The 121,896-nt window shown below is 39.1% G+C and overlaps 6 protein-coding genes, 1 long non-coding RNA gene and 2 other non-coding genes across 19 annotated transcripts; 6 read left to right on the top strand and 3 right to left on the bottom strand.

Moving 5' to 3' along the window:
• Positions 1–1,958: 1,958 nt before the first annotated feature.
• On the top strand, positions 1,959–6,363 carry ociad2 (OCIA domain containing 2). Its single transcript, XM_017455407.3, has 6 exons — positions 1,959–2,169; positions 3,469–3,562; positions 4,042–4,095; positions 4,728–4,775; positions 5,608–5,758; positions 6,130–6,363. Exons 1-6 carry the CDS (start codon positions 2,110–2,112, stop codon positions 6,203–6,205), a joined length of 483 nt encoding a protein of 160 aa, XP_017310896.1. The 5' UTR covers positions 1,959–2,109; the 3' UTR covers positions 6,206–6,363.
• Positions 6,364–7,843: 1,480 nt separating this feature from the next.
• Positions 7,844–27,412, top strand: dcun1d4 (DCN1, defective in cullin neddylation 1, domain containing 4 (S. cerevisiae)). Of its 6 annotated transcripts, none has more exons than XM_053675723.1 (11): positions 7,844–7,862; positions 11,652–11,722; positions 14,232–14,271; positions 14,392–14,479; positions 19,321–19,409; positions 19,657–19,727; positions 21,740–21,831; positions 22,216–22,324; positions 22,854–22,958; positions 23,630–23,732; positions 24,131–27,412. In XM_053675723.1, the coding sequence occupies exons 4-11, from the start codon at positions 14,409–14,411 to the stop codon at positions 24,187–24,189; spliced, it is 699 nt and encodes a 232-aa protein (XP_053531698.1). In that variant the 5' UTR covers positions 7,844–7,862; positions 11,652–11,722; positions 14,232–14,271; positions 14,392–14,408; the 3' UTR covers positions 24,190–27,412. The 6 variants fall into 6 exon arrangements, with proteins under 6 accessions (XP_053531698.1, XP_053531696.1, XP_053531695.1 ...); XM_053675721.1 differs by lacking the exon at positions 7,844–7,862 and adding an exon at positions 9,068–9,176; XM_053675720.1 differs by lacking the exon at positions 7,844–7,862 and adding an exon at positions 9,118–9,139.
• LOC108257981 (uncharacterized) lies at positions 27,076–43,168 on the bottom strand. Its single transcript, XM_017456181.3, has 5 exons — positions 41,510–43,168; positions 40,755–41,192; positions 36,484–36,653; positions 36,059–36,401; positions 27,076–35,933 (listed from the first exon to the last, which is right to left on the bottom strand). The coding sequence occupies exons 2-5, from the start codon at positions 41,179–41,181 to the stop codon at positions 28,114–28,116; spliced, it is 8,760 nt and encodes a 2,919-aa protein (XP_017311670.2). The 5' UTR covers positions 41,182–41,192; positions 41,510–43,168; the 3' UTR covers positions 27,076–28,113.
• On the bottom strand, positions 42,050–50,706 carry sgcb (sarcoglycan, beta (dystrophin-associated glycoprotein)). Of its 2 annotated transcripts, XM_017456186.3 has the most exons (6): positions 50,584–50,706; positions 46,129–46,338; positions 45,485–45,670; positions 45,172–45,363; positions 43,662–43,793; positions 42,050–43,381 (listed from the first exon to the last, which is right to left on the bottom strand). In XM_017456186.3, exons 1-6 carry the CDS (start codon positions 50,596–50,598, stop codon positions 43,175–43,177), a joined length of 942 nt encoding a protein of 313 aa, XP_017311675.1. In that variant the 5' UTR covers positions 50,599–50,706; the 3' UTR covers positions 42,050–43,174. The 2 variants fall into 2 exon arrangements, with proteins under 2 accessions (XP_017311675.1, XP_053531694.1); XM_053675719.1 differs by lacking the exons at positions 42,050–43,381; positions 43,662–43,793 and adding an exon at positions 43,800–44,282.
• Positions 50,707–51,761: 1,055 nt separating this feature from the next.
• Positions 51,762–62,243, top strand: spata18 (spermatogenesis associated 18). Its single transcript, XM_053675715.1, has 12 exons — positions 51,762–53,065; positions 54,456–54,561; positions 54,810–54,925; positions 55,088–55,206; positions 55,350–55,445; positions 55,899–56,033; positions 56,201–56,432; positions 56,601–56,759; positions 58,941–59,116; positions 60,342–60,465; positions 60,912–60,977; positions 61,246–62,243. The coding sequence occupies exons 1-12, from the start codon at positions 52,979–52,981 to the stop codon at positions 61,300–61,302; spliced, it is 1,473 nt and encodes a 490-aa protein (XP_053531690.1). The 5' UTR covers positions 51,762–52,978; the 3' UTR covers positions 61,303–62,243.
• A 26,639-nt stretch (positions 62,244–88,882) lies between these two features.
• On the bottom strand, positions 88,883–106,703 carry usp46 (ubiquitin specific peptidase 46). Its single transcript, XM_017455370.3, has 9 exons — positions 106,320–106,703; positions 101,466–101,546; positions 99,170–99,383; positions 95,950–96,179; positions 94,096–94,172; positions 93,921–94,004; positions 93,391–93,588; positions 91,249–91,327; positions 88,883–91,159 (listed from the first exon to the last, which is right to left on the bottom strand). Exons 1-9 carry the CDS (start codon positions 106,353–106,355, stop codon positions 91,058–91,060), a joined length of 1,101 nt encoding a protein of 366 aa, XP_017310859.2. The 5' UTR covers positions 106,356–106,703; the 3' UTR covers positions 88,883–91,057.
• A 115-nt stretch (positions 106,704–106,818) lies between these two features.
• On the top strand, positions 106,819–112,031 carry LOC108258178 (uncharacterized). Of its 5 annotated transcripts, none has more exons than XR_001810616.3 (8): positions 106,825–106,931; positions 107,111–107,155; positions 108,459–108,515; positions 108,784–108,844; positions 110,480–110,529; positions 110,649–110,705; positions 110,972–111,029; positions 111,821–112,031. It is a non-coding gene; the product is annotated as an uncharacterized LOC108258178 (long non-coding RNA). The 5 variants fall into 5 exon arrangements; XR_001810618.3 differs by having other exon boundaries at positions 106,916–106,931; positions 107,111–107,150; XR_001810617.3 differs by having other exon boundaries at positions 106,819–107,150.
• On the top strand, positions 108,583–108,704 carry LOC124626334 (small nucleolar RNA SNORA26). Its single transcript, XR_006981093.1, has one exon. It is a non-coding gene; the product is annotated as a small nucleolar RNA SNORA26 (small nucleolar RNA).
• On the top strand, positions 110,771–110,891 carry LOC124626333 (small nucleolar RNA SNORA26). The gene has a single exon (XR_006981092.1). It is a non-coding gene; the product is annotated as a small nucleolar RNA SNORA26 (small nucleolar RNA).
• Positions 112,032–121,896: the final 9,865 nt, after the last annotated feature.

Below are 121,896 nucleotides of genomic sequence, written 5' to 3'. Positions count from 1 at the left end.
TTTTCTCTTCATGCCAGAAACTGAAAGCAGTTAACTTCCTAATTAACCTGCCAACTTCAGGTGATAATACAGATAATACTGTGTACGGTTTAGCTATATAAATACACACTATATGGACAAAAGTATGTGGATACGTGACCATGACACACATATGTGCTTGTTAGCATGTCATGGCATTAATATAGATTTTGCTGCTGTAATAGACTCTTCTGTGAAAGCTTTCCACTAGATTATGGAGCGTGGCTGTGAGGCTTTGTGTTCAGCTACAAGAGCATTAGTGAGGACAGGAACTGATGATGTGTGAGGAGGGTGCAGTCGGTGTTCCAGTTCATCCCAAAGGTGTCCAGTGGGGTTAAGGTCAGGGCTCTGTGCAGGACATTCAAGTTCTTTCACTCCAACCTTGGCAAACCACCATGTGCCTCCTAATTTATGGTTATTGTTTGAGAAAGAACCACATATGGGGGTCATAGTCAGGTGTCCACAAACGTTTGGTCATAGTGTATGTCAGTTTCCCAATGTCTCCTTGGGGATCAATAAAGTACTCTCTGTCTATATCTGTGAAAACAGACCAGCTACACATAAGCTTCCTATTCGATATCATGTAGTCTCTTTAAAAATAGCACTCTACAGTACCTAATATATTAGTAATACATACTTTTGCTTCACTTTCGACCCTGAATGTGCTGAATATTATAACATAAGTATAATGATTTAATGATGACTATGATTATTTATGCACTCATTCATTCATTCAAAAGAAAGAAATAGAGGACTACATATTTGCAACCAAATAAAAATAGTGACAGAGTTTTTTTTCCCTGACAGTGATTGTGTTGCACTAATGCCTGGACAAATCCATTACCCTCTTGCTTCCTTGAGGGACCTTTGGGTCGCTTCTAAATCGGTTCTCTATGGAACCATTTCGTGTATGGTTTGAAATACACTATGTGGCCAATGGTTTATAGACACCTAAGCATCACACTCTAATTTGCATTGTTGAACATCCCATTCCAGATTTATTCCCCCTTTACTGTTGGAAGAAGACCCACATATGAGTGTGATAGTCAGGTTTCAGCATACGTTTGCCCATATAGTGTACATTATTGTCTTTATTGTTTAGAATTATGGAGATGGATGCACAGTTGAGTTCATTAACATTGACAAGGCCAGATTTAAAATACCTGCAAGGTGACATTGGGACCCGTTTTGAGCGGTTGTCCCTTGAGTTGTCCACAGGCCTGTGCAGTAGTTTGTGCCTTATTACACACCACCTGACAAACCACGAGACACTCCATGACAAACTATTTCAAACTCAGGGGCCCAAATGATTAAAATATGTGTAAGTGCAAGAAACTAACTGGTAACTTTGTGTTAACTCTTTGTAAAACATGCATTTAAAGTGGATATTAAGACAAGGACATGCAATGCCAGTGATGTAATGGCATTTACTTATTTACTTATTTTGCATGTGGTCATGTCCACAACCTGTGTGGTCTGGGTTTCATTTTGGGGTGGTGGAGTTGAGGTAGTTAAAGTGTACCCTGGTTCAAATGCAATTAAAGTGAAACCATTTAAATAAAGGAAACGTAACATTATCTACAACATAAATAACTCGTCTGTTTTTGGTTAAAGAATGGTTCAACTGGTTGGTGTCACAAAAGAACTATATTCCTGCAAAATGTGATTTTTGCAGATAAAGTTAGGAAGGAAACATATGTAGGTTGAGGCTACAGTAGAGAGATGAAGGTAACACTCAAGGGGGTACACTTCCAGTCCTATAGTACAGCACAGTTTGGTGATTTTTGTACCTGCTTTAAAGTACCTCACTTGGGTTTAGGAGTCTAGTAAGAGCAGGGAATTTAGTCAATGAGACTTCAGCTTCACAGGACTGGCTTGGTGCACCCCCCTCTACTGTTAAGAGTTCATCACTGCAGCAGACTGAAAAAGTGGTTTGCTGGTGGGAAGGGCTTGATGATGTTTGAGACGGCAGGGAAGTCATATTTGTCTTCATCTGCTCAACCTCAAACACATTTTAGAACAGGAGTAACGACCAAGGTGAAAGAGTGAAGTCTACCGAGAGCTTGCATGTTCTGAGAAGCCAGGATCAGTATGACAACTGAAACAGCAGAGAATGCAGGAGGAGTGCAACCAGGAACTAAAAAAGGCTTTGTAAGTACATAAGTCAAACCATGGTAGTAATAAACAAGTAGTAAGTCAGTAATAAACAGAGAGACTGTTGCATTGTGACAAAGAGGCATAGCTTCTGGAACTGTACTACTGCAATTCAGAAGTAAACTGATAAGTATTTTCTTGTAGGTAAGGTAAGGTTATGAGAAGGACAGTTAAAAAAAGTGCTCTTGGCATAGTGAATGGTGTCCACTGATACTTTGAACCAGAGTTAACATTGATACCAAAGTGACTACTAGGATTTAAACTTGGTATTTAACTCTATGTAGTATTTAATCAATCAAGGGTATCGTAGAATTTTTCTTTAGCTCTGTTTATGTTAGTTGCTGCCTTGCGCTCATGCTGAGCTTTACGTTTAAAATATTATGTCAACATACTCAAATAGTATCTTTAAGAGAGCGTGTGAAGGGGGCTGGCCTGAGTACAAAGTGCCATGATTTGTATCTTTACTCACAAGCAGTGTGTAGACCAGGCACAGAACTTGAGTGATTTCTCTCACATGCTTTCTTTCTCTGAAATCTCACTTCACTGCTCGATGCTCACGAATTCGCTATATGGCCAAATGTTTTTGGACACCTGACCATTACACCCAGGTGTGCTTTTTGAACATCCCATTCCAGATTTAGTCTCCTCTTCTGTTGAGTTCTTCCATTCCAACCTTGACAAACCATGTCTTCATGGAGCTCATTTTCTGCAAAGAGACATTGTCATGCTGGAACAGGTTTGGGCCTCTTAGTTCCAGTGAAGGGAAATTGTAATGCTACAGCATATAAATACATTGTATACAATTGTGTGTGTCAGTTTGGGGAAGAACCATATGCGGGTGTGATAAGAAGGTGTCCACATAACTTTGGGCATGTAGATTACCTTTGTATGGGCAGAGTTCACGCACTTTTTTTAATGGCCACACCCACTGTTTAAACAACTTAAACTGTACTACCAGGTTCGTTTTATTGTAAAAAGCTGCTCTAGTACCACACCTCTTCTTGATTATTTTCACAGAGTACACTTTGCAGTTTGCTTTGCTTTGACTGCTATTATTAACTGTGAAATATGTCCAGATTGCTGTCATCTGTTCATTAGTGCAGCATTGTACACCAGGCATGGTTACAGTTGTGATTTCAGAACATTTTTTTTAACAGTAGAAGTAAATGAACATGGTTTTGGACCGATACCCTTATCAGTATCAATGCACTCCCCAGTTTTATTTAAAAAACACTGCAACCGCCCTGAAAATAAAATCAGGACTATTAAAATTTTTCTTCTGATCTTTTCTTGAAGGGACTGGAGTGTCCCATAGCGGACAAACGTTTTCAAAGTGACGAGGTGAAGCAGATCTGGAAGGAGTGCCAAGACGAGAGTTTTTGGTACAGAGGTATAAAATACACAGTATCACTTATTATTTTCATTTTGCTCTCAAAACACTAGTGGTTAAAATGTGTACTGGTTCTTTAAGCTGTAGGTAGTTCATTACATTAATATTATGTTTTGAGCTTCAGTTTAAGTGCTCACAATGCCATATTAATAAAGTATAGAATCTTTAAATCCGTTAGTTTTAGTTGAAACATGTGGGTGAAGGACTAAAATTGCTCCAATCGGTCAGTGCTTTTAATGTATGTGTATGACTAAATTTGGTTGCATATTAGTGATCTGTGAGTGTGTGAGAGTGAGGGGCTATATGTGTGTGTATATGTGTATGTATGTGTGTATGTGTGTATATGTATGTGTGCGTGTGTGTGTGTCCCATTATTGTATAATGGCTGGCAGTTGTAGACTCTGACTTCCTGAACCAAGTAGAAATCTGGATAATTTACTGTTTTCAAACTTTAAATATTAACTGTACTTTCTTTCCAGCTCTTCCACTCTCTCTTGGAAGCATGGCTATCACTGGTGGCCTAATCTACAACGGTAAATTTTCAAGCAGTTTCCGAGAGCGATTCACTGATTCCTGTGAATACCGTCACTTTTCTAACAAGATTTACAGTGAGGGAAATAAGTATTGGACGCGTCAAAAAAATTTTCAGTAAATATATTTCCAGTGAGGCTATTCACATGAAATTTTCACCAGACATCAGTATTAACTCAAGAAAATAGGAAATATAAAGAATTCACAACATTAAAGTCCATAAATAAAGTTGTGTGTAATAAAGTGGAATGACACAGGAAAAAAAGTATTGAACATGCTAACTGAAATTTATGTAATACTTAGTGCAGAAACCTTTGTTTGTAATGACAGCTTCAAGACACTTCCTGTATTAAGAAATGAATCGGCCGCAGTATTCAGTTGTGATTTTGACCCATTCTTCTAAACATATTGTCTTTAAATCTTGTTCAATTGGACTCGAGTCAGGTGATTGACTGAGCCATTGTAACGCCTTGATTTTTTTTCCTCTGAAAAAATTTTTTACGCATCCAATACTTATTATCCCCTACTGTACCTGAGCCCATTCGAGTGAAAAAGAAATGTGCACACCATCTAACTGAACACCTGTGCCATATTGTTGTGTTTATACTCTTTACTGTGTGTTTGCTTGCAACAGGAGTTTGGAAACAATCAAAGCGCTTTGGTCCATTCCCTAAACTAGCAGGTAAGTCCTTAGCGAACGGAAATGACGTTGGGAAAAAGTCCACACAGTTTAAATGACACGTTTCTACACATACTGTCGAAGGAATCCCACAGACTTAAATAAACAACGATTTTGACGCTGCGTTATTACATTAATCACAAATGCACCTATGTACACAGTATGTTCAACACCAACATTTTTGGGCAGACACAACATTTATATATACACACATATAGCACATATACAGTACATTGTATATAATAAACAGCACACACTGACTTCATGGAAAGACACTAATGTGTACAAACTGATGTCTGTAAAATCAACTACTATGTATATATTAATTTAGTTTTAATTTCATATGTGATACAATTATAAATATGATGATGAAAATTACATCCGTCTTTATACCAGCCATCATTTACAGATTGTAGATTGATGTGTTTTCTAACTCCAGCCCAACTACTAGTTATTCCATGTTTGATGATGATAATGTCATTTATATATATTATAAATCATTATGTTTACATTATAAGATGGATAAAGAGTCCTCGATAACTAATGAATTGAATGCAAACTCCTTGTCTCTTTCTGCATTCGCAACCTATTTTATTTATAGAAAAACAAATTTAATGAGACATTGTTCAAGTACTACACATTTACGATGGGAAATCAGTTACTGTGTCTTTATGAGAATATTGTCTTTCTTTTATAATTATAAAGGATTTTTACCAAAGTAAAAAATCCAAACTGAGAGAATATGACTCACTGTTCATGGCGTAATGAACGCTGCAATGATTTCAGCCATTACTGATGTGTAACTGATCTGTGATCTGTGCGCTGTCTATTTCAGTGGCAGGTATCATTGGTTACGCAGTGGGAAAAGCTTCTTACATGGGCACATGTAGAGAAAAGTTTCAAAAGCTGGAACCAGAGTTCAGCAAAGGCTTTGGCCCAGGTTGGGGTGGCCCAGGTTGGGGTGGCCCAGGCGGCTGTGGACACAAGTGAGTAATAATGAGAATTTCAACCAGTTTCAATTTTTCAACTTGCAACCAGTGCTGATTTTTTCTTTTTCTTTTTCAAAAGCATTGCTTTTTCAGCAATTCCAGCAGTCTCAATAAAACACACAAAACACTGAGCTCTCAGATCCGCCATGCACAAACCTGACCAAATTTGTTAGATGTGATGTGATAGTGACAGGTCTTACTGTTTTCCCACACAATCAGAACAAGACTGGAACTTAAGTCTCAGTAGCAGCACTTTGCCCATACACAATACACAATAGTACAATTGTCTGTTGAGTTAATGAGTATTAAAACATGACTGAAATGTTTTAAATGCTTTGCATTATAGTGCTCTGCTTTTCTTTCCACAGACACTGCACACATGTATGTCAGGAGTGTACGAAAGTAGAAGCTGGAGCAGCGTCTGCAAAACCTGCTCAAAGCTGAGGGGATTAAGCGACAAAACAAAAATGTTCTTCCTGCCTTGGCTGATACCAGAAGTATTGCAAACTTGTACAGTGTCATCAATCATGATCTTATGGTGCACTGAATTTTATAAGTTCATTTTACATTAAAATAATCATAATAAAATATGGTCCAATATATATTATTTTTGTCAACTCATGATTTTACAATCCATGCATAGGAAAGTGTATGTACGAGCAAGTCTTCCCTGAACACTCATGTAATTAAAGGAAAACCTCACCATGATACACATTAAATGCTTTTAAATATATATATAATATAAGTTTATACTGAAATATTTGTCATGTGCTTCATGATTCTGGTGCTGCATTTTCAATATTTCTGTGAGAAGCTAGTTTCTTGTCTGACATTCTGACATCACGGGGGACATTAGCTATTATAACTCCTACGGCTACAATGGCATTTAAGTGGAGAAGAACTTTCACTGATCTCAAACATGAGGAACAACAGTCACTCTTCACTGTTTGCTCCTGAAATCAAAAGAATTCTTTTCTTACTCACCATTTTCCAGCGACATTCAATGTAATATTAATGAGAACTCCCACAGTGAAATGCAGGTGTACAACACAGCTGCGCTGCGTGTAGTTAATGATCTGCAAGCATGATGACAAGCACGACGGCGCTCACTGCATTATTAGCATAAAAGTTAAAACTTTGGAACTTTTGATAGAGCAGACTGTATAGATGTGGAGGGGAAAGAGCTGGACAGAAAGGACTAAAGCGCCGCTGCATCGCTGTCTTTAGGTAGATATGAATCAGCAGATAGGAAGAGTATTGTTAGTAACATGGGAGATTGTTAACCAAACAGACCAACATGTCACAGGTTATACTAAAAAATAAGTCTACTCAATGTACAGTTTCATAATAATGGATGCAACTGAATATCACATTAATTATAAAGGTTAATATGTAAATATAATGTTACTTTATACAGTTGAGGTCATAAGTTTACATACGCCTTGCAGAATCTGCAAAATGTTAATAATAATAACAATAATAACAATAATAATAATAATAATAATAATAATAATAGAGAAATTGTAAAAATTGCATTTAGCTTTTTTTATTTAGCTCTGCCCTGAATAAGCAATTTCACATAACAGATGTTTAAATATAGTCCCACAAGACACAATAATAACTGAATTTACACAAATGAACCAGTTCAAAAGTTTACATACGCTCGAGTCTTAATACTCTGTGTCGTTACCTGTTATTATTTTGTCTTCCGGGAAACATGTAAATATCTTATGTAGCTTCTGAAGGGGGGTATTAAATGAAAAATGAACAATTTACACCGATCTTCCCGGCTCTTAGTGTATCGTGTGGCCTTCTTGAGCATCGGTGAATGTTTGCACCTTTTAATAATAAGGTATTATTATTACTATTAATAGTCGTGTACGAGTCCCTCAGTCGTCCTCAGTGTGAAAAGATGGATCTCAGCATCATATAATCACTGTTGGAAAGGGGTCAAATATGCCGAAGATGCTGGAAAAGCAGAGAATGTGCAGGACCTGGAGGATTTTTCTGAAGAACAGTGAACAGTTTAACTGCTCAGGACAAACAAGGGACTCATGAACAACTCTCACAAAACAAACACATCATGTCATTGATCATCCAGGTAACGACACACAGTGTTAAGAATCGAGCGTGTGTAAATTCAGTTATTTTTGTGTCTCGTGGACTATAATGTAAACGTCTGTTATGTGAAATAGATTATTCAGTGCTCAGTATTTTTTTCTCTGCAAGGCGTATGTAAACTTGTGACCTCAACTGTACTTACACTGACACTATAAATGATTTTTAAACGTATTTCATACATTAAATCAAGCTGTTTACTCATTTTATTTATTTATTTATTTTTTTAAATGTGAAACTTATTCAATAGACACTTTCAAAACAGGTCTATATGATGATGTCACCACAATAGAAAAACAAAGCTCGATTGGCAGTCTTTATTTAAACCTCTGGATTGTGAATAATACATTTGACTATAAACTGGCCTGAGAACCTAAAAAAACAAAACAAAAAACAAAAAACCACATGAGATGTGGGCATGCAGTGTCTCATATCACCGCTTTCTGTCAGTAAGAAAGGGCTCAGTTCCGTCCCCAGGTAGTTAAAGGTGAAGTCTGAAGTATTTCTTTATTTGTATATGAGTACTGTGACTTTACACGCAGATCTTCCTTGGTCTGCTTATAGCCGGATATGTTTGGTGGTAATTTTATGGTAATGCTGCTAAAACAGTTTAAGAGTCGACGGTAAACAAAGGAACATTTAAAGGAAATGTGCACTCTCGTGCAGAAGTAGCCATGGAGACCAGGGTTACACTAACGCTTATATATTTTCCTCCAAATATTTTTTAGTCACTGTTTGATGGAATTTAAACTTTAAGCGCAAAACAAACAAGGCTACAACTTTCTACAAAAAACGGATTCTGGAGGAAACGGATTCTGATGCTCACACCCTACTGTAAACAAAACTATCCATTTCCACCAATCACACTGCGCGACGGACGGATTGACTTGTGCGCTGGCTAATGACACGAATACAAACCAAGCGTTTCCGGGTGGGCAGTATCCAATCCCGTATCACCAGAGGGAGGGCCTTCTCTTTGCACGAGGAAGCCGTCGCAGCTGGTTTGTCGAGACAAGAAGTTTGTCCAATGGCGTTCTTGACAAGGCGGGGCTTTGTTCATAACTCGACCTATCATCGCGGATCATTCGCGGGTGTAACGCGTTTGGGAGCAGCGGAGATGATTGACACAACTATTAACCAATCTTTAACGTTGTATGGGCGTGCTTAAAAAAATCGCCGTCCACCAGAATCATTCGTGGGCGTGGCTTACACTGGCATGTCCCGCCTCCTGGCCGGTCTGCAGATTCGCACACAAATACAGTTGAGTGTTTGATAAAAATGCACTCAGATGCGACAAGTAAGTATATTAGTGTCTTAATAGTGCGGTTTTCTCAACATCTCTGGACCCGGGGCCGCTGAGGGTGAACTTGTTGCGCGGAGAAATGCTTTAGCTTGTTTTGTGGAGACGTGTTTTGTTGGCGTTTTGACGCATTTTATGATGTTAAAGTGTCCGAGCGATAATACAAATACACATCAGAGGAGAGAGCAGACCTGGATTGGGTCTCTTTGTATGTTGCTTTGAGTGTTTTTAGGCATGAATACTTTAGATAAAAAAAAGACCGTACGCATTGCATTTGTCATGTTGTTTCTGCTCGGAAAAATCAATCTGAACCAGCTATCAGATCCTGATTAGACAATGCACTTGTAGTCTAATTACCTTTAATACCCTGGGAATCTCAGAGCCCCAGTCCTGGTCACTGCATGACACAATGTAACATCTGCATTCATTAGAAATAGGTCAGGGTTTTTCTTTTTTTTTGCATGGGGGTGAAAATTGTGACGCAGTTGGCTACATTTTGTAATGCCTTGCCTATGTGTCGTGCATAACTGTCTGTGTGTGTGTGTGTGTGTGTGTGTGTGTGTGTGTGTGTGTGTGTGTGTGTGTGTGTGTGTGTTGTGTCCGCGAGCCAACCAAACAGCAGCTATACACAATCATTAGGACTGCTTTGATAACAGAATGAGGCGTTTTTGTGTAGCATTTGCGTTGCATTGATCAGTTCCTGATTGTCTCAAGAGTGTCAATGAAAATCTTTCACTCGGAATTGTGGGAATTGGTGTCCACTGGGTCAGACCCCGAGCCTTCAAGCTGCGTCATGTGGACTACAGGCCCCACATGTCCCTCCACTCAGGACATACTTTATAAACTCGTCACAACTTGTGCATGCTGTTATGTCTGATGTGTGTTTCAGCTCTTAATTCCTGTGTCCTGTCACTGTGTAGTTCTGTGAATAGGCTGGATTGTAAAAATGCTTTCTATGACATTTCTTTCGAAAAATTTATCTGCTTTTGAGTCAAAACAAACAAGCATTTTGTCTGTGTTGACATTTTTGACACGGTGTAAATAAATGGATCTAAAGGATTGAATAGTGGTTCCTACTTAATAAACCCATAAAATAGGCAACTGTCATTTTCGTAGCATTCCTCAGCCTCATACTGACATCATAATCTCCCAGACTGTGAGTATCCAGTGTATTTATTCTCACTGTGACCCTCTTTATCCTCTTGAGAGCTTTAAAACAACAGCTTAAAGGAACAGAAGTCGACGTTCTCACTAGTACAAAATGTAGATTATGTAGAATGTTGTAAATAAATTGTATAAACGATGGCTGTCAGTAAAAGTCTATTACATGGGTGAGACAACCCATTCGGAAACCCGTGGTTCGGGTCGGACTGTAAGGGTGTTTACGTTTGCCTCCTGTCAGTCTTTTTGTATAGACATGCCCCCAGTGGTTATGGTGAGCCACAATAGCATGCTGCATTTCTAAACACCTTAAAAAGTAATGTAGTAAGACAAGAAGAAAACCTCCAATATAGAGAATGCAAGGAAACTCTGCGATATTCGGAGGAGCGTGCAATTTTTCAAAATGGCTGCAGATTTACTGCAGATTCTGGCCGAGACGCGTCACATGACGTCATCACAATGTACGTTCAACCGAAGCCCTCTTTAGTTCATGTGCGTTGAACGTGAGGACAGCTAAAAGGTCTCGTTTACCAACAAACATCACTGCGAAAGATCTAAACAATTTTGTGCGATTTCGCCAATTCGAGTAGTTTTCTGCAAAAAAAAGCACAAAAAACTCCAAGTTGCATCGCAAAAAAGCCACAGCAAAATCGAGTATTTTTGGCCGCAAAGTTCACAAAAAACAACAAAACTCTGTAAATACCTGGATGGACTGATAAATGTGATGAGTACAAAGTGTTCGGTTGTTTAAATGGCCGGCTTTACATAGTGAGTCAAAGTACTACATCTTACATATGTAATGCTAGATAACTGCATCCACCTCCCGAGCAGCTAACAATGACAACTAGCTAACATTAGTACACATGTGGGATCTCATTACAAAGAAAAACAGGACAGAGGTGTCACTCTTGACTGGTCTCACAGCAGGTAATCACTAAGTGCTGAATTTTGTCTATTTGTGGTGTTATAAAGTGGCTGTTAAACAGTTAAAGCCAGCAGAGATTCTGGGGATGTAGTTATGTACATGGGCGGAAATCGCAGGCGGGTTCAGGAGGAAAAAAACTCCATCACCTTCTCAACCGATAGAGCTCCAGTCTTTAATAATGTACCCTTACGTTACATGAGTTACAGTTCAACTAGATACACTGCGATTGCCTGATTTCACGCATTCAACTTCCACAGCTCACCGCTCGACTTGTAGCACATCAAGCGCCATGACCCACATCTGACTGAAGAATTAGGTTGAATTAGATTAACGTGCTGGTGTGTCGATGGATGAATGATGTTGGCTGATGTTTGCCTCCCTCCCAGATTTTCAGCTGAACTCCCATTTGTCCACACTGGCCAGCATCCACAAGATCTACCACACATTGCACAAGCTGGTAAATATCCTTTTTCCTCATCTTCTCCATGCACACTGACACCAGAGAAAGGTCATCTCAAAAGCCGCAGGCTGCAGAACCAGTTGTGGTGTCCGTATCGGTGATTCCGTTATTTGTATATATTATTTGATCAGGCTCGTTGATCTTGGTATTGGCCTGTATGTAATGTCTGTTCACATAGGGAGATGTGTATGCGTGACTAGCTAGTTAGCTGCTTTGAATGAGTATGCGGAAAACAATGATCAAGGGAACAGCCAGCTGTCTGTGATATTTTATGACTTTCAGTTTTATTTATTTTTTTTGTATAATTGTCCTGGTTTTTGAATTCTGCTGAAAGCAAGGTGTGTTTATATATATATATATATATATATATATATATATATATATATATATATATGGTGTATATACAGTATCTCACAAAAGTGAGTACACCCCTCACATTTTTGTAAATATGTGATTATATTTTTTCATGTGACAACACTGAAGAAATGACACTTTGCTACAATGTAAAGTAGTGAGTGTACAGCTTGTGTCACAGTGTAAATTTGCTGTCCCCTCAAAATAACTCAACACACAGCCGTTAATGTCTAAACCGCTGCCAACAAAAGTGAGTACACCCCTAAGTGAAAATGTCCAAATTGGGCCCAATTAGCCATTTTCCCTCTCCGGTGTCATGTGACTTGTTAGTGTTACAAGGTCTCAGGTGTAAATGGGGAGCGGGTGTGTTAAATTTGGTGTCATCGCTCTCACACTCCCTCATACTGGTCACTGGAAGTTCAACATAGAACCTCATGGCAAAGAACTCTCTGAGGAGCTGAAAAAAAAAGAATTGTTGCTCTACATAAAGATGGCCTAGGCTATAAGAAGATTGCCAAGACCCTGACACTGAGCTGCAGCACGGTGGCCAAGACCATACAGCGGTTTAACAGGATAGGTTCCACTCAGAACAGTCCTCGCCATGGTCGACCAAAGAAGTTAAGTGCATGTGCTCAGCGTCATATCCAGAGGTTGTGTTTAGGAAATAGCCATATGAGTGCTGCCAACATTTCTGCAGAGGTTGAAGGGTTGGGGGGTCAGCCTGTCAGTGCTCAGACCATACGCTGCACACTGCATCAAATTGGTCTGCATGGCTGTCATCCCAGAAGGAAGCCTCTTCTAAAGATGATGCACAAGAAAGCCTGCAAACAGTTTGCTGAAGACAAGCAGACTAAGGACATGGATTACTGGAACCATGTCCTGTGGTCTGATGAGACCAAGATAAACTTATTTGGTTCAGATGGTGTCAAGCGTGTGTGGGGCCAACCATGTGAGGAGTACAAAGACAAGTGTGTCTTGCCTACAGTCAAGCATGGTGGTGGGAGTGTCATGGTCTGCGGCTGCATGAGTGCTGCCGCCACTGGGGAGCTACAGTTCATTGAGGGAACCATGAATGCCAACATGTACTGTGACATACTGAAGCAGAGCATGATCAGTATGCAGTATTCCAGCATGATAACGACCCCAAACACACCTCCAAGATGACCACTGCCTTGCTAAAGAATCTGAGGGTGATGGTGATGGACTGGCCAAGCATGTCTCCAGACCTAAACGCTATTGAGCATCTGTGGGGCATCCTCAAACAGAAGGTGGAGGAGCTCAAGGTCTCTAACATCCACCAGCTCCGTGATGTCATCATGGAGGAGTGGAAGAGGACTCCAGTGGCAACCTGTGAAGCTCTGGTGAACTCCAAGCCCAAGAGGGTTAAGGCAGTGCTGGAAAATAATGGTGGCCACACAAAATATTGACACTTTGCACCCAATTTGGACATTTTCACTTAGGGGTGTACTCACTTTTGTTGCCAGTGGTTTAGACATTAACGGCTGTGTGTTGAGTTATTTTGAGGGGACAGCAAATTTACACTGTTACACAAGCTGTACACTCACTACTTTACATCGTAGCAAAGTGTCATTTCTTCAGTGTTGTCACATGAAAAAATATAATCACATATTTACAAAAATGTGAGATACTGTGTGTGTGTGTGTGTGTGTGTAATATATATATATATATATATATATATATATATATATATATATATATATATATATATATATATATATATATATATATATATATATATATATATATATAAAATATATAATGTATGTGTGTGTGTGTGTGTATATATGTACACATTATGTGTTTGTGTGTGTTTATGTATTTATATCTTATTTTTGGCATGAATTGAGGTAGTCTCATGGGTTATTTTTTGTTTCCTGAGACTTGGATGGGAGAAAGCAGGCAGCATCTGTGAAGGTTAGAGTCTTAAGAAGAAGAGAGGCTGCCTCCTGATTTCCCCACGCGCGCACACACACACACACACACACACACACACTTACTTGCCTTGCACAGCAGTATGCTAATGCATTTGACAGGCTCTGCTGCTTTGTATTTTGTGTGTGTCTGTGCGTATAAGAGAAAGAGGGCCAGTGTATGATGCTGTTTTTTTTTTTTTTTTCTTTTCCCCTCTCAGAACCTGACCGAGGACGTTGGCCCAGACACTCACTCCACAGGTAATGACATCATCTGTAGTCCATTTATCCAATCCCTTTATAAACCTCCTGTCCTCCACATCTACCTCGATCAACATCCCAGAGAACCACTGACTGAGTGTATGTGTGTGTTGCTCTCAGCTTGCTGCTCCAAAGCCATGCCCCCGAGGAAAAAGAGGAGGCCCACTGCAGGAGATGACCTGTCTGCAAAGAAGAGTCGCCAGGACAAGTACACCTCATAACACCATCCCTTCCTAATCATCTCCTCATCTGTTTATTCACTGAATCATCAAGCCCTCTGTGTGTCTGCTGACACAGCCCATATTCAATCCATCTGTCTGGTGTAGCTGTCTGTCAATCTGCCAATTAGCAGCTCACACTGTTGCAAAGCAGAGAGTCATAATACTTTATTTGTCAGTTAATTAGTCCACATGATCCAATTTAAAATGAACTCTTAAATTAGGTAAACTCAACTTGCAGGTATTTGTGCACTTAGTCGTCTCAGTTTTATATTATTTTAATGCACAGAAATTAGACATGCATCAGTGTAAGCAGACATGGAAAAAGTAGAGGGAAATGGTTCTTTTATACTTCTCAGTCATTTTGTCCCTGTATACACGACCGCTGGACAGGGTCGATGGATCCAAAGTCTGTCCTGGGAATACTGGGGCGCGATACACACACACATTCGCACCTTCTTTCAAACCTAGGGGCAACGTAGAGCCGTGAAACCACCAACTTGCATGTTTTTGGGAAGTGGGAGGAACTGGAAAACCCGGAGGAAACCCATACAGACACGGGGAGAACATGTGAAACTCCACACAAGCATAACCCGAGCTCTGGATTGAACCTTGGACCCTGGCGCTTCACCACTGCTCTGCCAATGTGTGATGAATTGTGATGAAATGAATCAATCAGAAGTAAAATATCCTGTAAATAACCATTAGTAACCATTAGCTAGAATTTGACTTGCTTCCTAGCTAATTATGTTAGCTACTGGAATCGATTCTCCTCTAACCTGGATTTAGCAAAGAAAGCAGTCTAACTTGGTTAAATATGTCCCTCTGTGATCCATAATGACTCACTGACATCACCAAACTGTTGGTTTCTTCTATTGTGATACTTTACCAGACTTGTACCACAGCTTCTTTCAGCTGTTGTTTGTTTCGGGGTGTTTCTCACTTCAGTCTCCTCTTCAGGAGGTGAAATGCTGCTCAACTGGGTTAAGGTCTGGTGATTGACTTGGCCAGTCTCAATCCTTCTACTTTTTCCTTTGTTGAGTTGGCAGTGTGTTCTGGATCATTGTCTCGTTGCATGATAAAGTTCCTCCTGATTAGATAAAATGTTCCTGTAAACTTCTGAATTTATTCTGCTGCTACCATCATGAGTCACATCATCAGTAAAAATTAGTGAGAATGTTCCAGAAGCAGCCATGAAAGCCCAAGCCATGACACTATCTCCACCATGTGTCACAGATGAGCTTGTATGTTTTGGATTGTTAAATTTTATTTATTTATAAGCAGATCCTTTCGGTCTCCACACTTTGGCCTTTCTGTCACTGTGGCAGTGGTTTAGAACTTGGTTCCAGAACTTTTGTGGATCCTCTCTGTATTTCTTTGTGAATTCCAATCTGGCTTTCTGATTCTTGCCGCTGGTGAGTGGTTTGCATCTTGTGTTATGGTCTCTAGATTTCTGCTCTCAAAGTCTTCTTCAAATGGAGGATTGTGAGACCTTCGCCCCTGCCCTGTGGAGGTTGTTGGTGATGTCACTGTTATTTTTGGGTTTTTCTTCACAGCTCTTAAAATGTTTCTGTCATCAGCTGCTGTTGTTTTCCATGACTGACCCATTCAATGTCTGGTTGTTAGTACATCAGTGATTTCTTTCTTTTTCAGGACATTCCAAATTGTTGTATTGACTATACCCAATGTTTGTTCAGTAGCTCTGATTGATTTTCCTTCTTTTCTCAGCTTCAAAATGGCTCACTTTTCTCCCATAGACAGCTTCATTCTTCATTTTTGCTTATCCTTTTTAACAACAAATGCAGTCTTCACAGGTGAAAACCATGAGTTGACATTCGGAGCTATTATTTTAACAATCACTCTAACAGGACATCCCATGACCAACAAGAAACACCTATCAGTCACGTGTTCCAGTATTTTTGATCAATTAAAAAAAAAAACAACGGGTGGGTTCAAACAAAACATCTAGAGTTCTAAGTTGTTTAAGTCTAGATGTTTGTTGTAAATATCAGGAAATGAAAGCTGATATTCATCTTTTGATCTTCAATCCAAATGTCTTCAGTTTGTAGCAAAAACAAAAGAATTGGCCTTGTCATTCCAATATTTTTGGAGGGGCCTGTATTCACAGAGAACAAAAAATATGTGTGTATGATTTTTCTGTAGTGTGTACACAGCCAGCTATTTGTTCCACACATAGTGGCATAGGTTATTGCTTCCCGTTTTGGATGATATATCTGGACTCCATAACAGCATGAATTACCACCAGCATGTATCATGGATCCAGCATATTGAAATATTTTACTGAGGTAGGGCCAAGGGTGTTCATCCTCTAGTTCAACATTGCAGTCTGGTGGCTTATCCATTTTCAAACACACACCCAGAGAGATATCTGTCGCTTTAACTACATTATGTAGCATGAGAAGGTCACTGCAGATGATGAATTGGCATGATTCTTGATCATTTTTCTGTACTGATTAACAGGATGCTAAACTGAAAAGTAAATAAACTTCATGGGAGCCCATTCTTTTACCATGTTGGCAGGCTCAGTGAAGTAGGCCTGATTTTTGTCTTCTGACAAAAACATCCTTTAAATTTAATCAGTATTTCATCAGGTCATGTTTATTAATTTTAATCAATTTTACTCTGACTGAAATGGCATTTTAGTTGATGAGAGAATGCATAAATGAAACCAAATCTTCACACATTTTATATATTAACTTAAACGTGTGAAAACTGGCCTTGTTGTCAAAACCTGATCTCCTGAAATAATATTACAATGAGTTCACTACTGCAATACAATACTGTGAATGCTTTATGAATTCTTTATGTTTTAGTTCTTCATTGTGTGTGTTTTAGTGCATTGCTATGGAAACAGTGTATTCAGAACGTGACGTACCGTTCTACCTAGCATCTTACTTAAGTTCAACTTGTGCATTCGTGTCATTTTTTCTAGAAGTAAGTTGTAATGTTGTGTTTATGTTGTGTGTAAATGTCTGATTAATCTCGTATGTGTACAGGAAGCGTTTGAGTGAGTTAATTAACCCGCTAGTAAAGCGCATCAGTTTACCGCTGTTCAGTCACTGTTCAGCTTCAGCGGCTCGACCCCCGACCTTACTGACTACGACTGGATTATTTCAAACACTAGAGCTATTCTTTCTAGATTTTTCTTCTTTAACAAAACATTGTTAGCACATTAGTACATTGTTAATACTGTTTTTTAAACAATATGTTTTAATTAAAATTCGCATTTGACTTGGACAGCCCTGGAGCAGACGAGAGGACAGAACCAGTGCGAAAGGCTAAAATGTTGGCGACATTCATTCTTATGTAAACAAACCCGCTTGTAAACGTAACGGCGATATCGAGGTCAGCAGAAATGATCCAGGTAACGTCCGTATATCGTACAATAAGTCGATAACGTAATTATCGTGACGGGCCTACAGTGAAGTATTTTGAAGATCTAAGTAAGATTTGTAATAATAAAAAGTAATGATTTCTCCAGTTTCAAAATGATTCAACCCCTTCATGGCAAGCATCTTTAGTACTTTGTTGAGCACCCTTTTGCTCTTATGACCTGCTGCAAACAAGATGTATATCTTCTGGCAGCGTTCCTGAGGAATCTTAGCCCGTTCCTCATGAGCAATGGCCTCCAGTTCAGTAATATTCTTGGGTTTACATGCTGCAACTGCCTTCTTCAAATCCCACCGGAGATTTTCTATGGGGTTCAAGTCAGGTGACTGTGATGATCCTGTAGAATCCTGGGAAGTGTTGCAAGGTCCAATGACGCCCAAGCTTCAGCTTCCTCACAGACAGCATGACGTTTTCTCCTAGGATTTCCTGATGCTCCATGAATTCATCTTGCCTTCCACACGCTGCAGGTTTCCAGTGCCAGAGGATGCAAAGCAGCCCCAGAGCATCACCGAGCCTCCACCATGCTTGACTGTGGACAGAGTGTTCCTTCTTCATTCTTCTTCCTTCAGGCATACCGCTGATCCATCGTGCTGAAAAGTTCCAGTTTTGTTTCATCGCTGCGCAGAACAGAATCCCCAAACTTCTGTGGCTTATTTATATGATTTTGAGCGAGTTTTCTTGTGCTTTTGGGTCAGTAGTAGTTTACGTCTTGCAGTTCTGGCATGGAAACCTTCTGTGGTTAGTACGCACCTTACAGTGCTCACTGAAACCTCAATTTTCTGCCCCTAGCCAGTTCAGGTATTTCATGTGTTCCAGCTCAAGCACGCCTGGTGCGACTAATGAAGCCCTTGATTAGTTATATCAGGTGTGCTTGAGACAACACCTGTTTTGCATATTTGTGCTGTTGTGAGGGATTCTATTCAGGGGGTTGAATAATTTGGAAACTGGAGAAATCATTATAAGTTGCATTTTCAGTTGAATTTCGGGAAACCACTTGAAGCATTTGTTGTGTTGAACTATTTCAGTTGCTTTGGTTTGATTTGTTCATTGCAAACAGCTGAAAGTGTAAATATTGACAATAAACCTGATTTGCAATGGGGTTTGAATAATTTTGATTGCAACTGTATGCAAATCACAGTTTTTATTGTGTTCCTTGATCACTCTGACAATAAAACGAAACAATTGAAACACAAGGGAAAATAAAATGAATTTTTAAAAAAGAAAATCTGTAATTTAATCAGGTAATTATCATACAGTAGTAAAGCTGAACGTACAACATAAAATCAATGAAATATCTTGTTGAGATTTACATTGAAATTATGGTGTGTTTTGTACACAGTGTGCATCAAGGGCCTTGTGTGTGTGTGTGTGTGTTTGTGTGTGTGTGTGTTGACCCACAAACACCTGTCTTGGTTTTCAGCGTCTACAGAAGACAGGAGTCGTCGCATATCCAGGAAGCTGAAGCTTTCTCCAGTAAGAGATGTCTGGAGTGGTTTTATGAATATGCAGGTAAATGTTTTACAAAATATGATGGTACCTTTTTATTTCTGGATGACTAATGTTACGGTAGAAGACATGTAGAAGAGATAAAGCTAAAAAAAAGAGAAGAAAATAATTGGTCCTTAATATCTCTCTTTGTCTTTAAAGCTACAAAAAAGACAATGTTGGATATTTGACTAACGATCGTGTTTATAACGGTGAAATGCAGTGTAAAAACTGTTGTGTACATTTTTACTTGTACGCATGTCTGTGTCAGGTTGTGACGACGTGGTTGGACCAGAAGGCATGGAGAAGTTCTGTGAAGATATCGGAGTGGAGCCAGAGAATGTAAAGCACTGCAAATTCTAATAAATATTATGAATGCAGACTGCAGTTCACTAGATCAGCTTTTTATATTAGCATATTTGGTATATTTGTGTATTTTCTATGGTATTTTCTCATTTCTATGTTTTAGATCAGTTATATCACTACTGCATTTATATCATTTATATCACGCACTGATTTTTCTTCATACTCGTGTGTGTATGTTGGTGAATGCCAATCAGCCGTAAATCATCAGGCGTGTGCATGGCGCAGTTGAGTTGCATTTGGTGACGCCATAAAACGCCATAAAAGGCAAACCTCACCGAGCTGAAATAACAAGCAGGCGGCAAAAATGAAAGTTATTTTGACTCGCCTTTATGCCAATGAGAATATATATTATTTAACTCCGTAACAGCACCCGAAAGGCCACAATCTGGAGCCGAATTACAAAAAAAGATTATTCTTTTTTTTTTTTTTTTTTTTTTTTTTTTTTTTAAAAGCACAAACTTTGTTATAGATTTGTATTTTATATTTTATGAAGTCAGTACAAAACTATTTTAGATTCCCAAAAACTAGTTTTCCAGCCCAAAATTATGTTATAGAAAAATGTTTGTATGTCAGTAAAGAAAGCAGCATATTAAGTGGTAAGAGACACTTCCAGACAAAAAACATAGTGAAGGCTACTGGGTTTTGCTGCAGAAATAAGAAGGGAGTGTGACAGTGGGTGTCTCCAGAGTCTGTTTTTTTATTTTTATTTAATTTTATTTATTTATTTTATATAAATCCTGAGTGAAGTGTCTCTGTGACTGAGTGCACCTTCACCGATGCTGTGCTAGAAAAGCATGAAGTTTCATAGGAAGTCTTTGAAGTACTATGAAGTTTCATAGTACACTAGACCAGTGGTTCTCAACCTTTTGTGAGCTCCGGACCATGAGCATATTTCGAACAATCCACAAGGACCCCCTCACTCCACAACAATTATAGGCTGTATATTTAACAGTCATTTGTATATAAGTTACTTTATTTTATTGATGTTTAACATTAATAATATTAACATTGGACATTTAAAATTGAATCAGAACTTTTCAAGATTAATTTTTAAATTTTTTTTTTTTTACATTTTCTTGTTGGTGTGACATTGGATATGACTCTCTGAATTATGTTTTGTTTATTTTATCCATCGATTGCCAGCTCAGCTAACGTTATTTGTGAATGCACGCAAATAACAAAAGGGGTTAATTTTAAACCATATCTTAAATTATTCTTACATATGATATATTTTAATATATTTTGACACATTTAACAAAAAAAAATAAAACAAATAAATAAATAAATAAAATATATATAAAACAATTTAAAAACTTTCCCACGGACCCACTGCAATTACACCATGGACCACTAGGGGTCTGCGGACTTATTGATCTTATTTATGGATTTATGTTTGCTTGCTTTTCTTTTTTTTATATTTAATATTTCTTTAGTTAATGCCTTTAAAATGAAGCAATGGGGGTTTAACCAAATATTCATTAAATCTGTCGCATTAAAATACATAAGCTATATCATCTAGACGGCGTAATCCATAAATGGAAAAAGTACAGTAACTTTCCGATATTTATATGATTGAAGCTGTTTGATTGAGGTTTACATTATTTAGTCTTCTTATGGGTATACACTCAGGAGCACGAGTAAGACACCAATGTTTTTTTCCCCGCAATTACCAGATATTTACGAATATTAAATCTCTTAAAATCTCGTAAACACTCATAGATTGAGGAATGAATCCATTTGGTGTCCAGCTTTATAAATGAAGCGTGTTGATGGCATATCTGTACTAAAAATGATCTCACTAATGCAAATTATAATTAAAGTTTATGCTACTTTCATGAAGAGTAGTTAATAATATAGAGGTTTTATTGTTCACTTGCACCTTATATTAAAAATCCATAAAACACATTAGATTATGAGTCAGTTGTTGTGTGTGTGTGTGTGTGTGTGTGTGTGTGTGTGTGTGTGTGTGTGTGTGTGCGCGCGCACAGGTGGTGATGCTGGTATTGGCTTGGAAACTGAATGCTCAGAGTATGGGCTACTTCACCCTGCAGGAGTGGCTTAAAGGAATGGGTTCACTGCAGTAAGACTGTTCATTTTGCTTAACCTGTTGCATAACCTGTGACACATATAGCCTATAGTTTAATCTTTGCATAACCTATGCCTCTGTAATGTATACTAGTGCTTGGCGATGATCTCACAATATTGTGATACACCATCATGAGAGACTTTTCTTCAGGTGTTGGCGCTTGTATAACTGACTGAACAGTTATAAAACTGTTCAGCCCCCCCATCATTATACAGTATACAGTATTGTGGTGTATACTAAGTATACACCACATTCAAATAAAGTAAACACCTCTTAAACTATGTGACTTGTGTAATGAATGGAACCTGCTCTGTTTTTGCTTCAATCTTCCAACTTCTACTGTCTTACAATGCGTATTTCGTTCCTCACTTTTCGTAGATGTGATTCAACTGAAAAACTCAGGAACTGTCTAGACTACCTGAGGTCGATCCTCAATGATGCCACGAGTTTTAAGCTCATTTACCGATACGCCTTTGACTTCGCCCGGGTGAGTGAATGTACATTTCACTAAACTCATTTAAAACAATTATTTACAACTTCCTGCCTTTTTCAGTGTTGTAGATTAAAAAAATAAAATAAATAAATAAATAAATAAATATATTATATGGGTACTGTGGACCCCATTCACGTCTCTGCGTTACCTGTCTATAATATAGGCTGTTGTACATTATTTGACTTTTAACTGTGTAGCTACTCATACGTCCACAATACTGAAACATATGCAGCTTTACCAAGAGTATCCAGACTGTTGAGCAATAAAGTGAGCGAGAGGAACAGTCTATAAGAAGTTTATCAGTTGAAATAGTCCATGAACAAAGCCTGACTGTATTTAGTATTGAATGTTAATATGAACAGTATTGTACAGTGCTGTGAGGTGAGCTTATGCACATGTTAAAGATACAGAAAACAAACAAAAAAAGGTTGTAATTTATGGCAAAAATATTGGTTGGTTAAAAGGCATATATGCCATGGTATAACTTCTATCGTCTGACCTCACTGTTTTTGTACCTTTGCAGGAGAAGGATCAGAGGAGTTTAGATTTAAACACTGCCAAGTGCATGCTGGGACTTCTACTGGGGAAAACCTGGCCACTATTTCCTGTGTTTAACCAGTTTCTAGAGGTGCTGCTTTCATCCTTCACATTAATCATTTATGTCCAGTTTACATTATTGTTCTTCTACTCTGTTAAATTCTATTACAGTCCGACTAATTTAAATGATTTCAATCTGATTCACATGCTGATTACACTGCCAGTCAAAAGTTTAGACACTCATTCTTTATTTTGATTTTTTTTCTACACATTTTAGAATAATAATAAAGTCATCAAAACATCTGGAGTAACAGAATCAGAACTATGGAAATTATGTTGTGATCTAAAAAAAAAAATCCAAAATAAATTAAATCCAAAATAAATAATTGAATATTTTAGCATTTTCAAAGTAGATGCCCTTTTCGCCTAGAATTTCCAGAAATGTATTCTTGGCATTTTCTCAACCGATTTCTTGAGGAATTCCCCTGAGATGCCTTTTAAACAGTATTAAAGGAGTTCCCACCTGGACACTTTCGGCTGCTTTTCGGAATATTTCGCTCCAATCATACACCTTCAGATCAAAAGTTTTTTAAGATCATGAGAAATATTTCATTTGAGTGTCTGCAAACTTTTGACTGGTAGTGTATGTTTTGAATATGAATATTATCCTATAGCCACAGTACTGTTCTCTGATCCGTAACCAGCAGTTCTGTATTTGAAATCTGTTTTTTTTTTGTTTTTGTTTTTCCTCATTGGTTGCAGCAATCCAAGTATAAAGTAGTAAATAAAGACCAGTGGTGCAATGTTCTAGAGTTCAGTAGGACCATTAACCTGGATCTCAGCAACTATGATGAGGATGGGGCTTGTAAGTACACGCACACACACATGAGCCACACGTAGTTCGTCCTATCGTCGAGTTTGAATCCAGACGATGCCACAGACATCCAAGGGTGCAAAATTGGCTGTGCTTTCTATATACACTCTCACACTATCAATCACAGTGATACTAGCCAGTGTGAGTTCATGTATGCAGAAGAGGGTGGATAGCGCTTTCCTCTGAGTGTGTTAAACCACCCTGTGATGCAGCATGAGCAGCAGTTCGAAAAGATGCTGTTGGCTGGCTTCACATGTCTTGGAGGAAGCCCCGGTTAGTAGCTGTGGTATGGTGGGAATTGGCAGATGACCAAAGTGTGGAGAAATTTGTGTGTGGTGGGGGATTCTAGAGACATTGTTATAGGGTTTACTGTACTTTTTGTATTTCAGGGCCAGTTTTGTTGGATGAGTTTGTGGAGTGGTACAAAGACCGAGAGATGTCGTCATAGCAACAACCGTCATTGCCTCTACCATCACCAACAACTAGAAACTAATCGGCAACAGGCACTGTGGCATCAGTGAAAGAAATGACTTAGACATGGTCCTTACAAACAAAACATAACAGGACCCGGTGGGGCAGACTGTAGGTATCCTGCCAGTGAATTTGTGTGTGAGTGTGTGTGAGTGTGTGTGAGTGTGTGTGAGTGTGTGTGAGTGTGTGTGAGTGTGTGTGAGTGTGTGTGAGTGTGTGTGAGTGTGTGTGTGTGTGTGTGAGTGTGTGTGAAAAAGTGTCAGCGTTCCATAGTGTAACGTTCAAATGTTGCCCTTTTCATAAGGGTTATGTATGAGCGTTAACACTGATGATGACTAGGTGAGACAGCACCTCAGCCCTAAATTCTTACCTGATGTCCTGACCAACCTGCAGTGCATCATGGGAAAGCACATGGCCAAGCTCAGTGCCACTCCCTGCCACCCTACTGTGACGTGACTAACTGTGAATGTTTGAATGGGTGTTTAAGAGGGGTGATCTGTGATATTCCACATGCTAGGGTAAATACCAAAATAGTTCCCTTCTTAATGCCAGGTGATTTAAACATTATGGGGTCTCATTTAAAATACAAACTCGTGTAAAAATCATCTAAAATGATGATTTAAAAAAAAAAGGCTTGCAAATGAGTCGAAATAGCCATTGCTACAGTGACCAAACATCAGATCCTCACCTATCCTAAAAGTCTCACTTGTTACAGTGTGTACTTTTAAAAAAAACAAAACAAGCCTTTGCAAAAGAAATCTTAATAAGGCAGACTTTCCTTTAAACAACCCGATTAAAAGTTACCACAGTGGCGTTTTATTAACTGTGAACTATGAAAGATAAAAGTGCTAAATCGGCCCATCTTACAGAATATTTTCTGAAGTGCTCATTGCTATTTCGTTGTACAGATTAACTTAAACAGATTCATTACACAGGGTAATCGTATAAGTTTATCATATTTAACAACTACCTGCCATTGTGCTGCCCCCCACCCCCCCCAATCCTCTAAAAGATGTGTTTGACTTCTTTTATTTATCGTCGTTCTTCCTCGTTTAGTCCACATCTTTAAATAGCACATAATTTGACTATGTGCGTTATTGCTTTAAAAGTTCAGACCTTGCCTAACATGGTCGCTGTTCTGGAGAAAGACTTTTGACTTGACTTTTATGCTTTGTTTTCTTTTAAGTTACTGAGTTTGGGGGCATGGCGCAAAAGTGCAAATCCGCAGTTCTCTGTCTTTGGTATTACAGATGAAGCAATGGCTGTAAAAAAAATAAATAAATAAAATAAAAAAAATATGAACAAGTTGAGGCTAAATATATTCATGTCCTTCATGTGATCATGCGAGTAATGTAACATGATTTTGTTAACCATACAAAAGTTTGATATTTCTCGGGCAATATGGTAAAAAATCTTTTACTGTGCCAACATGAATAGAGGATTATTGTTATTAAGTAGTTTTGCTGTCATTCTTATTCCATTGTTATTTTTTCTTAGTGAATCTCTCATGTAAGAAAGCATTGCTAAAGGGAGTTCAAATGAAAGTAAGAATTGAAAGGCTAGAAATGGGAAAAAGAAATTGCACACAGATCTGCAGATTGCCCTTCTTTGGTCACTCTAATTCTAAATACGATGTTAAATTTGATCTCAGATTTCTTCCCATTGCTTCTCCTATCAGAGCTGTATTTGTCATTGCCCATATGTTTTATGCAACAGTGTGCCCTTATACCTTCATGCTCTCCAAGTAGAATCTATTTGGGTACGATTTATTTTAATAGATCTCCCACAGACACGTTGTTTGTTTTTTTTCTTCCCCCTCTTCCTGTTACTTCAAACAAGTGTTCCTTCAGTTCACGTTAAATGACATGTCGAGGCTGTCTCTTGAAGTGGAAGGGACATGTGATGAGAAACATGATTCCACGGCAAGACCGTAAGCCCATAGTGACTGTTGCATAGCAACCATTTAACATTCTAGTTACATTTGTAAAATGTTCACTTTTGCCTCTGACTGTGTCATCTGAGTGGACAAAAAAGTGCATGCGTTCTTCATGCAGAGCTGTCTTGAGTATAAATGAATTTTTTTTTTTGTGTGTGTGAGAAATTTTATGATTCTTTTTCCTTTTTTTTGTACAGGCATTTGTGAATTTACTGTGCTTTCAATTTTTTTTTTCACAGCCATGGAGTCATTGTTTTATGAAAACCACGATTGTCATGATATCTAACGCTTAAATACACGTTCAACCTCATTCGCCAAAACGTTTTCCGTTTGCTTTCTTTTACTCACCATTTTCAGCACGTGCTTAACTACACCACCCAGAAGTCGTTGCAGCACCTGAATCTATGCACTTGAAATTACGTGCTTGCAAGAATAACATAACGACAGATTCCAGTGGCCGATGTATTGTTTATGCTTTGTTTTTCTTTTATGATTTGATACAGTTTCAATCAGTCTGTTTGTAATGCAAAAATCATTAAAAAAAAAAAAAAAAAACTCGAAACATATACAATGCAAAGAGCATAAATTGAATAAATAAGTTTTTCGATGTCGTTAGAACATGTAGTGGGAGGAACTACATTTCATGACTATAATTAGGTAATTACCATGAGAAAATCTGATTCAAGAATGTGTAATTACCTTAAATCTGTAACAGTGTAATGAAGTATATGGTTGGGATAGTTTTGCTATTAGATGTGTTTCTTTTCATGTATTAAAATTCTAAGCACTGAACACATAATATCTGCGCACCATTAAAAGAGTAACAGCTTCTTTTGGTTTATGATTTTGCCTTTCGGTGATAACCAAATGTGTTCTTTTACAGCGTTTACAAGAATAGGTGAGCTGACGTGTAATAAATCAAATAAGCCCTGCGTTTTGCACAAAGCAAACAATTTTGTAAAGGTGAAACATTTTTGAATTAGGTTATAATCAGTATTTGGCGGCGAAGGACCATGACGTGCAATCTGGAGATAATATAACTTAACATCGTTATAGGTACTTGTGTTCCTGTGGCAGTGTTCGATTATCAGATCTCTGTGTTACGACTGTTGCTAAGACCGTTTTGCTAGCAGTCTTGGCTAATGCAGGGAGGCTTGGTTGACTATCTCATCTGACTGTATATATATGTATGGATGTGTGTATATGTGTCTGTTTTCACTGTAACCTATCTCTACATTCAGTATATAAAGAGGTTTGTTAACGATTTGTGCCATTTAATCTTTTATACGTTTTCTCTATTTTCTTTTCTTTCCTGTGCTAGGTATATGCTGCTATCTAAGACCCAAGCATGCTCTTCTATTGTAATAATTCTAATAATATTAAGATAAAAACCATACATTTCCAAAGTGTGTTTAGTTTTTAATTCTGACTTGCTTTGCGATAGACATTTAATCTTTATATACATTCCTTCTTGTTTGTTTTATAATGTGTCTTGGGAACAATATCCAAAAAATAATAAAAAGACAAGGGAAATAAGATAAATGCTAAAATGAATTTATATAACTGTGAAAGACCCTTTGCAGTCAGTGTGCATGTTTGTATATTTAGTGTCTCACCAGAAGTAAATGAAAAGTAACTAAATAGCAATTTAGTCTCAGTGAAATTTTCTGTTTCTAAAATCAGTATTCTATTGTGATTTACTTAAACATACGTACATTGATGTATAAAATTATACAGTCTTTTTTACATAGTTAAATAGTGTAGGATATATTAAAGACACCTCAAACGTCGTCTTGAATCCCATCAATCTCAAAGCACGCACAGGACTTGGATCTGAGGGATGAGATACTCCTGTCAGATTCTGAAGCATCTACTTCCTTGAAGTTTGCAGTCCTTTTACTTCCTGTAGACACCCTGTGTTCAGTAGGAAGTGGATCTTCCTCCATTTTTAACTGACAAGCTTCCCTACTGATCACTTTCCTGAGATGTGAAAGACTCAGAGGTCAAACTGAACCCATCCATTGCTCGCCTCTTCTGCTGAAACAATAATCTTCTTCGTTCCTGCCTTTCACGGGCCAGAGAGCTGTCTCTTAGATACTCTCTAGAATCATCGTCTCCTGAAGAAGCTGCAAGTTTATTACTGATGGATTGGGATACGTCCTGAAGCGCAGGGTCCATAACGAGATGCTTTCTTGTTTGCAAAGCAGCCCTTTCATTGGACAAGGCACCCAAACCAGACAACTTTGATTCTAATATGGTCTCAGATTCTGTTGTAGATAACGGTGCCCTACTGCTTGATCCTTGTGTGTTTGCATATTTCTTGTCACCAGATGAGGTATTTGAACTTGTCCGTCTGAATACCTCTTCTACTTGAATAAATGCGTCATCTGGCTGCCCATCTAGGTTTGATGAGAACAGATATCTCTTTGGCTCAGGAAGTTGGTTTAGCCTACTAGTTTCTGTAGTCACTTTCACTGCAGATGATGCATCTTGTATCCGTGAAAGGGGCTGATTTTGATCATATTGGTCAGAATATGTAAGCGCGAGAGACTTTTTTGGCCTTGCTGGTGTTACATTTGTCTTGAACGTCCTTGATTCTGTTCCTATATTCATTGATCCCCACTTTTGGGATGAGCTAGATGGGGACAAAGTTTGGATATGAGGTTCAGACTGCCTGAACTGAATGTATCTATTTAGCCTTGGTAATCCATCTATTCGGCCAAAGGAATCATTTTCCTCTGTAGTAAGTTTGAATTCCTCCTCAGATGGGAAACTTTGTTTGCTTTCCAATTTTGAGTGACTTAAATACTTTAATGGCACTGGAGATGACTGATAAGGTTCTGATTGCATGATCTGAACATGCCTTTTCACTTTTGGTAGTTGACTAATAGATAAATCTAAAGATCCAAATAAATTATCTGCAGCATTATTGGATTTATCATTTGCTGTTGTTTTGTTCTGATTCTCGGATTGTGTAAACAGAAGAGCTTTCTTTACCTTTGGTATATTATCAAGAGATGCTGATATTCCATCAAAGAAAGTGTCTTTTGTGCTTGATTTAGCATCATTATTGATTGAGGAGCCTAACGTCTTCCATTCTTTTTTGGTCATTTTCTCAGTTGGAGATTGTGACTGACTTGAGGGAGAAAGTTCAGATTGTGTAAACTGAATATATCTATTTACCCTTGGTACCCTTGGTGCAGGAGCTTTGACATCAACCATGGATAAATCCGATCCCCATAATTCTCTTTCCTTTGCTACATCAACTATGACTCCATGGGTGTTTGAAGACTTTGGTGGAGCTGAATGTTGTTGTGTGAACCGAATATATCTCTTCACCTTGGGCAGCTCACTAATAGATGCATCCATTTTCTTAAAAAAGGTGTCTTCATTATTTGACTTGCTATCAACAGGTGAAGAACTGGTCCTTCCTGATTTTGTCAAAACTGGTGTAACTATTTGTCTGTGTAAAGACACAGATGAAGGCTGAGTAGAACGCTGTGAGAACTGAATGTATCTTCTCACTTTTGGTATCTCGGAGGATGCACCAATTGGTCCAAAGAAATTGTGTTCATCAGAGGCCGGTTCAGATGCTAAATCTTTCTTCTTTAATTCTGAGCTAGGACGTATTGTTTTTTCTGTCATGTTGGTTAAAGAGTGCAACAGCGGAGGTTGTATGTGGGGTTCAGCTTGCGTGAACTGAATGTATCTTTTCACCTTTGGCATTCCAACAAATGATGTACCTGTTTGACTGAAGAAATCATCTCCCTTAATGGATGGACTTACTTCAGCCTCGGATGTTGTGGACTGTGTTTTTGTCGAGAACTCTGGTGTGATGCATTCGGTAATTATAGATGTTGTGGGAGAGTGAGTTGAAGGTTGAGGTTCAGATTTTATGAACTGAATGTATCTTTTTACTTTTGGCACTTCATCAAAAGATGTGTCTGTTTGTCCAAGGAAAGTGTCACCCTTAATATCTGTTCTGTGTTTTTTCTCGAATGAAGAATCAGCACTACTAGACTCTGTTTTTGTTGCCAACACTGGTGTGACTATTTGGGGTTTGAAAAATGACGATTGAGATTGATCTCCTTTGATGTTTACAGAAGACTGAGTTGGAGGATAAGCTTCAAATTGTGAAAATTTAATATATTTATTTACCTTGGGAACTTCATCAAGGGATACACCAAGTGGCCCAAAGAAGTTGTCTTGTTTTTTTGGAAGGACATCTTTGTCAGAAAACAAACTGGAACTAACAGATTCTGATTTTGTCACTAGTTGAGGTTTGACTTTTTGTGGGACTTCCGTCTGATTTGAATTCTGATTCTCGGATTGTGTAAACAGAAGAGCTTTCTTTACCTTTGGTATATTATCAAGAGATGCTGATATTCCATCAAAGAAAGTGTCTTTTGTGCTTGATTTAGCATCATTACTGATTGAGGAGCCTAACGTCTTCCATTCTTTTTTGGTCATTTTCTCAGTTGGAGATTGTGACTGACTTGAGGGAGAAGGGTCAGATTGTGTAAACTGAATGTATCTATTTACCCTTGGTACCCTTGGTACCCTTGGTACCCTTGGTGCAGGAGGTTTGATGGCAACCCTGGATAAATCCGATCCCCATAATTCTCTTTCCTTTGCTACATCAACTATGACTCCATGGGTGTTTGAAGACTTTGGTGGAGCTGAATGTGTTTGTGTGAACCGAATATATCTCTTCACCTTGGGCAGCTCACTAATAGATGCATCCATTTTCTTAAAGAAAGTGTCTTCATTATTTGACTTGCTATCAACAGGTGAAGAACTGGACCTCCCTAATTCTAGTTTTGTCAAAACTGGTGTAACTATTTGTCTGTGTAAAGACACAGATGAAGGCTGAGTAGAACGCTGTGAGAACTGAATGTATCTTCTCACTTTTGGTATCCCAGAGGATGCACCAATTGGTCCAAAGAAATTGTGTTCACCAGCAGCTGGTTGGATGTAAGCTTCAGCTGCTAAATCTTTCTTCTTTAATTCTGAGCTAGGACGTATTGTTTTTTCTGTCATGTTGGTTAAAGAGTGCGACAGCGGAGGTTGTATGTGGGGTTCAGCTTGCGTGAACTGAATGTATCGTTTCACCTTTGGCATTCCAACAAATGATGTACCTGTTTGACCGAAGAAATCATCTCCCTTAATGGTGGGACTTAATTTATCCACAGATCTTGTAGACTGCATTTTTGGCAGTAGCTCTGGTGTGACACATTCTGTAATTACAGGCAATGAGGGTGACGAAGGTTGAAGCTCAGATTGTGTGAACTGAATGTATCTCTTCAATTTTGGCACTTCATGAAGAGATGTACCTATTTGCATAAATAAATAGTCTCCCTTAATGGATGGACTTAGTTCAGCCTCGGATCTTTTAGACTGCATTTTTGTTGAGAACTCTGCTGTGACACATTCTGTAATTACAGATGTTGAAGGAGACTGAGCTGAAGGTTGAGGTTTAGATTTTATGAACTGAATGTATCTTTTTACTTTTGGGACTTCATCAAAAGATGTATCCATTTGTCCAAAGAATGAAGGGACTGACTGATTTGAAGGTTCAGCTTCCAACTGTGTAAACTGAAGAGATCTGTTAACCTTTGGTATATTATCAAGGGATACGTGGATAACATCAAAGAAATTAGATTTGCTCTGGCTTGATTTTGGATCAGATATGGAACACGATATTCCTTTTGCTGTGACCGCAGGTGTCACTCGTTGTTTGAGTGAGGACGGAGGCTGTGACTCAAGAGGCTGAGGTGAATGTTCTGTAAATTGAATTCTTCTCCTTACTTTTGGTATACCATCAAAGAGCACACCTATTTGTCCAATGATATTGTATTCATCAACAACTGGATTACAATCTTTAGATGGTAGATTATTTCTCTTCACTTCTGTGCCTTTTCGTATGGTTGGTAGCATCTCATTTAAGGGAACGTATGGTGACAGAGTTTCAGAAAATACTTCAGACTGTGTGAACTGAATGTACTTCTTGACTTTTGGCACTCCATCCAGTGAGGCAGCTATTTGTCCAAAGAAATTATCTCCAACATTGTGAGGTTTGGCATGATCTTTAGTTACCAGAGATGTTTTTATTTCCTGTGATATTTGCTCATCAGTTAGTGAATATTTTTTCTTTGATGGATGGTATGGTGATAAAGTTTGGCAATGAGATTCCAATTGTGAGAACAGAATGTGTCTCTTTACTTTTGGCACTTCATCAAAGGATATAGGTATTTGCCCTAAGAAACTGTCTCCCTTAATTTCTGGAGTGAGCTCGTGCACAGGTCGAGGCTCAGATTGCGTGAACTGGACATATCTCTGTACCTTTGATATTGCAGGTAGTGATATACTTTGTCCCTCAAAGAAAATTCTGATTGTGTCAGATGGGGGTTCTGTTTTTGAATCTCCCTTAAGCTTAGCCATTTGGTTAATTGATGCTGAAGGTGTTGAATGATTTGAGAGTTGTGATTCAGATAATGAAAACTGAACATGGCATTTTACTTTTGGCACGTCATCAAAGGATATAGGTATTTGCCCTAAGAAACTGTCTCCCTTAATTTCTGGAGTGAGCTCATGCACAGTTCTAGGCTCAGATTGCGTGAACTGGACATATCTCTGTACCTTTGGTATTGCAGGTAGTGATATACTTCGTCCTTCGAAGAAAATACTGATCGAGTCAGATGGGGATTCTGTTTTTGACACTATCTCAGACCTAACCACTTGGTTAACTGATGTTGAAGATGTTGAATGATTTGAGAGTTGTGATACAGATGGTGAAAACTGAACATATGATTTTACTTTTGGCACATCATCAAAGGATATAGGTATTTGCTCAAAGAAACTGTCTCCCTTAATGGTTGGTGTGAGCTCATGCACAGTTCGGGGCTCAGACTGCGTGAACTGGACATATCTCTGTACCTTTGGTATTGCAGGTAGTGATATACTTCGTCCCTCAAAGAAAATACTGATTGTGTCAGATGGGGATTCTGTTTTTGAATCTCCCTTAGGCTTAGCCATTTGGTTAATTGATGTTGAAGGTGTTGAATTATTTGAGAGTTGTGATTCAGATAATGAAAACTGAACATATTGTTTTACTTTTGGCACGTCATCAAAGGATATAGGCATTTGCCCTAAGAAACTGTCTCCCTTAATTTCTGGAGTGAGCTCATGCACAGTTCTAGGCTCAGATTGCGTGAACTGGACATATCTCTGTACCTTTGGTATTGCAGGTAGTGATATACTTCGTCCCTCAAAGAAAATACTGATCGAGTCAGATGGGGATTCTGTTTTTGACACTACCTCAGACCTAACCACTTGGTTAACTGATGTTGAAGATGTTGAATGATTTGAGAGTTGTGATACAGATGGTGAAAACTGAACATATCGTTTTACTTTTGGTAGGTCATCAAAGGATGTATCTATCTGACCAAAGAAATCATCTCCTTTAGTTCCTTTAGTGGTTGCCCTGGCATCATCCTCAGTAGAGAAAGTGCAATTCTTTGATTCAGTTTTTACAACTTCATTAGAGATGATTTCCTCTTCAGCAGAATGAGGTGGAGCTTGAATTGGAGGATATGACCTACTTTGTGAGAAATGAAGATATCTCTTTACTCGTGGTATTGGATCCAAGGCTTGATCAATCTTCCCAAAGATACTGTCACCAAAAGATGAACTCATACGGGGCCTCTCTGATTCAGATATTCTGTCTATTACAGATGTAGACTCCTGTTGATGTGGAGGTTTAGGTGCAGAGATCGAGAACAGGAGAGAATTTTTCAGCTTTGGTAGCCTATCAAAAGCTTGTCCTATTGTTGCAAAGAAATGATTATCATTTGTGGTAGGGTCAACATTTTCTGAAGGCGTCATTTGCTGTTTTTTGACAGATAAGCCAAAGAAGCCCCCATTACCTTTACTGTTTGTGGTTGCTGTATTGGGTTCTGGCTGGACATCTTTCTTATTTGTTCCAGACCCACTTTTGTTAAACAGCAGTGCACTTAGCCCACTAAGACTTTTAAGTATCCCTCTCTCTTTCTCTTTACTGCGCTTGTCCTCTATATCTGTACTGCTTGAGGAGTTGTCATAGTCAATATTGAGAAGCCTGTCTGGGCTTATGACTGGTGTGGCCTCAGTGCTAGGAACCTTATGTTCTAAACTTATCTCAAGTCTCCTGGGGTAGTCTCCTTGTTTATCTTCATCATCTTCACTACAGCTACTGGTATGCGATCTGTCTTCCCCCATCAGGCTGGTGTTCTTTCGACTGGTCCTATAAACAGGATGCACATGGTATTGTGTAGGTTCATCTTTGTACTCACTCTTAATATTTGAGGAATGAAAGCATTCTTTGTACTCGGTAAACTGTTCATCATCAAAACTCTCCCCTCGAGTATAAGTCATGTGTATTTCTGTTGGGTCCAGGGTAATCGTGTCTTGTCTGAATGGAACTCCTGTGCCTGTTTTCTGGTTTTCAATTAGGGTATCTTCTTCAAAAGGGGAAAGTCTGTTTTCAATGTCATCATTTTCTGAGTAGGAAACTTGTGTTTCTGAGTCTTCATCATCCTCTGGGTTGACTGTGTATTCTGTGGGTCCTCCTTCACTCTCTCCACTTTCACTTGAGTTACAGGAGCTTGGTCTATCAGACTGTTCATCTACAGACATTTCTTTTTCAATTATTGGATAATCAAGAACAGCGACATGTGAAACACGACTACTTGATCTTGGTGAGCCCTCAGTGAATGAAAAACTCTCTCCACTGTCATTCCATAAATCTGGGTCCAGTTCATCCACGCTCTCATCCTTCGATTCAGACATCTTCAATGGAAATGGATCAGTAATAAATACTGGTATTGTTGCCTGATGGTCCGTACTGGCTTGTTCATCATCATCTTCATATATGCTGACTGTAGGAGAATCTACACTTTGCTCATAAGACATCTGTGGCTCTTGCCGTTCATCTGAGTGAGAGGATGCAGGTGAAATACTTCTCTCCTCTAATTCTGTGGTGTCTTCTGGGTCTGGGCTATATTCATAGGGCATTCTTTTGCTACTTTCAATGTTCTTGGTGGATCTTGAGCATGACATTTCTTTATTTTCCTCTCTTAGTGGCACTTCTTTGTGCACCTTAATATGCTTTGTCAAGGATTCCTGTTTCTCTGCATTCTCATAATCTGTATTGCTCCCAGATGGACCCTCTTCTACCGTGACATAATATGGAACACCTCCTTGCTCCTGTATTTCTGTAACTTGCCCAAATGTCACTCTTGGACCTTCACGCACTTCATGTTCTGGGTCATCTGTATCCGAATAGCCTTCATTCACATATGGCCTCTGTCTAGTTGAGGAAGTTTCCAAGTCTGAAGGTGATGTAGTAGAATTCCTCTTACTTCGTATTTGGTTGTACCATTTTTCCAGAAACGGTCTTAATATAACACCAAGGATAAAGGCTACAATGAACGTGATTAAGACGGACAGGCAGACAGCTAATACAAACTGAGATTGTTGCACTGCTCGTACAGCTGGCACATTCCTCTGTATATTACCATTGTCCTCTCCATTAAGCTCTACCGATCCAATTTGTGCTTCTCGTCGCAGTCTTCTCTCATGAACTCTTTTACTAACACGTAGATTGAAAACTGACACATGCTCTTCCTGGTATCCTGAGACGCAGACATAAAGTCCTGCATCATGCTCTGTGATGTTACTGATATGAAGGAATTGTTGGCTGTCAGAGATTTGGCCATGGGGTGTCCACCAATGAGTGTGCATGAAATCTGAAGAAAAGAAACACATTTCATAATTATGACTTGCATACCGTGGTGGCTGTTAGTATGTCGTACTTATGCACGTTAGATGATTTCTATATAGCCAAATTCCAATGAAACAACTGAATTAGTACCTTGGTTGCCAGTGCTACAGGAAAGAATTAATTCCATCCCCTCATCCACAGTCAACTCTTTTTTGACACCAGGTGTGTTGTATACAGGTTGTGGACAGGCAAGATCTGATTCCTCCAGGTACAGCAGATCCTTTCCAGCATAGTGAGAGGGAGAGAAACACACCACTTCCCATGCTGGATTACCTAGTTCCCTGTCAAAGCTGAGCCACCTTCTAATTGTCTTCAAGTTACAGTCACACCTCCACCTATTTCCAGAAATGTCCACCAACACCTTCAAGTTCCGTAGAGACAGGTAGGCTGGCACAGGTATGGTAGCCAGCAGGTTATAGCTCAAGTCAAGGACCTAGGTGATATAACTGATGCGTTAACTCTTAATGCGTCATCCACAACACGTTTAAAATATATTTAAAGACAGGGCTTGTTACCTTTAGTTTCTGCAGGTCTTTAAAGGCTTCTGGGTGGATGGTGTTGATGAGGTTATGCTGAAGGTGAAGCTCAGTCAAGTGAGTACAACCAGCCAAGTCAGCGGGGCCAATCTCAGAGATTCTGTTGTGGGAGAGCTGGAGTACTTTTAGGGATTGAATATTGCCCAGTCCTAAAATGGAGAAGCGAGATTGACTGTTACATAAACATATGATGGAGATAGTGACTCCATAGCTAGAGTACATACATAGGAATTAAGCATTTAATGTCTTCATGTCTTGTGCAAGGTTCATGATATCTAGTTTACTTTAGAAAAATGCATCAAAAATGTATTTGAGTGAAAAGATCATCAGGATGCTACAGTATGTAGAATGAAGATACCAATTAAGGTTTTAACCTGTGTTTAGGTTGTTTCTTGGCAAGGCTACTTGTAGTTTTTGATCTGTCATCACAGACGTGTTTTATAATAACACAACCCTGCTGTGTTTTAGGTTATAGGTTTAACCAATACACGTTTACGTATCGATACATCCTGCCTTCTATCTTTTACAGTAAGAAAGATTTAAATAATTATTAATTGCTATATTTGACTGTAATGTCAGATAAAAGTTTATTTAAGCTTGCCCCACCACCATGTATTTCTACAACTTAAAATTATAGTGCGAGGAAATTAAATATAGAAAATTAGGTAATACTTTATTTGAAGAATATCTGCTTTGGGCTTTTATATCACAGTCATAAGCTCTGATTCTAGGTGATGGAATCCATGATTGGTGGATATGTACTTTACATCTGAGGGCATCATTGCCACAGAAGACATTGCATTTAAAATGAGATACAAGGCATGTTGCAGCACATAGGACTTATTAGGATGATGAATCGTTAAAATGTTGGTTTTCTTGAATGATCATTTTACAGTTTTCTTCCTTTTGAAAACATATGTATGTACAGTCTATGTACAGTGCTATAAAGTGACATCAGATGCCAATTTCTAACTAATTTTAACTTAAATGAACAAAACCCACCCCTGTATTCATTTATTCAATTTATACATGGTTCTCATGAAATAAAGATGTTTTTCCGCACACATATTTCTAGTGGTACGCTAGTAATGTTGAGGTGATTTTATTGGCGCAAAAGAATACGTTAATGAAACATAAACAGCATCACAGTTCAGAAGATTGTGTAGTGACATTTCTACCATAAATGTTTGCATTTTCGTTATTCTGAATAATTCTCTATTCTGTTGTTAATACAAATGCAGATAGCTGTTAAGGTGTCCTCGTTTATACATTTATATTAGGAGGCAGTTTCTGATGAAGCAGTATTCATGTAGGGAAAGTAATGTATTGGCTGTCAGTGCACTAAAAAGAGCTAACAGAGAATATTCACTGCTGAGCAGAACTGAAAACTGGTCAGGGGTTTATTAGAGAAGAGTCTTATGCACACAGACCCAAAAACAGCTAAAAGATACTCTCATATGTGCCTCCTCACATACTGCTTCTGAGAACAGCCATGTTAAGCCAAGGTTTTCCAAAGACACTGTGGTGGTGGGATCATTTTGGCAACTTCCTATCTTTTAGACTGTTGTTGAGGGGGCAACAAACAGCCTGGAACACAGTATTTTAACGTCTCTGGGTTGTGAAAGCTGATCCTGGTCTTGCCAATAGGGACGGAAAGGAACCAAAGCCCCTTGGCATTAATTAACAGTACTATGGAAAAACAGATAGGTCTCACCAGAGACTCCAAATGAAACCTTTGCAGAAAATAAACCGGTTTTCTATTATGGAAAATAATTTGTCTAATGCCTATCTGATATTAAAACAAAAAATTAAAAAATGTGGTTATATATAAAATCATTGTTATTGATGTAAAATTTATTTAATATTACAATTGTGAATGGTGCCAAATTGCATGCTTATGATCCAGGCACAGTCTACCACCTTATTGCTCCACCTAACCCCTTAAACTCCCACAACTCATCCAGTGGTTCAGACTTATATTCTTCACACTTATACTATAACTATATACCTTTTCTAATACTTTCACTGTTGTTATTGAATAATTCATAGTATCTACCAGGATTTAATTTGGAGCGGGAGCAACAACACATAAATGAAACATTTATGACCCTTCTACTGCCTTAATCCTGATTTAAAACCTGTTAGTTACTGAAAAAATGCTTATTAGGATGAATAATTAAATAATAAACTGAGACTTTAAGCACGATTGTACCAGGTATTCAACGTTTGTGATAACTTGGTTCAGGTGTGGTAAAAGCTGGTATAGATGGCATTATTTACTTGTCCTATTTACTCTCCTATGGTAATGTTGATAGTCTTTGGTCTATTATTCGTAAATATGGTAGTCTTTGGTCTATTTTTCAATTATGTGAAAATGGTAGATATTCTCCAACGCTGATTAACACTGAACAGTCATTTACAATATAATGTAAAAATATCTTCTTTTTTTTTTTATATACCTAAAAATGTTTCTTCTGCCAAGAAGAAACATTCCTGGAACGCACCCATGTGAACACACACATATGGCAGACAGAACACGAACAACACGATGGACAAGATAAGGATGGAATGTGATGAGCCACATCTCTTTTCTTTACAGCCCCTAATAAAACACTGAAATGATTGTGCCCAGCCCTTTAACACTACAGTGGGGGGTGTTTTCATTGGTTAAATGACACCAGGGATTCATAAATGTCCATAATATTACACAAGAAAGGTCCAAGGATTACAGTATTAAACAGTGATTTACAACAGGGGAATTTGTGAACGACAGAGGCACAACCACCACAGCAAAGGTATGATACATGTGAGATGATCGGTGGGTTTTAGAAAAGGACCTTGCTAATACATGAACACCTTGTCTTCAATTTATTAAAACATTTATTATAATACAGTGCTGTTGGATTTTTACTGGTCAGAAGATGATTCATTTTCTATAACAGCAACTCTGTACTTGTTCTAATATGTTATCGTTTCTATAGAAACAGCTAAGTCACAGGGACATCCTACAGCATATGATGAACATAATCTAAGACAGCGGTTCCAAATGTCACCAGTACTGTCCTACAAGTGCGAGGTCTTGCTTTCCCGCTGCACTCTCACCTCTCTCTGCGTCTGCTCTGTTCAGTGAGGGGCTGAGAGCCGGAGATTTAACAATGTCCCAATTTACATCATTCTTATGCGAATATTTTTAGAACGCAAGACGATTGTAATGCAACATATTTTACATGTAAAATAGTCCACGTTATTACAGCCTAGTTCTCAAAGTAGTTACAGTATTCAGAAACATTTTTGATCATTCATCTACCATACCTGTCCATTATATAGTTTTATAAAAGTCGTAAGTTATTTTTAAAAATCATAAGTTATTATTAAAAAAGTACAAAAACACAAAAGAGAAAAACAACTATCAAAACCCTTATTATATATATATATATATATATATATATATATATATATATATATATATATATACACACACACACACACACACACACACACACACACATATATATATATATATATATATATATATATATATATATATATATATATATATATATATATATATATATATACATACACACATATACATTTTATATAAAATGTGTGTGTGTGAGAGAGAGATTTTATATAGAATAGATAATCATTATACCTGGTCTCCTCCAATATTGGGGTGGGGGGGCACATGATAGGGAAGGCTTGGGAGCTTTAGTTACAAAAGGTTGAGAACCTCTGATCTAAGACAAATAATAAATGGTTTAAAACAGGCTGTTATTTAACAATGACAATATATAACTGTTGATACGCGATGCTTTCAATAAGGAGACGTTAACTGAACATTTACGGAAGGAGTCCCCAGAGTCATTAAGATTTATGGCACATTAAAATCTTCAGGAATTCCCAGTTTCCTGGTAACATATGACGAGCTGCATTTTATCTTGTTAAGTTAAAGAGAAAGAAAAAAGAGAGGTGGTGAAGGGACTGTTTGTAGCTTTTTTAAAGTACGATAAAGTTTAACATGTTGTTATAGGAAAATAATGAACTCTAGGGTTTTAATGACCCTCTGCATGGCGTTGATTGTTTTCCTATAAGAATGCCCCATCATATTTTATTCCTTTTAATGACTGTGGATTATTATGACATCACTGTTGCCACAGTGGCATGATTTTTGGAGCTGATGAGGTCATAAATGAGGTTTCTGAAATAGTCTGGGTGTGCCCATGTGTGCAAGTTGCTGATATTCTCACCTCTTGGCAGACATTTTAGCTGGTTTCTGTCAGCAGACAGCGACTGTAGATCAGGTGCCCAGGACACACATCTCTGTTTTCTTCTAGTCAGGCTCCTAGTGCTCAAAATACCTTGGATCCCTGAACACATGGATAGACTCTCCAGTGAATTATTTCCCAGCCACAAATGCTGAAGCCCCCGTAAATGCATGTGGCCTGACCCGGGAGGAGCCAGAGAATGCAAGGCATTATGTGATAGATCCAGCGCAGTGGCAGTTGCTGGGATATGTGAAGGGGCCTTGGATAGGCCCAATGAAGCACAGTTGACGAGCAAAGTCTTTTCACATACGCAGGAGGCTGGACAGGCAGGGATAGGGGAATGGGTTTGCACCCCCCACAGCTGGAAAATCAGAACTGCTATGCAGTGCACAACGCTGGACACTAACATCACAGCAAGCCCTATACAATATAGAGACAGAAGTTTTGTACCAACAGCTATGTCAGATTTCCAGTGTGTTCAGTACTTGAAGAAATTATATAATGTAGACATCATGCTCTTTTTAATCCCTATGGTGTGTGTATTTTTCTTCTAACAAATGTGAGTAAAATCAGTTTCTATTTTATGTTTTGTTATTTAAATGTCAATATGATTTTGCCTTAAACTTTTTAAATAACCCTTTGTATCATTACGACATAAATGCAATTTGACTACACTGACAAAAAAAACAAAAAACCCCCCCCACAAATACAGTTAAAAAGAAAATATTTTTACCTACCTCATACAGTGTTCAAAGCCACTTCGGAGGGAACGCTATAATACTTGCTCAGAACGTATCATCCGAACTCTTTGGTTGTGACTGTGAAATTCTTTGACTTTGATTCGAACCCACCTAAGATCAAAGTCTGCACTGTATTGCTGAAGCACATGAACATGGACACACACACACACACAGATGCTGTTGTAAATAACTCGCAGCCAATCATGTGTATAAGTTAATTTCTTACTATGGTTTTCCTCCACCAAAGCATTTTAATAATAAAAGAAAAAAGACTCCATAAGCAAAAGGTAAAATTAGATATAAATAAATCACCACTTAAGAAAAGCTGTAAAACTTTTTTTTTTTTTTAAATCCTTGTTTATTTAGTCAATGCAAACATTTTAATGACAAATTATTTCCCTTTTAAACGGCACCCGCTTGTATGCATGTAACACGGACTTGATGACCATTAGTGAAAGCGCAGCGCGGTCATCATCTGAACACTTCTTAAAAAGAAAACAACGCAAGTCAAATAAATACTACACATGAAAACTACAATCCAAACAAAATAAGTGTTATATTGCACAAAATATCAAACAACTCAAATACCACATGGTTTCTTTTTCCATCTTATCAAGGATATTATTTAAAGCACAACACAAGTTCATATAATATGACTGACAAAAATCATTTTATCCTTAAGCGGAAGTGCATCTGTGCCCATTTGTGATGTTTTTAAAATCCTATGGCACTGTTAAATAAAGTAAACATAATCGGGCACTTAGAACACATAACGTTTCAAATGCAAATCAAATTATAATGCCATTGTACTATTTATCAACCGTATAACTGGTGGGAACAGCAGTTAAGCAGATTAAGTGACTTATAAGTACAGGGTTAAACCGTATGGTGAACAGGTCATCCCTTTTAACACAGAGCAAAGACTCTCAAAGTTATTGCTAATACGTTTCAGTTTCATGAGGAAGTGAACTGAGATTTGTTTTAAAGTCAATATTGGACAACTGAGCCATATACAGTTGCCAACATACATCTATATAGAAATATATAAAAGCACAAGAAGTGGCATAAATATCTCAGACACCCTGGGTAGTCCATCACGACCCACAAGGCTGTCTGCATTTTCTTTTAGCAGTTTGAGGTTGCACCATGTTCCAGAGAAATAATGTGGATTTCATGAATTGTTACAATCATAAAAAAAAAAAAAAAAAAAAAAAAAAAAAAAGAATACCGCCATTATGAAAAAACATCCACCAGAAATCTTCATAAAACCTTCATAAACATCATACTGCATGTCTGGAAAGTTAAAGAGCAAATCAGCTTTAGAAACTATAAAAATGCCAAGGTGAATCAATGATGAATCATTGGCAGCTCTATGGCCATGTCATTACATAATAAAAAGATGAGTGTTTGTCTAGGGCACGGTTTAAATGTATAAGTAATTATAAAACGAAAGCGAGTATGATCACTACTGCAAAATCAGAATGAGTGTATTTAATTTTGATGTAATTATGGCTACTGACCAATCTCTGTATAAAAATTACCATGATTTTGTGTTGAAGTAAACAACTTTATCTTGCAGAGCTGTTATCAATTCTGAATAACACAGACAGGTGTGTTAGGGTGTGTGTGTGTGTGTGTAAGTCTTGTGGAATTTCCCTGCTCTCAGTGCGCCGCTCCACAGGGGTTGTCTGTGGTCTGGCAGCCCATGTTGGGATATTTGACCTGTACTCGGAACAGGGTCCCATCTGCACACATACAGAGCTTGTACCTCTCCAGGCCTTCGTTGAAGTACAGTTCACCCGCCAGAGAGGTGTTAGGGATGCGCGATGGACTAAACATCACGGAGCCGTTCAGAACGATGCTGTTCTCCTGTGTATGACATGGGAAACACGGATTACCTGGTGAGGTTGAAGGGTCACAGAATTCTGTCGTGCACTGATTAAAGTTTAATTGAAGATCCTGCCACCAAAGTGGTTCAATCAATAGGAATAAACACCCTCAAATTAGTCCTGCATACGTAGTCCAGGACTCGTAGTCTAGGTTTCATTGCAAAATTTCATGTATCCCTGTCCAATTATCTAATCTCTACTGTTACACAGAGACACCTGAATGATAGATAAGCAGCTCTGAAGCAGAAGACAGTACTCACAGCTTTGAGCTCAATATCACCCCCCATCTTGAACTCAACCGTCTTGCCCATGATGAAGACGCCCTCGTTTCCACGAATGATGGCCTTGCCATCACCTTTGATCGTGAGATCGGACGATGCATTGCTAGTGATCTGTAAAATCACATTTTCACCTTTAATAATATTGCCTTTATATCACAGGTTCTCTAAATGGTGTCCATGAACTATACACTATATATCCAGAAATATGTGGACACCTGACGATCACACTAATATGTGCTTGTTGAACATCCCATTCCAGATTCATTCCCACTTTGCTGTTATTATAATCTCCATTCATCTGGGAAGGCTTTCCACTAGATTTTGGGGCGTGGCTGTGTGGATTTGTGTTCATTCAGCTACAAGAGCATTAGAGAGATCATATAGTGATGTTGTGTGAGGAGGTCTGAGGTGCAATCGGTGTTCCAGTTCATCCCAAAAGTGTTCAGTGGGGTTGTGATCAGGACTCTGTGCAGGACACTCAAGTTCTTCCACTCCAACCTTAACACACCATGTCTTCATGGAGCTGGCTTTGTGCACAAGATCATCGTCATGCAGGAACAGGTTTGGGCCTCTTAGTTCCAGTGAAGGGAAACTGTAATACTACATCATATAATGACATTCAATACAATCATTTACTTCCAATGTTGTACCAACAGCTTGGTGAAGAAGCACATGTGTACAAAAGAGGGTAACTGATGTATAGATAAATAGATACTTTACTAATACTACACAGCAGTGGAGAAAAAAAAAAGTTAGCTTAAAAATGTCAAGAATCAAGAATCATCTAAGAATAAAATCCCAGCAAAATAATTGTTTTCTGTGAATTAATTTGTATCGGGAACTTATTATTAAGAGCAGTGAAAAGTTAGGTAAATCATATGTACTAGAAACGTTATAGTGTGAAAACATAATGGTTCATCTTTTCTTTTTTTCGAACCAATGTTAGCTCCTGAACCAAGAACATCAAAGAATAAAATGTACAAATAATTTTTTTTTTTTTTTTAAAAACACGTGTTTTATGACCTAAACCATGGAGTTACTTTTTATGAATTTAATTGAATGAAATGAACATACTTTAAATAAATTCTTTTTTCTTTTCTATTCCGACGTCTCCATTAGCTATCTACCCCAATCACGCTCTTATAGTAGCTTGTTTTCCTACTTGTTTATCCATAATTCATTGACATTTTATCCATCTGATCCAGCAGTTTACGCCAGTCTAATTCTAAATGACCACAACATTATCTGACATGATTAGTTCTGATAATTTAATCTCTTTGTTTACGTGGTTAATATATTATAGCGAACTTTCTCGTGCTGTTCTATTCCTCAGTTTACTTCTATTTTCTTCTGCTATAGAAATATAAACCATTTTCAACATGTCCTGTTCGTATATGAATAAAAAGTTAAGTATGTGTCAGATATACAGAAGAATATTGTGATGTATATTGGGGAGATGAGAATGAAAACGTGAAAGAAGAACACTCACCCTTTCAGTGGAGGCTTTCTTCACATTGAGCACTTTGACCTGTTTGGGTAAGTGGAACTCATGGTTATCAAAGTCTGTGCTGAAGAAGGTGGTTTGTGTGCGTGGGTCGGTGAAGGAAATGCCCAGGTCACTGGTGATAGACGTCTTGTCTTTCTCAACACTTAGCCTGGTGTTCCCTTGTTGAAACACCACCTAAGGCATCCACACATTCACACAAATGGACATGCACTGAGATTCATGGAGGAAAAAAAAAAGCTGTTAACTAGGGGTCTAGGTTCAAAGACTAATCAGGAGAAGTCTTATCCATACTCACCGGGTTGTTGTTGCCAGTGATGACAAGGTCCTGGTCCTTCCTCCCTCCCACAGTGCTCTTGTGCAGTGGGTGGACCACCCCCATGTCAGCTTTCTGCTTAAAGCGCAGCAGGCCGCTCTCATGGAACTCCATACTATCGCAGCCATTAGGGCCGATCCGAATAACTGTCCAGATCACCAGAGTTATCTGACACACAGTAAGAACGCACGAGGGGAGCCATTACGACTTCATTAGGAACACCTGCTTGTCCATGCCATTATCCAATCAGCCAATCATGTGCAGGCAGCGCGATGCACAAAATCATGCGGATACAGGTCAAGAGCTTGTGACAGCACTCACATAAAACATCAAAATGGAGAAAAGGATGCGATCTCAGTGACGTGGTATGGTTGTTGGTTTCAGACAGGCTGGTGTGTGTATTTCAGAAACTGCTGATCTTAAGACATTTGGCCCCCAGACACACACTTTTCCCTCATTATGATGTTTGATGTGAACATTAATTGAACCTCGTGACCTGTATCTGCATGACAGGTTCCTTGCACTGCTGCCTCGTGATCGGAAAGTGTAAGAATGTGAAAAGTGTAAGAACAGTGATGCTTGAAAAATGACGAGTAAAAACAAATCTCCCAGTCAGATTCACTCACAATGAGGTTGATGAGTGCAAGCAGGAAGAGCAGGACAATGATGCACACGGCTATGTTGCCTTTTCGACCCCTCAGCCCTGTCTTGTGCAGTCTCTCCTCTTCTATGGGCACATATCCAGCCTTGAAGTTACTGTTGTGTTCCTTACTAACAGTCCTTCGCTCAATGGCCTTCTCCCGCATTGACTTCTTCACCGGACCATTTGAGCTCTCCTATAGGGAGGGAAAGGGAGGACAGTTATTTTAGTGATTACACACTTATACATGCTCATACACTTACTCTACCCCTCAAAGGCTTGGACACAACTGCTCATAGAAGGCTTTTACTATTTCCTACTGTTTTAGAAAAATAATGACAATTAACAATATAAAATACACAACATGGCCAAAAGTATGTGGACACCTGACCATCACACCCATAAACACCCATTCCAAAACGGTGGAAATTAATGCAGAGTTGGTCCTGCCTTTGCTTTTATAACAAGCTCCACTCCTCTGGGAAGGCTTTCCAGTAGATTTTGGAGTGTGGCTGTGGGGATTTGTGTTCATTCAGATACAAGAGCATTAGTGAGATCAGATACTGATGCTGGGCGCGGAGGCCTGGGGTGCAGTCGGGCCATTAAACATTGACCAAATTGGGTCATGCAACAGGACAAAGATCCCAAGCACACCCACATATTGTCATCTGATTGGCTATAGAAGAAAAAAAATCAAGGTGTTGGAATGTCCAAGTCAAAGTCCAGACCTCGACCCCATTGAGATGCTGTGGCAGGATCTTAAAGAGAGCTGTGCATAAGTGAATGCTCTCAAATATCAATGAATTGTAAAGAAGAGTGGGTAATTTTTCCCAAAATGATGCGAGACACTGATAAACTTCTACAGAAAACGTTTACTTCAATTTAGTGGATCTACATGTTACTTAATTATTGTGTATATTTATTTTTTCCCACCTGGTTTCTGAATATTGGTTTACTTTTTTGGAAAAAAATGACCACATGTCGACATCTGTTGTGTAACCTGAGGTTACTGGTTTGCTTATAGAAACTGGTGAGGAGCACAAAAGTGTTATTTTTTGCACATTCTACTGTGTTGTAGATTTAATTTAAAATCAATTAAATGTACTTTTTGTCATTACTCTATACACAATAAGCCATAATGACAAAGTGAAATATGTTTTTTTTTTTAATTTTTTTTGCAAATTTATTAAAATTAAAAACTAAAATCTCTCATGAAATAAGTATGTATTCCCTTGGCGAAAGGCACTCCGAATTGAGCTCAGGTGCATCCTTACTGCTTTGATTACCTTGAGATGTCCCTAGAACGTGACTGGGGTCCACCTGTGAGAAATTCAACTGATTGGGAAAGATTTAGAAAGGCACACAACAGTGTGTATAATGTCCAACGCTTCACAGTGAACGTTACACAGGAAAAAAAAAAAAAAACAAGCCGCAAAGTTCAAGGAGCTCTCTGAAGACCTCCGCAATAAAATTGTGTTGAGACATAGACCTGGGTAAGGGTATAAAACAATTCCTCAACATTTTAAATGGAAGAAGTTTGGAACGACCAGGGCTCTTCCTAGAGCTGGCTGGCAAAAGTCAGTAACCGGGCTAGAAGGGCCTTGTTCAGGGAGGTGACCAAGAACCCAGAGCTTCAGAAGACCTTTATGGTATAGTGGGGAGACAGAAGCCACAGCTGAATAAAAGGCATGTGACTGACACTTAACTGAACTCTTTGGAGTGAAATGCAAACATTACATCTGGCAAAACCAGGGACTGTTAATCAACTGGCTAATACCATTCGTATAGCAAAGCATGGTGGTGGCATCACGCTATGGGGCGCTTCTCAGCGGCAGGGACAGGGAGACTGGTCAGAGTTAAAGGAATGATGAATACAGCCAAATACAGAAAGTTCTTCGAAGACAACCTGCCCTAGAGTGCACTCGAACCTGGGACTCAAGCGGCAGTCATACTGGACTTTCAGCATGCAAAATTTCTTTGGAGACTGCTGCAAATATGGGCGCCAAAGTGTTGGTAATTTTTTATCCACACATCGTATATTCCGACGTGCTTGCACTATTATTAATATTTGTTTCAATGTTAAAATATACCATTTGCTCCTGTATGCAGCGACATCGGAATCCAGGCAGCTTCTCTTTTTATGCTGATTTTATATTCTTTTAAATCTATGGTGTATAAAACAGGATGGTACGACACCGCTATAATCAGTGCTTCCTCTATCTTGGATTTTCTGAAGCGGTCATGCCATGGCATGTCAAATCTTCTAATGGTCACATGTCTTCACGTGATATGAAGTCGCAGGTCTGAGCTCACCAAACTTGAACTTTGGAACACAGTAGAGCTCGACCGAAAACTAAGTTGAGCAGTACCTGCCGATAACCAATTAATCAACCGATAGTTTTTAATACAAAAATTACAAAAAATAAACAGTACTGGTTGTACCATGAAAATGTACTGTACTTTTTTAAAAATAAAATATATGAATATTAATTATCAATAAATATTAATGCAAATAAAAGATATAGATCCAAACTGAACCAAAAAGTAATACTACAAACAACAAATAAAAATAGAGACCAAAATGAATCAAAAAACACTCCAAATAACAACAAAATTTGTCAGCAATAGTTTTCATTTCACCTCTAGAGGCCGCTCTCGTACTGTATAATGACAGCGGACCCTTCTCAGCCGCTCCACAACGGATGCAACCGGGAAAAACTATTGGTGTGGATATTTGCAGATAGCGGAGAGTTCCAGCAATCGGTTATCGGTGCCGAATGATTGGCAAAACTGATCAATCGGTCAACCTCTAGAATGCAGTGAAATGTGAAGCTTCTTTGCATGAAGTTTGCATTTCCGGTCTCCAGAATGGATGTGAACGGAAATTTGCACTCTGAAAGTCTAGTGTGACCGCCCATTCAGGTGAAGGTTCACCGTTCAGCATGGCAACAACCCAAAAGCCAAGAGAAAGCTGGAGTGGCTTTGGGCAAATGGCCCAGCTAAAGCCCAGAGTTTAACTCCATCAAATATCTGTTGAAAGACCTGAAGATGGCAGTTCACAGATGCTCCCCATCCAATCTGATGGCACTGGAGATGATCTGCCAGGAAGTATGGAAGAAACAGCCCAAAAATCCAAGAAGACTCCAAGTTGTTGCCAAAGGTGCTTCTACAAAGAACTGAATAAAGGATCTGCATACTGATCATATTGAGAGATTTCAGGTTTTGATAATGGTGCATTCAATTCCTCCTGGGAAGTTCGTAATTACAAGTTAGGAAGCTGTAACTACGACGTCAACTACAACTACTCAAGTCACTTTGGTCGGCATGAGATGGCAGTGTACCTTCTCTAAATTAACTACAAAAAAAAACAGCAAGTCTTTTAACTCTACTTCTAGAAAATGAAGAACAAAGACTGTACATCATGTGTGTTTATCTTTTTAAAAATGTTAATAATCAATTTATGAAGCCACAGTAAACTTTATCCTTACATATTATATTGTCATTGTACAATGCTATCGTATATTGTGCAGGAAATTGGCTTGTTTTATTGTAAATTTAAATAAATTTTAAAAAGACGTCAAAGACATGTTAAGCAATTTGCTTGTATTTCAAGAACCTGCTGCCTGACTTAAGCCCCGCCTCTGGTCTTTATGGGCTGCTTGCTGACAGCGGTAGACCAATCACAACAGACTGGGACATCTGACCAATCAGAGCAGAGTATGCTCTCTGAAAGGAGGATTTTACAATGAATCATTTAACGAGTCGTTTGTGACACGGGGAAAAAAAGGTAATGCTGAAGTTTAAATTATGAGCACATTAAAGTGTGTTTGATATTGGATGCATGTAAATATATTGTATGAGAGCTTTAAAACAAAATTAGGCACGTTTCAAAACCATAATAAGTGCGTTTTAAAGAAAAGCCAGAGTTTCTCACTCGTAAATAAGTATTTGTGGTGCCGTTCATGTGCGTTCAACTCGTGAATACGAGCTTTCCGCCAGGACTTGAACGCACCATAAGATTCCCAGCAGAGCCACACAGCGGCGCTCAGGAATGCAGCACGCGCCAATCTGTCTATCTGCAAGCAGCCCTTTGAATAACGCTATGACTAAAAATAAATCACACACACTCCCGTTTCTGCCTTCTAGATCCTGCACGATAAAAAAATGTATCTTTTTTTTTTATCGGGAAGAAAATGAACCAGCAGTCGAACGAAGCAAACGAAAATGTAGAGACCGTTTAAATCTTTTCCCCACAAACCGTTATAAACGGTATGAACACAAACCATGAAGAAAACCGCAAACACATAAACACACTCCTTCACTGCACTTTTATACATTCAGACAACCAACTAACAACAAAGTTACATTTCGCACAGAACCTAAGATTCAAAAACCAGATAATTATTGTAATAAAGCAGGTTATTTCAAGTTATAAACAGACCTGCTCGGACGCCATCTTGACCCTCCCTCCCTGTCCTGAGTTTGACAGCGCCGACACACACTGGAATGTTCCACTGGAAAACGGAGGGGAAACCGAACACTACATTACACAAATTATGGGAATTGTAGTGCTATGACTATAAAATGTACGACTGTACACATAAAAATATAGTCAGCAGAGGCATATAAGATAGGACCATCCTCAAAAATCTGATTATTAGAGAGATTTTAAGCACACAAGCCACGTTTTGAATAGTTTGGTCTATGTCGTAGGAGGCCAGTTATTATGGGCCTGTACTGAGCTCTCCAGAAATGGGAAACCCCGATATAGCGATGCCAATATATTTATCCAGAGGCTTTCAATGGGTTTTAGACTTTGGGCATATTAGGTACACTATATGGCCAAAGGTTTGTGGACACCTGACCATCACACTCATATGTGCTTGTTGAACATCCCATTCCAGATTTATTCCCCGTTTACAGTTATAATAACTTCCACTCTTCTGGGAAGGCTTTCCACTAGATTTTGGGGCGTGGCGGTGTGGATTTGTGTTCATTCACAAAGGCAGTAGTGAGATCAGATACTGATGTTGGATGAGGAGGCTCCAGTTCCAGTTCATCCCAATGAGGTTGAGATCAGGACTCCCAAGTTCTTCCAGTCCAACCTTAACACACCAAGTCTTCATGGAGCTGGCTTTGTGCACAGGATCATCGTCATGCAGGAACAGGTTTGGGCCTCTTAGTTCCAGTGAAGGGAAACTGTAATACTACAGCATATAAAGACATTATATACAATTGTTTACTTAGAACTTTGTGGCAACAGTTTGGGGAAGAAGTACATCTTGCATTTGTGTACAACTTATTTAATCCTAAATTTTAAATTAAACAATGCCCTGCAAACATCCTGTGTTTCATTGTGGCATTTATGTAGATGAAAGATATACACTATATGGCCTAAAGTATGTGGACACCTGACCTTCACACCCATATGTGATTTTTCCCCAGACTGTTGCTACAACGTTGAAAGTACGCAGTTGTGTAGAATGTCTTTGCATACTGTAGTATTACAATTTCTGTTCACTGAAACTAAGAGACCCAAACCTGTTCCGGCATGACGATGCACACAAAGCGAGCTCCATGAAGACATGGTGTGTTAAGGTTGGAGTGAAAGAACTGGAGTGTCCTGCACAGAGCCCTGACTTCAACCCCACTTGAACACCTTTGGGATGAACTGGAACTCTGACTATGTGCCAGACCTCCTCAACCAAAAAGAATGATCAAATCCTCACAGCCACACTCCAAAATCTAGTGGAAAGCCTTCCAAGAAGAGTGGAGGATATTATAAAAGCAAAGGGGGACTAAATCTGGAATGGGATGTTCCACAAGCACATATGGGTGTGGTGGTTAAGTAATATAAGTCCATACAGCTAAATCCTATATAGCTAATCCAGGGAGATTGAACTCAAATTCTACCTGAGCCACATCAACATTTTTGTGAAACCACAAAGGGCTGTAATTTAATGCTATTATTTTTCTTTAAACCTATTTACCATTTTCTTTCAATGAGCACTAATAATGTAGGCTCTAAAATGAAAACGTTAATCAACCTATTCGTATATTGTGCAAACACAAAGTATACTGAGTCCTGTTATTGAAACGTTATTTATCGATGCCATGAATAAGTATGGTGCAAATAAATAATGTTTTAAACATGTAATTGAGGATGAAAATGTAGGTCCCAAATGACCGAACGTCATTAAATTATGGCTTTCAGTCGCTCTTGACAAAAGGGAGAGCCGTGAAGATTTCTGAAATGCATCGTGTGTTGGGGATTTTGTTTTATTATTTATTGGCAAGAAAGCTTAGACAAAGTGGAAATTCCAAAACTGTCCCAAAATACCTATCCTACTACAACTAAATAATGCATTACAAACCTTCTAGGTTAACTGTAACGTTTATGGAGTTGAAAGAGATATATACACAGGGGTTATTTTTGCAGTTTAGCAGGGGAACTAGACTAAACAACAAACCACCACATGTAAACAAACTCCGACATCTAACACCTGCTCTACAATAACAGAGTCTTCTTTACAACACCACAAGCCTGAAGTCCCTCACAGGAAGTGGACAACTTTGAGCACTCAGAGCCTGGGGGTGGGACAACTAACACTGTTGCTACAACTAAAGAGTGTCCATAGCATCCTGTCCAACGGCAAGTGCAGGATTGTGTGTGTGTGTGTGTGTGTGTGTGTGTGTGTGTGTGTGTGTGTGTGTGTGTACAAAGGCAGGAGGGCAGCTGTCGTGCAGACTTGCACCGGCTTAAGAAGTGCAGTGCTTTGCTCTGGGACATCCTGAAGTCTTTAACAAGATTAAAGGCGAGGTAGACACCGTGTAATATGGCAGACACGTTGCGGAGGCTGGTGAACACTTCATCCTACAGTGTCCTGCAGCAAAAACTAGAAACCTGGTACAAAGACTATCATGTAAGTTCCTGCACTAATGGCATTCACATTATATTAAGGTTAATTCACCATGTAGGATAAGTGGTCAAATCTTAAAGGCATGCGATTACAGTCTGATCTGATATGATCCAAAGCAATGTGTTGGAGTTACAGGGTGTTTCGCCTTCTTGTAATTAATGCATTTAGTGACTATAACAACGAGTTATTAAGATATAGCTACACCAAAAGTTCCAAGTAAGCAAAAACTAACAAACTTTTCAATGGAATGTTTGGATTTATTGGCAAAGTTAGGTTGCTATGGACGCCGGTAGTCAGGGCAACGACACAACCATCCAGGGTTTCAATAAAGCCAACCTCTATGCCTGAGACTCGGTAGTGAATGAGTCTGGAGTTGAAAAGTCCTCACACAGTCTGCTGTGTCTACACACCTGACATTTTTACCAGAATAAAAGTAGATGTACAACTTAGGATACTGAAGCATGTTACAAGGGAAATATATGAATGAAAATGTAATCCACAGTTTTGCTTAGTTGCAGGTAGTGAGGAGTCATGATTTTTCACGGACCATTCTGACACTGTTACCTCTGGATCATGTGGAAAATGTCCATGCAGCTCAGAAAATACATTGAGATGTTTTTCATGAAACACATATTGCAGTTTTATTTATATACTCTCATATACTCCTGAGGCAGCCTATGGGACATACTAGTAAAAAAAAAGAATTACCACTTATAGTCCTGTTGTATAAAGGAATATACACAGACATTAAAAAAAAAATTGTTGATCAGTTTAATCGAGTAATAAAGGAAGCTGGGAAATAACTTATCAGCTGGCATAAGTATACGTTTGTGGACGCCTGACTGTCACACTCATATGTTAGCCTTCCCCAAACTTGTTGAAGGCATATGATTGTCTAGTATGTTTTTGTTTCGGAGTGGAAGAACTCGAGTGGCTTGCACAGAGCCCTGACCTCAACCCCATTGAACACCTTTGGGATGAACTGATATGCCAACTGAACCCCAGGTGCTCAGTAGGGTTGAGCAAAAACATACTACACAATCATGTGCCCACATATGGGTGTCATGGTCAGGTATCCACATGCTTTGGCCATACAGTTTAGTCTAACATCTTGATGACCTCAGCTTGTAGCTGATCAAACCAAGCTGCATTTTTCAGCAGGGCTTTCACTTACTCACTGGAGTGACAGCTATTTAAAAAAAGCTTTTTTTTTGTGACTGTAGGGTCTCAAAAGAGACTTAAGACCCTACAGTATGTTGTGGCTTATGACTGATGGATGGGTGACACTTGCTTGCATGCAATAGCAGATAAAGGTGCTGCTTCTTAGCTCCGTATTAACTAGTGTCAGACATTTCTCCAATCAGCACTGGATCATATTGAGCTGTTCCCACAGGTGATCTCATGTGACCAGAACCTGAACCGGTGTTGTGAGCTAGTAGAGCTCACTTCAAATATCCAGGGGCAGCTGTTCACTATACTCAACCTTACTGCACATGAAGGTACAAATCCTGGTGGAAACCAAAGCTTTTCCTTGCTAAGTTTGTGTTATGTTAGAGACTCTGTCTGATGCCCTATTTTATTTAATTTTTTAGACCTCAATTATGTTTAATCTTCTTCATTAAACACACGTTTCACTGCCACTATAAACAATTTTCATATCCATATTACCTACCATTTGCTTGACCATTGTAATAAACCACAGGAACATTTCTGTTTTTTTTTTTTTTTTTTTTGCTGTCTGCCCCAGGTGGTCACTATGCAGGAGTGGACACACTTAAATCTCGCTTGCTGCCATGGCTTGGTACATGCTTCACCATGGCAAGTGCCACTGTCTCTTCAGACACCAGTCTCAATCTTATTCAGGTAAATTTTAAATCTGTTCTTTTATACTTTATTAAAAGGTGGTGCAGAACCTGGTTTGGATTCTTTCATTGTACAGTTGTTGAGCCATCCCTTTGTGTCAGGGATACTGCCTGGGTGTAATATTCTGTACTGTACGTGTATGTATGTGGGTGTGTTGAGTAGGACAATGTGGAGAAGGAGCGAAGGATCCGTGAACTGTCGTTGTCTCATGAGAGTGACATGCATAAGATTGAGGACCAGCTCTGCTCTACACGTATAGAGCTGGACTCTGTCAAACAGCAGTCAGTATCAGGTCCACTTACCTAGCAGGCCAAGCTGCACTTCAGCACTCACCCAAAACATGGCTCCAGTTATGCTAGATGCATAGATTAATGATCAGTATTAGGTCATAGCATACATAAGCTTGGATTTGATGTGTCCTCAGACTTGCTGATGCTAAAATTGAACTGGACTCCAGCAAAAACAGATCAGCGACCACTCTTCTTGCCACAGAAGATGAGATACTGCACCTGAAAGCAGAGTGAGTTACATGCCTTCCACTAATCAGAGTACACAAAAGTAGATATATTAGATAAGATAATAAACTATTTTGTACCAAATTTTGATCTTAATATTTCTAAGGTTATGCTTGAACATTATTTTATGCTTGCCACAGTACTGTATATTGCCACCACCCGAATAATATCCAATCAGTTGTGGTCTCATTCCATTGATGGATGGGGTAGAAAAGGGCCTGAAAGTCTAGCAAGAGAAGGACTAGAGTCAGTAATTGTACAAAAAAGGGCAGAATTTGCCGCTACATTGATGACTTGGAGACCGTGCAAAGGATCATCTTCATTGCGAAAAAAAACCCTCTTTCCCATCTTCATTGCTGAATGTTTTTTTCCCCTTTCTTAAACACGTTCTTTTGAGAGGGGTGAACACTCTTTAGCGCAGGATTTCCATAACTAAAGTGTGTTGTGTGTTGGTGCAGGTTGCGTACGGCCTATGATCAGGTGGACCTCTATAAGAAGAAGCTGGATATTCTGGAGGACTATGAGAGGCAGGTCAGATTACTGAGAGATGAGGTCACCTTTCTCACGGCCGACAAATCCATGCTTCAGGAAAGGTAAGACACGCACACAAACGTACACACACACACACGCACACTCTTGGTTATCACCTATACAGTGTTCTAAAGCAAAATATAACATATTCTACACCTAGTCACAGATTAGACTTTGTTACTAAATCCTACTGTTTAGTACTGCATGATTTACTTCGTCCATGTCTCAGGCTGGTGAGGAGTCGTTCTCCCAGTCCTCTTCCTCGGCGGAGTCGTAACAGCAGCCCTGTTAGGAGCGAGTCTCCTACGCGTGCCCAGCTCACCAGCTCATCTCGCCATGCCCGGCTTGTGTCACGCTTCTCTGACCTGTACGCCATTGAACGGCTGGAGGCCCAGAGCCTCCTCCGCCGCTACATCGATGACTTGGAGACAGTGCAGAGGATCATCTTCATTGCTGCTGTGGTACGAAGCAACAGCTTTACTTCTGGCTTTTGTATCATTTTTGTGTTGTTTTTGTTTAATTATGTCAAATTTCTTGCTTATATTCTAATTGCTGTTCAGATTTAAAGTGCCACAATACAATGATGCGCAAACAATAAATACTGATCGATTTTACTGTTGAACCAACAGGAATCATTTCAGGCAGCTAAATTGGCCTATCGTCAGTTTAAACTGCGTGTGAGGAAAACTCTTTCTCCTACACACATGGGTCCTGAGAGTCTGGAGGATGCCGTAGAGGACTACATCGTCAGAAACCTTGACCTTTACGATGTGCAGACAAGTGTTAATGTATGTCCTTGGCATTGGCCTAAGCACCTTATTTTTAAAGATATATATATATATATATATATATATATATATATATATATATATATATATACACACATAATAGGGAATGACAGCATTGTGAATAAAGTGCTCCATTTATCTTCTATCTTCTACCTTCTAATTACAAAGGAGATTTTTAAGGGTTAGTACCAACAGCACCATTCAGGGGACCACTAATGTCAATTATATTGCTCTGATGAGGCTGCAAAAGACAGGGAGTATATTTCAAATGCAGCAGTGACAATTAACAATAACTGAATATTATTTAATTTATTATTAATAATAAATGAAATAAGCAACATTACTGTTATAAAGAGGTACCACTACCCCCTCTTCCCCTAGTTGATTTTTTTTTCAATTTCTTACTTCTACAAATAGCCTAAAATATGTTGAACATGATACAAAAAGAAGGGTTAAGCCGTGGCCTCAGCATGAGTGGTTGAGAAAACCTGTTTGGAAACTGGCTTCTGGTCCTGAATGCTTGTTTGTGTTTGGATGGACCACTGTAGATCATGGGGCCGGAGCTTTGTGAACATAGGCCCAACCCATCTACAGTGCTGTGAAAAAGTATTTGATTTCTTCTTTTTTTGTGTATATCACATACTAAATAGTTTTAGATCAAAAGATAAAACAAAGGCAACCTGAGTAAACACACAATACTGGCTTATTTAAATATTTTTTATTGAAGCAAAAAATAGTTATCCAACACCTATCACCCATGTGGAAAACTAATTGCTCTCTTAAATTTAAAATCTGTTTGTGCCACCTTTAGCAGTAATAACTGCAACCAAATGCTGGAGATCAGTCTTTCACTTACGTCTAGGACTAGGATTTACTCCTAGACTTTGGATCATTGTCTTGCTGCATAATCCAGTTGCGCTTGAGTTTCAACTTACAGACTAAAGACCGGATATTCTCCTTTAGGATTTTCTGATAGAGAGCAGGATTCACATTTCCCTCAATTTCAGCAAGTTGCCCAGGCCCTGAAGCAGCAAAGCATCCCCACACCATCACTCTTCCACCACCATGCTTGACTGTAGGTATGACGTTCTTTTTGTGTAATTCTGTGTTTGATTTATACCACATGTAACGGGACCCCTATCTTCCAAACAGTCCCACTTTCGACTCCACAGAACATTCTCCCAAAAGGTTTGAGGATCATCAATGTGTTTTTTGGCAAAATTCAGACTTAATGTTCTTCTGGGTTAGCAGTGGTTTTCACCTCGCCCCTCTTCCATGAATGCCATTTTTGCCTAGTGTCTTTCTGATAGTGGAGTCATGAACAGTGACCTTTATTGATGCAAGAGAGGCCTTTGATGTTGTCCTTGGCTCTTTTGTGTCTTTTTAATTAAATGTAAAAGTTCTATTTATGTGTTGATTTGATTGAACAGGGTTTGCAGTAATCAGGCCTGGTTGCATCTAGTCCAGCTGAACCCCATTATGAATGCAGTTTCATAGATTTGGGGAATTAGTAACTACGGCGGCAAATACATTTTCACACAGGCCCAGTTGGTATTGGATAACTTTTTTGCTTCAATAAATAACATTATCATTTAAAAACTGTATTTTGTGTTTACTCAGGTTGCCTTTGTTTTATCTTAGATTTTATTTTCATTTCTGAAACAATTTCGTATAAGATACTCACAAAAACAGAAGGAATCAGGGGCAAATACTTTTTCACAGCACTGTATTAACTGTTAGAGACCTAATCTTGAAAAATAACCGATTAATCAGCCAGTAGTTTTTAGAATTGATACTGAATGAAAGCATACAACGCTTTCATATATAAAACTTATACATTCAAACTGAACTAAAAAGTAAAACTCCAAATAACAAATAAAAACAGAGACATCCAAAATGAATCAAAAAACACAACAAAATTTGTCAGTGATAGTTTGGATTTTGCCTTTAGAGGCCGCTCTCGTACTGTATAACGACAGCGGACCCTTCTCAGTCGCTCCCGCAAACCAGTGTGGATTTTTGCCGATATGCCATAGTTCCACCAATTGGTTATCTGTACTGATTAATCAGCAAAACCGATCAATTGGTCGACCTCTAGTAGACACCAAGGAAATAATTATAATGAATAATTATGTCATAATTAAACTGTGACACTACAGCCATGTTTTCACCTTGCTCCAGGATGTGATCAACTCAATGAACGTGAACCCACGTATATCCTTCCCTCCAGAAGTGGACTTTATGCTCATCAGTTGTTTCATCAGAGAGATGTGTAGAATTGCTTTCGACATGCAGACGCTACATCCTCCCCTAGACCTCGCCTTTAGCTCTGATGGAGAACTCTACAATGACATCAAGTGAGAGGATATCCATCGTTTTGTATTTTTCACACACTACCATGTCACATGGTGCAGAATGAAAACCTTAACTTCAGTATACACAAAATTTAGATGGATCGATAGCATTTTCTATTGGACAGTGCACTATGGGGTGGCTCACTAAATTCACTATGATCCAGCAGTTTGTTACATTTACATTTAGGGCACCCTTATCCAGAGCAACTTACATTTATACAACTGTACAGTTGTGGGTTAAGGGCCTTGCTCAAGGACCAAGCAGTGGCAGGTTAGCAGTGCTGGGATTTGAACCGATCAGAAGTCCAAGGTCATAACCACTCAGCTGGTTATGATTTTTTTTCAGTTGATACCTTACATTAGCTACTTATACTTACATAATTTGATTAACGTAATGAATTAGCCAATGCCAGCTAGGTATCAAATGGTAGCTCAGCCAATCAGTCTCAAAGCTCTAAAATATTTTATGGTCAACTCAATATACCTGTGAAAATGTTACAACTACAATTTGACATTTTACATACAGTATTAATTAACTAATAACACTTAACACTTTGAGATAATATTTGATGTGCAATCTTACGTACACTTCAGGTAATAGCTCTCAATGTGAGCATGACTGTCATGAAGCAGCGGAGTTTCCATGACCAGTATGGGCAGGCGTGTAGGGGCAAGTAGGGGTGAGTAGGGGTGTAACATAGTGTAAGCTTATGGATATAACTCTGTTCTATGAACACTGGACAACCACTGTGCTCATCCATCAACCTAAGCTGAACTAAGCGAGAAGTTTTCAAAGCGAATGTCTGCCATTACTGATAACTTTTTATACTTTGGTGTCAAAGATTCTCAGCATGTGAGTGAAAGAAAGTATCTAGGTGTTGAAACACTGCCCCTGGTGGTTATCCAGTGTTCATGGAGCAAGGTTTCATCCATAACATTACATTGTTGTTTTTTTGTGCATTTATTACATCATCTGGCATGCGTCGCCATCCAAAGCCCAAAACCCATCCGTCCACAACCTCTAGAGAACTCCTACTTTAACAGGTAGCCTTGTGAAATGGGAGACTGAGACTTCACTTTAGGATACAGATAACATGGGGTTCCCTTTTATTACTGTTCCGCACAATCCAGTGGAAATTCAATATAAATATCATCCATTGCAGACACATATGCATACATATAAACAGAACTTTTCTAAAAACTTAATTTCTCCCTTTTTTCCCCTCAGGTACAGGCGTAGTTATGATTCAGAGTTCACTGCGCCACTGGTGGCGTATCACGTGTGGCCTGCACTGATGGAGGGAGACTCGGTCCTAGTGAAAGGAGAGGCTGTCACCAGGAGAGGGGCATTGGTATATACTCTCTCTCTCTCTCTCTCTCTCTCTCTCTCTCTCTCTCTCTCTCTCTCTCTCTCTCTCTCTATATATATATATATATATATATATATATATATATATATATATATATATATATATATATATATATATATACACACACATATATATATATATATATATATATATAAAAAGACTTCCCTCTTCATTCACAACCCACCACTAAACCACACACCCATTGTCCCATGGTGTGTGAGTTGTAACTATGCAATCTAGTTGTGTACATGTGTTTCTAATGTGTTAGTTTTCTATAGTAGTGGGTGTTAATTTAACAGTTAACAGTTTTTCAAGTCAGGGTATGTCAGTAATTGGCATAACAATAGTTTCATCTGCTGGGTGTGTTCGTGTTGTAACTGTATTAGTTCTGTAACAGTAACATTCTGTGTTGTGTGTGTGTGTGTTAGTGGAGGAGCCGAAGCCGCAGCTGCAGCCCGGTTCGCTCTCGGTCAGGAAGCCCCAGCCGCACACTTGTAAGTTCATTTTGATCATTCAGCCAATCGCACTCAGTGGTCCCATGACATGTGTTTACTAAGGAACTTTTAAAGGTATTTGTAAATGTGTGTGTTAGGTGGAATATTAAGTTTTGCATTCCTTTTACACATGCTTGCTTCCTTGGTCTAAGGGTAGGTATATGACTATTCTCCAGCTCATTACTGATGTGTAAATACTGTATGTTTGTTATCTTCTCTCTCTCTCTCTCTCTCGCTCGCTCGCTCTCTCATATACACTTTCTTTCAGATGTCCAGTCGTAGTCGGAGTCCTTCCCCTGGACGTCTCTCCACTAGCCGACTGTAAATTTCACGTAAATTTCAAGCCACTCGGAAGGTTCTGTAAAGACTCTTGATTTCAGACAAACACCATTAGCATTAATGATATTTTCCTATAAAAAATTTTTCTCTTTACACAAAGCCATGGAAAGTGGCATCAGATGGACCAGAAATATGCTTTAATAAATCTGCACCACATCCACAGTATACATGCTAGTACATTACACCGTAGCCTTAAGATAACAATAAAAAAAGGTCTTCAGGCTTTGGCCTATATCTGTGGCTAAGGTGCTTTATCTGATACAGACCTCAATCATTTTAAAGGTGCTATGGTTTCAGTCTTTCCTATAGAGTACCTGAGAGAGATTTTTGTGTGTGGATAATGTTCATTATTTAGACAATATGTTGTAGCATTTTGAGACCCTGCTTCTAATGCAGAAGTACTGTGTGTGCCCTGTGTGATAGATTTTTATTCTCAAATTCCAGGCAGCATTATTATTTTTTTTATTATTGTCCTAGATCTATTTGTGTTAGATTTCTCCCAATCAAAAAGCCTAATCATTTAAAATACTTACTTGGTTACTTAATTACTTGAACATTTACAAAATGTTGGAATTTTTAACGTATAATACAGCAGCACTACTTCTTTAATAATAATTGATAATCTTTCACTGCAAGATTGTTCAAACCAATTAAATGTAATGACCATATATATATATATTACACACATTAATGTATTTTCTGCATGCTTTGCCACTTTACATTTGTGTTAGACCACTATATTGGCAATGTAACTTCACTGGTGCTAAAGTGCTAAAGTTTACTCGTCAGAACCTCTTCACTACCATGCAGATCCAAATGGATTATGGTTTTTAAATGTTTACTGTGGTCATCCTCAGAGTGCTTATTGAGGTGCTCGACATTTTTCCTTCTATTATAATCACTGTGTTTCATTGTTTTCTCTGTTATTCAATCATTTTAAAACATTAAAATTGAATAAATGAAACCTGAGTGAGAATTTCTTAACATTAACTTGTTTTCAGGAAACTTAACTTATAAAGTCAATTGATGCTCAACTTTTATTCTCTCTTATAATACAAGGTAAACTGAAACATTTCACTGTAGCTGTAATTCATTTACATTACAACAAAGATGGAATGGAGACACTCGACAGAGCCACAAATAGCACAAACAGTAAGTGGTTTTTATGTTCATTTATTAAGCTCAACCCCTTAAAAGTACATTCAGTATTCTCCACTAGGGGTCCAACAAACACCATGAAAGAGCAGAATTCTTCTGAAGCATGAAAGGTGTTGTTAGTTTCTGGCACTCATGTACAGCTTCCATGAACGATATAGACATTGTGTCTTGATAAAGGGCTGTGACTTCTTCCAGTTGGTTTATTCACAGAATTACTGAACCGTTCAAAAGAATGGGGAAAAATTATTGCACAAACTAAGCATTATACTCGATGGTTCAAATGTTCAACTGAAACAGTAGGAGAATACATACCGCTAACAAAAATCATTCCTATAGCAACTCCTTATTTAAAGGATATGAGTCAAAATAACCAAAAATAGCACTGAAATACAAAATCTGTGTCAAAGATTTAGAAAAGTTGAAAATGTCTTACATGTCTGATTAGCATACTGCGTCTCACATAGTGAGAAAGATGGTGAGGGAGTCAAAAATATGAAATGTGAATTAGTGGGATGGATCACTGATGCTGTTTGGTGCTCCAGGGGTTCTTGTGAGGTTAATAGCATAACATATTCTGCTAAGTAACAAGATGTTTGCCACCTATACTTTGCCACATGGTTGCCTCTTCCAGACAGATCAGATTTAGCCGTAATGGATCTTTCAACGTTTTAGATTATTTGAAATTAAAATTTCCCAAACATTCAAATCACCATGGAGTAATTGTATCACGAATTCAAGATATTTTAGACCAAAACCAGATTGACTTTGCCAGAAGGTTAAGACTTGGCCATGCCAGAATATAAAGGAGTTTAATATTTTGAAAGCCAAGATTCCTCTACTAGTGTCTCCAACCTGGTTAGACACTACAGGAAGAGACTCTTCATACATTTATGAAGGTGCCAATAATTATGGAATTGCCTAATTTAGTAAGAATTAGAAGTCAAAGGAAGGATGCTTATAGGCCCAAGGAAGAATATAGATTTTAGGTATAATATATGTAAATATACATATATAGAGTGTTTAGATGCTGTAAAGCAAAGATACCTTCAAAAATAATGAAATCAAACATTTTGTAAAGTATCTTTATTTTTTTATACTACTGTAACGTGCATTAAACAGCAATAAACAAAGTTAATATTTGGCAGTCCCTCCAGGATTTCGTGATTTTCGATTGCAGAAACGAACGCAAAATCAAGCAAACTCTGCAATATTTGGATGAAACATGCAATTTTTCGAAATTACTGCAGTTTTGGGCCGAGACGCATCACGTGACGTCATCAATACGCGCATTCAGCCAAAACCCTCTTCGATTCACGTGCGTCAAATATGAGGACAGCTAAAAGGTCTCATTTACCAACAAACATCATAGCGAAAGACCGTGCAAAACAATTTCATGTGATTGCAATATTGCCAGTTCAAGTCATGTTCCACAAAAAAAGCACAAAAATGTTTTGAAAAAATCTGCAGCAAAATCCAGCAATTTTTGGCCGCAACGATTACAAAAAAAAAACCCTCCATGAAATCCTGTAATATGGACTGATTTGGCATAACCCTTCACCTTTAAAAATAAGCATCTTGGAGAACCTGCGACAGTTCTTCTGGAGAGTTCTTCTATCTGTCGCACTTGCTTCTTGTCTTGTAATATGTTACTTTCTTTACTGACGTACAAATATTTTTCTGGAGAAACTTTTTATGTTCTTTTTTTTGAAAAAAGTTGTAAATCTAAAAATTGTTCCTTTTTTTTACGGATGCAATATTGCAGAAGACATCAAACAAACATCTAACACAAAATTTAGATTGAACAAAAATAGTCCTAGTGCCTAAGACTTTACTGTACACTTTACTGTATATGATTACAGCTTGGTTTATTAGAAGTTCATTATCAGTTTTTAATTACAAAGTGCACTTTGTTATTGCCAGTTGCTAGCTTAAAAATAATCATTTGAGCACTTCAAATTGTAATCAGAAACAACCGTTATAAGACAGAGCCCATGATCCCATGGTGATATCACGCCACATAAAAGCACACTAAAATAGAAACATGCTGCTAAATGTTGCTCTCACAGAGAAAGCAAATAAAAACATTTAATGGTTGCCACAGCATTATATAACCTACAGATGCCAAATCATGAGTCAGGAAGCAAGACTTGCTGCAGTGCAATTGTGGATTGCTTCAAGGCCAAATCAGACCAGTAAATTATAGCACAGACCGGTATTACTGCGGACACCACATGGCATTTCTGAAATGAATAGATGATTATGTATATTATTATTGAAATACCCTGACATGAGGTTATTTTTAGTCCGGTTGCTGTCTTTCTGTTTGTGTTCTGTTTTATTGGCTGAAGCAGAGAACCAAGACCTCCACAGGTTAGGTTGGATTTGGAGTCTGGCTCCAAAAACCAGTATTTATGAAGACTGTGAAGTGATATGCTTATTATTTGAGGTGTGTCTCCCAAAATCACTTTAGCTTGCAGTTTGTGATACAAACCAATATTAATGTATACAATTAATGTATACAATGTTATCCTAACTATAACAATTACAACAGAGAGAGAGAGATAGAGAGAGAGAGAGATTAAAACTAGTCTCAGATCAGGATAGAAGTCTACACTATGGGTTGCTCAGGGAAAGCTGAGAAAACCATCATCCCTTTGACTGACTTTGGTTAAGCATGTAAACAACCTGGTTTGAGTTTAGGTCAAACGTTATACGAGAACTGGATGGGGGAATGAAAAGATTTTGGCACAGGGGGGCGCTCTTGCTCTACAGTACAGCAGATGGGCAAGACAGAGCGAACGAAGGATCTCAGCAATGAAGTTTACATCAGCGGTGGAAAATAAGCCTAAGAGCTTAGCTAACAGGGTGTGTACTTGAGAGGGGACTAAATAAGGGCGAGAGATGACAAGAAAAGGATTTTGTCTTTGAGCCGTCAAAAGCCAGTACACATCACTTTCCTAGAGCAAGGTCTGTGTAATTAGTTAGAATTAGGCTATTCCTCAGCTCCAGAAAGAAAAGATATCAACAAGTATTATATAAAGGTCATCAGGGAGATAAGAATCAGGGATGATAATCTTATCAGCCTGTTAGTGTTTACGAACATTGTTTACACACTTCTCTGAACTCATTAAGAGCCCAATGATGATACCAGCATCAGTGAAGATGCTGTGGTCACAATTACTAATCAACACCAGCTAATTAGGCCATACAAATGAGATGAACACTGCTAACATGGACTTATTAGAAACAGACTAATGATCTCCCTTTGGCAAGTTATCCAGGGCCCTGGCCTGTAGCAAACCTCCTCAAAGAGAGAGATTGGGAGAGACGGAGAGAAAAAAAACCCAGAAGCTTCATGATGAATGAGCAATGGAGAAATTAGGGAGCGAGGTCATGTTAAAGGCTGTAGAACTGTGAGCTTAATTAAAATGTAAAATAAAAATCTAGTTCAAACCATAATTGCTGAACAAGTCTGGCTTGTGACCAAACCACAGACAGCACTGGAGCATCAAACGCAGAGGTATGAAGTCTTGGAGAACCACAGCAATGCAAAGTTTGATAATGATGTGGTCAGTATACTCAGGTGTGTAAAATAAACTTTAGTGTGGTTCTCCAAAAACTGAATGATTACTTACAGTAAAGACCAAATTTTCTCTATACTTGTTGGCCACCATGAAGAACCGCCAAGAAGACGTATGGAATTCCCTCACTCCAACCAACACACTTCCTTTTTTCCCCTTTGAAATGTTTTCTGTTCAGGTAAGTGGAATCCCTTGCATGCAGGAGCTGTTTTCCATCTCATTAACTGTGCTGTGGAGCCTTTCAGTTTGACTCCTTGGGGACATGTATGGAAAAAAGTTTTGCCAGGAAGCACTTTTCCGGTAGAGGACGCAGTGGGATGGAATATTCCCATATATCCTACACCCAGGTTGGCAGAGTGAGATGCCGGGGGTCAAGCGGAAAGCTTGGTGTGGTTTGGTTTGGGTCAGCGGGACCTGGCCAGAGCCATACTGGTCTATGAAGGGATGCAGGATTACCCACCAGTGGAGGAATGTTTACTCAGGTGTGATGTGGTTAAAACTGGGGATGGCAGAACAGCCGTCCTGTTCCTTTAGTGCGTCCTTTAGTTTCTTTAGTTCGAACACACTACTTTCACTTATTCTTCTCATCCATTGGCTCTTGGATTTTCCATGAACTCCTAGGTGCCCAATATACTGTATATCACTTCAAAGTACATTACTCTAAAGTAAGGTACTAACTATGAGTCACGATGTCACAATGCACAAATTTCTTAATATTTACAGCAAGAAAGAGATGCAACAGGAAGAGAACGTAACCATTGGAAAAATGACTGGGAAATGAGCTTTTGACATCGTCCTTTTGGCCTTCCATTCTGTAAAAGACATAAAGGTCTATGACAGGGCTTTGACAGGAAATTAGTTTAGAGAATTCCCTGAAGAACAGAGTGGACCAGAAACTAATGACACCACAGTCAGCCATGATGGATATACCTATGATCTACTGGTTTCTGGATTTACATACAGTCTGACTACTGCCCTCATTACTGCATAACTTGAGCTATCTACAGTATCAGGTCAACTCTGACGCATTGTCAGAGTTACAGCTATGCATTGTTAATACTGCTTCCAGATTAAAGCGTATAAGGGTCAAGTGTTTTATATTTCCCAGCTCTCCAGTGATTCAGCAGGTGATAAACCCATTAATGAGTAGCCTGCTTCATCGTAAGGACCATCAAAGTGCCATACAGGTTTTTATGGCTCCTCAAATCATGGCCTAATGGACAAAATAGTCACACTTCCTGTCTTTAATGTGTTCAGTGTGTCACCTGGAGTATTTTTTTTTTAAACAGAGCTAATGCACATGGTGACCAGGGCATTGCTAACGCTTGAATGACTCTGTAGGCTGAGTGAGAAACCATATTTTACTTACTAATGATACACACTTTACTGGGCTGCACGAGGACCCTCATGAGTGAATGCTTTTGGATTTGTGGCACAGCTTGTTCTTCCGTTCACATCTGTCCCTCTATCTCCGTTCTCTATCTCTCGACCCTATTACAGGCCTCACTAAGACTTCTCCCCCACTTTTCCCCTCGTGTTCTTTCTCTAAACTTCTCCCTCTCCCCCTCCCTCTGGTACAGAGAGTTTGATGTGTCCCCGTTGTGTGGAGGAGTCGTTCTGAGTGAGTTCTCCTCTGGCAAGCTCTGTGCGGTTTCTCCCTCTGGACAAGACACAGAAACCTGGCGCAAACCCCGCGGTCCAGCCTAAGCGTCCTAGTAAATCACCCAGCACGATGACACAGTTACGGGCGATTTCACTGAACCACATAAATCAGCTATGATGTGAAATTGAAATGAGATTGCGAGAGAACGTTTGGAAGACTTAAGAAAGAAAATGGGAAAAGAGAAGAGGTTGTAGAAAAAGCAAATATGAAGTGTGTTAGAATAGGGAATTGTATTTGTGATGGAAAAGATCAAGGTACATACTACAATAGTATGCGTAGCAATGAACGAACACTGGAAAATACAAATGAACAAAATGCAAATGAACAATGGCCTGTATACAGTGCTAGCCTTATTACCGTTTTTGTTCAACATATACATGATAATGGATATCATGAGAGAGATATCATGATACATGATAATGAAGCTGTGAAAAAAAACACTGTACAAACTTTATGTCCTGGAGGAAAGATTAGATGCATCACGAGAAATTTACAAGAATAAATGTGTAATGACTTACTGAATGGCTACAGAAAAAAATGTCAAATGAATAAAGTGCTTATCAAGACAGTAATCAGGAATTACTGAAACGGACACTATTTATTTATTTATTTATTTATTTATTTATTTATTTAAATAAAAATAATAACCAACAAACAACATGCAAGAAGTTAGGCTTACAACTAGGCTGTGCTATTTTGGCAGGTCCTGATTGGGGGCTTTAAATCAACAGATATGGGTTACGTTGCACAGGCCTACAGGATTAAAACTGTATTGCAGAACAAGGAAATAGTCCATAGACAAGTGAGAAACCACATATAAATTGGTGGTGACAATCCTGACAACTGTTAATTCAGGACGAATTATGTTGTAACATGTTTAACAGAAAAAAGGCATATGCACATATTTTGAATGGCAGCATGAGTTCTGTTCCTCACTTGCACACACACACACACACACACACACACACACACACACACACACACACACACACACACACACACACACAAATATACAAATGTATCATGAGCAAAAGATCCATGTGATGGCCGTGAAGCTGGTGTTTATGGATGAACCGAGGCTTCTGGGTGTGGTGAATGTGTGGGATCAGACTGCTCTTTCTGAGGTAATGCTTAAGCAGACTCTAGCACATGCACAATGGTCACGCACTAACACAGTTGTATTCCTCTCTTAGGACTAGTTAAATTCATCCGGAGATGAAAATTGTAGTGTACTTTTGGTTAGATTTTTCCAACACCTGGGAGATGGACTGAATATGTGTGAGAGAGAGATAGAGAGAGAGAGAGAGAGAGACAGACAGTTCATGAGAGAGAAGGAAGAAAGAGTCACAGAATTATCCACTATGACTGTACGCCTCCCTTGGCCTCTTGTTTCTTGCCTGGTTTCAGCCTCGCTTCCTGTGGCGAAATACTCACAGGAGATTTTTTTAATGTATCTATGAGGTCATATCTGCCTCCGGCCAAAATCATATGAGGTCATATGAGAGCGATTAATGATGATATAATTCCCATGATAGCAAAACGCACTCTAGCCGTGACATAACAACCCTCTTGTACAACACGGTCACAGCTCTGCGTCTCACTCCAGGGATTCAAATTCAGCATCCTGCATCTTTTGCCTGTTAGCATCGCTCATAAAACAGCTCATCTGCTCCATTTCACTACAGGTTCTACCATCACATTGAAGTTTACCATTTTACAACTGGACCTTCACTACTCAGAATTATTCAGAACATTTCTTTATGAACATGCCAGCAAATTCAGTCAATCACAGGCCAAAACATTTTGAGGCTTTTGACCAATCTTTATAAGGTACAAAAGGAATGTTAGAAATTGGTTTCTATTGGGTTTAAACAAGACTTTAATGAGAAGGTTTCCATTTTCTTTTGTCAAGACTCTACTTGGCCATTTACTGCAGAAGAACTGAAATGCAAACTTGGCAAACTTCATTTGCACTGTAGCCCATAGTTGGACTGGACATACTATAGATGGACAAAAAAAAAATCCAACAGGATGGCATGAAAAGGTAGTGATTTCCAAAACAAATCATTTTCATTGAGAGAGCCAGGCGAGAGCCAGGTAATTATGAAAATAAATATTTCTGTGTAAAAATGAGCTTAAAGTTATAGCACAGGCATGTAGAGATGACCCCAGTAGGGGATGGTACTTGAGGACATGAACTGCAAAGACCATTATATGTACATTGTAAAAAAAAAAAAAAAATTTGAAATAAAAGCGAATATAGCTACAGAACGACCAAGCAGTAACGCACTATGATCTAAGTAGGTAAGAAATCCAACATTTCAGATGCAAGGTTCACTGAGGAAGCTCAATGGTTTATTCTTTCAATTTTCAGTCAGTGATGACATTTTAATTAGTCCACAGGCAGATAACCAGTCCACAGGTACTGGCTGTTCTTAATATGCTGGAACCAATAAGCAAAAAAGAAAGAAAGAAAGAAAGAAAGAAAGAAACTGTAAGAGTGGAATTCTCCAAATCCTAAACAATGTTGACAGGAGTGTTCAGCATGGCTGACTATATGGGAACCTTCTAAAAAACACATGGGAAATTAGGGGTAATGGGAAACGCAGTGGGTTACTAGTGTGTGTAAGCGGGGTGCCTGTCCAGGTGTGCATGTCCTCCACCTCGCAACACTCAGACTTTAACTGCAGACTTTTTTCCTAAGAACAGAATATTGTGAAGAGAAGAGAAGAGAATTGTGGGTAGTATTGTAATAGAATTTTGGAGGCATGTTTAATAAATACTGTATACCATCTTCCAAAGTTACTACTGCAAGAGTTTATAGAGCAGCTGCAAAAGCATTCATGCTGAAATGAACAGGCATGCACACACACACACACGTACACACACACATACACACTCTGATATATATAGTTCATGTACACACACACACACACACACACACACACACACACACACACACACATATATATATATATATATATATATATATATATATATATATATATATATATATATATATATATGTATACACACACACTTTTCTGCCAAGAAGCACTCTAAAAGTTTTACTCCTGCTCATCCCCAAAGTAAAGCATGCCTTTATATATAACACAAACCTTCACACAAACTTGAACCCTTTTCTAAACCTTCCCACATGTGTATAACTCTACATACTTTCATGGCTCCCCAGTGACCTCAACTTGTATCTGATTTACTAAAGAACATTTAAACACATTTCGATTTTCTTCGTGCCTGTAAACGGACTTAAATGTAACTTTTCCCCCAATCAAGCACTTAGAGCAACACAGGATAATTACAGTATTACGAGCAAAATGGGAATGAGGCTCAGTTAGTCAGAACTCTCACCCGTTTTCTCTGCCCAGAAACACAGAAGTACCCTGTTTAAGCAATGGCTTTATTGGTAAGACTGGGAAAGTAGTTATAGTGTTGTTTGGCCAAACCGGTAGAAGGTGAAGAAAAAAGACATGGTTATAGAAGTCGCACTAAGAAACTTTAATAAACAGACTTTAAAAAGCAATGAATCTTTTGTTAAATTTGTACATAAAAGGATTCTGTAAAGCGGTCGGTTTGGGTTTGTGGAATTTCTTCTTCTTAGCTCCCTGGTTTTGTTTCGACATCCACATGAATACATTAACGCTCCGTTCCCAGTCGTGTTTACGTGGATCCGTTTAGTTTGTCATTGGATAACAGACTCAAATCCTTGAAAGCTTCACGGCTAAACAATAAAAGGCCCAGTTAAAGCTGAGATGTGAACCCAGTGTTGTGGTGGTGAAGGTTATAGCTGTAGCGGCTGTGGTTGGATCTGTTAGTGTGGTTCCAACTTTCCCAGCGATGCATCCTGATGTGTGAAAACACATTGTACTGGTTCTCCTTTGATGTCAATTATGGGACATTCTCACACACACTCAGTTTTCCTTGTAGGGACCAGAAAAATAAAGTCAAATAAAGCCAAAAAATGTTCAATAAAGCCAAAATTGTCAGATAGACTTATTTTCGATATTCCTACTTACATATAAACACACACACACACACGCGCGCACACGCACACACACACACTTCCTCACATTTCCTTACAGCGGAGCTTGAAGCCCATCTGTCAAGCCATTTATGAGAACATAAAGAGAATCACATCAGTTCCAAACTTCATCTCTTGATGGCAGTCTCACTCTATGACACTGTAACCTATCCACACATACAGAGTACTCGTACATATCTACGCCACCTTTTAACCATGGTTTTCCATCAGAAGTTTGCATCTACAGGGTGTCCCTGTACATAGGGGACTATGTTTGCCAGCACCACCTCGATTTCCTCAATGCAACTCCTTAACAACACAAATGAATTGTACAAAAAAAAAACAAACAGGTTTTCCATCCTAACAACTTTACCAAACAATTCAGAAAAAAAAGTATTAAGAGGAAAACTAGCAAACAGCCACATAAAAAGTTTTTAGTAAGCTTGAAAACTTTTTTTAATGAATAGCTTTTATCTTTACAGACTAAAAGAATATAAGTTGAGTCTTCTGTTTTGAAACCATAAATAAAGCCTTAGCATTACCACATACAATGTACGCATAGGGAATTTACCTATATATATATATATATATATATATATATATATATATATAAGGTAGGTGTAACACTCAGAGCAAAGTGCTACCTGCACCCTTCCTCATGTATGAGCTCACAGATAGCCATGATTGGCTAGTGTCACTGTGATTGACAGGGGAGATTATGAGAGTATGCCAGTCCTTCCACTCGGACAGTATGGCCAGTTTTGCTCTTTTTGACTCCTGGCCACGGATGGCTGTGGCATCATCGGGATTCAAACATGCGATCTTTGGACAAAAGGGCGAATGCTTTTCTGTTGCATCAAGTGGAAGCCACACACCACAGCCCACATACATTTGCGATAAAACTATGCGTTTACCGTTTGTCCTCCAGCATACCTATTTGGCTTGCAAACCATTGACTGAATTAATCTAACATATGCAAATCATCCAACCCCCCAACCCACAACAGCAAGTCAAAACCCATCCAACAACCCTGTGAAACAGTGTCCTAAGATGACTGGATTGTTTTGGTAGCAATATATTTTTAGGGGTCTGATGACCTGAAAAAGTCATCATAATTTATTGTTATTTGGGTCTTTAAGGCTTTGAGGCTTTGAGGCTTTTCAGCTGTAGGTTGTTTGCTTGAGAGTTTAAGAGCTGCCTGAGTCTGTGTTTTGTCTGCAATGACTGTCCAACTATGAACCAATCAACAAACAATCAACAAAAGGAAAAACTCCTGCATGGGCGGACCATGAAGGACATGTGTTTGCATAGCTGTTGAAGAAATTTGTTTTTTGTGTCTAAGGCTCTGTCACTAAGATGAAATGACTTTCCCAGTGAGAATATGTGTTAAACTGTGTACTGTTTCCATGCCTACTCTAGTAATGTGTCCATTCATGTTCGTAGACATGTGTGTCTGCTGTAGGGATGTAACCAAATACAGATTATTCAGATGTGTCTGAAATGGATACAAATACAGATCTGAATCTGAGGAGCACTATTTTTTTAAAATGATTTATTATTAAAAAAAAAAAAAAGTCTTGTTGGAAATCCAATTGAGACTAGGGCTACGTCTACATTAATCCAAATAAATTTGAAAACGTATCTTTTTCACTACGTTTTTATCTTCTGTCCACTCTGAAACTGCATGTTTTTTTCACGCAAAACAGAGCTTTTCGAAAACCCTCTCCCAAGTGAATAAATTTGAAAACGCCATTTTCACACTGTAGTGTGGACTGAGAAAACGGAGATATTCAAAAACGATGTTAGTCATGTGACCCATTCAACTCAAAACAAGCAAAATGGTGGACAATGTTGTACTGCAGTTGTTGTGCCTGCTATCCAGTTTGATAGTGTTGTTAAAGATTAATGTCACTTTGTGTAACCTTCAGATTGCATTTATAAATAAACGCCTGATGGAGATGACGCAGGCCAAAGTTTCTTACGTGTTTACACATGCGTGGTATGGGGATGTAAGTGTTTTCAGACGTTTCAGTGTAGACGAACAATTTTTTGGAAAACATTTGAAACTGCTGGTGTAGACGGAGAGTGTTTTACATCGAGAATGCAGTTTTTAGATTTATCCGGATTAACATGTACGTAGCCTAGAGGTGTTGTTTGAGATTGGCATTCTGAAGGGCACAACAAATAAGTCATGTGAGCAAAAAGTTTTTTACTTTCATGCAGACACATATAAAGCTCACAGGACCAAGAGTGAACACGAACATAAACTTTTGGCTTGTAGATTTTAAATTAGGGTAATAGCTTTTTGAAAATAGAAGCAACTAAATTTGTTAGAAACATACGGAAGCCCTAAGTGGCTAATTTTATCAGGAGAAAATCTCCTGCCTTGTGAATGGGACTGGTGTTACATGCACGTTGGTATCTTCGCCATCATAAATTTAGTAATTGCCCACTGTAGAGATGGATTTTATCTCGGCATTAAAGCGGCCTCTATTATGCTATGTAAAAGTGCCAAATTTTGTTTTAGAGGTCTCATATAATAGGTTCACATGCATCCAAAGTCAAAAACATTTTAATTTTCTCATAATTTACATTACAGTAGCACATTATTTCTCAGGGTCACAAACAATTAGCTCAAGGATCCGTTCACTCTAAACTTCTCCTTTCAGAGAGCCTACTCTGCTCTGATTGGTCAAATGTCCCAGTCTGTTGTGATTGCTCTACTGCGTACAGCGCGTGTCGGAAAGGAAACACCCACTACCGCATCAGAACTTCAGCTCAGTAATAATGTTGTCGATTTTACCTTATCAATCTGAGCCCAAGTTTGATAGTGATACATGGGAAGATCGACCACCGTCGCAAGCACGACGAGAATAGTGCATTTCTCAGCAGTAAGTTTGTATGTAGTTTGACAATAACATGAGTTAGCCGGTTAGCAGAGGCTAACAGCTGTGTGCTGGCTGTACATGTATACAACACAAAACTTTGGAACACTCTGTAGAAAATATAAACATAAATAATTAATCATACTTACATGTTGAGATCCAGAGGCAGAAGATGGTCCAATTTAAGTGGGTATGGCCCCATCTTTAATAATCGTTTCCCAAATCCTGCGTTGACTTCAGCTAGATTTGAGAAGCAGTCGTCAGAGACATGACTGGGACACAAATGAAGGTCGGAGTTGAACTGCTGTGGTATGGTTTTAAAAATTAATTCTAACCACTGACGCTTCACATCCTCATCCTTTGGGGGTCCATGCAAAGTGGTTTTGCTTTTACGGCGCAGAAAACAACATCTTCTAGACGTGGCGAAAACAGGAACCTAACTCTTTCAGGACGCAACTACAACTGTAGTGTTTGAGGGTGGCCAATGAAGACCAGAGGCAGGGTTTTTTGTTACAGTATGTAGGTTTGTGCAGGAAGTAAGTCTGGAATTACTGACAATTCGGTTTAGTTGTTCAGTTGAATCGTTTTTTTTCTTTTGGGAGTCAATATCTCCATTTGTCGTGCACTTTGTTTTTTTGAAACTTTGCAGACTTTTTACTTTCACAAACAGCTCTATAACACACTACATATCTGAAAATGTAATATCTAAAAAAGAATAATATGGGCGCTTTAAGAGAGAGGGGTGTCCCCCTTCTCAAGTGTCAGACACTAATGTGGAAGTCGTCAGTCCTGCAGGGATGAGGTATTTCTGTAGGCCACCCCAGAAGTTAGCATCACCCTGGTTTCCTCGACAAAAAGCCAATAGGATTTTTAAATTGGTTTTTGGATTATTGCAGAAAATAAACTCTGTCAACAACAAAAGTTTATGATTCTTACATTTTTGTTCATCCACATAATCTTCACAAACGAACACAACTTTTATGAATTTTGAAGCCTAAATACAATCACCAGAAGTAAAAAGCTAATGTTAGGCTATAAACAAACTACACCACGGTCACATGACTTCAACGTCCCCACCTCCATGCTTCCGATGACGCTTTCAATCTTTATTTAAAAAACACTACAGTACAATTGGAAAATACTATACACTGATACATCAACAAGTTGGAATAGTTTGCAAGAGTGCGAGTATAAACACAACGAGGCTGTAGTAGATGAGTTTATCCTGTTCAGCGTGATGACGTTAAATGTCCCCGACAACCTCCGTAGTCCCATTTAGCCACTTGTTTGCAACCGTCTTTTTCAGGGCACATAAAAGTTTTTTAAAAAATCACGAGTGGGATATTACTGATGTATTTTATGTCGTAGTATAAAAACATGGACAAATGTTGAGCTTGTGTTAACCACAGACCTTATTTCAGGCATTTATCCAAAAACCCATTTTAAAAAAACCCATTGAATTCGGGACAAAGGACGTCGAGTACACAGAGAAATCAAGTCAACCTCACGAGAACAAAAACTTGTTATGTCAAGCTCATGAGGCAATCTATTGTATAGTTGCGACCATGAATAAACAAGCAAACTTGGTTTACTGTAAATACAAATTCAGACACAAATATTAATAAACAGGTACACTCCTAGTCTAGCTAGTCTAGATAGCAAAACATACACCAATATGGACATTTGGAGATTTTTGTACTTGTTTTCAGGTTTTAGACACCTTTTCTATAGCGAAATAGCACTTTCCAGTATAACAGATCAACATTTATACTCAATATAGACCACACCATTTGAAGGCAAAATGATAAAACGATCAGAGTCACACTGTGCTTGAATTCCAGAATTTGAATTTAAAAGTTCAGAACCTTCTTATGTCATAATAGCTGAGAACAGAGAAAATCTTGATATGTTCACTAGACCCATACATAGTCTTAATGAAGACACCAAAAGTTATCAGTCATTATTGTTTACATTGTGTTAATTGAAGCATGAAAAAATGCTTGCGCGGACTTGGATCTTTCTTTCGTGGGTATTCACAGTAATACAGTGATGAACTTATACTAATTTATTCAACTGAGCATCATCAACATCACTTAAATACTGAAAACTCACAGAATATACATTATACATCAATCTCAACGTGAATATGATTAATTATTAATATTAACTGATATTAATATTAATTAATTATGAATTATTAATATTATTGTTGTATTATTAGATTAATATTAGAGCAATTACTAATGAGATATGTTAAAGAAATTTGTCAGTAAGTTAACAATGAAATTCACTCAGCTGGGCGTACACCATTACTCAAAGCCTATTGGCTGATTGCGGTCATGTGACTGGACTGTGATCATTTTTTCATAGCATGGCTTTATTTTAAATGGAAAATTCTGTGACCCTGATCTTTCTATAATCCAAGTACATTTATGAGATCATTCTTCAATGCACAATCAACAGCCATGGATGCACAACTCCAAAAATACAGTTGTGTTTCATTGGGGTCTTCGTTTAGATTTAAATAGGAGAGTTAACTGAATAATGTTAGGTCCTGAATACCTTAAAACACAACTAGCTCGCTATATAACTTTGTACTAGTTGTCATATTGTTATTTACATTATTTCATTTAAACGGTATGGTATGTGGTATTATAAATGTGAAAGAGTCATCAATATTGATTTTCCAGCCAATTTAAGTTAAATTTATGTCTGTTTTACAAGATGAAAAAGGGGTGAAGAAGGGGTGTGAGAAATTCTTCACATGGAAGCATTTCCTTCTTGCTAAAGTAAGTTTCCAACAGTAAGGCTGAATAAACACACCAATACATGGAGCACAAATGGAACATTTGTATTGTGCAGCTGCAGGATTCAGCTTTCCTTTAACAAACCTGATTTCGGCACTGTTAGTCAATCATCATTCGCCTACGTTCTTCGTGTCTTTCATTGCTCCATATGTATTTGTCAGGCGTGCTCGGAGACCTCAGCATCCCGCATCCTGTTGCTGGGGGATGGTGAGGATCCCTGAGGATCCAAAAAGCATCTCTCCTTAAGTGCCTTTGAGAAATTTTAAAGCTACAAGGTCACATTTTTAACATGAAAACACTAAGCAAAAACGACTCAGATCTGTGGATCCCATACAGGACAATGTGACAGGGATGTAACCGAATATGAACACATTATTTGTACGGAACAGATAATGTGTCCTAAACTAATACAAATACAGATCAGAAGAGTAAGCAAACGACTCTTTTTTTAAAGACAGCTTGCCAGAAAGTGCATCTATTTGAGACTAGATCCAGTGGGAAGCAACACTTGGGGGGAAAAGTCTTGGGAGTGGAGTGGGATGTGTGATCAAGCTGCAGGACAAACAAAGAGCCACTGCACGCTCCATATATCCCATTTAGATAAGGCACTGTTCACAGGGCTGCATGTCTCTGCTGGGATCTACACAGAGTCACAGGGGAACCTGGAGCCTGTCCCAGGGGACTCGGAGCACAAGGCATAGGACACGCTGGATTGGGTGCCAACCTATCGCAGAACACACACATTCACACACTATGGACAATTTAGAAATACCAATCAGCCTACAACACGTCTTTGGACTGGGGAAGGAAACTGGAGTACCCGAAGGAAACCCCTGAAGTGCTCATTTAGCAAGTGGTGGCTTGGTGGTTAAGGCTCTGAGTTACAGGTCGGGGGTTCAAGCCCCAGCACTGCCAAGCTGCCACTGTTGGGCCCTTGAGCAAGGCCCTTAGCCCTCTCTGCTCCAGGGGTGCTGTATCATGTCTGGCTCTGACCCCAACCTCCTGACATGCATATATGTGAAGAAAAGAATTTCACTGTGCTGTAATGTATATGTGACAAATAAAGACTCATTATTTTTATTTAATCCATTAAAAAAATTATATATTTTTACTTTCATTGTAAATTCTATTCTATTCTATCTATTATTAGAATTATTAACTAAAGTAGATAGTAAATTAAATAAATAAATTAAATAGTAGAGGAGCTTTACAAGTTCAGTAGCTGAATAAAATTATGTTCTGCAAATACTATACAAATAAATATACATATCTGGAGCACTAAACAGATACACATAATGGCATGGCATTACAATTTTATTATAATGTGACCAAAGAGCAGTAAGTTGAACCGCAGATGCTGTAATGACAGTCTGAACTCAATAGAGGGCAGTAAAAGTATTATAATGAAACCAGGATCTATGCTAATACTGGAGTGTTGGGATGGACAGTTTATTTTGTTCCAGCCAACTCATGTTATGTAACCTAAGGCATTTAAAAAGCATGGTCTGACTAGTTACAAGCAGCTGAATCATCGGCCTGATTGGTAAAACAGGTACACATGCTTGTCCAGCTGGTAAGTGCTGGTAGATGAAAACAGTATATGAATGACTATTTATGCAACATCAAAGTAAAACTGTGATTAAACAGTAATTCAGGAAATCATCATTGAATTATAAGGAAACTTGAAAACACAAACAAGGTCACTAGACCTAGTATAATTCGTTCAACGAATTTTGTGACCATATATATTTGTGTGTGTGTGTGTGTGTGTGTGTGTGTGTGTGCGTGCGTGCGTGCGTGCGTGTGTGTGTGTGTGTGTGTGTGTGTGTGTATACATATATCATCATTAACTGATTGATTGCTGGTTCTGAATAACACAGAAGCTTGGGAGATATCTGGAGTTCATAGAACCACATTTATATATACAGTGGGTTCAGACCCACGCATAATGACAAAGCAAAAACATGGTTTTTAGAAAAAATTTTTTTTACAAATGTTTTAGAAATCAAAACCAGAAATCTCTCACTTAGATAATTATTCAGACCCTTGGCTAAAGGAACTCCAAACTGAGCTCAGGTGCACCCATTTTTACTATGATAATCTTGAGATGACTATAGTCCACCCGTGGCACATTCAACTGATTGGACATGATTTAGAAAGGCACACACCTATATATATGAGGTCCCACAATTCACTTGTTCATGTCAGACCAAAACCCAAGCCATGAAGTCCAAGAAATGCTCCTTAGACCTACGTGATCAAATTGTGTCGAGAAGTAGATCTGGGCAAGAATATAAAACCATTTCTAAAGTTTTGCAATGTTCCCAGGAGCATTCTGGGCTAGAAGGGCCTGGGACATGACCAAGAACCCAGGTTCAGAAGTCCTCCACAGATACTTGAGAATCTGCTGAAAGGACAACCGTCTCAATAATACTAAATCAATCAGACCTTTATAGTAGAACAGCAAGATGGAAGCCACTCCTGAATAAAAGGCAGACAAAACTTTAAACTTTTTGGGCTGAACTCCAAGTATTATGTCTGGCAAAAGCCAGGCTTAACTCGTAATACCATCCCTACAGTGAAGCATGGTGGTAGGAGTAGCATCCTATAGGGGTATATCTCACCAGCAGGGCCACTACAATCACAAGCAGTGGTCTGATTCCCAGATTTTATGCAATTTCTTTTAATAGAAGCATTTCACATAGGTTGCTAATGATTTTTTTTTTACTTTCAAACTATGCTCATAAAAAAAAGAAGCAGGATGAAGCTATTGTATAAATTATTTTCAAAAGATTTTTAACTACCATTTAGGAACAATTTAAGACCTGTGACTGAGCATATAGTTTAAAAACTACAAGTGTATTAAGGGATGTAAGGATAATTTAGTAACATATAGCACCGAGGGATGAGTGTGTCAACTACAATGCGTAAAAATCCTCAGTAAAATCTTTTTTTGGTTTTTCCAGCCTGATTTTTGTACTGGCTGAAAAGTGGAGCCTGAAATGAGAAGTTGGATGTTATGGTTCGGTTAACAAAAACAGGTGCTTATACAACATGCCCTACATTCCCACACTTAGAGGCAGTACACCGTGACATTTACTCAGCCTTGGAGGTGTAGGGCCACAGAATGAAAAACACTGAGTGTGAGAGAAGGAATGAATGAAGAGTAAGAGGGAGGATGAATAGGAGAGAAACAACAAAAACAACCATACAAAATTGCATCTGAGGAGACATACTGGGTGTCTCCATACATAAGGGACTATGTATTCCAGCACCATGTCGGTTTTGCCTTCATCGGCAGATGATGGTAGACGTCCATTTTTCGATTGGGCCGCAACACTTCCAGTCTTTTTGAATTAGTTAATAAGTTTGGCAAAAGCGTCATGTGTGATGTGCTCGCCATGTTTCCTGTTAAAGTCCATCACAACCTTGTGACAGCTTCCCGATCCAACCATGAGAATGATTTCAAAACGTTCTTCTTTTGTCAAAGGTGTTCTTAAAGGCTATCTGAAAAAATACAGTGCCCTCCACTAATATTGGCACCCTGTGTAAATATGAGCAAAGTCTGTGAAAAATTGCCTTTATTGTAACTTTTCGATCTTTTTTTTTTTTTTTTTTTTTTTAAAAAAACCTCTGCTCTCATGGATATCAAAGAATTGCAAACAAAACACAGGTTTATAAAAAAAATATCTTTGTTAAATACAGGTGTGCAACAATTATTGGCACCCTTTTAATCTATAGACAGAGCTTCTTCTTTTTTCTTTTTTTTTTAATTTTGAACAAAATTTCAAAGGTTAAACAGTAAAGACAATTTTCCCCAGGCTTCTTTACCCATATTTACCAAGGGGGCCAATATTAGTGGAGGAACTGTATATATATATATATATATATATATATATATATATATATATATATATATATATATATATATATATATATAATATAAACTATGAAAAATTTTGGAAAATGTTTAGCTAAAAAGTGTTAATTTCCCCTATGTACGGAGACTTTTGGACGTCTTGTAGACGAGGAAAGGAGTGATGATGCACGTCTACGTTAGGATCTGCATTCAATTTTCTAGATTCTGTTTTACCTTTCTGCTTTTGTAGCACTACAATAACAGAATTGAATACAAACCATCAAACAAACAAACAAACAAAAAGAAGGGTCTTTTGGCTTTCATGCTATTATTCAGATGGTGCAAAGTTTTATACAATTTAGTGCCAAAAATTATATTTATTCTCTATATGAGGGTTGCTTATATTGATCAAATAATCACAACAGTCAGGAATCTATTCAAGTAAACAACCACAGCAAAAAACACAAACGTTGTTTTACGTGAGCTATTTGAAATCATTTTCACTGTGAAGTAATCCATTGCGTGAGTAATCCTACCTTGAATTTTCCCTCGAAAACAGCACTTCTACTGTTAGTCTAGACTCAGACGCTCATACGACTCTCTATTTTGGTTCACTAGACCTCTACTTGGGCTAAGTTCACATCCAAGATCACATCTGGGACAGTCAGACCAGTTGGAAGTCTACATGAAAGCAGTATGCTGTCTGAATGTGTGCTCTAAAGATATCATTTATCATTTGTCATCACACGTACAGGCGCAGGCTGGTACCTCTGTTGCAAATAGTGAAGGCTACAGCAGGGGGTTGCAGCAATTTATACATTTAAAATGTAGATCCTGAATTTATATATTTCTGTAAAAGCTGCTTTGAGACCGTGTCCATTGTTAAAAGTGCTATACAAATAACATTGAATTGAATAGACAAACAAATGTCATTCTTTATTGTACAGACGCTAAAGTAATTTTCCGTGAATCGTTTAAAACACAAAACAAGAAAAATCTAAGTATTTCAGTTGTCTGTCTTCTACTTTCGTTAACAGATTGGACAGTCTGAACGCGTCACTGGAATGACCAGTATTAAATTATGGTATAAATAAATTATAAATATGGTAAACATGCTCACTAAGAGGAGAGAGGCAATGATGATTGGAGGTCTAATCAGCCATTACGGTATGTTTTCTCTTGTTTTTTTTCTACTGAAAACATTAGGTTGAGACTTCTAGGTAACACGGTGCTAGAACAGGAGAGACTGTTCCCTCAGTTTCTTCCCCTTAGGCATGTGTGGTATAATTCTGGGAACAGTACTAAAAGGTTGATTAGGAAAGAAACAGGTCCGCAATAAAGCATCATCATGAGGACATAAACAGGAAATCAGGCTTATCAGTCATCTTAAGATTAAAACTGATTATAATTAAATCTTTAAAACTGTTACTGGGAAACAACACTGCATCCTTCCTCGTTCATATAGCCTTGGGTAACCAGTGGGCCCTTCTATTCATGAGAGAAAACCTCACTACATGTTCCTGCTTGCGCACACACACACACACACACACACACACACACACACACACTTCATGTATCCTGTCAACTACAGACCTCCGCTCTGTCTGTCCACTCCTCCAGGGTATGATGCATGTCTTTCACTCTCTTGCCCTTGAAGATGAATAGAATCTCCTGCTTCTCCTCTCATAACAAACAAAGTAAACTCTGCTTGCATCTCTGCTTTCTACTTCATTCATTCATATGTTCATCCAGTAATAAATGGGGATGGGGAGAGATATTTAATATACACTCACCAGCCATCATTTTATTAGGAACACTTGTACACCTGCTCATTTATGCAATTTTGTCCTGTTTCAGCAGTGCAACACATCATATCATGCAGATACACATCAAGCGCTTTAGTTAATGTTCTCCTCAAACAGCAGAATAGGGGAGAAAACTAATCTCAGTAACGTTGACTGTGGTTGATACATTTGACGTAGGTTGGTACCAGATGGGCTGGTCCCAAATCTCTTGGAGTTTTCATGCACAGCAGTCTCTATAGTTTACACAGAACGGAGCGCAAAACAAAAAACATGCAGTGAGCAGTGGTTCTGCAGACAGGAAATGGCTTGTTGATGAGAGGGGTCAGAGGAAAATGGCCAGACTGCTTTGATCCGACAAGACGACTAACTCAAATAAGCACACTTTACAACCATGGTGAGCAGAAAAGAACCTTGGAATGCACATGAACATATCAAACCTTATGGCAGATTAACTGCCACAGTAAAATACCATATTGAGTTGTACTCCTGTCAGCCAAGAACATGAATCTGAAGCTATAGAGGGCACAGGTTCACTCAAACTGGACAGCTGAAGAGTGGGGAAAAAAATCACCTGGGCTGATGAATCTCAATTTTTTGCTGAGGCAGACTCAGAATTTGGTGTCAGTGGCATGAATCCATGGACCCAACCTGCCTGGTGTGAACAGTCCAGGCTGGTGGAGGTGGTGTAATGGTGTGGGGAATGCTTTCTTCACACACATAGGGCCACTTAATACCGATCAATCACCGTTTAAACGACACAGCCTTACTGATGTTGTTGCTGTACACATGCTTCCTTTTATGGCTTCAATTTACCCAATTTATAATGGCTACTTCTAGCATGATAATATCACAAAGGACATCTCAAACCAGTTCCCTGAACATGACAATGAGTTCAATGTACATCAATGGACTCCAAAGTCATGCACCAAATCTGAACAGAGCATCTTTCGGATGTTATAGAACGGGAGATTCACAGCATGAACGTACAGCTGACAAATCTGTAGCAATTGCATGATGTCATGAATCAGGTTAACACATAGCTCAGAAATGTGCATTTCACAAGAACTATTGGTATACCATGCAGTATCAGAAGCATAATATGGAAATCCTGCTATCCGGCATCACCCAGAGATATCTTGGATCCCCTCCACTGGCAGGCATCTGGCTCCTCCTAAGGATTTGTTCATTGCTGCTCTCACCATGTTAAAGTTTTAAAACCTGAATGGCTTTATAACAATCTCTGAAAAAGTCATGTACAAATAAAATTATATTTGAATCGCATTCTTACTTTCATCTTACCTAACAGAATTGTGATTATATTTATAGCCTTAAGAACACGTACAACAGATATGTAAGAAAACAGCAGAGCAACAACAGAAGAATAATGAAATTTCAAGGGAAACAGATGACCAGGAAGACACTATGGTATCATTAACAGCAGCATTCAGTCACTCAGCTATGCATTTCTACCTCACCAGCGACGCAATCCGAGTGTCACACATACACACACACACACACAAAGTCGCCTGTGTATCTTATGTACTGTACATGTGTAGGAAAAATCTCCCTGTCCATCAGGTTTCCCCAGACGAACTCTAAAACGTGTAGTGAATTCATGCACAGCAGAGCTTCCTGCTGTCGTTGTGAGTGTTGTCATGAGCTGCATCTCACATCTAAAACTCTGACTTTATAATGATAATGAGTCTTTATTAAATCACATATACATTACAGCACAGTGAAATTCGTTTCTTCGCATATCCCAGCATGTCAGGAAGTTGGGGTCAGAGTGCAGGGTCAGTTATGATACAGCGCCCCTGGAGCAGAGAGGGTTAAGAGCCTTGCTCAAGGGCCCAACAGTGGCAGCTTGGCAGTGCTGGGGCTTGATCTTCCGATTAATAAACCAGAGCCATTAACCGGCAAGCCACCACTGCCCCCCTTCTTTTATATTCAAAAGTATTAACTAATCTAGAAAATCCAGAAGACTGATACAAAAAATGGAAATGTGACTCCAAGTATCATTGAAAAAATATTCAAGCACAAAATCCCTGTTTATAGTTTGAGCAACATTTCTTACATTAATTTGTAAAAAGAGATGGTGAGTTTCTCTCACGACCCCATTTGTAAATCAAGCCACTGAGGTAGTGACCCTAGTTTGGGAACCCCCAGTCTACCTAATTGTATACATATACAACACTGACAAGATGTGTGTGTTGGATGTAAGATGTTCATAGTTTAAGCATTTGTTTTGCCTTTTTTCTTTTCTTAAACAATACCGACAGTAATTGATGAGAAACAGACAGTTGGTTTTTCTCCCCCTTTTAATAAATTATTTAGATTTCTTTTAAGACATGACTGTCTTTCCTTCAGACATGCCTTTACAGTCTTGCAATTACAGCCTGACTTAACATTAAAAATATAAATATTTTGTCCTGTCTGATATTCTGCATATCTTTTTTTTGTGTGCAGTTCCATCTCACATGAATAAAACAGTATTGCTTCTGCATTCCAATTTAAAAGTAATGTGAGTGTGTGCATGTCAGAGTTATCTTTGATCGGTAACCTAGAAAATGGCACTTATTCAATAATGTGCGATAAATGAGGCTTCAATATTTCACATTATATTAGAGTGTCAGACAGAACTGCATATATAATACACAATGTAATCTTTTTCTTATACACGTTCAAAAATGCCTCTCGTTAGATTTGTTGAAGCAGAGGATTGATTCATGATTTGTTTCACTGGCAAAGCACGACGGTAGGGTGAGAGAAACTATGCACCATTGCCAATAGCAGGCTGATGCATTCTGGGCATGAACGTCAAGGCTCTTTTCATCTGTAGAGCTTTTAATTACAAGTTATTCATTCGAAAATAATTCAGAGTACACAGGATTAAAACAAAATGAACTCAAAACAAACATCTGACCTGTGAGAAAGGGGTAACAAAATATTACACGGACATACAGTTAATATTTCATGTATGATGCATGACACTTGCACAAAAAAAATCCTGGCAATACAGAAATTCCCTTCATTGCAATCACACTATAGAGAAACAAAGGTAAGGGGAATAAGGGAGTAAAGGTTGGCTCTTGGAGCAACTTTAGGGTTGGACTTAAAGAGAAAAGGCTCTATTTAAGCAGAATTTTCCCTCACAAAAACAACATATTGTTGGTTCTACTTCCTGACATTATGGACCACCAGGTACTCTCCTTTTAGAACTACTTTTACCATTTTCTCGTTTTTTTGTTGTTGCTTTTTTAAGCCAAGTACTAATGGCAAAATCATTTTCTTGTGATGGCGACCTCAGGTGTGAAGCCTATAATATGTACCTGATACATCATAGTCGATCTCTTTCACATTCCTGTCTTGCCATGGAAACAGAACGAGTGGATTCAAGATAGTAAGATGTGCTCGTAAATCCTTGTAAAATATGTTGCCTATTATTGGTTGTGTTGTCATGCATCACCTTTGTCCTGTGAACGCAGAGTAATTCAGATTATAATACGTTTACTTTGTAAATTTTAACTTGCGAATTGTTGAACTTTCAACCTTTTCCAATTTCTTAATCTCCTGTATTCCGAGGCACAATGATGAGTCGTTTATCCCACCAAGCACCAATGGAGTTGGACGATGGACATGACCAAAGCCTTGACCTAATTGCAGCATAACACCAAATGTGTCTCAGGAACCTGTAGACTATGGAATAGCTACTGCAACTGAGGTGATGGCAAGGCACGTAAAGAAAAGGAAGCAAGCTCCTCTGTGATATGATCAAAGGATCAAAGGAAGAAAGACAGGTAATGGATAGTACTGCTCAGACTTATGGAGAAAGGAGTCTCTCTAGAACCCACTGAAATTGCCGGCAGGTCAATGACCAGATTTCTGTATGCTTTATGTTACTCCATTGGTTAAAAGATGTGTATACGTGGGCATACTTGAACTAGGACCATTCGTTCATTTAATTCCATTGCTTTAGCCACCATCTGGGTGGCACTAAGAGGACAGACATTTGTAAAGAATCAAAATGGAAATCAACACCCACCATTTTGGGACTTTGACTGAATTTTGTCCTCAATAGCAATCGGTATTAGTGCTTGAATGATTCTCGCATGTACTGCAATTAGATCAGGTCCTTATCCAGAGCAACAGAAGTGCTTAGTAGTGTTGATCAAGAGCCTATCCTCATCGTCACCTTCAATAGAAGGTAGTAGCAGTACACTGAATGATTCTCATTAACGATAAGAGTACAGTACTAATGGACTGGGTGATTCTACAGTACTACAGTGACTCTTATCCTCAGTAGAAACAGAATAAACACTCAAGCGATTCTTATTCTCATATAAGATCAATATCGGCACAAATAAGGACCAGCATCATCCTCGAGATGGAGCAGTATTGACACTTAGTCGACATAGAAAACCGTACCAGCACCTACTGAAAGTGTTGTCCCTGGAATGCATTTTCCGGGAAAGGCGTCACAAAGTCTTACAAACCCTCAGCTAGGAAGCCAGCAAATAGAGAAACTTTACTAGTTATGAAAGGAAATTACGCTGGCAGTCCACCATTTCAGTCCTACAATCACAGTTACATAATGCAATCTACCGGTTCATATATAATGTAATGCTTTCACACTTTCCTCAAATACTTCTCATTATTGGCTTGCTGTGTCTTTCATGATGAACTATCAGAACGGCAGTGTCCTCATTTATAAAAAATAAGGCGGCGGACACCATGGACAGGGTGCCAACCCATTGCAGGGCACAACTGCGCACACACACACACTCACATGCCCATTCATACACTATGGACAATTTAGAGATTCCAATCAGCCTACATTGCATGACTTTGGACTGGGGGAGGAAACAATACTGTTAGCAAAATTAATCGTTCCTGCTTGAACCGAATTAGAAAGTATAGCCTTCTGTGAAAATGTACGTACATGTAGAGTGAAACGATCGTGGTTTTCTACACTTTCAGCAGTTCTATCAAATTGTTTTGATGAAAAACTTTCCCACATATGTAACATTCGAGTTTGGTATCAAGCTTGGTATATTTTGTATTTTATACTATTTCTGCAGTCCATTCTGAAGTAATGAACCTTAAGCAGGATGCTTTGAGGGGGAGCATCCTCGGCAGCCATCTGCACCGTATGGACTGATGAAAAGAATTTACACTATATGACCAAAGGTTTGTAGACACCTGACCATCACACTGATATGTGCTTGTTGAACATCCCACTCCATATTTAGTCCCCATTTACTGTTATAATAACCTCCACTCTTCTGGGAAGGCTTTCCACTAGATTTTGGGGGCGTGGCTGTGGGGATTTGTGATCATTCAGCTACAAGAGCATTAGTGAGATGAGGTACTGATGTTAGGTGAGGAGGATTTCTGGAGTGCAGTCAGTGTTCCAGTTCATCCCAAAGGTGTTCAGTGGGGTTGAGGTCAGGACTCTGTGCAGGACACTCGAGTTCTTCTACTCCAACCTTAACACACCATGTCTTCATGGAGCTCGTTTTGTACACATGCACAATAATGAACAGATTTGGACCTCTTAGTTCCAGTGAAGGGAAATTGCAATGCTACAAATGTAAATAAATAAAGCTCTAGACATTCAGAGCTCCCATACTCCTATAAGTCCTCGATTCCCATACAACATCCTTTACCTGCCTAACATCCCATCAGATTTCAATGCTACTTATTAAATCATAAACTAGTAGAGTGAGCATATGAAGTCAGAAATAAAACATGAAAACACACACAGACAAATCAAGGTGCAAATCAGGAATTATTCATTATACCACAAGTCTGATATTATTCTCCTTGGTTTAACAAAAAGCACATGAGCATGTCCAGGAATGTTAATCTTTTCCCTAGTTTGACCTTGTTCATTATACACACAACCAAATTCAGTCAGAGATAAGCTTGTCATGCAAAATATTTCTCTCAAATCAACCAGGCCTTCAATTCTTCTCTCGCTAAAGCCATAGACTCTCCTCACGAATACAGAGAATCAGAAAAGTCTCTGAAAAAAAATGCCCTTTATATTTTCCAATGAGATAAATTGTGCGTTTCTACTTAAGGGTCCATAGCAGCCATCATGAGTACATTGAACTGAAGTCATTACAAGATCTTGATGCAGTCTGTTAATGCTGAACTAGGATCAGCTTCGGACACCGTTCCCTTAGTGTTAATCATTGCAGAGAAACAGAAATGATCTCAGATAAGCCTTAAAAAGTACCAAATACAGACATTATTATTATCATTGTTGTTGTTGTAACATTAAGAAAACATAACAACCGTCATTTCATATCGGTGAAATACTTACGAAGTGTGCAAGCTGGCACAGTGCAATCTGCACTGCCCTCCAGACAAATGCTTACAGGATTGTACTGAAATTATTACAACTGGCCTAAGACGGGCAAAGCACTCAGCCTATGCAGAGATCTGGGGTCAAGTATGAGCTTTCCTCTGTGAATATCAATGCAGGGAAAAGCTGATCAGTGCTCCAGATACTATTAAGCATCAGCATGTATATCTCTACGTTTATGACATCTTGAACCTGTAAGCAGACTTCCATGCTTCACTACTTTCCTCTGCAACATGGAGCACAACGGCAGTTGGATAATAGGAACAGATGAGGCAATAACAGAGCTATAGGCTTGAATCCTGGCTGAATCGGAGGATCGTCACGAGTTTAAACATACAATAACTTTCAACAGATGAAGGTCTTTCTGCCTGTCATAGTCTGCTGCTGATGTAAGGCAGGAAGGACTTTGTTGACCTGAGATATCCATGGCCTGGTGCCTATCATGTAGATTTAGATAGAGAGTATAGCAGCAACGGCCCGTTTCCTCTCAGGAAGGTTTTAATTAGGGCTTAAATGCCAGAAGATAATCCCGATTGGACTGGACAATTGTCTTAAATATAGCTGAACATACTCAAAAGCTTTACTTTTGTCCTGGTTCATCCAAATGCATTCATCATTAATTACCCTTATCCCTATAATGCTCCACAATGCAGCGAATGCATGGATGGCAACTAAACCCCTAGAGCAAATGTAGTGCACCGGAAATAAAAAGTTACCTTGCTTTGGCGAAATAATGATTTCTTAGTTAGCCAGATAACTTAAGCCAAAAGTCCTAACTGTCCAATAGGATAAGAGCTAACATTCATTCATTCATTCATTCATGTTGGTTTCATTTCATTCAATAATTCACTGGAAAATTCTTTGTGAGAAATCAGATTTGGAGAACGGAACATATACGTGTACTACACGAACATATAAATGAAAACATTCTGTTCATACACACACATCTGTGCCAGGGAAACCACACTGATCTCCAAGGAGAGGAACCCTAAAACTTTGCAAAAATAAATAAATAAAAATAACGTGAAGGTCTCCCTCTGAAGGAGGACTCGGATCTGGGAGTGGATGATTCCCAAAGTTGCCGATTCTTTCCTTTTAAGGTCCTGACAAGAGCGATGTCATACACTGTGTTGTTCTTTTGCTGCTTTTGTAGTGTTTGTCACTATGTATGTTGATGCATTTTGTTCATAAAGTGCCTTCCATATGCAGGTGACTGACCGAGGGTCAGTTTTGATGAAACCCCCCACCCCACCAAAAACAAACAAACAAACAAACAAACAAACAAAAAAAACACACACACGCACAGTGTGTCCCCAGAGTGCAATGATGATGTAAGGAAGGGGATTCTGGGAAATGTAGTATTGGCAAAAATGAGGTCAGGATGCTATTGGCACAGCATTCAGAACTTGCTCCTGAGTGTGTGTGTGTGTGTGTTTGTGAGAGAGAGTGTGTGAGATTGGGTTGTGAACTGCATGGTGTTAGTGATTGAACTACATTTCTTCCATTTGTTTTGTCCCCTACTTTCCATCATAAGGTTTTTTTTTTCTTTCCTCTTCCTTCATCCTCTGACCCTGTCACTCTCTGGACTGATAAAAAAGGATGTATCCTGACTCAGAGTTCTTCGAGATGTCAGAAGTCAAACCGTAGAACTCCTCTATTGCCTGTGCATCTATTTTCTGTGTGGGAGAATGGAAGAAAGGGTCAATTACAAAAACACATCTATAGCAAAGCAAAAGTTCTTACAAATGTAGTAAACAAGACACACCTCCACGATGTCATCATCAAACAGCAGCCAGAAGCCGTGACTCTTCACTATCGTTATGTAGTGTCCTCTGTTTGGCCCACTGTCACAAGACAACAGTATTAGAATGGTCAGTACTGTATATCTAAAAGCCTTTCTACACCAAAAAATGAAATGTAAGGAATGACTACGGAGCCCCAAAGCGGACACAGAGACGGAAAAAAGATGAGATGGGAGGAAAATGTAGATTTCAATGCTTTTGCGTTCGCTCACAAAACTTCTGCGTTCCCCCGAGAATCTTTACGTTCGCTTTTTTTTGCCATTCTCTCGATATTTGTGTTCTTGCATTTTTTTGCATTCCCCCGAGATCTTTACGCGAGCTTATATTTTTTCTGAAATACGTGTTCTCTCACGCTTTTTTGCATTCTATCGCACTATATGCGTTCTCCCAAGAAACTTTACGCTCGCTTACATTTTTTCTGCAATACGTGTTCTCTCACGTTTTTTTGCATTCTATCGCACTATATGCGTTCTCCCAAGAAACTTTACGCTCGCTTACATTTTTTCTGCAATACGTGTTCTCTCACGCTTTTTTCCATTCTATCGCACTATATGCGTTCTCCCAAGAAACTTTACGCTCGCTTACATTTTTTCTGCAATACGTGTTCTCTCACGTTTTTTTGCATTCTATCGCACTATATGCGTTCTCCCAAGAAACTTTACGCTCGCTTACATTTTTTCTGCAATATTTGTGTTCTCTGTCATGCTTTTTTTTTGGCGTTCTCTTTCGCGGTCACTGTCGCCGAGTTCGTGCAAACAGTACTTCTCAGTTTAATTTCTCTCTGGCAGCAGGGCAGTGGTTCAGATCAACAGAGGTGGGTAGTACTACGCTACGTTTACTTCGGTACATTTTCTTGAGTACCTTTCTGAAAAAAATGTTTTAAAATGTTCTTTATTTTTTAATCACAGAAATGTACTTTTACACCTCTACATTCGGTGGCGTTCCTCCGTTACTGTTAAATGTTAATGAATAAATGTAGTCTTGATCATTCGTTTATATCACGTATAATGAGGTCGCGAGTCTCGTCGTACTCTGCAGTGGCCTGAATGCGGACGCAACAACCGCTCACTTTTTTAAACGCCTCAGCCCTGGAGAGATGCGAGCGTGTCGAGGGAGGCAGGACACACACACTCACACATAAACGTGCGTACACAAACATACTACTCACACACCTCACTCACTCTCTACACACACTTGCTCTTCTGTTCGGTTCTGTTCCACAGTCTGTTCTGTTGTTCTCGTGTGTCTTGTTTAAACGCAGATTCGGACAGGTTTGTGTTGTTAATGTGTTGTGAAAATAAAGACAGATAACTGGTAAGAAAATGTTTTGTTTTTCGGGGTGTGTGTGAGATTTCGTATCGGAAATGACGGGTTCTGTGTTTTAGTGCCCATCTCAGGGTAACGTAAAAGCATCGAAATCTAAATTTTCCTCCCGTCTCATATTTATTCCCATCTCCACGTCCGCTTAGGGGCTCCGTAAATAACACCCCATGCGGTTATATGAAAATGATGCACGCTGGGACGTTTTTCTGTATCACTACACGGTCTGGAGTGCATCATTCCACTTATACAACAGCGATTTGCTCGTGATTACAATGTTTAATCGATTAACGACTGACATGCCACGAGAAGTTAGTTCCTGTTATCAGTCACGTTATAGCCACGATAAAAAGGTCGTTCCATGAAGGTCTCTCGCTCTCAATTTTCCCGTGCTGGAAACTGCGCAAATGCATCGTGACTGTTACAAAGCACCCGAGACGCCGTCCATAAATGTTAAATAAACGTCTCCTAACCAAAAATGTCCCCTCATCAACGATGATGCGTTTTACTTTATTAAACAACACGTTGTTTTTCCAACCCGTGAATTATTAGTCTTAAATTATACAGAGCATCCAGCAGAGTTCATGGAGCTACTGTCCGAGCCGTGCTGTTGAAGAAAAATAATGCACACATTCCGACCAATCAGATTTGAGAATTCAGCCGCGTTGTGGTATAAATGTGACCCTTAAAGTCTTAAGAAGTCAACAACACGAACGTAAGGTGATGGTGTTTCAGTGGGTCGGAAAGAGTTTGTGTACCCATTGTGTGTTACTGCACTCTCGCACCTGCCACAGTGTACCACCACAGCCACAAGGTCATACATGCGGTCGAGGTTGACGGCGTCGGCAGACGTGTTGAAGAGGCGCAGCTCGAGCGGAAAGACCACGCGGTAGCTCAGCTTTGTGTAGCGCTGTAACTGCTCCATGTACTTAAAGCGTTTCAGGTGCAGGGCCAAGATCATGGGCAACTTCTTCACTCGCATGCTGACGAGACAAAATAATAATAAAATAAAAAAATAAAAAAACACAGACACATTCTTATGATTAACAAAAATGTTTCATGACATAATTTTAACATTTTTAAAAAATTTTTTTTTTTTAAATCAAGTGATCGACTGTTCATCCAATTTCATCGTCAACAATTCCTTCAGCGAAGTAAATTTAGGAAGGGCAAAAGCTAACACTATCCCACTATCCCTCACTTCTTTACATGTTATATATAAACACAGTCACACTCTCGCCTACCTAATAGTGGCACCTTCGTGCAAATGGAAACACTGCAGTACTGCAGTAAAACTCAGGATAAACCCACTGACCGTTTCTGGGCCTCTTGCTTGCTGCAGCAGGTTTCACAGTAGTACTTATACTCGCTGCACAGCGTCTCCGTGTTACTGAAATCCCTGTACACACAGGCACGACACATCAGAACCAGTCCTCATATCTCCTCATTCAAACCTCAACGACAGAGTAGCTTGTGTGTGAAGTGAATACCTGAGACAATGTGTTATCGACGTGTTCTGCTCGACATCCACAGACAGATCCAGGAAGTCCTCGTCTTTACTGCTTACCTGTAATTGGAAAAAAACGGATCATTCTAAGTAAGTGCGTATGTGTGTGTGTGTAGTCCATTCAGGTAAATCTATTCTAGCGCTCAACTTCCCTATTACACTGTGAAATTTATTAGCATGCATTTATTTCTCGCTTTACTAATATCCGTCCTGTACAGCATTTGATTAAAGGTTGTAACTTTCAACCTCTGACTACAACACCCCGCCAGAGAATATGAACGGGCCAGACAATAAGATGATGCTAAATGAACCTTTTCTCTCTCGCTCCCTCTCACTCACATTTCTCTCTTTTCCAAAGCCGGAATTTTTTGGGGCTTGTTTCAGGCTTTCATTTGTGTAGTTGCTGAGACCTGGCAACCCAGGTTATAATTCTGACTTCAGCTTTGCACACCAAGGGATGTAAAAACCATCAACCAGAATGTGCAAGAAATGCAGCGATGACATTTGGCTCATGCCATTGTGACTACACTTTACACTCACAAATGGGACTGTCTGAACTGGTTAGGTTTGCTAATGAAACTATCGGTGTTATTTTATTATTTTTTTGATGCAAACGTCTCTTGGCTAAACACTGACATAGCAGTCTAGCCTTGCGGTCTTTGCTAAATTACTCAACAAGGTTTTTCTCTGGTCTCTGGTCTACAATACCCCGAACACAACACAAATTCTGCTTATTTTACTCAAGAACAAGTGGTATGATTTCATAAAAGTGACGTTTACTCGCTTAAAATTCCAAAAAGCAATGTAAATCTTCTGATCATACGTAGAAATGACGTTGCTTAGATGAAGCTGTGATGCAGCAAAATGGGTGATTGTAAATATTGTTTTAAATGGTGTAGAAACCGTTTTAACGGCCGTAATTTCTGAAAATACCAAAGATGGAAACCTGACACATTATCGTATATGTAAGGGATAATCCATGTTTAGGTGTGCATTACACAATTTTATTGCACGACGTGGAGGAAGAGAACCCCTGACATGAAGCGGAGTGCATTAAAATCATGTAACGCACACCTAGCAGTGGTTTATCTCGCTTATACCGTGGTCACTTGCCAGCATCGACAAGTTAGAGCGGTCATTGATGTTTGCATCGCAAAATTTGGCAGGAAGGATAACAATAACGGTTAGTTTTCATTAGTTATTTTATATACGGGTCGTTAGAGCTAAAATTCTGCCTGCTCGAAATCATATACAGGGATAATGTAGTGTGATTAGATTACATTTATTAGAATGGATTATAATAAATAGTTACTACAGAGATAGAGAGAGAGAGAGAGAGAGAGAGAGAGAGAGAGAGAGAGAGAGAGATTGTGGGTGTGTCTGTGAAATTACCTGCGTCTGTGCCGCATCTCTACTAATAATGAACTGTGAGTTTATAGGCAGCGCACTAATTTAAAACTGTAATTAAACTGACTGGAAAAACCTGTACATTACACGGTTTTAGCACACACCTCCAGCCAATCAGAATCGAGTATTCAGACAGACCATGGTATAAATTCTTTTGTTATATGTTATATGAACTAATGAAAAGAAAAAAAAAACCCACTACAATTCTAAAAAAATCAACAGGTCTTTTAACACACAGGGAAATGACTGTGTCCTGATGCTGCATCTCTGAGAAAAAAACAAAAAACAAAAACAAAGACACACACACACACACACACAACAGGTATCCTTTAAGTGACTATGGTAAAATAAAAATATTGCCAGACTAAGTTCTAAGGTGCACTCGGATGCCAAAAACAACCAATGCTAAAAATAAAAATGAAGCTCTCACCGTCTCGCAGTTGAGGCAGCGCGTCTCATTGGTCAGCGTACCCTGGAAGATGTCGTGCACCCAGGTGGACTCGGTCTTGTTCTCGGTCTCGGTTTCAGTGCTTCCGTTGTTCTTCAGCCGGCCGTTTTGTTTCTCCTGTTTCTTCTCCTCCTGCAGGATGTCCGCCACCGTGTTCAGCAGGTAGTTGAGGAACTCATGAGCATCCTGCTGCATGTAGTTATCAAACAGGTCTGTAGGGGGAGACAGAGAGCAGTGACAAATGGTTAGATATGCACAAAATATGGTTATCCCTATGACATACATTATTATAATAAAAGTGCATGTACATGCAAGCTCTGCAAGTACAGGGTGATTTTAAAAAAAGTGCTAACACTTACTGGCAACATTTTATTTATTTATTTTTACAGTATTGTAATTATATATTGCTGTTATTATTATTTTGAAATAAAAAAAAATACGTCGTAATTAATAACCATCCCACCTTGTTAAAAAATTACAATTGCGTGTGTGTGTGTGTGTATGTGGTCAGCAGACTTCGCTGACAGAGGCCCGTATTATTCATTTACTGTGAGAGATCCAGAGAAGGAGCAGAACAAGTATCTTTTCATACGCCTCGCACGCGCACAAACACACACACACACACACACACACACACACACACACACACCTGTTCCACATTCCACAGATACACCATATTACACAAGGGTTTACTGTCTGTATGCAAAGGTCAGGTGCAAATTCATTACTAGGACATTACAACACACATACAGTTAAAACCATTCTGGCACTTCTCTTTCATCTTTACATATAATTTTCCTACACAAAAGAATGCATGGAGAAATACCTCAGTATAATATCTGTCCATATTGATACTTTTTTGTTAACCAGGTTTGATTTTCACTAGTCCTAGGATCTGGGCTTACACCAGCATCATAGATGTTGGAGTACGAGTGTTAACCTGTGATTATGTTTGCGCTGTGTATAATTGAATCATGCGGCAATAGGGAAATTACAGCCTTAGCTCCCGCATGCACTTCTGTCTGCTAGAGCCGGCCCTTGTTTAATTGCAACCTGCTATACGATAACCCTATCATTAGCTCCAAATGAGCACTTCAGATAAAGTGTTTTGAGTTGTACGTCTCACCGAACGTTTCATCCCACACGAACTCCACGAGACGCGCATTTCAGATCCGTCCTGCTGCGTCTTTGTATGCGCTGCGCTCGTAAACGCGACATGTATGTATGGAAATCGTACTCTCAAAGCCAACACGGGGAACCAGTGTAAACCCAAACGCTGTGAGGAACCACAATGAACACGTTTGCGGTTTATTCAGCATCCTGCTGCCTCAGGTGGTTAAGTGAGCCGTGTTGTAATTACAGCAGCTTTCTTTGAGAGACTTTTGAACGACCTCCCCATGGACATTCACTTTTTTTTTTTTTTTTCTCCAAAGAGATTCCCATCGATTAATCCTACATGTTGTAGATATCAAACCTCGTAGAAAGATGAACGACTATTGATGTTACAAATAAGGATGAATTTGTTATATACAGTAGATATAAAACGCCTACACACTGCTGTTAAAATTTGTGTGATGTGGCATTTGTGATAAATCATTGAAACATTGGTTTCATTGAAATCAAGATAAATCATGTCAGATCTTTGTCCCGCCTTTGACGTGATTATAGCAACCAACACAATTCAAGTGAGAAACAAACAAATGTTTCGGGGGGAAAAAAGAAAAAGAATAAAAGTTACACTAACTGGTTGTTTAAGTATAAATCTGCACACCTTGAACTTGTAATACACAACTCAGTCTTTCTGGGTAAGAGTCTACCAACTTTACACCTCTTGTGCCATTTTATTCCTTTTTTTTTTTAATTCCAAAAATGCTTCGGATCTATCAAATTCTGAGGGGATCTCCTGTGTGCAGGAGATTCAATCATTCCACAGGTTTTCGATAGGATTTAGATCTGGCCTCTGACTGGACCATTCCTAAAATCTTCTTTTGAAGCCGTTCCTTTATTGACTTGGATTCGTACTTTGGGTCGTTATCGTGCTGGAAGGTGAAACTGGTCTTCATCTTCAGCTGTCTAACAGACGCCTGCAGGTTTTCTGCCAATACAGACTGGAATTTAGAGCTCTCTATGATTCATTCTATGCAGACTAGAGCCCCAGTCCCAGCTGAAGAGAAGCGGATATATAACACGATGCTGCCACCACCATGCTTAGGTGTAGTTTAGGTGATAAGTTGTCTTGTTTCAGAACCAAACATATCTTATAGAATTATGGGCAGAAAATTCTACCGTAGACTCAAAAGACCATATATTGCCACATGGTCTTGGGTTAGACTTTTAGGATTTTTTTTTTGTGAGAAAGGGCTTCCGTCTAGCCACCTTACCCCATAGCCCAGACATGTGAAGAATATGAGAGATTGTCGTTACATGCAGGGAGTGAGCAGTACTTGCCAGATATTCCTGCAGCTCCTTTAATGTGGCTGTAGGTCTCTTTGCAGCCTCCCTGATAAATCTTCTTCTTGTCCTTCCGTCTGTTTTGGAATGACAGTCCCGTTCTTGGTAAAGTCACCACGTGGTGCTCCAATTTCTCTACTTGTTAACGGTGGTACATGTTTTGTAAATTCTTTTGTATCGCTCTTAAGATTGATACGTCTTGCCAATGAGATACCGTACATGCTTTGCAAGCTCTTTGCGAAACATGGCTTCACCGAGAAGACGTCAAGAAAATCCTATCGAAACAGCTGATCTTTATTTGGGGTTAATCAGAATCACTTCATTGATGACAGGTGTATGATAATTACATTTGAATGAGTTTGAATGTGATGGTTAATTCTGAACACAGTCGCATGCCCGATTAAAAGTGTGTGCACACTAAAGCAATCAGGTTATTGTATGTTTTTTTCCCCTCACTAAAGTGTTTATTTGTTTTTCACTTGAATTTTATTGGTTGCTATATATTCATTTGATCCTATTGTTTTTATATAACCCAAACCCCTGCCATTTGAACAGGGGTGTGTAGACTTCTGTATCCACTGGATGAGTATCAACCAAACCAAACCGATCTTCCAGCACCAACACCACATGTTCATGACTGCATTTTAGATACATCAGCATTTGAGGCGGTATGAAAGTACATCTCAAATTTCAGCACCAAGTATTTCAGCTCAAATTTCAGTGTCTGTGACGGATTCGTTGGCTTCCTTACCATTTTCTTTTCTCAGGCGAGAGATGAACTTCTTGGGGGGGATGACTCCCACCTTCTTCTTCTGGGTGGCAATGCTGTGGAAGAGGTCAGCCAGGCAGGTCAGCAGGTTCTCCTTCTTCTTTTGTTGCGCCTTGTAGGCCAGCACGCTCTCCCTGAACGGCCTGCAGAAATACAGCGCCTGCAGCACTGAGTTACAGTAGCACGTGTTGCCAAACTGCAGGGAAGGGAAGAGAAAGAGAAAGAGATAGAGAGAGATAGAGAGAGAGAACACATTCTTAGATCATCTTTGTGCTTTCAGTGAAAAAGACTAAATCTGTAATGCAGTCAGAGCTGAGGAAAAAAGAAAGCAGAAAGAAAGTCGGACACAATCTTCAGTTTCCCAGTATACTAGTAATATAGTAGCAGTATAAAAGAGTTTGTACTATACATACAAGTTTTAGATCAAACAACATACAGATATATTCGCTTGTTAAATCTAGAACACTGACTACTCGCCATTTTATCACAGTTAGCTTTTGCCAACAATAGACGAATAAAGAGGCGTCTGTGTTTAGTTCTGTGTCGTCTCATTTGGTTAGTGTGTTGTCTAATGTAGCACCGTGGTACTGGAGGAACGTTGTTTTGTTTCACTGTGTACTGTACCAGCTGTTTATGGTTGAAATGACAATAAAACCACTTGAACTTGAACTTTTCCCCCTCACTTTGTAGTTAGAACTCATGGAGGTTGAACATGATGCGATTCTGAGTTCTGACTTTCCACTTCAGAGTTAAACACAGTATAATTCCACAGGTGGGAAAATACAAGCAGAATACCAAAGAAAATAAATGTGTTTAGGAGTGTGCACGGATATTTGAATACCTGGTGAACGGTTTGAGGAGCCAGTATTTGAATACTCAAATCCATATTTGGTTATTTATTACACAATATGTCTACATGAAGTCAGTTTATGGACTTCTCTTTTGTTTGTTTGTCAACAAGCTGCATTTGTTTTCGGCTTAGAAGCTTCAAAAGAAGGCGATGGAACGGCTGCTATAACAAAGGTAACGTTCACACGTACAGCATTTGGTGGCGACAAATCGACAGGAGACCATTGGTTTTCAAAGAGAGCTGGCGACTACCGGCGACGTGAGCAACAGCGACCGTCGGCGACTAAACGTGGGTGTGTCCAGTGATGCAACAAAAGTTGAGAAAAGTTGAACTTGATGCAAATTTGGAGCGACTTGGTGCAGTGACGGGCTTGGCAGTTAAGGCTCTGGGTTACTGATCGGAAGGTCGGTGGTTCAAGCCACAGCACTGCCAAGCTGCCACTGTTGGGCCCTTGAGCAAGGCCTTTAACCCTCTCTGCTCCAGGGGGCGCTGTATCATGGCTGACCCTGTGCTCTGACCCCAACTTCCTGACATGCTGGGATATGCGAAGAAACGAATTTCACTGTGCTGTATGTGATCAATAAAGACTCATTATCATTATCACCAGAGCACATGTAGCAGCTATAGGGCTACAAACTAAAACATGGAGTTGCTCTGTGCTTATTTCTGTTCATTACTTCTCTCTGTGACATCTATCAAAGACAAACGTCTTATGCCTCTAACGACAAGAGCAATGGAAGCAGTGGGAAAATGACATTTCATTTTTCATCTCTTAACCGAACATCTGTTCATTAACTCTGTAGTCAAACATAATAAGCATTCAAACATTAAAATTAGGCAGAAAGCAAACCCTCAGTTCCACATGGTCAAATCTGCTCCTGTTTATTGTAAATGCCGATCTGCTTCTCACTGGAGCGGGACAAAGCACCCTGTAGTGCTTGCTAAATATGTAATTCCTTAATTGGTGCTGTAATAAGGCTTTGATTGAGTTTCATCTAGTGAAAGCTTCAGTGTCGATCTGACCAAGAACAACATGTTACCATCCCCATTTCTTTTAGTTGTTCATAAAACATATGAATGTCATTTTGTAGCGCAGCTTACATCCTCAGAGAACGAAGGTTATCCAGTTTACTTCTTACAAATAGTGAATATAGCCTGATATGTTTGCAAACAATACAGCAGGAATTGTTTTGATAGTGAAACGCCGCATCCAGCGTGCTTTTCGGGTGTTTTGTTGAGATTTTTTTGAGCAATACATGGTACACGTGGAGAAATAAGATTTTTTTTTTTTATGCAGTGCTTTCGCATGCAATGTTTTGCCTTGTTGGGCCAGACATGGACATGGTCTACAAAACTCCTCTAATTGCTTTGGATCATATACAAATATGTGACTTTAATCAGAAAGCTTTAGGACTGAATGATACTCACATTGACCAATCCAAAGTAGTGTTCGTTAATGGGGAACTGCTCTGGACCAATGTCTTTCTCCAGAGCAGAGGCATTGGTGCCCTGCAGAGGGAAAAGGAGCAGAGAGAAAGAGATGAATGATGAAATAATCAGCATTTCAAGTCACAAGTAAAACATTTAGCCATCGTTTGACATAACACAAACACACCGTCTCACACAAAACTTGACTGCAGCTTGCAATGAACAGAGATTAGATGACTAGATGAGGACAAATAAAGCCAGGCCACTAAAACATGTGTCTGTGCATACGCCAATGTGTCAGCAAGTACGCTCTGTTCCCAGTCTGAACAATTTGGGCTTAATGGTGTCTAAAAAGAAACAAGTGCCAAAAAGCAAAAACCGCCTGCATTACACAAAGCTTAAGAAAACACTTGGGAAGACTCAGGAAACGATATAAATATCCAAGCATTTGGATTTTGCAAAGCTTACAAAGACCTGGTCACATTTGTACCTCCTCCATCTGATACATAAGCACGCCATATAAACATCCATTAAGAAAAATATTACATCCTGAACTCAAATCTAACGACTGCCAGTTGGTCGTGGTTAAGCCTTCTGAGGAAACTGGCTCAGACACTCAGTATTTATAGTTGGCAGCTCTCATCCGAGTTTAAACGGGTAGCGTGTGCTCTAAGAGCAGAAAGCTATCCGTAGTTCATAGCTTTCCACATGCTCCTGCCAACATAAATCGAGTTCCTTTCATAGAAAAAAAGAAGAACAAAATGTCCTACTCTTGTTGTGGAATGTGCAGGAAATGCTTAATTCATAAATGTTAAACGTTTAGGTCTTCAATCACCGGTTGTTTTTCATTTTAACTTCCAATTTGCTGACAGGTACCAACTAACATGGTGCCTATCCTGCATCACAGGGTAGCTAAACACTCCGAGGAAAACGCTATCCGCCCTCTTCTGCATACATGACAGAGTAATGTCATCAATCTGACCCAGAGAGCATGGCCAATATGGTTTCAAAATCATCTCGTGACAGGGCTAACACTTTTCTGTCATGACACACAGAATCAACTTCGAGAACTGACTGTTCACTTCCTGCCTAATATATCCCACCCCTTTACAGGTGCCACTGTAACGAGATAATCGATGTTATTCACTTCGCCCATCATTGGTTTTAATGTTATGGCTGATCGCTGTATTTGCAGAACCAAGTAAAACAATGCACACGTTTCATTTCAGTTTCCTCCATGTTCACTCTTTATGTCCCGCAATGTCATATCCGTTGCGCAGCTTGTCACACACATATTGTTTCATCTAATAAGCATGCTCTCTGCGGTGCGGTGGAAACCAGGTTATCATCCAGCGACATTGTCATTCTCATGCAGGACAATTCCAGCAACTTGTTAAAAACGTGCCTAATATTACTCAGAAGCAAGACAAAAGTAATCCATGTACAGTAATAATTAATAATGTATAGAATCACCTAAAAGGATGTGTTAACGTGTCAGAGAATAATAACTAAGCAGCAAAAGGTGCAGGGTTTCACTTAATGTTAAGGGATTTCAAGGTTGTGCTTCATTAACATTGTGTTCAAAAGATAAAGATGCTGTATAATCACAAGTTACCTGTGATATGGGACATTGTAGGAAACAGAATGGAATATTTATTCCATCTTATTTATTTCTCCCTATGTATATTACATACAGGTTCATGCGATCATCCTGTCACTTCAGGGATGTTGATGATGTTGCAGTGTCACGGTTTCATGGCTGGTTACAGCGTATGATCAGACAGTTGCCTCACTGGTGATTTATTTATTTTGAATCGGCGTGATGTCTTTCCCCACAGCCACACTCTCTTTCAGTTTCTACAGACTTAACAAAACGTCAATTTCTTAAAAATATCTTCCTAAAATCCTTTTCAGATTGGGATCAGTGTTACATAGGGAGGTGGGAAAATTACAATTATTGCCAGAGTATCTATGGGATTGTAGTCCTGTCTGACTTATTACACCAGATAAGTGTATAAACATTATGCTTTTTGATCATTTTTGTGTGTTTGAATGAATATCACTAGAAAAAGTACAAGGCAATTACATGAAACTATGAAAAAAAAACTTTCATTACACCCCTTAATACAATGTAAAATGACCAAAACAAACACCAGGTAATATACAGTATAACCCATTCGAATGGACATGCTGGTAAATTTGATTATTCCCTATGGAAAAAGATGGATTGTGCTTTTTCATCAGTATAATGTGCTCTTTTCTATAGTTTCCCACCAAAAACGAAATATAGACGACGTTTAAAAGGACTCGTCTGAGAAGCAATGCTTCTAGGGGTATTAGGTAAGTTACTGAGTTCCTAGCACAGGTACAGCCTTTATGCATGGTCACAAACCCTAAAACAAGCACTCACAGTGGACATAAAAAATCTAAACACCCCTATTAAAATTGCAGGTTTTTGTGATGTAAAAAAATGAAAGATCATTTCCCACCATTAATGTGATGGAGCAACCAACAAAATGCACAGTAGAGAAACTGGGGCACCAGTTGTGACGTTACCATGAACCTGGTTCACAACTGACAAAATGATGAGAAGAAAACATATTGGGAGGCCGTCATTAAGAGAATACTACGGCAACATTAAGGGAGCTGCACGGATATCTGGCAAATACTGCTCACTCCCTGCAAATTGACAACAATATCTAGTATTCTTCACATGTCTGGGCTATGGAGTAGGGTGGCTAGACGGAAGCCCTTTCTGATGAAATAAAAAACATCCAAGCCCACCTAACTCAACCCAAACCACGTGGCAAAATGTGTTATGTGGTCTGACGAGACCAAGGTAAAATTTTTTGGTCAAAATTCTAAAAGGTGTTTGGCACAAAAACAAGAGAGTTTCACATCATACCCATGGTGAAGCATGGTGGTGGCAGCATCATGCTATGAGGCTGCTTCTATTCTACTGGGACTGGGGCTCTAGTCAAGATAGACAGAATCATGTATCGCACAAAATATCAATCTGTGTTGGCACAAACACATTAAGTCACTACCACTATCATCAAAACAACAAAACAATAAACTCTCTGGAATATAGAGTTATGAGAATAAAAGATGAATCCCCAACCCACACCCAACTCCAGTCACCTCCACCGTCTGACTCAGTACAACCACTGTATTCTGAAACAGACATCACAGTCATGGTCCAAGAGAGTGTGAGGTGACTAGTGCTAAATAGCTGCACTGTGCATCATGCGACAATAATAATCTGAGAACGAAATTCACTTTGAGGAAATCTGAATCCCGTGAGGTTTGTATTTCAGCCATTAGAGGCCTAAAATGCCCTTCACCTAAAGGTATATAAGTGGTGCATTGTGTAACAGAGAGCCTATAGAATGTACATTTTCTTTGCTGGAACCATCAGGCACATTATACTCATACAAAGGCTATTGATATTGCAGAATCTCAAAGACGGTGGAAATAAAGTGGTACCATTGTAAAAGGAGCACGACTGGACATTCGGCTGCATCGTTTAAATAGGAATTTAGACAGAATATGTCTTGCTTAAACTAAGCTACACACACACTTGTGTACACAGACAAGGGGGATGCACACATTCACACGTATATGCACTCACGGCTGAGAAAAGAGCAGTGTGGCGTGAATTCGCACGTTCTTATTCTTATTCTGTACCTGTGACCAGACACATGCTAGACGGTGGTCACATAACCTGCACCAAGGAACAGTCCAGCTTGTAAAAAGCAAAAAGTGAACACACATCAGCCTAGATCGTAAAACAGATCCTGATTAGGTTCGATCTAACCCTCTTAATCAAATTACGGACGAGTATATTGTGTGATTATTATAGCCAGCTGTATAAGACCATGGATTAAACTAAACTCTCTTGGAGGGCAGATCACAAGAAGGGGCGGACAAAACTCGTTCCCGTCGCCTTCTTTAGAGAAACTTCAGGAATGCTGGCAACAGCAAATGAGCTACACAGGTCAACAGCTTCACAAAATGTGAAATCAGAAGTTTGGCACAGACGGTTCAGTGCTGTGAGCTTATCATGAGCTTGGCTGCATGATGTGGGTGGCATCTGTGTGACATGAAACTGTGCCTAGGCAACAGAGACGTATCATTCAGATCAGTGTACACACATTAGTATTAAGATTTAAACGCTGACCTAAGCCTGATTTCATGATGACTGAAAGGAGAAGAGTGGACGATTTCGGACCGAGACGTACGTTTGCGTCTGTGCTTGGGATACGGTTTTCACGTTTGCATTGCAGGTCAAGTTGAAGGGTTTCTGCGTTCAACACACAGGAACTCATCCAGAAGCTACAGTACCAACACACGATCCAAACATCTCGCTGGAATCACTGATCATCTCCCGAAGGATCCGACACAAATCTTGGATCTTTACTCCTCCTCGCCATGCATGTAGTATAGTGTGCAGGATCCCAACCCTAGTCCTGGAGAACCCCCTGCCCTGCACATTTCAGTGTTTTCTCTGCTCCAACACACCCACATCTAATCAGGAAGGGGTGTGCAAAGAGCTGAGGAGTTGAATCATGTGTGTTAGAGTAGGGGTAAAACAATCAAAGATGCAGGACCAGGCTTGGGAACCTGTGGTATAGTGTACACTCTCCGTCCACTTTATTAGGAACACCTGCACGTTCATGAATTTACTGAACAGTGCGTGCACATTGAAGATACCTAGTTTTGGAGGTCGTGCACTTGTCTGTCAGAGCCATCATAGACATCAACACACACACACACACACACACACACACACACAGCAAATCGCTGGGCTAGCAGCTAGCACACTAGCAATGGATTTAAAGCTTGTGCACTTACCATATTACAAATGGAGGCGATATTTCTGACAGTCATTTAGTTCACAGGGTGCTCCTTGACGCCATCGTTATGAAATAAACATGACTGGAAGTGCAGGACCAGCAGATCTCGTGCAGCTTGGACCCAGAGGCCAACTGCAGTCCTTATGATAGAGCACTGACATGCAGCACGATTTATTCCTCACTGCAAACAATTATAAACACCCCCCTCTAAAGTACAAAACAATCTGAGAAATGTTCATCAATTCATCCTGATCTCTGAAACTGGATCATCGTGAACTGAACGCGAAAGGACTTATAGTAAATATCAGTGCTTGCGGCAGGTAACTAGCTAACCAAGTCCGTACAGCACAAGCCCCGCCCACTCCGCCAGAGACGCTACGATGATGTCAGGAAAACGAGGCGGGCTTTGAGTTTGACTTACAGACACTTTCACCAATCGGAGCTCGTGATTCTAGTTCTCGTTCTGCACGGTAACCAATGACAGCAAACCAGGAAGTGTATTTGGAAGAACTTGAACAAGGAATCAGCGAGGATTACAGAGTCGCAAAATTTGTATTTCGTTGTGGTATTAATCCTGAATTATGTGTTCGTGTAACGTTACATTATTCATGTAAGTTTAACTCTTTATAAAAATATATAATTTTCACACGACGTCAACATGAACAGAAAAACAAGGCAGATATGTTGGAACTTTTCCAATGTCCTGTAATAAACCTGTATTGAGGCTACGGCCAGTGTGCGCATGCGCACGACCCACAATTCACTTCTTCCTCGTGTCTCTTTTGGAAGAGTTCCTTAACGTGGTCTTTCTCGTCTCTCCGTTGGAAGGGTAAGGTGAGAGCTGCTTCTTTTCAGTCAGACGTTATTTTAAGTAAGACAAATGTGAAATTCATTCGCGTTAATGATCACGTGTTTACTTTCCAGGAGCATGTGATGCAGCTAGGTTTGCTTTTAAATGTATTTAATGTTATTCAAGCAGGCTTTGTGAGGCCGGCCACGTGTTTGTACAGATCCTGTGTAGGGATGGTGTGTTTCAATGTAGAGCCTCGTGTGGCATGCACATGATAACATCTGTATTAACACAAGATCTACTCAAAGTTTCATATGTAGTCTACCGATTGTATTAGGCCTAGGGATTAAATTTCAGTGGTTAAGACTGCTTGAAAGGTTGAGTTCAGATCCCAGCACTGCCAGCCTGCCACTGTTGGGCCCTTAGCCCTCGACTGTTCAGGTGTATAAATGAGATAAATGTAAGTAAATGTAATCTGGATAGGAGTGCCTGCCAAATGGCTTAAATGAAAGTTCTTGACGTTTTATTAAAACACTATCTTTTCCCTGCTCCCTTTTATGCTTTACGAAAATCTAAGATGTAAATCGCCTCCAAATCTCTTGAGAGAATTACTGTAAATTAACATAAACCTCTGTAGCTCTTCAGACTATTTTTCGTTCACAAACTTTGTACTAACTTTAATATAATATTAGCATAATATAATATTAGCATATGTGCTGGACTGAGATTACGGGACTAGTTATTTTATTTTTAGTGTTTTGGGAAGATTTTTTTTTTTTTTTTTTTTTTTTTACCTTGTTGCATTATGCAACAGTCCTAAACTGTTGTGTGTAGAATTGTTCAGAAATGATATTTTCTAAAATATTTATCTTCAACATTACACATTTTTAGAACTGAATGTTACAACATTTCAGACATTGGGAGATTTTAGTGAATGATTTTAAGGCATACTGAAATGTAAGCCTTTTTTTACTCGTGGACAATCCATTTACTTTTTACTGCAAGTAATGTTTAGACAATTGAAATATTCATATATTTATATCCCGTGCAATTGTATAAAAAATAAAATAATTAAAGGAACTGGATATATGTATAAGTAATTTATGCACGAATGGGGTAATGTTCTGGATTGGACCTGTCATGATTGTGGAAATGTTGATTACTCCGTGTAATGTTCAGAGAAAAGTAAAAGGTTAATTATATAATTAATGCTTTCCTCTTGATGTTTTTGCTTATAACCAAGTGGAATAAGAATCCTGGTGGTGCAAACTCTTCACTTTAATCCCATAATAGTACCTCTTAAATTTGTTCTATGCATTAAATGTATTATGTTAATACTGTGTGCAGGTTAGAGGAGTGTCCGACTGAAGCACCTGGTTTGAAAAGAGCACAAAACCCCAGGAGGTGAGCGTCTTAAACGACAATAACATTTCTTAATTGCTGTTTTGTACTTTTGTGTCCGTCCCCTTTATTGCCCATTTAAGACTGCTCATGTCCTAAATGATTAACACAGGGGGGAAGAAGAATTCTCTCAAAAAACCTGAAGTAAAGGCTGATCTTTCCTTGCTTCGGATCCTGTCGGGAGAAACAAGTCTTTCTCAAACCTTTATTCCCTGTGCTTGGTCATATCGCTCTGGTTTACTGTACAAACCTTGTGTCCGCTTGCCCACAGGAGCGGAAATGGGAATTCTGAGCTGCAGAAATGGAGCGCCTCTCATGTTAAAAGTACTCGGGTAAGTAGGCTTGAATATGAAAAATCCAGTAAAGTTTTTATTGTGTGTCCTGAAAACGAACATCCACAACCTGGATGAGAAGTTTAAAAAAATGAAAAAAAGGCACTGCACGTAGAGAGCTGTGTTGGTTTTTCCTCTTATGCTTTGCACACTGGAGTCTGCAGGTGGTTCTAGTGGCCATAACGGGGGGGGGGACAGCAACCTCTTGCAAAAACATTGGGGTCAGCTGGCATCTGCATGTGCCTGGATCGTGTGCAAGGAACATCACCTAAACAGACACATCTTCCCTTAATGCCTGACTGCAGTGCAGGTCTGCATGAGGCATCAATCAATTTGTGGGGGGGGAAACCCATCTGTTTGAAACCCTGCTTTGGTACAACTTGCATCATTTTAAGCGTATTTTGGTGAACGGTGTAGTCGACTGGTTAGGAGACTAAGACACAGGAATGCATTTTAAAGCTAACAACATAAAGGGTTTGAAAAGTCTGTAAGTATATGTGCATGTTTTTTGTCGATACTTTGCCTGTTTCATAGCACCACGGGTACGCCGTTTATGCTTTGGGGGTGTACACGTCATCCCATATGCAAGCCTCTGGAAACTACACTTACCCCTAAACCCCCTCACTTTCACAACACAGGTACATAAACTACATGATAAATAAATTTGAAGCAGCCTTAATACGAACACATTTCATTTAGTCCAATTTATCCGTTATGTTATTTTTAATAAATAAATAAATAAATAAATAAAACTCCTACAGACTCCAGTGACAACAGGCATCTTTTCTCTTCATCTCATGGTGTTATATATGACCTCTTGTTAAATGTGAAGAAGCAGCTTGCAAGAAAATAGGAGATATCACTGTCTCTGCTGCTTGCTAATACAAAGCCTGGCTTTGTTTACGTACATGTAACACAGACCATTTTCACACCAATAGTTCGTTTACATTTGTGTCTAAATATTTTGAAGATGTAAAGGTGTGTGTGTGTGTGTAATATTTATAGGTCTCTAGTGAGTATTTTGCGATCGCAGAAATGAACGGAAAATCAAGCAAACGCCGCAATATTTGGAGGAGCTTGCAACGTTTCAAAATGACTGCAGATTTTACGCAGATTCGGGTCGAGAAGCGTCACGTGACCTCATGACGAGCGTTCAGCCGAAGCGCTCTTCGATTCACGTGTGTCGAACATTAGTACAGCTAAAAGGTCTCATTTAGCAACAAACAAGGCTGTGAAAGACCATGCGAAACAATTTCCTGCTATTGCGATTTTGCCGCTTCAAGTAGTTTTCCACAAAAAAACTCCAGTTGCATCACAGGTTTTGAAAAAAGCCGAGCATTTGTGGCCGCAACAACGATGCATTAGGTTGAATGTTTTCTAAGATTTCTCTTAAATCCTACAATCATATATAACCAAGAGATTTTGGAATAGAGTCAAACAGGGTCGAGGTCAGATGTCTGAAAGATTTTCTTGAAGTATATTTCCTGTTTGGAGTTTATTGGAAGGGTACAAATGACTTATTGGCAGAGGAGAGACGTCCCAGTCAGTGTGGTTCTGTGTCGAGTTCTACTTGTTTGTGTTTGCATCTGTAGTGCTAATATTTCTTAAAATGGTGTGTGTGTGTGTCTGTTCCAGACTGGACTCCCAGCCACCGGATTGAGATGTTCTGTGCTGAAACTGTGAAGGTAAGCATTAAAGAGAGTAAGAAATGTATGCTCCTAATCTGATCCGAGTACCTTTTTACGTTTGTTATTCGGTGAGCATTATCTATTTAAATGAATACTTATGTTAATACTGTGTGCAGGTTAGAGGAGTGTCCAACTGAAGCACCTGGTTTGAAAAGAGCACAAGACCTCAGCAGGTGAGTGTCTTAAAGGACAATAACATTTCTTGGTTGCTATTTTGTGTTTGTCTCTGTCCCCTTTATTGCCCATTTAAGACTGCTCATGTCCTAAATGATTAACACAGGGGGGAAGAAGAATTCTCTCAAAAACCTGAAGTAAAGGCTGATCTTTCCTTGCTTCGGATCCTGTCGGGAGAAACAAACTTTCTCTTTAAATAAAACAAATCTTTATTTCTCATGTTTGGTCATATCGCTCTGATATCAATTATAAACCTTGTCTACAGGAGCTGAAAGAACGCACGAGCTGAGAAAATAAGATGACGTGCCATGTCAAGTGCCCGGGTGAGCAAGCTGATCACCTCCAGAATATATTGGTTGGCAGGATTCATGAAACCAAGGTGAAACTGAAGAGCATTCGGTGGAGGATATTTTGAGCTTGATTACTGCACTATCCACAAAGCTTTTAAAATGACCAATACCCCTATCATTAACATACGGCATCGAACCTCGTCCTGTGATATTAATAAGGTTGTAGGTGCTTGTATAAACATCATACAGGTTGGCAATAATTTAGCCACTTTGAAAATAAATTAAATAAAATTATTTTTTGTAGCAAGGAAATACTATTCTTGAACGAAACTTCTACCAATTCCAGTGTGAGAGCACAAAAATCCACATCCTGGATGCAAAGCTAGAAAGCATGTAGACAGCTTGCTTATGTATTTATTTATTTATTTTTATTTGTATAATAAATCTCTCCTCCTATGCTTTGCCCACTGGAGGCTGCCAGTGTTTCTAGTGGCCATAACAGGGGGGTATAGCAACCTCTTGCAAAAACTGGATCAAAGGGCGTCCACATGTGCCCGGATCCTGTGCAAGGAACAGACACATCTTCTATGAACAGCCTCTTTCATGACTTAACACCCACCTAGTAAATAATGCTCAGAATCCAAATAAAGCTAATGCTCACAATTTAATCTCACTGAGGACTTTTTTTTTTTTTTATTAGGCAGGGAGTTGAAACGGATATGACGACAGACAACCAATATCGTGTATCATAACGTAACAAAAAAATAAGCCAGAAGTCAATTCAATATACCGATGGCTCGATTTTTCCATGTGTTTCTATCTAGGTGCTGCGGATGTGTCCTGAAGTCCAGATGAGCAGCATGTGTGCGTTCAACACGGACACGTTTTTATCTGCCCTTATGTTTGAACTTTTCTTTGTGCTACTTGGTGTTGACTGTAACGTCGTCTTAGAAATTTATAAAGTTGCTTGTCAGATCTTTTCTGTGAAGTAAATAAAAAATAATAAAGATGGAGAAATAGTGTGTTCAAACTTTACATCCGTTTGCCTCTTTCCTACTCTCTGTGCGCACTCTATTTTCATACGGCCGAATTCCCAATAAAGCTGTTCTCATTTACACAGTTTTCTGTTCGAGTGACAGGGTTGTATTTGTGTTCTGTTAAAAATGAACACTGAAGTTATTTAGCAATGTTCTATTTAATGACTTTTTATAATTCAAACATTTTTTAAGCACTACTAGATAGAAAATGGCTATTTTCAAGGTTCTCCAGGTTCTTTACATTTCAAAAAGCCAAATTCAAGTGCTTGAAACACTTTGTATGAACCCTGTATACATAGACAGAAAAGTAGCACAGGCTCGATTCTAAGTTTTACAGTCGTGAGGAGGGAAGGGGAAAAAAACCCCAACACAAACCCACACATGCATCATATTAAGGCAGGCTTTGTGCAGTCACAACAGAATTCCCTTTTTGAAAGACAAAGCATGAAACTGAGAGACTCCTTCACTCAAAAATATCCTTGGAAAGATGAGACAAGTAAGAATACTTTATTTATAAACAAGGTATTGGCAAAAAGAGTCTTATATACACACCTCTGAAACACAAACTGGTTGCATTTGACACATCTAGTCCAATTTCAGAAGTTGGAGAAGTCAACAGTATGATCTAGGATGGTATGTATGTATATATATATAGAGAGAGAGAATTACATTTGTGCCAAAAGTATTGAACATAACGTTTCAAGAAACAAACAAAAATATACAGTGAGAGAAGAAATCTCCTAGCCAATGAGAGTAAATCGCTGTTAAGCCCCACCCACACATGAGATTTGTACCAGAACGCTGAACGTAAACTTACGGAGCGTGAACGAAAACTCTGTGCAGCGCATTCGTAAACCATGATTAACAAAACGAAGCTAAGAGAACTGTTAGCAAAGAATGCTGTTTATTTGAAGACCATGTCCAATTTTCGCTTCACTGGGTTCAGTTTCAGAGTGTTTTCCTTCTCTCCTTGTATAATTTTTGTTTGTTTGTTAAAAAGGGCTGACACTAGGCAGAACGCAAGTATGAGGTAATGAAAAATGCTAATTAGCGTGTGACGTCATCTAGCGACATTTCTCAACTTCCCATTGAAAGTTGTTGGACACAGGGCTCCTGTCACTCACCTGGAGTATACTGATGTTGTGGTGAAGAAGCAATGCCTGGGAAATGCAAATTTAGTCCAGCATGGCTGTAAAAGGCGCAATTTAAAAACTAGTTTTTATTATTATTATTTATTTTATTTTTTTTTGGAATTTAAAAAGAAGAAATAGTCCTTCAAAACAAAAACTAGTCGTTGAAAGTCCTGGAATTTCATTATGGAGTATCTGTACAAACCCTGATGTATATGACCAACTTGGTTATGTGGTTAGTAATATGCTGCATTTGACTTCGCTCAGAAGTGAGAACTCTGAACTCGGAATTACATCAACATGGGGGTTTAAAAAAACAAACAAAAAAATACAAAGGATGCCTATGTGCTTGTCTTTCGGTAGCATCGAATCAGTGTTCAGATTTAACAAGTGAATGAGTATGTTGATTGATCTAAAGCAAATACATTGTGTGTATATACAGTGTAACTTATTTAAAGGTTAGAAGTGCTGCCTTGTTCACCGTTGATGCTGCTGTGAGCGGCCACGTTGATCTGATGAGTTGGAGACCGTTCCCGAGTAGGAATTCTGAGCTGATGGGGCTTTTTTTCCCCCCTAGCCAGAGGTTGGGAATTACGAGTTGAATGCAGCATTAACTGAAGTACCATACACATTATTATTTTCCTTATAGAAGGTTTGAACAGAAAAACTATCGAGAGGACTTTATTTTTTTTGAGGCTTAATATTTTGTCTGAAAATTCACACTTGGTGAATGTGAAAAAAAGAGCAAAGGCTTTGGCCGATTATCCTGAAAATCTCAGGAAATTTTGTGACAGCCTTATTCATCATATTGACAATTGAAATAAGACAGGGAGGACAGAAAATCACGTTACCGCCAGGCGCAGTTCCTGTTTTGATAGAAATGAATTTTGTTCGTTTGGCATAATGTTCATCCAGAGCAACACCACTGCAAGTGTTTAAGGGAAGGAGACAAAATACAGTTTAGGTAGCATCTGTTCTTTCTGACCGACTTGTCACACATTGCTCATGTTTAAATGTGTGTGTTTGCATGCTGGCAGGGACAACATAAACACTGCAACCTCGTGTGTATAACACACACACACACACACAACCTGAGATTTATGTCTGTGAATAGGTTTCATTGAACAGGTTTGTTCTTTGTTTGAACTACTGCTGTCCTTGAGAGGAATCTTAATCAATATAAAACAAGCCTGTTGAGCGGGTGTTTTGTGGCTGAGCGAGCTCGATGGAAGCAGATTTAGCTGGTTTGAAGTTTAAAATGTAATGGTGGTTTGGACAAGATCTGAGACTGGAAGCTTCAGACACATGGGCCTGTTTACACTTCACAGCTGAAAAGACGAACACTGGAGACAGTATGTCCGTCTAGCACACTTGGGAGGAAAATTCTGCAGAATCTAACAGAACCTGAGGTGGATGGAAACTGTATCTACACGAGAAGATGTAAATCTACACGAAAGGTCGACCGATAGTGGATTTTACCGATAACTTACCAATGCTAAGTTGGGCAGTACCTGCCGTTAAACGATGAATCATTTACATTTACGTTTATTCATTTAACACACTTTTAACCAAAACAACTTACAAATGCAATCGGACACAACCGGGAACAACTATAGGTGTGGATTTTTGCAGATAACCGAATCGGTTTTGCCGATCAATCGGTCGAGCTCTAATCTACACACTATTTGCTAAGGGATAGGGAATGTAGGTGGTGAGAGCGGGCAGCAGTGTTTACAGTGTGACTGATGACTAGGAGCATTGTTGAGTTGGTTATTCCAGACTGTTCTTTTTTTTTTTTTTTTTTTTGCTCTGGGTTAATTTGTTCTTGATTGTTTTTGGATTCTGTGTTTGGATTGGTTTCAGCCATAGGCTATAGTGCATTTTTTTTTCTCCATTTTCAGTTGTGTATTAAGACCTGTCCGTTTTGGGCAACAAAACTTTTATTTACTTACAGTACATGCACATAAATACACAACAATAATCCGATATTAACCCGATTAAGACGATACTCAGATTAAGAAACTGGCATGTAAACAGCAATTATTAATTTCCTTAATCCGATTAAAGTCATACTCGAAGTAAACACAAATGGAATTAAGACGTGTGATGTATTCCTACTTTAGTCGCATTATGGAAGTGCATTACAGACGTAAGATGTACACACCTTAATCACACTATTAACGTCGTGTGGGAGTTTTCACCGCATTTTGTGACAGGACACGTACACATACAGCAGTGCTCAACCGTCTGACGGCAAACAAGATAGCACGACTGCGTCCGAAACCACATACTTACCTGATATATAGTAGGAGAAATACATGTATTTCAGTAAGTAAGTGGTTTAGCACACAGCCCAAGGCTTCAAGCAGTCGTCTATTTGCACGTACAGCATGACATATAATTAACTGCACTTGAAGCTTTCGTAAAATTAAAAATGAAACACTCATAACTGTATACGGTTCCATAACGAAGACCAACTGTATGTCGATATGTGAAATTCTGGAGGGAACGTCGGACGGCGTGGCGTGGGGACGTAATGACGTGTTCTATAACAATGCTATGTTCTATAACGTGTAAAACGGGAACATGAAAGGAATACTCTAAAAGCGACTCAGGTAAACACCTTAATCACAATATTGTCTTATTCAGAATAAGGTCAATAATTAGATTACTGCTGTCCATGTAAACGTAGTCATTGTCTGTTTGTAATATACTAGCATACATAAAATACTCTTTCACCGTCATAGAAACCTACAAGTAGGCCTCCCAACCTACGTCTGTATTAAGGACACTAACAGCACTTATTACTTACTCACTATTATGCACTGTCTTTAAAAAAAAAAAAAAAAAAAGGATTTCAAATGCACATGAACTTCACCTCTTGCTGACTTTTTTCCCTCTCACACACACACTATTCCTCTGAAGTGTGTCTGTAGACATCTGTGAAAAACACTGTCCGACCTTTCTCAAGTCAACTGAGGAACAAAGAGATGACTTACAGAGTATTTTCCCTCAATTCCTTTTTTGAAAATAAAGAATTCGTCTCACTCACAGAGAGAGTGTTGTGAGTGAACACAGGTCACATGGATAAGTTCCATGTCCTGTTTGAAGCTGTCAGCTCCGTTACCGTCTTTCTGCAGACTCGTTGTTGTTTTGCTCCAGCAAACGAAGTTCCTCTGCGTTGGAAGCAGACCAGACGCACAAATCCACTTTCACAAAACCGACTTTACGCTAATCGTAGCATTATGCTAGTGATATACCTGAGCACTGCTCTGTGTGCGTTCTGTTCACGTGTCCACATACTTTGAGCCAAATAGTGTATCTTAATGTTTTTGGGAGATGGGAGGAAACCAGAGAACCCGGAGAAAACCCATGCAGACATGGGAAGAACATGCACAGAAACTCTGCATTGACAGTAACCTGAGCTCAGGATTGTACTGAGGACCCTGGAGCTGTGCAATGCTCCACGCTGCAGCCCCATGCCTCGCTTGGATTATTAACATACATTCCTTCTCAGTGGATAGACGAGTAGTGCGTCAGTGGGTTAACCTGCCAGATATGAACACCAGATATAGATTTGCAACCTCTCTCAATCACTGAAAACATGCATAAAACTGTTTGTGTGAGCATGTGCTTTTTATTATGTGTTCTCACACATATGTTTGCTCAAAGGATTCAGCTGAAGAAGGAAAAGAGTATTTTGCCTGAAAAGCTCAGTTACATCGACTCTCACTGCTTCTAACCGACTTACAGTCAAGTACATTTTAATTTATAATAGTTGTACCATTGTAGTGTTTTTTAAAAGGTGCTCTCACTTAAAAAAAAACAACAACATTTAGATAACCGTAAGATGTTATGGATGGCCCTTTCTGTAAATACTAGGATTTCTGTTCATACAGACGAAGGTGAAGTTAAGCCAGGAGGAGGCTAATAATAGAAGAGACTAAATATTATTCCTAGAACACAATATACTGTATTCACAACTAACAGCTCCCACATAACTTATTTTTTATATAGGATCAGGACAGGAAGTCAGTAGTAAGGAAGTCACTTCCACCTTCAACGTCCTACTGTTTATATATCTGTGTGGTGGGTTGTATGTATAACGTCATGGTTTATATGGGTCGGTGTCTTCACAAGAATAATGCAAAGTGAAATAAAACATTCAGACCGTGGTGGTGATTTACAAACGAATGACATGAAAGCAAGTGGAGGCTATCGTTCATCTTATGAGAACAATTATGTAAAAGAAAGTAGGGCACTCAGGATTCAGACTATCCTCATCTAACCTGCTGTGATTTCATCAAAAAATAAAAACACCCTGAGACGGTTTGAATTGTTTTTCACAGCAGAATGATGTACAGTGCAGCAAGGAGTCATATGAGTGGAGTTCAAAAGCCCAAACACCGCTGTCGGGTATTGAATGGAAAAATAGGAACTGTGAATTATATTTTGGAGTTTGAATAATGATAACAGTGATGCCAATATAGTATAATGTTCTTTATATATGTTGAAAGTAGAAGCAAAAAAGAATCAAGCACACTGAGAATATACACAACATTTGGATACAGGCAGGGCTGCTTCCACGTTGAAAGTATATTTCGTGGCCATTTCTGTATATCATGTGCCTATTGATGGCACTTCCCTTGGTTCCCATACCATGGTGAGCGGTTTTTTGAAAGGTGCAAAGCACGTAAGGCTGGCCTGCAACCCCCACTTTCTCAGGTGGGATTTATTGCTTGTGCTTGACCTTCTATGTTTGCCAACATTCGAGCCCTTGCAGTCTTCTGACCTTAAGTGGTTGTCTCTGAAAACTGCATTTCTATTAGCCATTGCTTCCACTAAGCGTGTTAGTGAGTTACATGTGTTGTCAGTTAGTGAATTATACATGCGTTGATTGCCAGAGGATTCTGGCGTGTTAGCAAAGACTTTTATCTGCATGGTTAACTGGATGAATGGAGAGAGAGAGAGAGAGAGAGAGAGAGAGAGAGAGAGAGAGAGAGAGAGAGAGAGAGTACTAGAAAAACATAGTGAAGTCCATAACACAAACGGATTACCATAAAAGTCACTGAAACTGTGAATAACCAATGGAAATACTGTATACTAATGCAGTGTTGCCGAACCCTGGCCATGATTTCACACGTGTGTCAACTCTGGGAGAATCCGTTATTTTTCCAAATAGCTGGATCAGGTGAGTTAGAGAAGGGAAAATAACTAACTACATATGCAAAGCAGGGGACTCCAGGACCAGACCTGGGAACCACTGCACTCTGGACAGAATGTTCCAGTGAAACATCTGGAATCCATCCCAGCATGCCCTCCTGCACTTGACAGTATAAACACTCATCTGTCTGTGTGTGTGTTGTGGGTTATTTTTGGCTCTGCTTGTAGATACCACGGAAGAAGGCAAAGTTATTTGGCATTTGGCTTCAGTCTGCTAAATAAAGAAAATAACTGAAGGCTGCATGAGCTTCATCACGTGTTGTCAGGTAGCAGTGTCTGTTATCAGAAATATAATGAAAAAACAGATGAACCTCTGATGTATGTACATGTTTCTAATGAAGATGTTAATTAGCCTGTATGTCCACACACTTGCTTTTTGCATGTAATTTTAACTAACGCATTTGCACAGAGAGCAGGAGAGAGAGAGAGAGAGAGAGAGAGAGAGAGAGAGAGAGAGAGAGAGAGAGAGAGAGAGAGAGAGAGAGAGAGAGAGAGAGAGAGAGAGAGAGAGAGAGAGAGAGGGAGAGAGAGGGAGGGAGAGGGAGAGGGGACTTCTTAGGTGAGCCTGAAATCCTACATATGAAGATCTAGTCACCTGAGAGACAGAAATGGCTACCATAGCAACAGTCAAACAAAGACCACAGTGTGTGTCTGAGTGCAGGAGGGGGCACAGCAGTTCAGCCTCACCACCCGATGCTAACTGGAAGTGTGTCTGTGCATAAGCTGACCTAGAAAAAAACTACGTACTGCAAAAAAAAAAGAAGACATCTAAGCAAGTGAACATATCTTGAATATGACCAAAGGTATCTAGTATTTCCTATTATAAATATTTCACTAAACCAAATATAAAATTATTAAACGTATTTCTAGAGATTTCCACTAATTCTCAGCTTTAAAATTTCTAAGATGAACGATCTGCCCAGAGAATAAGACTATTTCAAGCTTGAAATGTGTCAAAGTGTCTAGAAATAGGTTTAATAATCTTATATTGTAAACCAATTTCAATCAATTTGACTGTATTTACTTGCTCAGACGTCCTTTTTGTGGTGAAAACATAGCTTATCATTATATAAACCATAATGTATATCCAGGGGCAACTCTATCACAGAGATAACCTCTTTAGACTTCAAAAAGTGTTAAGTGTTCTGGGTTATTATTCATTACAATTATTTAACAATAACATGCAATAACAGTAAAAGGTAATTAAAATCCCCCTTTCTCCTTTCACAAATGGCTTCTGTGAAGCTACGGATAACCTAGAAAGAAACCCCCAAAGAACACATATTATTAGATTAGAGTATAATAAAGTCAGGGCAGTTCCGTTCCATCCCATCCAGTCCCTTATCAAATTGATTACGTTAGTTTCAGGCATTCTTTGAAGAGCTCCATCCATTCATTTTCTGAACCTGGAGCCTATCCCAGGAGGCATAGGGCACAAGGCAGGGTACAGGGTGCCAATCCATCGCAGGGCACAATCACATGCACATTCACACACCCATTCATACACTATGGACACTATGGACATGCCAATCAGCCAACATGGACGGGAAGGAAACAGCACCCCCACAGCACTGGGAGAACACATAGGGCCGCAGGAATCGAACCCCCCTCCCCACCTGGCGGTGTGAGGTGAACATGCTAACCACTAAGCCATCGTGTGTCCCCTTTTGAAGAGTTTTCTGAGCTAAATTAACTAACCCATGCTAAGTTCAATTGAAAAAAAGTAAATAAACATCTCTCTCATTCACATGGCCTGCACTCGTCAACTATTTTAGTGGCTGTCTTTTCATCTTTTTCATTGTATGAATGTTTATACAATTTACATATGAATGCAAGGCAAATGAACTCCTCCTGTACTGTAGCTTTGACCTACTTTCACAGTTGTTCAAAGCTCTTCATCCTAAATCACCTGAATTCCTCTCGACTTTCCTCCTGAATTCATTTATTTTGGCTTTACTACATCATTCACTGCATGATGTTGCTATCTGCACACTGCAGCTCCTAATCTGTATCAAATCCAGAGGTAATGTGTAACACAAATAAAAGTGAAAGGAAAAGGGCTACTCTGTCCTACTTTCCCTGAGCTCTGTTCTCCCGGTATTTTCCAAACTTAAGTGGCATTTTCTTCCTGGATTCTTATCTGTAGACCATTTAATTCTTTTAATGCAGTAGTTCATTACTCTGGAGCTTATCAGCCTAATTAACAGACCTTTCCAGAGTGGTGTGTCAGAGCAGGGATACTGCTTAAATGTGCAGGACATGGCTATGTCAGGACCAACTGTTTTAATGAACTAAGCTGAAAAATATTTATGAACATTATTTATCTAATGTTTTAATGCAGCTTCATTCCGTTAAAGTAAACCGAGGTTGCACGGTGGTTCAGGGGGTAGCGTTGCTGCCTCACAGCTCCAGGGTCTCCATTCTGATCCTGGAGTGGGTTAATGGCCGCGTGGATTTTTGCATGTTCCCCGTGTCTGCATGCGTTTTCTCCCACCTCTCAAAAACAAGGTAGAACTGGTGACTCTAAATTGCCCTTAGGTACAAGTCAATGTTTGTGAGCATGGTGTCCTGTGATGGACTGACACCCGGTGTTCTTGAGACAGCCTTCGGATCCACTGCAACCCTGAGCCGTTACTGAATTGCTAGTTCATAATCGCTGGTTGCTACTAAAATTAACAGCAGTGTATACAGTGGTGCTTGAAAGTTTGTGAACCATTTAAAATGGGTGGCCTCTTTCAGCAGGATAATGCGCCCTTCCACACTGCAAAAATTGTTCAGGAATGGTCTGAGGAACATAACAAAGAGTTCAAGGTGTTGACTTGGCCTCCAAATTCCAAATGTATAATATATATTCTATATATAGAGTCCTAACAGTACCACCTCAGTTTATCCTCCAGTACAATAAACACCCTGTGGAACTCCAGTTGCTCAGGCTCATGTGGTTCTGCCTGGAACTGGAACAATGCAGGACATCGTCCACTACTGTAGGACCTAGTGAAGATGCACTGAGAAGACGAAAGAGATGCTGGCTAGCTTGCAGCTTTTCCAATGTGGATTCACCAGGCCTCTCCGTCTTATGATGGTTGAGCTAAACTAGTGAATGAGGGTTGATAAACAAACCTAAATTGTTAGCAATGGCTCTGCTGAAGCTTGTCTTCAAGTTTGTCTTTCTAGTGTTATTTTCTGAAGAAGAAAAAAAATAAATGAAATTGATTTCTTTAGCAATTCTCCCTGTACTTAATTCTGTCTGGACCTGAATATCTTCTTCTTTAGAATTTTATATAATCGAATATCTATTCTTCTTCTGTTCAATATTTGTTATTAGGATAGCAGAACATTGGTTTTGTAGTGTTAGTATTATCCACACATCTATGTAATACTTCAATGTCTTTGTGCTCCTGGTTATTTCATCTAGATTTTTGTTACCTCTACTCATCTTATTGAGCCTCTTTAACATCTTTTGTCTGATTCTGCCCTGGTGGAAAGTAGATTTATATGATATGTATGGGA

This window comes from Ictalurus punctatus, chromosome 25 (assembly GCF_001660625.3).
Source record: "Ictalurus punctatus breed USDA103 chromosome 25, Coco_2.0, whole genome shotgun sequence".
Lineage (NCBI taxonomy): Eukaryota > Metazoa > Chordata > Actinopteri > Siluriformes > Ictaluridae > Ictalurus > Ictalurus punctatus.
This window is presented reverse-complemented; position numbering and strand designations above follow the sequence as displayed.

Coding starts and splice junctions, on each gene's coding strand:
- ociad2 (XM_017455407.3), top strand. CDS start 2,110: ATGACAACTGAAACAGCAGAGAATGCAGGAGGAGTGCAACCAGGAACT. Junction 4,096..4,727: donor TGGTGGCCTAATCTACAACG/GTAAATTTTCAA, acceptor TGCTTGCAACAG/GAGTTTGGAAACAATCAAAG. Junction 5,759..6,129: donor CCAGGCGGCTGTGGACACAA/GTGAGTAATAAT, acceptor TTCTTTCCACAG/ACACTGCACACATGTATGTC.
- LOC108257981 (XM_017456181.3), bottom strand. CDS start 41,181: ATGTTAGTGTCCAGCGTTGTGCACTGCATAGCAGTTCTGATTTTCCAG. Junction 36,654..40,754: donor GCTAAAATGTCTGCCAAGAG/GTGAGAATATCA, acceptor TCTCCATTTTAG/GACTGGGCAATATTCAATCC. Junction 36,402..36,483: donor AAGACCTGCAGAAACTAAAG/GTAACAAGCCCT, acceptor TATATCACCTAG/GTCCTTGACTTGAGCTATAA.
- spata18 (XM_053675715.1), top strand. CDS start 52,979: ATGGCAGACACGTTGCGGAGGCTGGTGAACACTTCATCCTACAGTGTC. Junction 53,066..54,455: donor CCTGGTACAAAGACTATCAT/GTAAGTTCCTGC, acceptor CTGTTCCCACAG/GTGATCTCATGTGACCAGAA. Junction 54,926..55,087: donor CCAGTCTCAATCTTATTCAG/GTAAATTTTAAA, acceptor TGTGTTGAGTAG/GACAATGTGGAGAAGGAGCG.
- dcun1d4 (XM_053675721.1), top strand. Junction 14,480..19,320: donor AAGAAGAGTCGCCAGGACAA/GTACACCTCATA, acceptor CTTGGTTTTCAG/CGTCTACAGAAGACAGGAGT. Junction 19,728..21,739: donor TCGGAGTGGAGCCAGAGAAT/GTAAAGCACTGC, acceptor GCGCGCGCACAG/GTGGTGATGCTGGTATTGGC.
- usp46 (XM_017455370.3), bottom strand. CDS start 106,355: ATGACTGTCAGAAATATCGCCTCCATTTGTAATATG. Junction 96,180..99,169: donor TCGCCTGAGAAAAGAAAATG/GTAAGGAAGCCA, acceptor CTCCCCCTACAG/ACCTGTTTGATAACTACATG. Junction 93,589..93,920: donor AAGCAAGAGGCCCAGAAACG/GTCAGTGGGTTT, acceptor TTGTCTCGTCAG/CATGCGAGTGAAGAAGTTGC.
- sgcb (XM_017456186.3), bottom strand. Junction 43,794..45,171: donor AGAAAGCCTCCACTGAAAGG/GTGAGTGTTCTT, acceptor GTGATTTTACAG/ATCACTAGCAATGCATCGTC. Junction 43,382..43,661: donor GTGATATTGAGCTCAAAGCT/GTGAGTACTGTC, acceptor TGTCATACACAG/GAGAACAGCATCGTTCTGAA.